The sequence below is a fragment of the Diadema antillarum genome, unplaced genomic scaffold (assembly GCF_040938485.1).
Source record: "Diadema antillarum isolate AM-2024a unplaced genomic scaffold, OU_Dant_1.0 scf00000131, whole genome shotgun sequence".
NCBI classification, from domain to species: Eukaryota; Metazoa; Echinodermata; class Echinoidea; order Diadematoida; family Diadematidae; genus Diadema; species Diadema antillarum.
The window spans coordinates 13,852-158,030 of NW_027271020.1; the positions used below are offsets into that span (position 1 = coordinate 13,852).

Consider the following 144,179-nt stretch of genomic DNA (forward strand, 5'->3'; position numbering starts at 1 on the left):
AAGGGTGGTGTTCCTATTAACGCGACGCGACCCAACGCTCCCAACGCACCCTTTCGGCAAAACCGGGGGGGGGGGGGGGGGGGGGGGGTGGGCTTTGGACGAAGGGTGGTGTTCCCATTAACGCGACGCGCCACCACCCAACCCACCCTTTCGGCACAAGCCGGATCCGCCACTGGTAGTCAAGGGTGTCGGTTTATGTTCATGACTGGGGAGGTATTGAACTGAATAGGTTTTATTAAAAATCATGTCTGGCAGCCAAAGGCTGAATTGCACATGTTTTACAATCATAGTTATAAAAACAGACAGATTATTTCGGTGCTCTGTACAAACAATGATATAACGACATGATAAAAAAGAACTAATATTACAGTGTAAATCACAAGAAGTGATCAATCTATGAGGGTACCAGCCCAATCAATTCTGAAATTGCTTTTACAAAAACGAAAAAAAAAAGGAGATAAAAATATCCTGTCAACATGGCAACACTGCTCAACACTGAATAAAAACATCATTAATATTACAACTGATAATGAGGGTACCAGCCCATCAATACTCAGATTACTTTTTCAACAAAAAAAAAAAAAAAATGACGAGCGAGGTGGCGTCGAAGTGACAAAGCGGGGAAGGATGTCAAAATCTGCACTTTAGAGCATCCCCTAATTGTGCGTGTTTGTTTGAGAGTGTATAAATGGAAAAGTTAGGAATTAGCCCAGGTCAAGTCTTTTTATTGGCCATGCAAGACATTTATATGTAAAGCAACACTGCAAAATGATCCGCTTTGATATTTAACGAAGTGTAAGGTACAAAGGTGTACATTCTACATCACATTGCGCAACATTGTAGCGACTCTTTTTGCCGTTTCGGATGTTCTGAGTACACTGCGCACATCCTGCTTATGCCAACCAGGAATCACGCTGAATCACAATATTTTGTCGGGTTCGGGCTTTTTGAACAATGTTTCACACTGTATAATATACCTATTTAATTATGGTTAAAAGAAGTCATAGAAAAATATCTTATTTCTTGATCACCCTTTCATTCAAAAGCAGTTTACTAACCCTTGAATTACTATTTTTGTAAGTCTTTTTTTAACCAGCGGATGGGGGGGGGGGGGTACATCCCCCCCCCCTCCGTAGTTACGCCACTGCTTTTGGGTGAAATAATTGGACAGATTTCTAACAAAAATGCAAGAAAATCTCTTCATCGCGGAAATTATGATTATGTGGGGTGGGGCAAATGGTGAGCTTGCCTTCTAATATTTTTATGGGGGCAACATTTTTGTTTTCTTTCAAAAGCAAGAAAATCTTCTCATTTCGGGAATCATTATTTAGGGGGAGGGGCAAATGCTTGCCCCTCCAATATTTTTATGGGGGTAACTTTTTGTTTCTCTGTCAAAAAAAAGGTAAAAAGATCTTCTCGTCTCTTGAATTATGGCGGGGGGGGGGGTGGGCAAAATAATATGCTTGCCCCTCCGTCTTTTTTTTTTTATTTTTTTAATGAGGCTAAGGCTCGCTCTTGGGCTGCCAATATGGATTGGTCAGAAGTAACGTACATAGACCCTGGGATACATACTTGTAAGTAGCACACGTACATGCAAACGTGTACGTGCTCCGTATCGTACGGATGTACAGTAGTACGGTCGATATATAGTAAACACTGTATAGAATACTAGTAGATATGTATAAAATCAGTGCTGCCAGAACCAGGGGTGCGAAGTGTTTTTAGGGGTGCGAAGTGTTTTTGCCCACGATTTTTTTTTTTTTTTTTTTTTTTTTTTTTTGTCCCTGGTGCAAAATATAAAAAAAAAAAAAAAATAGAAAAGAATAATCATTTGGCGTCCGGCGTTGAGGTCGCTCGCTGACTGAAGTTTTTTTTTTTTGTTTTGTTTTTTTTTTTTTTTTAAGGATCTGAAGGAGGGTGCGTTCGCACCCAACGCACCCCCCCCCCCCCCCCCCGGTGACGCCCATGACATATGAATATTACACTTATAGAGACACCTGTCCAGAATCCAGATCAGGTTAACATTTTGAAACTGCTGTAGTTGTATTTACGCTTCGACATTTTCAAAACATTTGGTCGAGCAGAGTAATAATCATGAACTGTAAAAGAAAATCTTCCGTTCCTGGTCAAAAGCCAGACAATTCGCATCATAAAAAGAGAAAAATAAAGTCACCTTATCATGGAATCGTATGTATTAGGCCTATAATATAATTAGGATAATTAATTTTATTACTAGTTTTCAGTGCGATGTGAGCAATTACAAAATCGATAAGTTTGCAAAAGGCCTAAGCATTTGAATTTCGGCCTTTTGGTTTATCGATGACTATACTACTTTTAGTATAATTTCCTTGCATGGACTAATGAATGTACACGTACAGTACATGTACTGTGGGATTTTCCAGTTCCGTTTAGGTCTTACTAGTACCCGACTGAAAACGCTGTACTGACGCTTTTTGCTTTTTACGTCTTTTTATCTGCACTCATTGCGCATTTCAAAGTGCAATGTACGTTTACACGGACAATTAGTTGGGCTACTTTTGAAGTCCTGCCCGCGGGTTGCGATGGCCTTGTGCCGCCCTAACGTGTTAGAAGCTTGGAAAAATACAGTCATAATCACGCACACAGCGCGGTGATCCGCAGTCGCATACGACGATAGCCAAGATGGCAAACGAATCAGGAAATGTGGACGCCATGTATCCATACATGCAGATGGTAAGTTCGATTCCAATTGTCGTTTTCTTAGTGGTATAAGAAAAATGCTTCCTGAACTAATGTGGTATCCCTTTCTTGTTCTTTCAGATGTATGAAAATGACGGCCAGCAAAGGACACTGTAAGTATGACTGTGCGTATGTGTAGTTTGAAATGACGAAATTGTTTACCAAACATGCCGAACTTCGGATTGATCAACCACCTCGATTATCAACTAAATATGAATAATGTCTGTGCAGTACAGTACTTTCCTGTACTACTGGTGTAGAGTGCACCAGCACCAGGCCAGCGGCTATTAGTTCATCATCATTACTGTAAAACTAACTTGATAAACGTTTTATGATTTATGTGACTTGGAAATGCTTCCTTAGATCTAAGAAGAGGTTCCACATTAGAATTCAGCTTTTGCCTTTGGTATCTAACTAGTTCAGTTCGGGAAACCCACTCACAAGGGGGGCCCCTCCTTATAAGTAACCCGTCCCCCTTATAAGTAACCCCGTCCCCCTTATAAGTAACCCCCGGGGCACCCCTTATAAGGAGTCTCCACGCTTTTTTGCAATGCAACGCGAAAATGAAAGGACTGCGGCAATTCGCTTGATTATGTCCATAAAGCTTCACAAGTTTCCTAGTTACTCACGAAATTTGAGCAAAATCGGTTTGAGGCATCATATCTAAAATCATGGATTTAAATGCGATGTCAAACGACCCATGCGAATGCTGAAATGCGAGCGATTACTGGCGCGAGTGTCGCCAGGAGCGGCGGCGCGGCAATGCTTGAGTGCAGACGTGGCGACTGAGCTCGTGAGTTGTTAGTGATACATTAGTGATTCATCGATCAGTATTTCGTAAGTATTACATGCGCTTATTTGCATGTTCTGTTAGAGATACATAGGCCTACGGCAATAATTTTTTTTCAGTGATTTTCAGTGATACGTAGGTGTTACAAGCGCGAAACATGCGTCATTTATGTCTGCTAATCGTCAGTGGAGAGTCGTTGGTGAACGCGATAGCGGCAACATTTTTACGAACAATCGCTGATATTCCACGCATATTTCGCGCATTGTTTGCGTAAGAACCACGCAAACTAGGCAAAAATTACGTGAAACAGCGCAGTACTGCGTAAACTTTTACGCAAAGCCGAGTTTTGAGCTCCTCAAAACCTGGAATTGCGTTAAGTGCCGATCCGGCGTACATCGGCTGACAACTACGAAGGTTCCACGTTCAGACAAACTCATGAAATGCGCAAATCGCGCATGTATCGCGTAAAATAAGGCTCGAATTTCTTCCGTGATTCATGCGTTTACGCAACTTTTGGGCAGTGTGACAGGTCCTCAAAGGCCAGGTTTTTGAGCAGCTCAAAACTCGGCTTCGCGTAAAAGTTTAGGCAGTATTGCGCTGTTTTACGTAATTTTTGCGTAGTTTGCGTTGTTCTTACGCGAAAAATGCGCGAAATATGCGTGGAATATCAGTGATTGTTTGCGAAAATGTTGGCGCTATCACGTTCATGTGCGATTCATACGCAATTCATTGTGATATATAAAGCGCAGATTATGCGTGATTTTCCGTGGACCTCTGTCGTCGCGCACAACCACGAATTCGCCCTATTTGGGGCCTTTGCGTGCCTATGCGCTGAAAGTGCGTGGTTTAGTGATTTTTGAGTGATATTTCCGTAGTTCTTGCGCAATTCATCGGTGATTTTCAGCGCGTAAATCAGAGAAAATTCTCAACGGACAAGCACGCAAAACCAAATTTCTTGCGTGATTCATGCAAACTTACGTGACTTGTGGGCAGTGTGACCGGGCCTTGAGGGTCGGGACTTGGCCGGGGCTTTCTATGCAAATATGCCCGACTTGTCGGGGACTTGGCCGGGGATTTCTGCACAAATATTGCCCAGACTGTCGGGGAATTGGCCGGGGATTTCAACTTCAATTTTGCCCGGCCTGCCGGGGACTTACCGGGGGATTTCCGTGAAAATTTTGCCCGACCTGTCGGAGACTTGGCCAGGACTTGGCCGGGTAGTGTAACATCCCAAAATTGCAAGTGGGATGCAAGTCCCGGCCATCCCCGGGTACCCAGGGGCCGGGACTACAATTGAAAAGTGCATAAGGATGGAAACACTTTTCCTTGAGCAAGCCGCCCATAATTTGACCGTAACGCTGTCCAAAATTTGACCTCCCGCTACATGTAAAACCTATGGCTATGCCTTTTGCGTGTAGTAGAATTTTGGCACGGGAGGTCGAACCTTGGACAATTTGCTTTAATGACAGATTGTGTTCCAGGAAAGAGTGTGTCGCATGCATGGCAGATTGTTGTTACAGCGCTTCCCTGCGCCTGGCAGATTGTAGTTAGGGCACTTCCCTGCGCATGGCAGAATGTTGTCAACCCTATGCGCACTCCCACACCACACAGTAGCACCCTAGTAACGACAATCTGCCATGCGTATGACAAGTTTTAACTTCTAGATATCAAATGTATCCCCCATCCACTAGCAGTAGCACCATTTATTACCTGACCTAGGATTCTAGGAATGACTCCAGGTTCCGTGTTACTCTAGTAGTAGGAGGAGGACACCGAGCATATTCACTTCTAGTTGTCAAAAAAACATTGTGCAAACCATTTGGCTTGGCCCATCTCACCCTGACTCTTAAAGGACAAGTTCACCTTCATAGACATGTGGGTTGAGTGAATGCAGCAATATCAGTAGAGCACATCAATGAGAGTTTGGGGAAAATCGGACAATCCGTTCAAAAGTTATGAATTTTTGAAGTTTCTGCTTAGTCACGGCTGGATGAGAAGACTACTATAGCTTGTGATGTCATATGAGTACAACTATATAAAGAAAGTATAAAGACAATTCAAGATATTCTCACTTTTCTCACATAATAAAAGGACACTCGACTTCTCTCTTTCAGAAAGCAGGGGAAATAATATTACCCCTAACATTAGTCAGTAACATGTCGAAGAAATGTGCACTTTATTCAAAAAGTTAAGTTTTGTGAAATTCTCTTTTTATTTTCCTTACATTGTTGTACGCATGTGACATCATACACTATAGTAGTCTTCTCCTCCAGCAGTGATTGCACAGATACTTTAAAAGTTCATAACTTTTGAACGGATTGTCGGATTTTCACCAAACTTTCACTGATGTGTTCTACTAATATTGTTGTTTTCACTCAAACCACATGAATATGAAGGTGAACTTGTCCTTTAAAGGTGCATAGTCCCGGTAGTGTAGAGGGCGCTGTTGATGATACTGCCGATCACCGTTAGCATTGATACAAAGATTACCAAAGTTGAGCTGTCATCAAGAGTAAAGTGCGTAGGTTTTGCTAAGTAACGTTGCTTTCATTGTCTTCTCTGCACATCGCGCAGTCTGTAGTAATGCCAGGGTGCGTGCATATGTGCTTGTTATTATGACATCACAAAAGAAGTTTGCTTAAGCTGTCATCCCCCTCAGCCGAATCATGAGCCGAACTGTGATCCGACCACTGACTACAGTGAATCGGACTTCTTCGGACTTGGGGAAGTGGGCCACAGCATAAGCGCTAAAGAGGAGTCGATAGCGTAGGTCTCTATAGGACACTTGCGCCGTGTGCCCGCGTACGCGTTTGACTAAAACACCGGGACCATGCACCTTCAAAATTGATAAATGATACAGACCCTGTATGTGATTTACCCAGTGTGAAAGTAGGCCCTAATCAGCAATGGGTCTGAACTGAATTACAATTGTAGATGACAAAACAAATTGATGCAGGTGTACATGTATAATTTATATCACACCCCCCCCCCCCCCCCCAAAAAAAAAAAGAACAAACAAACAAACAAACAAACAAAGCAAGAAACGAATCTAAAACACTGACAAATGTACATACACACACATGCATTCACAAAATTCAGCAAGGTAAGAATGGGATGTAATTCTTCCCCGACTGAATCAAGGATCAAGTTTGTTTGTTACAGGCCAGTACCCTTACATTTCACTTGTATTCTAGTTGCTGCAGGAAAGCTGACTCCTGCTGTTTGGCATTTAGCAGTTTGTAACTTATTCTAATCTACTAGGTCTATTTCATTAATAAGTGACTGTACTGTCAACTGTTCATAGTCTGACTCGTGCAAATATGCTGTCAAGTAGTCATTCATTCATCCATTCATTTGTTCATTTATTTGTCTAATCTAAAACAGTACAAATCAAGACAGAGGAGCATTAAACATTAAGGCCAGAAAGAAAGAAAAATGCATTTCAACAATGAAATATTTATATATTTACCAAAACACACACAAAGACAATCAATTACATATAAATGCAAAATACATTAGTTGGAAGAACCCCCTCCCCCCCCCCACACACAAACCCCTTGTACCGTAACCTATTTTCACACACACTCACTATATCCCCAAACCGCATTATCAAAAGAGAATATTTGAGAGAAAAAACTTGGCAAAAGAAGAAAGGGAGTCTAGTGATTGTTACAATGATACTTTTGTTAAGTGCACTGTGTATAGTAATGGCTTTTGTGTGTGAAGTAATACTGAGTAATAAGTACCTGGTATACAGTAAGAGTGTTTTACTGGAATTTGCTATGTTACTATTACCACGATTTGTGATTTCATGTTCTCTTTACTCTCCCTTCTTTTTATCAGCATGGGAACAGCGACCCATACTGCTTCGTTGAATTCTTCGATAACATCTCCGCCAATACAGCTCTAGGGGCCATGAACGGGAGACGGGTCTTTGACAAGGTGAGTGTCCATCATCGGGAGGAGGGTGGAACACAGATTGTGGGCAAGTGGTCAGTGTGGTTTGAGATACGGCATGTACATGTATTGTTGTGTAGTGTGTGTGTGTGTGTTTGTGTGTGTAGTGACAGAAATTATAAGCATCCATGTTCTTGAGAATGATAATGACATGGTGGATGAATTGAATTGATTTGTGTTGATATGATTGATTCAATAGTCCTCATAAAGCCTAGAAATTTAGCCTCCTCTGGCTACAAAATTGGCAACATTTACCATGACAAATATTTACAGAACATATGGAAGGACCTTTAGAAACAAAAACATGTGAGTAAATATGTTCGATCACTGTAAGCAACATACCCATAAACACCAAATCCAGCCAGAGGTTTCTATGATGAAGGAAAACATACACAGATCAGGATGGGAAACTTGGGAAGTGTTAACAGCAAGGAAGATGCAAGTTTAGAAAAAAATACAAAAAAATGAATGGTCGTCACGCCGCTGCATCCTCATTTATGTGTTATAGCAATGTCTGATGATAATATGAAGTAAAAATGAAATATCTATGATTACACTGGAAATTTTCATTTTGAGGTGGCATCCCACCTGTGTGATTGGATGAAACTGAAACTGTGTTCGCTTGAATGAGCATGCACCAAGAATGCTTCAGGGCCAATTAAAAGGACCTTGCCAGTACCCCCAAGCGGAAGTCATATCCTGGTGAGAACAATTTCCACTGGGAGCACAGGACAAGTCAACCCTCAGAGGACCAATATTTAGCCAGGGCTGCACACTAACCCCTTTCTCTGCTGGTCCAACCTGTTTGTCAGACCAGTAGCTAACCATTTTTTCCATTTTTCACTGATCCATTCCTGAAAAAGTTACTGATCCGACAGTAATTTTTCCTTGTCCTGGACCGTCAGACCAGTGCCAGTGTGCAGCCTTGATTTAGCATGCTGATAAGTTCATGTTCATACAGGTCACTGATCAATGGTCATGACGGGGTGGAAATGCTGTCATATTGATTGAGTGGTTGTCATAGAACAGGGAGTGAAAAGCTGTGTGTTAAATTTGTACTGCTGGCACACTCCCCCAAAGAGGACAACCACTGTAAACATGTTATCACACACTTGTAGAAAAGGTTCACACACTCAATAAGAGACGATTATTGTGGAGCAAACCATGCATCCAGTAATTACTAGATGCATGGTTTTCATCTATGGCAAACCAAAAGGAAATGCATTCAGTAAATTTTTCATCTGGTTACATTAAAAAAAAATGGATTTCTGGCAAGAGGATTGCACCCCCCCCCCCACCCTTCTATGAATAGTGTGCATGTGGTTACTATGGAATTTAGCCTAAACCCCCATCGGCTCTACCTCGTGGGTTAAGCATTCCATAGTAACCTTATGAACACAATTCCAACTGCAATGCACTCAGGCCTGTGCATCATTTGTATACTGCTAGGTAATTGGATAGTGTTGGGTAGAGCATTTCTTGCCTGATTAAGCTTAATACCCGATCAAATAGAGATCATGTTTCATTCACATCATAGATGCCACACTAAATGTGCACCTACAAGTATTTGTCTACAGCCTTTGCAGAAACCCAAAATTCCCTTGTGCAAGAGAACTTTACAAGTCTTAAAAAGTATGCCTAAGTGCTTTATCAGAGATTCTACAGAATTACATTTACAGAACTACACCCATTTTGAGCACTTTCTGCAGGAAAGTATAGAAGTTTATCAGGTTTGTCCCTTTATCTGGTTTATAATAACTGCACTTTGACACCTGACATAATATCATATTTAGAACATTACAGCAACACTTTTAATCCATGTATGAGAGTGACTGCAGAGTGATTGTAAGAATGTTCTCTGTTTTCTTTGAATGTAGCATGTAGTAAAAACCAGATCACCCTTGTGTGAATTATGTCTGATCGCAATGCTTGATATGAGAGCAAACAATCAACTTTCTCAGATATTTATTTGGAGAAAGTGAAGATTTGGATGATACATGTAGTTTCTAAATGATTGTTTACATTTACTTGAGATATATGTAATTTGAACTTATGAGCATGTATATTTTGCTGAGCATGGCGCTCTTCGTGTCTAATGTGAACACCACTGCTTTTTAATCTGGTAATGAATTGTTGTGCCAAGTCTTGGAACTTCTCTCTGTAGAAACTTTTTCATGACAGTGGGTTCGTCACTAATTCTCAAACTGGCTACGATGCCATGTTCTTCCAGTAGGTTGGGTATGGAGCATACTGTATATGAAGCCCTTGCTCATCCAGTGTTTTGAGCGTGGTTCTGTGGCCTGGAGCCCCTGTAGTGCTACAGTGTTGCAAGAACTGCTTCAGGGACTGCTTGTCATGTGCAGTAGGGCTACAGGTTGGGTTGGTCAGCTTTTGCACTTGTATCCAGACTGGGATGGGACACCCTTCACACATACACACTGACTCCTAGCACAGTCTACCTTGTTCAGCATGGTGGACACGGAGTAACCACTCTTCCAGGGTGTTCAGACGCAAAAAATTTATACTAGAATGGTATAGCTATACCAAAATGGTATAGCTATACGATGAACGCTGACTATCGAAACAACGTATAACGAAACGAGGTATAGCGAAACGACGGTCAGAGCATCGTTTCGAACTAGAACTTGATAACGAATCAGCATTTCATCATGTCCATTATGCGTCTGAACGTATGGCAACCATAGAACGGTAAAACTGGACAGGCTTAATGGGAGCGCGCACGGAAGGTGGTCCCATAGCTGTTACTCATTGACCACAACAGCATGTGCCATGGGAAACTGCACATCTATACAACATTTTCCAGAACGGTCGAGATTAGCGTCTGAATGATCTGTCGGCTATACCATGATTCTTTATACATTGTACATCATTTTTCTACATTTCTTTATGAAGTTTTGGTATAAACTGACTTGCATCTGAACAGGGGGTTCATCTCTCAAGCGCCATAAACATATAATTTAGTGAACAACAATTATTATCTTGACTATTTGCAGGACTTTCCTCAGGCTGCAAAGGACCCATGATAAATGATTAGGGTTTTCAGCTTTTCCATAAACCTTTAGGGTCTGGATACATTGACCCTCCACTGCTGTCCCTGCACTGGCTACCCACATGTTTCAGAGAGTTGCTCTACCAGCAATTGGGCGAAACAGCCCCAGTAGGGTCCATAATGCTGTCATTCTGGGGGCCCTATTTTACTTGCATGCTACAGGAATATCTCTGTCTTTGATATGAAAAAACAACAACAACAAAATCCTCTAGTACATGTACCTGCGATTCACTCAGTCCCATTCATTGTTGGACAGTGACTTCACTGAACCAACCTTCCCAGTCTAAAGTGTACAATCTGTGTTAAGGATCGCCTCATCGAGGTTCGAGATCTGAGGCACAGATGAAAATTGTAAATGCCTATTTTAATAGCAGAGAACCTACATAATTGTACAAATGAAAGACTTGTGTCAGATCTGTTAATCTCTGGTACACATAAAAACAAATGATCGTCAAGTATCTTATACTGTACGAGCTGAAATTTTTGCGTACAGATATTTTCGCGAATTGCTACTTGGAGGACATTTTCGTGTGTTGTTAATTTCGCGGTTGCGAGGGTCTAACTGAACTTAGTTATTCGCGCGTTGTTATTTTCGCGTGTTGTTATTTTCGCGGTTCAAAAGGCGAGTCGCGAAATTCGCGAAAATGAAACCACCGCGAAAATTTCAGCTCGTACAGTAGTCAGAGATGTAGTATACTCACTGATCTGAAGCATATTGCCAGACATTTAGACATAAAATCCAGTGCCTGAACAACTCCCTAGTTTTGTGATTTTACTCTTTTTGTGTGTGAAAAATGAGCTGCAAAATAGCTGCAGAATTTAAAAAAAAAAAGAGTTTGATGATGCTCATGGTGTGCTGTTAAAATTCCTTTCTACTAAACATTAATAGTGATAGATTAATACACTATTGTGAGCCTATTTTTCTCATAGTGTGGTCAATACACATGTCTGTGGCTAAGCTAAAGTTGATTCAGCAGTCTTTTTTACTTACATTAGTTACACTCAGGACTAAGTGACACAAGAGTCGCTACTGTAAATGGTAATATTTTAGTGCAATTAATTTTCGCACTGAGAAGCTCCAAGACATGTTCACAGATTCTTGAATTCACGATGGGCTATTGCTTTATATGGTATGTTTTCATCCATTCACAGAAATGTTGTGCTGCCCAGTCCGTTTGGATGTACAATTTACGGCCTGTACAGAAACTATGAGTACTGAGCTCACACACAAAATGATTTACATGAATACTACTAAACTTTTGAACAGATTGCCTGATTTTCCTCGGACTTTCACTGGTGCTGTTTTACACTGCTGCATTCTATCAATCCACATGAAAGGAGAATGTGTCCTTGCTGCTGCTTTGACAAGAGCTTTAAATGATGACATAGTTTTGCCATACAAGGAAGCCAAATTATTTGACTTCGAAACTTCAACTTTTATTTCACATGACAATGTGTGTGTGTATAAAAAACACAGGTTAAAGTGAAACTTGTAGGACTTTGATATTTAATCACATTACCAGGCATGGTCCTTGGGCAAAGTGAATGGAAATTTCCATGATAGTTAGAACATTGTGTCTTGTATATCCCCTATTAAAGAGTGGGCAAATTTACTGGTTTCATTTTCATATTTTCCAGGGATGGCTCTCTAGGTAGGAAACAGTCCTTGCCATTTCCTGGTTATTCCGGGAATAGAAGAACATACAATGCATGGTTAATGAGGAAGAAGCGGATATTGAGCCTTTTAGCGATTATATGTTCGTTTTATATTCTGGAAGCAGTGGAAGCATTTTATTATGTAGCTGTATTGCTATGGCAACCAATGAATAATAGTTTCGCCTTCCTTGCAAATGCCCGCGGACTATAGGTGACCAACCTCTAGATCTTTATAGAGTCTTACTGTTTTTACTGTTCTGGTGGTTTGGATGTATTGTATTGCTGTAAAGTATTGTATGCGGGGGAGGGGGGGGGGCAGTGTTTTTGCCATTCTTTGTGACTGCCCAGTGTAGCTAAACACAGTGACATTATTCTATAGCTCCTGTCAAGTAATAAAAATTTATGAATATAAACAATGATCATGATGATAATATACTATACTAACAAAAGTAATGATAATGATAAACTGTACCATGCAGTGAGTAGGAATGAGAACTTAAAGGACAAATTTTGATCCAATCAAATTGGTTTGCATCGGCCTGTACAGTTACGATGTTAAAGGTTCCGTTTACCTTTGGGAACAGTGATATAAAAGATTTTCAAGATATGACATTGAATGCATATGTGTACATGTAGATCTGTTGTATCACAAAACATCCTGTCATATAAAATTTTCGCAATAAAACCTAAAATATAAGGAGATATTTTTCTCAATAAACCGTAACTATAGACGGTTTAGTCTGTAAGCATTTTTATTATAACTATTGTTCACATTTTGTATATTTAACAATACTTATGCTAGATGACTCGAACCGGGTCGATACGGTTTTAATTCCTTGTGGACCCGGTACGAAATCTGGCCGTGTGTGACTGTAGCATAAATTACCCTCCATTCCGGGACTATTCCGGCTCATTTTCATCCGGATCAAATCCGTTTTGTGACCCGGCTGTGTGTGACTTGAGCATTAACATCAATTTTACTGTGGTTGTTTCTATCCCTAACTCACATTTAAGAACTATTTTAAAGCACTAATGCTGGGTTTTTGTTTCATCTGCAAATGGTAAATTATGCCTTTAAAGGCATTATTTGCTATTTTCAGGTGACACAGAAACCCAGCTTTAGTGCCTCCAAATAGTTCTAAAATGTGAGTTTGGGACAGAAACAACCAGTGTAAAAATGTTAATCAGTATAATAAATTTTAAGGATTGTTAAACATACAAAATGTAAACAATATTTATAATAAAATTGCTTCTAGAAAAAACTGTCTACAGTTATGGTTTATTGAGAAAAATAGTGATATCCCCTTATATTTTAGGCTTTATTGCAAAATTTTTATATGGTAGGATGTTTTGTGATACAACTGACCTACACATGCATCAAATGTGATACCTCAAACATTTTAAATCACTGCTCCCAGTGGTAGATAGTACCTTTAATTACTGACAGTAGTAAACAACTATTAGAAGAAAAATATTTTCAGACTTGTAGATTCTCTTTTTTTTTCACCATTTCGTGTGGGAGATATGTAAAATCACATCATTATGTAATGAGGGAAAAATTCCCTTTATGACTGCTCAAGTCAAAGATACTTTCTCTCTTGAAATCCACTAAGACAGAGTAAGACTTGTTCCTGCAAATAAGTAAAAAAAAAGAAAAAGAAGATGATTTCTTTTTCAATATTCAGAGAGCAGGTACAATGTTTATTTCACAAGTGACATGCAGGCACACAACTGATACTGCCACAGTAACTTGCCCATAGGAAATGCTATAGAACATTTATATTAGTTATTGAACCAATCACCAAATAGACTTGCATTTTTTTAAGGTCCAGATTGGGTTCTTCCTTTGCTCTTGCATAATTTTCCTTTTTCTGTTTTGTTGGCTTGGGTTCCCATATGGATTGAGTGCAGCAATGCCAGAAAAAGGCAGGGATATGTTTACCATGGTTTTTCCCCTTCTGTGCATTTGAGCACACAAAAAGAGTGGACGTGTTGGCATGTGTGAAAAGTGAAGTGGCACCCATGTGTTCAGTTGTGTACTGAGTGGTGGATGGTATTAGTACTGTACCATACTTGGCAGACCTACTGCTGTGCGAATAATACAAAGGACCAGGCTCATATGAGTAATACAATCGAGCAGCTGGCTCTATCAGGCCATCAGATGCTTTTTCCCAACTGTGGGGGATTTAGCCAAAAATATTTTTTAGCTGTTTACAACCTGTGTCTACTTGTGTTTGTGTACATGTGTGTGCGCAGGCACTTGCCTATTTGAGTGTGGTATGAAATTGTTTCATGTGCATTTGCATTGTGTGCAGGGCCCCATTGCATTAAGAATAAAGATTATGGTAACTTTAAATGGTACTCTTACTCTGCAGTCAATGGCATGCATGGTAACTTCCATACAACACTAATTCCGTAGCCAGTCAAAACCAAATCACTGATGGCTACCATTGATTGCAAAGTTACCAGTAATTATAGAGTTACCATAGTTTTATGCAACAGGGGCCAGGTCGTCACTAACAGTAACAAGGTAAACAGGCTTTTTAAAGCCTGTTGTGAGATGCAAACCACTCTCTTTGAACTTGAGGTCGAAACCTGCATACATGTATTTACTAGTAAACTATGCACAGTCTGAGCAAGAAATATCTTTGGAAACAGGTGACGCCAAGTTCACTGTACTACAGAGAGCCTTGTGCTACTAGGTTTCAAAATATGACATTCTATCCTTTGGCATTTTTGAGTTTGATTGTATCAGAGCTGGTGACTGTAACAGCACATTGTATGGTACAACAGTATTAATCCGTCTTAAATGGCGTCACAGCAGTGTAAAGCTTGGGCGTAAATGAAGTCAGGATCCCGATGAATACCTAGGCATACACTGACCTGAAGCCGTGGAGGTCGTGCACAGGTCAGCGTGCCAGCTGTGTGACACATCTCTGTAGGATTATGAAGGCTGCCACATCGGCAGGAGATAGAGTCATCACACTTCTATGATAGTCTCGATTTATGATACCCGCATATTGCTGGTTCTGTTGCAGGGCTCAAAAAACAACAAATATCAGTATTGAGCAACCACAAATATGCAGGCGTGATTTTTATGTTGACTGAGTGTAGAGAACCCAGATTTCTAGTTTGTGGCATGTTCAGTATTAATTATCACTAGTATGCTTTATGAGGTCCTCAAACAAATGAACGTTACCAAAAAAACATGCATGCCTTGAACACGCATAGCCATATCGTATGATTCTGGGCATTGTAGAATAAGTGATTCTCCACAAACCACAGCCAGACCCTCAGTAATTTGAGGGTGAAATCCCAGCCGAAGATCTCCAGACATCTGTGGTGCAAACTGCACAGGATGTTATTAATTGAGATTTTGTAGATCTATTATAGTTGATATGTCAGTCGGTAGGCGTGGTGAAACTGCCTACAGTCAAGATGGCTCGACCTCTCCTTTGCCTCTCGATTCCATGTCATGTGTCCCTTGTTGTGTCCAGCAAAGACTTGGGTGGGCCTGGGGCCCGATGTCGGAAAATGTCTTGTCTCTCTCTGGGGCGGAAGAGCTCCAATGGGGAAATAGCGGACTGCAACACAAAGAGGACTGCCAATTCTGCATACCAAGAACATGCCCATCTGGCCCAGGTCCAGAATTTTAGCTGGATGGGCCAGACACCGTACAAGCTTTTCAATTTACGTGCTAACATAGAGCAGCAAACATCTTTTGATTTCGTGCTTACATAGTTCCTAGTTCATAGTTTACGTGCTTACATAGAGCAGCAAACATCTTTTGATTTCGTGCGTCTGCATGTTTTGTTTTGTTTTTGTTTGTTATTAATGTGTTCAAGAACTTTTTTTAACTCCAGGGTAGCCTTAGTCAGCACTGCAGTCAAACTGTTTTTCTTGGAGGAACATAGAACAAGTGTGACATTGTAGAATAAACTGGGTAACCAATAATATGGGTATTGAGAAGGAACGGTAATTGTTGCTCTTCTAGGCAAACAGGAACATTGGTTACTGGTATAAAGTTACTTTGAGTACACATTTTAACTTGTTGGACAGGGTATTGGTTTAGATCTAAAGGAAGCCCTCCTCAGCGCATTATGTATTTTTATTGCAAGCGGTACTCTAAAAGGGCATCATAAATGGAAAATGGACTGCAATTATACATGTGAAGTCATGGTAACAGGCCAATTCAGTGCATTGTCAGTTGGTCACGTACCTGTTCACACAGAAGTGGGTTGCGTTTAACAAAAATACTGGATTTTGTCTGTTAGAGTATGTGCATGGCTCTGTCCCACAAAAAAACAAATTCCCCCAAACAAATCCCCGCTTGGTTGGATAGCAGGAAATTTTTTGTCTCTCCGGATCTGTCGTTGTACGGCGAGGACCCACTGTATTTTGTCCTTACTTTCTTTCATGCAGAGAGGAATGGCAGATGATCAGCAGGATTTGCTGCGCTGGTTTTGACCTTGACTAGCTGTGAACCATGCCAGAGTGATCATGATAATGTATTCACAGTGGGTTTTCGTAGCTCAGTATCAACAAAATCACCTATTTTTTTCCCCTACATGATTGGGTGGGGGGGGGGGGGGGAGGATGGAGAAGTACAAAGTTAATGATTATACCTTTAATTACATTGAGCTGCATAAAACTCGCGATGCACAAAGCCTAATGTATAATATTTGCTTGATAATATGGTATGAGTGCAAACTATCAATATTTTATGGCAGAGTGAGATTTTTTACCATTTTATTTCTTTACAGAAACGTTTGTAAATTTTTGTACATGTACATAAGAATGTCATATTTCAGACTGATTCAAGCTTCTGAGGATTTGTAGAAGTGCAATCTCATGCATATGACTTCACTGTCTCGTTGTGGCACTATACTGCACATTTATTTATATTATATCTATATCAGGGTTCATGTAGATGATGTGCACATTGTAGGTCACCTACTCAAACATGAACAGGTATTCAAACGGAGGGGGGGGGGGGGGTATTTTCCCTTCTCAAACATTCAAAGGCGTACCTTGCGAGTATAATGTTACATTGTATATGCTCATAGTTGCTCACGAGTTCATAAAAACTTACAAAGTCACATTTATCTATTTGTCATCCTTGATCTGATAATTATCATCATATAAGCTTTTAAAATTCAATTTTTACCAACTACTGCTACTACTGTACTACTGCTACTACTACTACTACTACTACTACTACAGTTACTGGTACACCTTGGTATTTTGCAGAGAAATCAGTATGTTGCATAACCTGTATAAATACTGTGTGCATAAGTATACAATGCCTGTTTGTTCTTTGCATACAAAAAACACATTGTGTACAGAAAGGTCCCTCTTGACATAATAGAGTGGGGTGAAACCCAAGTGAAGTAGATAATTTTGCATGCCTGCTTGAAAACCAATAAATTGCATCTAACCATTGTAGGGTTTTCCCCCAGGATGACTGAATAGAAATTATGTACTAGACATCAAGCAGTATCAATCATGTATGCTTGTTAACATCCTGTAATGATACAGATGGACAAGAATAATGAGGAAGAATCCTTGCTTTCAACTATTATGTGCAGCAAGTGTGAGTTTTTGAATGTTCTCAGTGAAGGCAGATGATTGTGAAAATCGTGTCCAGTACTGTATAGTGATTATGAGTGATTCATTTGACATGTTTCATTGCAGCAGTTTTGGAACAAATTAGGAGTGTCCCAAGTAATACCAAATGCTTCATTCTTACTCACTGGCTTGGTTTTCAAATTATGGAGAGACAGACCATGATCACATTGGACACAATCATGACAATAGTTACCCCGTCTGCCCCATCCATTGCTGGCGCCTAACCTGGCATGGCAGCTAGAAAGAAATGCGGTATGTGTTGAGGAAGATGAGGGTAGTGCAACTCAAGCAGCATTCAGCAGGTGAACAAATACTGCTTCATTAACTATTATCGGAACAAAATGTCAATACATGTATATCCAAAAGTGAAAGAGCATGGTTGTAATTGTTGCATACTCTTGCAGAGATCATATTACTCCTGTGAATTATATGTATGCATGGTGCATGCATGTTTGTAGAGGAATATTGATCGCTTATCAGAAGGTTCTTAAAAACTCACCCCCTAGATGAGAAAATATATGGTTACACATAGTTCTGGGTCCCGTTTTATCAAGAGATAAAATCGATGTTAAATTTCCTCATCACACAGGCTGCCATAGACTTACAGTTGAACCTCTCGTATCTGGACAAGTCGGGACCGGGGCTCATCCGGATAAGGGATTTGGCCGGATACGGGAGACTCAATGCTTTATACATGTGCATATACATACACATGTACTGATGTAGCCCATTGTAGTACCACATGTAGTAATGTGTATACTGCAACCTTTTCATTGTTACATTTGAGAGGACTCAAGCGCATAATCTGTCCATGTTCTTGCGATGATTTGGGGATGTTTGGGGATGTTAAAATGTCTGAAGGTAAGCAATTTGGAAGGAAATTTGATGTAATGTATGTTAATCATGTTGGAAGTAATATGTAATTCATGTGCGTTTGTGTAGGAGTTCTCAAGGAGTTGGGAATCCCCCTTTCCTCCCGTAATTCTAAAAATTTTTAAAAAAAAAATCACGGAGAGAATGCGTCCGTATAATAGAGAGATCCGGATAAAGGGAGGCCGGATAAGAGAGGTTCAACTGTATATAATCAATTTTAACTCTTCATAAAACAGGGCCCAGATAGATGGCTATCTTAATCAACATCAACTGTATATCGGTGATTTGCTTCCTTCGAAAAGCTAACACTGCATTTTTTTCTTTTTCAATGGCATACATGCAGTAACATCAAATATCAAAGACTTGGGTGCTATGACCATTTGACTCTGCTTATGATAGTGATCCGACGACATATGAAGTACTGTTTTAAAATCAGGACTATTTTTAAAATGAGAATTGGTGAGAAGGAATAGACTCCACATTACTGGTCTATGTGCTTCTGTATCATGTTTTCCCTGTTACCATGTTATTAACAGGTACCTTTATTCATCATAAATTAGTACTTTGCCAGTTTTACAATATTGAGGTTTGGAGTAGATTTCCCATTGATATTCCACTTTGCCAATATATTGATGGGAGTTTATCTTTTGGACAGTCTTTAGGACTTTATTATGAATGTGATTTATGATTTACCAGGCAAGTGCAGTTTCCTGAAATATACTGTATGTCTGTGTTGGCAGTCACCAGCACTCTTATGTTGAAAAGAAGGTAGATGTGAATAGCGCCATCTATTGTCATGATGGTGTAGCAGAAACTTTGACCCCCCTGCAGAAACAAATTTGCCATTAGCCTGGATGTCAGTAAGGACACGTGTACATAGCTGGTATGCTGGCTGGCTTGTGTACTGAAACTCTGTGAGATGGTGTTTGCTTTTGGAGACATATGTGTAAATGTTAATCTGGAAGCCTGCGTTTTGAGAGGAGGCCAACATGAAGAGTTCACTCTTAACCTTTCAGGGTGTGCATTGCCTAATGATTGCTCTCTGATATGTTTTTATTCTATTTTAGTAGTTTTTGAAGATAACCAACAAAATGACCTGCAAAACACTCACACACATACACAAACAGTACTCAGTTGCAGTCCTACTACCATGAGCAAGCATAGGTATTTTGACAACTGTTTAGTATTACTAGGTATGATCTCAGTTTAGGCTGGAGATTGCATTATTTGAAAATGAAGATTGCCAAATTGGCAAAATCAAGTGCATTGCATAAGTAAACGTAGTGTGACAGAACAGTAATCGCAAACATACTTCTGATGTTCTTAGCTGACACGTAGGCTATTTGCTCAGACATAGGAAATATATGGAAAAAATATGGTGCAAAGATATGGTGAAACTACACTGTGCAGGGCATTTCAAGAGATAATATCCACTTTGCCCCAGCTGTCATTTGGACGAGGGTCTCATGCTCGTAATAGTGGGCAAGGGCACATCCATTTTACTAGTCTAGCAGTGAGCGTATATTGCCCTGGGTTGGGCTAGGCAAATGGGCAAGTGGGACCGAAGCTCCGTGCTGTGTGTGTATGTTGCTGTAGGTTGGGCTACCATACCCTTTGAGTGCCGAGGCTTAACTTGCCACCTAAAGCTTTTTACATCTGCATTCAGTGGTAATTCACCCAAACTTGACATTGCTGTAAAGTTCAGCAGACCCACTCTGGTGAAACAATGTGCCTCAGTCCAACAGGAAGACCATGAAGACACATGAGGGATTAGGGGGGATTAGGTAATCTCTATTCATTGACAGCTGGTTTCCAGACATCTGAGCCAATCAATGAAGAAAGCACTCCAGCTTGGTACCAATTGGCAAATGAAGCACAGTAAAAGTTAACCCGTTGAGGACAAGTCCCAAGTACCCTTGGGCAAGTGTCTACGGGAAATGCATGTTGTAGCAAAATCAGTCCGTTCTCAGTGGGTTAGCCAGATTGTCCCCACTAACATACTGCTAGCCCCGGGCAACTAAAACTCAAGGATAAGCTAATGACATGCCATTTAAGCACTTACCAGTCGAATAGATAGTATCTTTGGAGAATTTGCTGGTCAGTATATTATAGCAATTTAGGAAGAACCATGTATTGCAGTACACTGGGCAAATAGACTTTCCATAATGCTGTCATGGTTCATGCAACTGTTCTCTTAATCTGAAGCTTGAGGTGTATTCTGTAATCAACCTGTGATTTGATTAATTGGATATATGCATCAGTGACTTTCATCCCACAATGCACTAGCATGATTCTGTTCAGTGTGGCTTCCTGCTGGCATTATTTTATAGAGTCATGAAAGCACCAGTTTCAGCACAAAGCCAAGTTTAATGCTGCCCCAAGGCATGTAAAGAAAACACTAAGCAAACTATGTTCAGCTGATGCTTAGGCCTTTGTACTATTATTACTGCAAGTGAAGGGAAATGATCCAGAAATAATTAACTTCATGCCCTATATGCAGTGAAGTTTTTGTATGAGTATTAATTGAGAGATTATTATCTCTTTTTTTTGGGGGGGGGGGGGGGTGGGAGGAGTAGTGAATATTGGAGAAGATAGATCCTGTACATGTATAGTTCACATGGAGAAATGGCACTGTGATTACCATCTGATGTGTGGATACTTATATTGATATGCTTAATAATTGATCATGTGTGTAAATGTAAAATGCCCAATATGGTATGTTCTTGTTCACTGGCAGTGGTAGCGCATGATGTTCAAGTTGGCATTTAAAGGGAACATAAACCCCAAGAGCAATGTAGACTGAGTGAAAGCAGCAACATTAGTAGAACACATCAGTGAAAGTTTGAAGAAAATCGGACAATCGATGCAAAAGTTATGAATTTTTAAAGTTTTGGTGTTGGAACCGCTGGATGAGGAGACTACTAGAGGTTATGACGTATGAGTGGACAACAATACCGAGAAAATATAAAGAAAATTCTACAAAAATCAATTTTTCATGAAAATTACAAATTCCATCAACTTGATATTGACATTATGTTAACAGGGGTCGCACTAAACTTTTTTTTTATAACTAGCCAGGCGGACTACTTAGAATCAATTTTGACACTGAAGCAATATTTTGGCTAGCCAGACGGACTAGTTACTTCAGAATTTTATGATTTTTAGCTAGTCCGACATGATTTTGGGTGGCCAATGGCCAGCGGACCATCGCCAATTTCGAACCCTGTGTTAAGGGTAGCAATTATTCCCCCTGCTTTCTGAAAGCGGTTGGTCCATTGCTCTTTCATAATTCTAGAAAAGTGATTTTTTTTTTAATTTCCTTTATATTTTCTTTGTACTGTTGTCCACTCATACGTCATATCCTCTAGTAGTCTCCTCATCCAGCGGTTCCAACACCAAAACTTTAAAAATTCATAACTTTTGCATCGATTGTCCGATTTTCCTCAAACTTTCACTGATGTGTTCTACTAATGTTGCTGGGCAATTCCGCAGTTAGGTGGACATGACATGGATAAAAGAAATGTGCCTTTTTATCTTACTCTTTAAAGTAGGCCCGCATAGAAATCTAAATTATGCATAAACCAGGGTCATATATACCTCATTATAACGAGGAAGTACCATAGATTCCACCTAACCATGTTTCGAATTCACCTAGAAACGCTTACCAATGATAGGCCCTTCTTAATAAAACGAATAACTAGTTTCAATAAAGCCAGAGAACAGCTCGTTTGTACTCTCAGCGGGGAGATGACGTCACCGTGATGAGGCCTCGATCTTATGCGAGAGAGCGAGCGCGAGCTAGCGCTAGCTAAGCGTATAGCTAGCTGTATACAAAGCCAAGCTAATACGTGTAGGATGCGAAGCCGACTAGACTTTCTTGTTGAAAATGGCAGAAGGTACCTCTGACTTGGATATCGAGGACCTCATTTTGGAATGTGATCCAGATTCGGAGGATTCGTTTGATGATTCGGACTCTTACGATAACGACCATGGGGAGATAGGCGAGTACGACGAAGATGAAAGTGACGTCGAAGGATCATCAGGCAGTGCAGGTGCAGTTGAACGCCAGCCTGTACCGTATCAAAACGAGCCTCTTCCTCGCAATCCCGCCGTGGCTGGCCGGGTAGTGGAGCGGGAGAGAGATGGCGACGAAGGCGCGGGTGAAATCGATCTCCGCAGTAGACTTGACCCAGCTAATGTTCAAAATTGGTAAGTTTTAGCACCATTTGTAGCAGATTTCATATCAAATTGAATAATGTGAAATGTGAGTATGTATTAGCCCAGCCACAGGCCATCAACATGAATTTGGGAAAGTATCAGAGTATAGAGACCTTTCGGTTTCAGTTCAATAGAACTAGAACAAGATTCAAGAAGTTCGATTGTGAGATTTTGAGTTTGGAATGAGAGCAAGGGCCTAACTGTTAGCAATTCAATTAGCATGACTTTGTCTGAGCTAGGGCCTAACTTTTTAGACTATGCCAAAATGGGGAAATTAGCAAAGGTAGTTTTGTTGTTGAATCAAGATATCTGGCCTCAAAATGCATTTTTGATTTGGACTTACCAATTAATACCCCTTGATTTAACGTACGCATAGAGGCCTTAATTGCATAGCCAAAAGAAATAGTACAGTATTGTAAGAAATTTAAACCCATAATACCCACCCCCCCAAAAAAAAAAAAATAATAATATAGTAAACAAAAGGTCAAAATGTACAAGGAAATATGTAAGAAATTCACACAAAAATGCATGAGACATATTATTAATGATACTGATTTTTTCCCTGTAACTTTTTGTTTGAATGTTAAAACGACCTTGGTGTTAATACGACCACCATGAGATTTATCTCGACCACAAAAACATTGAAAATCCATAAAGCAGATACCTTACCTGCAAAATTCAGCACAGAAACAACAGGGCCTGCAGCACAAGGGCCTCTAGCGGCAACGCTAGACCTTGGAGTCTGGATTTTCGTCTGGACTTTCTTCAAGTTCTGGCAGCAGGGCTAGGGCCATTCGGGGTATGTATTGCATACAAAACGTTTACGCTTTGCCTATTATTAGCGCTGTGCAAGTACAGCTGTCGACGGAGCGGCGAGTAGAATCTTCTCGGTCCTTGACTGCTCACTAGTCCTAGTCCTAGTTCTAGTCTAGAGTCTATATGTACTGAGTGCCGTTTTCTTCTAACTAGGCGTAAACCGTGATTGCCGTTGACTATTTTTTTGATTTAGATTTTAAGAATCTCTCAGTCCTCATCTTCGTTAGATAGTTTGAACTGTGATGTCGAACCATTAACTATCGCTCATCATCAATGCATAGTTACACTGTAGTGCAACGTTACTTTTTTTACACACAGTTTTCCATGGGCAGCACGTTCGGACAATGATGCCAATTTCATTTTGCATATCTGGAATATTCCCCACAAATTTGATCTGAATAAAAAGCTTTTGAAGAGATTCCTTTTAAAAATTAATAAATATTGTTTAACATGTTTATTTCAGCTCCATATTGCAATTTTACTAAATAACAGTTTTTGCAGTACTTCGTGTGAGATTTCATCAGTAAATTGACATGTATAGAACCTTTCTAGTTCGTTTTGCTAAAGTCAGTACATATTTTCTGTTGGCGCAAAAGGGCCGATAACAATATTTGAATAGCGGAATAGAGATGGCCGTGTAAGCAAAGGCTTACACAGAAATGAAATAAAATCACACAAAAGAAATATCAAAGATTCATTTTCTTGTGATCTTTATTGATTGCATTTCATACAAACAGAAAACATCATCCAGGTGAATAGGTACAATGTTCCCACAAACGAAATATCGCAGACGATTGTACACCGGTAAAATAATGACTTACTGATATCAAAAAGCTTGAATTTCCACGGAAATGTTATATTACTTTGATAATCCCGTAGTTTTAAATCAGAACTTTACAGTGACAGATTTGATTTTACTAAACTTCCGAGTTTCCTGACGATGAGGCGATCGCGAGCAGAAAAACATAGATCTACAGTCTAGCAATGCATATCACATGCATGCAGCTAGCTAGCTGCAGCGTGCGCGTGCAGGCTCGATACGGTGACGTCACATTCACAGCCTTTTCCAGATCGACTCGCTCCGTGTCTGGTGCCTGCCCCGAGTTGTCCGAGAGAGGGCGATTCTTTATGCGGGCCTACTTTAATCTAGGTATCAACTAATGCCATGGATGTTCACCAATCATTAAGGTCTTTCAAATTCAGTAGATGTTATCTTTCGTATTTATTGATTTCGCGAGATCTAAAACCATCATTTAAAATGTACATGTGGGACTGGGGATGCTGAAATTCACTTAAATGCAAATTACAGTGGGTTCCTTTGAAATATTTTCCTAAAAGTTTTGCTAAAGGGTAAAAGATAAATACATTTAAATACTCCAGAAGTCATGTGACATTTTGTCAATTACAAAAGGGTGAAATGACCTGCGAAATTACTCCGGACAAATGTAACGTTGCTAACCGTAACGTTACTAACCATGCTTTTGGGGGTCTAGCTAAGAAATTATTGGTCGAACTGCTAAAAAACATTGTGTGAACATTTGTCATGATGCAATAATTGAAATTAATACAACACTTCGTTTGAAGTAACTTGAATTTTTGCACACTTTTTGTTGCAAGACATTGATTTTTTTGTCATGTCCTTTTTTCGTAACGTTACTAACCAGCCCTTTAAGTTGCCATAGCAATGCTATTATTTGTTGGATTGTATTAATTCTTTTCTGTATCATAAACCTGGGAATGATGAACATGTTTTTGACATAATTTTGGCTTGAAATGAATAAATGGTAATTTAGGAGTAAAAACAAATATCTAAATTTGTTCAAATGTAACGTTACTAACCGCGGAATTGCCCTGCTGCTTTCACTCAATCCACATTGTTCTTTGGGTTTACCTTCCCTTTAAAGCCATGTGTATGGACCCCAGCACCTCTGTAATCATGATACAAAGGCTTGATAAATATGGCATAACAGCATAACTTGTGAAGGTCATGTGAGCCATGTATTTCTGTGGTTTGATGCTGGTTTCCTTATCGTGATTTTTCACTATTCATTGTTAGCATTCTATTGGTAGAATTACAATACAAATTTTATATTATTTGAGCCTTATTTTGGTCACATACTAGTACCACCTGTACATTTCTGTTCCAGGATTGTCATAACATGGAATCCCATTTTCTTTGCTCAATTTTCCACTAATAAATAATGTTCATTTCTGGTCAGTTTTCTGTTTGCGTTTGTTACATACTCAAAAAGCTGCATCACTTCGGTGATCCCTTGCATTTATCCCCAAGTTGAATTATCCTTCAGGTTTATGCCAGGTTCAAGTGTGTACGTGTGTGTCACACACAAACACACTGCTATAGCTTCTGACCATTCGAGCATTGAGAATTTAGGGTTTCTGGGACGAACACTGAACTAGGGCTATTAAAGTCGGTAGAGCACCGGGCTAGCATCCGGAGGTCTCGGTTTCCAATCCCTATGGAATCCCATTTTCTTTGCTCAATTTCCACTAATAAGTCTATGAATTGTTAGATTTATACCTGACCCTGAAATTGGCAACAAGTTATAGAAAATTAAAGGGTAACACTGGGCAAAGATGTTGTTTTTGCTATATGACAGATACACCACTCATAAACATAGGCTGCATTTAACAAAAAAAAAAATTCTGAGGCAGAATCACGATCCTAAACGCGTTTGAGGCATTTTCAGGGGACAGATAAACGCAACCGTGTTTTCAAACGCGTTTAGAAATGCCGTTTTGAAACGCCTTTCAAAGGGCATTTTGAAACACGTTTGAGACCATGATCGCCGTTCTGTGAGTAGATAAACGCAATGCTGTTTTGAAATGCATTTATATCTCAAGGTCAAATCCCAGCTGTTTCCAGTTGTGTTCTCTACCCATTATTTGTGTGTGACTGATGAGGCATGTTTGCTGGTGTGCAGTTGACCTTTATTTCCCGGGTCAAACAGCGCAAAGCAGCTGCGCAGTGACACCACTCAAATCGCGATTGTATGATGGTTAGATAAACGCGGCACCCCGAGAATCGCGTTTCAAACCACGTTTGCAAACACCGTTCTAAAAGCGTTTTGAAACGTGATTCTCACTCTCAAGTTAGATAAACGCAGCCATAATCACTTGAAAAGTTCACTTGTTTGCAGTGAATTTGATAAATGCTGTACCATGTTTTACAGAAAGCATAGCCATGCTATAGATATTTCAAAGAAAGACTTTTTAAAGCTGATTATTTCTTTCCTTCAGTCCACTGTGAGGTGAATGTTTCTGGCTCAGATTAATATTTATTTGTTGCTTGCAATAAAACTGGATTAGAACACTAGTGTAGCTGAGGTAACGTAACCTTACCTCTTCCTTCTGTACCCTTTGGTGTTTGTACTCCAATTGACTGATCTGAGATTTATACGTGATATGCAAATGTAAGCATATGGTGCTCCACAATGTGCTGGTAGTTTCAAGGGTCTGGACTAAGAGCGTGAGACACTGGTGATGGTGGGTGACGAGGTTTACTGGGAGCAGAACTTTGTGCATTAGACACGACTCCCAGATAGTATTGTGCGTAACACCAGCAGGGAAAGAGAGGAAGGAGTGCAGAGCGAGCAACAGAGAGTGGTGTGTGTATCAACTCACTTCTAACGTAGAATTAAGATTTCCAAACAACTTTCAGGAAGATTTGGGCACTTGATAAATGCAAAGCTGTCTTGGTTGTGGGGTTAAAAATGCAAAAAAAAGTGTGATCTCTAATGCGTTTGAGCCAGTCTCAACGCATTTCTGTGGAGATGATAAGCACAAAGATATTTTGAAATGCATTTATAGCTCAGACCTACCCACGGCAACCACTGCCAACTACAAATCTCCGCTCCTCAGGTCAAACTGCGGAATAGAGCTGTGCAGTGACAAGGCCTCCCACTCCCGATGGGGATGATAAACGCAACAGCGGGAGAAACACGATCCAAAAGGCCTTTGTAAACGCCTTTTGATAGGGTGTATTGAAACATATTTCAAACATATAAAAGATTATATAAGTGGTTTGAGAAAAAGTAATCTTGTGGGAGATGATTGAAAGAGAAGTTAATACCACACTGAGCAGATCTTTCTGACTGAATTTAGTTGAAACATATCAAAGGTGCGTTAATACTCAGTTTGCTGAGGCAGAATCAGCGTGATGAAATGCTGATCCAAAATGCTTTTCACAGCGGTACTGTTAACAGTATTTTGCTACTTAGAACAATGCGTACAAATTACTGTGGTTTTTAATACTATGGTGATTCCAATGTGAATATACCTTATGGGACACTCTTGATACAGAACCTGTTTCCTTCACACTGGTTGATTTTGCTCTGAAAACAAAGATTCTTCTTAGAGAAGAACTAGCAGGATTATTTAGTACTTGCTTTTTCTCATGTAACAGCTGTTGTGGCAGAAGCGTAAACAATATTCCTATCTACGCAAAGCTCGGCCACACTTCGACATTGGTCCGTACAAGGAAGATTTGTTTGGACAGAATGAAGAAGCAACTAGGCACAATCATCAGTTCCACCCTGGACTTACCGCCATTTGCATCTCAATCTAAAAAACAGCAAGCACTTTCTGTATTTATTTTTTGTCCATCAAGAAGACGTTGCAATTATTGTTTCAATTTCTGATGAGTAAATTTCACACACTCTATCAGATGACAATAGAGGAGCGAATGGAAATTTTTGGTTTTGAAATATGGAAAGGCCATACTATTCCAACTTTGTTTATTGAAATAGATACTGTAATAGATACGGCATATATTTCGCGAGTCGAAATTTTTGCGAATCGGGAATTCCCGACAATTTCGCGATTGTGGAGTCCTGTAATGAACGGAGAAGTGTACAAGCGTACGTCACATTCACATCGGGATCAGAGTCAATAGCTCCTGACTCGCGAAATTCGCGAAAATAAAAACCTCGCGAAATATTCAGCGTATACAGTGATCAGCAGGAATTGAATTTTAAAACTGTCATTTAAAAGTAACCAACTTTTATAAGTTATATGTTCGTCAAAATAGTGATGTGGCCCTAACCAGATGTACATATAGATTGCATTATTTTTTTGAAGGACATACTTCAAGGTGATTATAAGCATCTACCACCCCTTTAGCTGTAGGTCAACACTGCCTGGAATTTTTATAATGATGGTGATGAATATTGTGGAGGATGCAAGTTTTCTGTTAATGTAGATGAAAAAAGAATGGAAGTGTCTTGTAAATTTGTTGTATGCAGGTTAATGAGAAATTTTCAATATAATGGATATGACTGATCACAGTTTCATGAAAACCTGCAGAAGGTATGAAAGGCTGGATTTCATGTAATATCAGTTTAAACTTATACTGTTCTGTGTGTGTAATTTTACAAACATTTATGTATCCATGTCAACTTGAATATGGAAGGGTTATTGCATGAAAGAAAAGGTCACACCTTGGGCACTCAGAAGGTACTGTAAAACAAGATATTTTCGCGGCATGAAATTTTCGCAAATTGGAACTGAGGGCCTTTTCATGGCATGAAATTTTCACGAATTGCCTCTGGCATTCAATGCACATAGGGTAGACAAGAACTTCCCCATGTATGCTAATTTCGCAAATCTTGGCTCTCGCGAAATTCACAAAATTAGAATGCACGGGAACATTCCTCGATTTACAGCATGCATTGCTGTATGGTTTTACCAGTATTAGCTGGTGCTCTGGGAAAACATACAACCATGCTTCTAGCAGCCAAGACAGAAAACCTGGCAACATTTTGGTAATGTGTGGATAATTATGCACATTTCCCATTATCCCCATGTACATATCATCTTCTCTCTAATGCCTGTTAAACAATAGCAAAGTGTTGCTCTAGTTTTACTCCTAGCTTTCAGAAAGAGGTACTTGAGCTCTCAAATTTCAGTGTAGACGGGCGAAAACTTGAGGGCAACTGAGCCTTCGGCATTGAAACAAACAATCCAGGTTTGATTGGTAATCAGATTTTAATCAGATGGCTTTGTTGAGTGCATGTGAATCCAAACACATGGTGCAGTCCCAGTTAAATTTTGTGCACACAAGAGGTGCCCAGTCCATGGTAGCAGACCCTGCCGCATGCGCCATGAAATCTACAAAACCTGGCTGATAGTGGAGAAGAGCTTTTTGTCCATTGATAAATCTTTCCTGTTATCTATGGCAGTCATGATAGATCCAAGGAATTTTACTCATATGCTATTGCGTAGGGGATTTTACCATTTTTGCCTCTCTCTGCAGGGTTTATTGTCTCTGGCCCTCTTTGAGTGGACACAACCTTGTAAATTTGAATTCATTTTGGAAATTCAAGTGCATTTCTCAGGAGGTTGTTCTAGTATGGGGGACAAAAGTTGTTACATCTGCCACACGTCATCTTATGTGTGCATCAAGCCCATGACCCCATTCTTTCTCTGCAATGCATGCACGTGCCAGCACCCATTAAAAACCAATCACATACCTCCTGGAGTCATTTGCCCCGCCCTATAGTTGATTCTCTCCTCTCCCCCCTCCCTTCCGTGTCTCTCTCTCTCTTCCTTACTGTCTCTTTATCATACCTCTTTCACCGTAATACTTTGTTGAAAGGATAATATTTTCATTAATTCAACTTTAATGGCAGTGTTCAAATGTGATTTTGTTTGTTTTTGTTTAAAAGCTTAAAGCATATAGATCTTTAATTTTTTTTTTTTTTTTGTGTGTGTGTATACATGTACATGTTAATCTAGAAATCGGGACCATTTAGAAGTTTGCATCTGGAAAGAAAGAGCAAACTTTACAAACACAACCATGAAAATGTAATCAAGATGGGATGGATATTAGGGAAGTTAAGATATTGCAAAATTTTGCTAATTGTCACAATACAGTTCTTGAACAAAGGATATGAATATGCAAATGAGTTGAGTTGATGATATCATTGCCTCACAACTTGCCATGTAGTTTGGACACAAAATCTTATCATTATTATTATTTTGTTGATGTTTTTGTTCAGATGAAATTATACCCTAGTCTTAGATCCTAATATATCAGAGAGATCATTATATTAAAGTTATTCAGCCAGGAATAACATTATGTGTTACACTTTTGTTAGCAGGAGAATTGGATTTTCGTTAGTATTTTGATCATGATCAATGGTTAACTTTTCTGCAAAAATTAATGAAACTTCCAAATTATTGTAGAACTCCCTTGATTTTTATCTGATTTTGGTCAAGCTCTCAATATTTTCAACATTTTGCTTATGAAATAAAAATTGTACACTTTCTTTTCAGACTTAACTGTAAATGTAAATCATATTTTTATTATTATTATTATTATTATTATTATTATTATTATTATTATTATTATTATTATTATTATTATTATTATTATTATATTCAAGATTTGTCCTTTGAAGATAAGGTTTTCTTTTGATATGAAGAGCACAGTTTTAGAGAGGGACGAAATGAGAAATGAGATACCTTCACCTCTAATGCCAAGGTGGAAGTAAGGTTATGTTGTCATTTTGTCTGCTCATTGATATGTGTGACTTAAATTTACATGAATATATATGTATTTATATATATATATATATATATATATATTTTTTTTTTTTTTTTTTTTTTTTAAATAGTAACATCAATTTTAAGGGCTCATTAGTGGTTTTGGCTAGTTTTACTCTTTGTAAACTCTTTGTGAAAGCCGATGAAATTTCAAAATTCCACAACTTTCTATTTGATGTCAGGTTATAGCAAAGCCTTTTCTGATCTGTTTAATTTTTCTCCATGGAAGTCTATATGACGTAGAGGTGACATGATGTCTTCAAGAAGGTACTAATCCATTTAATACACAACATAGAGCTACTACTGCACTATAGCACGTGTATACAGAGTGTTGGCTTCCAACAACCACAAAAAATGCATATTGTGAGTTCAGTTGTAGAAGAATCACTGCTTTTAATGAAAGGAGAGTGCAGAGGTCATTCTAGTGTCATGAAGACTTTCAAGCTGCCTTGTCCTCTAAGTTTGGTATTATATGTGCTTTACACTATTAATACATACAGAGCTGATTGATGTTTGTTAGATTTTCTTTTGAAGGTAAACGCCAAAGTTGCAACTCATTCAGTGGCGCAATTTAGCTCAATTTTCACACAGAAGGCAATCGAATTAGAAATTGGGGTGAATATATTGTAGGGCCTAAGTCAAACTCAGTGCCAGCGGAGATTATGACTTGAAATCAATATAGTTGTTGCCGTGAATTGTTAAATGTCAGAGGTCAAATAGCAGGACAAATAAAAAGAATTGATTCAAATATCTGTGGTGTGAATGATTATACTTCATGCATGAATTCTGTCACAACACTGTATAAGAGCAGAACTTGGTTTGGAGTATCAAAAACAAGTAGCATAACATGTTAAAGAGCAGTGGTCAAAGGTCAAGTGGTCAAGGTCAAACTTATTGGCGCAAGACAACCAAAGCCTCAAGAGATTGTTGTGACAATTAAAAGTCATTATATAGAAGAGGTGCTCCGGGTTTTGGGAAGGTCATGAATATGGCAATTAATCTGTAATTTTCACCAATATCTCCACATCTGAAGAGTCATCTTGCATAATTCAATAATATTGAGTACAAGCTCTATTCTAATGACCAAATGGAACTCTAAAAAAGATTGATAAATCGTCCTTCGCTTGAAAAGATTTGGTACTTCAAAAATCATTCATTTTTAATAGAGCGAAAAGACTTTTTCATTTTTGCAGCATTGTCACAAAATAATAATAATAATAATAATATAATAAAGTACATTTATAATGCGCCGTATCTATCAGTAATGATACTCTCGGCGCATGAGAGCCTGCGTACTTCAACACATACTGTGTACAACCATCCAAACCAAGTCCACAAATAAGGTCCGTGTCAATGTCATAGATTCATTGTTGTGGATGACAATGATTGCAGTGTTTAAAAACTTGAATTGGTATTTCTGATATTCAAAATTGAGTTAGGAGGTTTTTGAATACTTTAAAGCCTTTTATTTTCATGTACAGATATTTTTGCAAATGAGGAGGTCACATATTTTCATGAGATGTTGTTTTTGTGATTTGACCCCGAGGCTATTGTAAGTGCACTAATGCCTGTCTGGTACTGATATTTTAATAGCGTGTTGTTGAATTTGCTACCAACACAGATTTGCAAAATTTGCACAAATTCAACCCTTGCGGAAATAGCATCTTTTACAGCATATATGCCAAGTAAGATATGAGTGCTTGTCAACTCAGGGATGATGTGGTTGTGGAGAAAGTTTGTGTTACACACTCGGAACTGGTAATTCCTATTTGAAAGAAGGTTACCTCAATGGAAAATTGTCATAAACATTTCTTGGTATGTTTGTGTGATATATTCAAGCGAGGTACTCTGTTGGCTCCATATTCTCCAGAACTAATTCTTTTTCTAACAAACTTCTTTACTTTTTATTCACTATGCCATGATGTTATTTGCATCAGAAAATGTGTGCATTCATTTTTTGCTTTTGTGTGTGTGTGTTTTTTTTTAAAGTTCACTGTATTTTGAGTCATGTGTTGGAAGCAAAATGGCATGAATATGATACATATTGTTCTTGGCAAACCTGAACCATATGGGTATATTCCCATGCTTGAGTTGGAGTTACCTTTGTGATACTATGGACCAGCGTGTAGTACAGTATACCTTATTTGACCACACACACACAATTAACACACACACACACACACTCATTGAGTTTCTATCAGCTTGACGCCAGTATGCACAGCAGATTTGTGATGGAACCATGTGGAGAATTGGCATGGATGTGAAACTGAAGAGGATGTTATTTGCCGACTTTGGTCCTTTGTTCCTGCACTCAGGTATTTATGCAGGCATAGAGTTTCTGTTATCAAATATTCATATAGTGGCAACAGATGCTCTGTGCCCCATGTGCTGATGGTAGACAGGGATTAGCAGACTCTCCCCCAGTGGGGCTAGAGGCTATTTGTTCTTTTTGGTTCCCCCCCCCCCCCCACTAAAGTTTTACTGCAACATATTAAAAGCCACAAAGTAGTTAGTAGATGCCTGTCTCAAAGCTCTCACTCATATTAGTATGTTGAGTAGTAGTAGCTAGGATGTCTCTCTCTTGTCATGATGAATGATTAATGCCCCTCCCTTACCTCGCACGAGGGTTTTCTACAACAGGATATGCCCCGCTGCTGTGTGCAGTGAAGTGGAGCCAGGCTACAGGTTGTGCTTGATTGGTATTCAGATGAGCTCTGATATGCAAATGAGTGTTAGAAAGGCCATGTGGATGGATGAGTGGCGAGGACCAATGAGGCGTAGAAGATTTGATTGGCCATGTGGATGAATGTGTGTGTGTGTGTGTGTGTGTGTGAGTGTGTGTGAGTCTGTCTTGTTTATCTGCATAGCCACATGAATATGTAGGCAAGGGGGGTTGGACACGACAGAAGCGGTGTACACACGTGTGTTGGATCCCCAGCACTCGCCAGCCAGCAGCAGTCGCATCGCCAGCGGTGCATCAACCAGCTCCTGCCTACAACTCCGCCTGTGCTGGACACCCCTCCCCCACGTAGCTTGCTTGCGCTCTCTCTCTGTCTTTTCCTGCTGCTCGTAGCCCGGCCATGTGGCAGTCTGCAGACCCTGCCTTCTACCACACAGATCTCATCCCCATCCACCCCATCCAGTCTGTGGGAAAGGACGGTGCGCTCCTTTCCCCCCTTACCACCACCGGTGTCCCCTCCCACCTGCCAGCGGGGACCCCTTCATCCTCCGTCCCTCGCATGCTTGGTATCCCACCGGGAAACATGGATGCTGGACTCTTCATGGTGCCTTACCCCCTCCACTCCTCCGTTCCCCTCATGGTTCAGCCCCCCTTGCCACAGACGGTAAGCGGCAGCAGTGTCGTAAGATTTCGCATTCCCAAATCATGTAGCCATCTCTCGTCGAGATGCGTCGAGAGTGTAATCAAGACGTTCACGTTTAAGAAATGCTCAAGGCATGGCATCTTTCATGCTTTAAAGATAATGGAAGGTAAAGGGTCTAAAGGTATATGTTCTGCTATCTGAATTGTAGATGTGTAAGAGATACATTGCGTATGTGATAATAACTAGAGAGAGCGAAAAAACAATCCTTCAGATGAAACTGAAGTTTTTAATTTTTGGATATATTTGTGGATACATGTATATGGAGTATATAATGTATACATCTACACATATGTATGCATATGTATGCATTTGCATGCACATATTTACTGATTTTATGATTAGAGTTATAACCCTTTCAGTACCTTTCTGATATATCTAGTGAAGATGTTTCCATTAGGAATATGACTGTCCAGTCCAAGGCTCTGAGAAGGAAGGCCAGTGTGAAAGACTTTTATCAGTGGGTGTTTTCGTGCTGCAAAACAGAATGGAAATGCTCACACAAGGCCCAGCAGTGTGTGCGTTCTCTTTTGCCCACAACAGTCTTGGTGTTGAGAGAGTACATTGTATCATAGAAAGAAGGGCCCTTGCCTGAAAAGTTGGGCAGTCACTTTCCTGAGTGCTGATTGATGTAAGTTGTGAAAAACAAAACAAAAGCAAAACAAAAACAAACAAGCAAGAGAAGTAGAGTCTGTGATGCTGTGTTGTTTCCAGTGTACCCCAAACTTCATATCTGAAGCCATTATAGAGGTATGAGCACCACCGTCCTATATTGAATGTGACAATCGCATGACCACAGCTGCTGTTCGAGCTCTCATTTGCCACCATGTTGGACAGAAGCGACACATTGATGGTCATCACTTCATCACAAGCATTTGTCGCTGTTGATGAGACAGTACATTCCATTACAGACAATGTCTGTGAACGTGCTGACACTGCATTGCATAGCCCCATTAGTTATGTTTTATGTTTGTGTAAATGGGTCAGTATTTGTGCTGAACGTGATGTGAAAAGACTTTATTTCCAGTTATGTCGTTTCAGTGTGCCTCTTTTCCATATGACAATATAATCAATAAGGACAAGTTCACATTCATATACATGTGGATTGAGAGAATGCAGCAATATTAGTAGAACACGTCAGTGAAAGTTTGGGGGAAATCAGACAATCCGTTCAAAGGTTATGAATTTTTAAAGTATCTGCACCGTCACTGCTGGATGAGAAGACTACTGCAGTGTATGATGTCACATGCGTACAACAATATAAGGAAAATATAAAGAGAATTTCACAACAGTTTACTTTTTGAAAAAAGTCCACATTTCCTCGACTCGACACTGACGTATGTTAAGGGTAATATTATTCCCCCTTGCCTTCTGAAAGAGGGAAGTCAAGTGTTCTTTTGTTATGCAAGAAAAATGAAAATATGTTGAATTTTCTTTATATTTTCTTTATATCGTTGTACACATGTGACATCACACGCTGTAGTAGTCTTTTCATCCAGCAGTGACTGAGCCGAAACTTTACAAATTCATAACTTTTAAACAGATTGTCCGATTTTTCTCAAACTTTTGCTGATGTGTTCTATTAATATTGTTGCATTCATTTAATCCACATGTCTATGAAGGTGAACTTGTCCTTTAATGATTGCTACATTATATGGGGAAGGAATTTATTGAGTCCTGTTCATCTTAGACATGTACATTTTTTTTTTTTGTATGTTTTAACTGATACAGATTTGTCCTATAATGCATTGCAATCTTTTGGTAAATCCTTTTTGCAACTGCACAGATGTTTTGTGTTGCAAATTGCTTTGATTGCTTTCAGAGTGGTGTTGGAGGTGAGTTTTCAACATGTGCTGGTATATCGAACATTCAAGCCGAGGTTTTTTTTTTTCTTTCTTCTTCTTCAAATTAGCACTGCTTGTTGACGTTCAAACCACAAAGGGTTTTTAACAGTAGATTGACAATGACAAAAGCTCAGGGGCAGTTCAGGATTAATTCCATTTGAATACTCAGGTTAATACTTGTTATGGCCATCATGTTGCCATCAGATGTTTCGAACCATGATCCTAAACTTTAGCAAAGCACCTTGAGGAAGATCAGGAGATATAATACTCTGCACAAAACATATTTTACAAGATAGTCCCCTTCTCCTATTGAAACAAACAAACAAACAAACAAACAAACAAACAGACAAACAGACTTGGAAATCTGAAAGCGTCAGTGTGGCCATTCATATAAAGACAATGAAAAATCCTGACATTGTGGTGAAAGTTGCTTGGCGACTCTGCCAGAAGCCTCCAGTTTAAAAACAAAAAAAACAAAACAAAACAAAAAAACCGACAATGCTGTGAAAACTTGTAAACTGGAATGCAAGTTTTCTAAATCTGATCAAAGTTTGCTCACTTTATATTGACTTGCAGTGAGGGTCCTCACTGTAGAGATATCATGATTTTTGTCATGCAATTTCACTCCATTATATGTTTAAAATATTCCCCAAGGCCACACAGGATATGTGCTGTGAGCCTGCCAGGTTTTTGTTTGCAAAATGTGAAAGCTGAAGGTGCATGCAGGAGATTGGTGAGCAAGTTGCTTGTGTGCATAACTGTGGCAGATTTGTTTGTTTACTTGGTTTTTTTTAAGCCTGAATGGGCCAGTCAGTATCACAGATTTTAATGTTGTGATACAAATTGTATTTCCCAGTATTAAAGGGAAAGCAAACCAAAAGAGCAATGTGGATTGAGTGAAAGCAGCAACATTAGTAGAACACATCAATGAAAGTTTGAGGAAAATCAGACAATCGATGCAAAAAGTTATGAATTTTTTAAATTTTGGTGTTGGAACCGCTGGATGAGGAGACTACTAGAGGTTATGACATATGAGTGGACAAGAATACAAAGAAAATATAAAGAAAATTCAACAAAAATTCACTTTTCTAGCATTATGAAAGAGCACTTGACTAACCGCTTTCAGAAAGCAGGGGGAATAATTGCTACCCTTAACATATGTCAGTATCAAGTTGGTGGAATTTTTAATTTTCATGAAAAATGAATTTTTGTGGATTTTTCTTCAAAAAATCCTTAACTGTTGCATCGATTGTCCGATTTTCCTCAAACTTTCACTGATATATTCTACTAATGTCGCTGCTTTCACTCAATCCACATTGCTCTTTGGGTTTGCGTTCCCTTTAAAGAATGAGACTAGAGCACTACTTCCCTCTACGAAGGGAGGGAGCTGCAATATCTCGGTGCAGAAGGGTAGTAGTTGGTGTAATGTATGAAAGAGCTTGTGGTTTCACATCCAGTGTACCCAAACGGGGAAGCGAAAAAATGCCCAACCTCACAGGAAGCGGACACTTGATGACATTCAAAAGTAATTTTACTACATGTATGAGTGTCTCGTATAATGAATGAACATTGGCAGCATGCAACATTACACCTATCAAATGCCATTAACCATACACACATTTTGCAGGATAGAACCTTGATATGGAGCTTTCCCCCATGTTTGTTTAGTAGAATTTGAACTTTTCGTGCAGTGTACAGAGAAGTGCTACAATGTGCAGGTCTACACACAACACACAATGGTCCATAATATGCATTCTTGTGTGCTGTCTTTGTTTGCGTCGGCCATTTGTTTTTATCGTACAGAGTCAATAGTGGACACATGGCCCTGTTCTCACCCATATCAGACGTGGATACTTCTGTATAGTTTTTGCCAGAAAATGGTAATGGGAGTGAAAGGGACAATGGGGTAATCTGTGTCGTAGTATGATGGATTCTTACTGGATTTCCCTCTTAAAAAAAGCTCCCCCCCAAAAAAAAAAAAAAAAAAAAAAATACAACAACAACATTCACCCAACAACTACATAAAAACAACAAGACATACAAAGATGTCAAAGGCATAATTTACCATTTGCAGATGAAACAAAAACCCAGTATTAGTGCTTTAAAATGATTCTAAAATGTGAGTTAGGGATAGAAACAACCACTGTAAAAATTTGAATCCGTATTATTGATGTTATTGTTAAGTATTGTTGAATGCACAAAATGTGAACAATGATTATAATAAAAATGTTTCCAGGCTAAACCGTCTACCGTCATGGTTTATTGAGAAAAATACTGATATCTCCTTATATTTTAGGCTTTATTGTGAAAATTTTATAAGGTAGGATGTTTTGTGACACAATAGACCTACACATGTGCCAGAGACGCCAACTCCCGTTTTCGACGGGAGATCTCCCGCCGAAAACCCATTTTTGCAAAATCTCCCGTTCTCCCGCTTGAGATTTAATTTCTCCCGCCCTTGCTCTTTGTCTCCCGTTGGAAAGGATTTCTTACTTATTTCTATCGTATGTTGAAAAAATAAGCCTTAGATAGCACCAGAGAGCATCTAGAACCCTAGGAACTTCGTGCTTCGCACACATCAACTTTGAGTCTCCCGTTTGCTAGGAGTTTCAGGCGGGAGAATCTCCAGATCAGATGGTGCTTTGGGTTGGAGTCTCTGCATGTGCATCAAATGTGATATCTTAAACATTTTTTAAAATCACTGCTCCCAAAGGTAAACAGGACCTTTAAAGGTATAGCCTTCCACTGTAGTAAATACACAGGTTGATGAGCTGTAGTCCAGTCCAGTGTGTTATTATCAGTGTTGGTGGATGCGAGTTATCCAGATAATGCACATGGGAGGTGAACATTCCTCTCTATGTCATCTGTTCCTAATACCATTGAGTGTATTGATGAGGAATTTTGTCTGGGTGGCAGGCCTTGATATGTCTTATTTCTCTATGTTTTTAATATTTCTTATTTCTTTATGTATTAAAGGACAAGTTCACCTTCATAAACAAGGATTGAGAGAATGTAGCAATATTAGTAGAACACATCACTGAAAGTTTGAGGAAAATCAGACAATCCGTTCAAAAGTTATGAATTTTTGAAGTTTTTGTGCAGTACCCGCTGGATGAGAAGACTACTGCAGTGTATGAATAACTTAGATGTCACATGCGTACAACAATATAAGGAAAATATAAAGAGAATTTCACAAAATTCCATCTTTTGAAAAAAGTACATATTCCCCTGACTCGTTACCGATAAATGTTATGGGTAATATTATTCCCCCTGCCTTTAGAAAGAGGCAAGTCAATTGCTCTTTTATTATGCGAAAAAAGTGAAAATATGTTGAATTATCTTTTATATTTTCTTTATACTGTTGTACGCATATGACTCACAAGCTGTAGTAGTCTCCTCATCCAGCGGTTCCAACACAAAAATTTAAAAAATTCATAACTTTTGCATCGATTGTCCAATTTTCCTCAAACTTTCACTGATGTGTTCTACTAATATTGTTGCATTTTCTCAATCCTTATGTTTATGAAGGTGAACTTGTCCTTTAAGGTAATAATCATATTTTCTTTTTTCTCTCTGAATCAGGCTTGCATTTTTTCATGATGACATTGATATTCTTTATTTCTCTGCTTTATTTATATTTCATGCATGAGTTTATATTTATGTACTCAGTCATTTGTCTATGTCATTTATTTCAGTTCAAACGCAGACCCAAACTTTGCATTTCACAGGCCAGATTTCAAATTTGGCATTAAGCTTTTGTTAAGATTGGAGTGAAAATACCCATGGTTCAGCTTTGCCTGCCAAAACAAGCAAATATATAAACAGATAAAAGCATCAATACTTGATAGGAAATTTCTCGTTATCGCTCTTCATGCCCATCAATATCTGTTTGCAAGGTAATGTCATGGCATCACAGGCACAATCACCTCATATTGCATCGAGTGGAGAAAGTCCTTGTCCACGTGTGACATCCTCATCAATTTGCAGCTCCAATTGTTCTTATGATAATTACCAAGTCCAGCACAATGTTAACAGCGGTAGATTATGTATCTGTCAGCACTCTCCCATACTTTTTCTCCCCCCCCCACCCCTCTTTGGCACAGTATTTACTTGCCTACAATCTTGTCAGATTTTCTTCCTTTGTTAGCTACATATAGACGCCAATGAGTAGCAAAGAGATCCCATGATGGTTTTTGTGTGTTTTTTTTTAACCCAAGTAAAATAAGAGGTATTGAATCAAGGCAAGTCGCTGTTGTAATGGAATGCAATTTCTTTGTTTGATTGCTTTTGAAATGTATGTAAACCGAATTGTAATAGAGCTTGCAGTGTTGGTAGAAATGAGGCGATAGCTTTTGGGAGTTTTGTCATCACCATCACTTAACTGAAGTACTGTATAGATTCTTCCATGGTATAAACATGGCGGTGGCCTGACTTTTTCATCATTTTAAGACACATGATACAAATTGTCTGTATGTCATTGTCACCATATGGATAAAGTCTGCATGGAATTAAACAGACTGTACCTGTATGTACTTGACTCCACTTCAAGTTTCCATTAGATGAGTTTTACTGAGAAAGGAGCTTTTGTTTGTTAAGATTTATGCTTAGATCAATCTCAGTCAGTGCATTTGTTCTTTAATAGAGGAGAGCATATCAAATATAACCATCGTGTGATGAGAATGAAGAACAAGATACATTTATTGTGATGAAGAACTTTTGGAAATTTTTGTGACCTAATGTGGCTGACATTCCTGAATAATGCTCTTTACATTCTATAGTCTATGATAATCATATTCTATAGATATCATTTTTATCAAATCAAAAAGGAAAAGTCAATATGTAAATAGGTCATTTTTACAGGAGATATTGCTTACAAACATGATTGCCCAGTTTTACAATATAATATGTTTTGAAAAGTTGACTGAAAGTTTAGAATATATTTTACAGAAGTATTATTAATAGCTGTGATGTACACGTAAATAACCACAAGTACTGGTAAATCATTGTACATTTGTACCTCATTCTGTAAATGTTTCAATTAGGCTTTCCACTTTTGACCTTGAGCTTTCTATGAAAAAGTGTTTGAAATCCATAGTAGTCCCGCATACCAGCATCTTTGTATTGACGTCAAGTTTATGGAAAATTTGACAGAACTTCACATTTGCCATTAAATTTATATTGCCACATCATGCTGTCACGTTTTACTAGTGTTGATAGTCAATTAATGTGTAGGCCTTTGTATTGGGGAAACTCGGATGTTGTGATGATTGGATAGTATGCCTTTCCACTCTAGCAAATAACTTTATTGTAAACATGTCTAGAAACATATTTCATGTAAATGCAGATATTTTCTAAGTTGAAAGCTAACGTTAACATATAAATTTATGTCAGCAAAACTGTTTATTTGTAGATATCTGTCATCTTTCTATCTCTCTATGCAATATAATATATTATATGCTTGGCCTTCAGTAGAGAGCAGCTCAAATTCGAAGGTCGATATTTCTACAACCATGAAAGTGTCATGGTTGTTGCATCCAGCTCCCGACCCATTTGTTTGATTTTTGTTTTTGTCTTTAGGTTTTAGTTTTTGAATGTAGGTGAGGTAGGATGGATGGCCCCCTCCATGGTGGTTTCCCCATGATATGAACAGAAAAAAAAAGGAGAAGAAATCAATGGAGAATTTATGGGTCGGGATGATCATTTTGCTTTGAGCTGTGTTTGCAAGCAATTCCAGTCATCTGGGGCTATTTGCCTCCATTACTCTGTGAATGATCAATATTTCAGTGATGCAAGTTTTTGTGTGCCTCTCCTGCTGCCTGAGCGAGAATCTGTCTAGTGAAGCGTGAAAAGGAATTGTCATTGTAAAAATCTTGATATCTGCACAATCAGTGGAACGGAGAAGAACAAAAAGCCATCAAATCCTTTTGAATGACAGAGGCAGAGACTACTGGAGAGTGCATACATGTATACCATTACCTATATTTTTGTATATGTATGGTGCATGCATGTATGCACACATGCACACAAGGATGTATTGTTTAGCTTTGCAGATTTATAGAAGTCTACGAATATAAAGATTCTGGACATTCAATTAGGCTTTATAGAACAGATAACGCACGCATGAATGTGTACATTTTATACATACATGCAAGTGTGTATCATTGTTCAAGTAGTTGACCAATTTATGACCATGGTGCTAGAAATGTGAGCAGTCTTGATATATATATAGTAGCATGGGATGTGGACGAATCATTAGCCAAGAATTAGAAAGACATCAGTACACCACCAATCTATTGATTCAGCTTGTGTCCCTGCAGTTTCTAAGCTGATAATGAATGCCCTTTTCGGTAAAGTGTATGGTGGTAGTCTTGTATAAAAAATCATGACAAGAAAAAGGAAATATGTTATATGAATGTCTGGGCTCTTTGTGTGTAAAGGGTATGTGTGTGATGTTAGATATGTTCATCACTTTTGTTGGTTCATTTTCTTGTGAGAATGCGCACCCAAGTTTATTCCCAGTGCGCCAGGAACGGCGGCGCTGGTGGAGGCGGCGCAAACTGCTGGTAGTCAAGTCAGAAAGCCGTGCACGGCGATGAGGCAGGAATAATGGATATCAGCACTTAGTCATTTTTAATAAATTACGTGCTTTGTCGGGGTTGGTGCTCTCCAGGAGAGGGAGATAATAGGACTCCAGTGGCTGTCACGTCATTGTTCTTTCCCATCAATAATTCAGAGCGTAATGAATTAAAGGAATTACTGCAATGGAATTGTCCATGGCGGTTGAAAACGTATCCGTGTGATTGCCCATCTCCTACCTCCTACAATATGCAACAGGATGCCCATTTGCACTGGCAAAAAAAAAAATATGCAAAAAATATGATCCCCCCCTCCAAAAAAAAAAAAAAAAAAAAAAAGATGACAAGTCGATCTTTGGATTTGCAGTTTACACTGGCAGAAAAACATAAACCTTTTGGCTTGTTTGCTGTCAATTTTTTGTTCTTTTTGCCTGGTACAATGTGAGTATGCTCTCCACCACTTGCTCATGTGGCAGGGTGCGTGGAACCCTCAATTCCACGTGTCGGTGCAGGATGTGAACCAAAGGAACCGTTCTTGTAACCTCCTTGCATGAACCGAAGTGGGTATTAGCACGTGACCCTTTTCATGTCATGAAGAATGGCAGAAGATTGGAGGATTTTCAGGTTTGGGCCAAATTTTCACATTATCAACTTCTTGAAAATGCATGGCCAGATTTTCAGCAAACTTGGAAAGTAGGGTCGTTAGAAGGATGAAATAAATATTTATATAAATGGACAGGATGCCCACTCTGGGGACTCCAAGATGAGGCCCAGAACATCTAAATTAGGGAATCTTAAAGGACAAGTCCACCTTCATATGCATAAGGATTGAGAGAATGCAGCAATATTGGTAGAACACATCAGTGAAAGTTTGAGCAAAATTGGACAATCCGTTCAAAAGTTACGAATATTTTAAGTATCTGCGCAGTCACTGCTGGATGAAGAGACTACTACAGTATATGATGTCACATGCGTACAACTATATACGGAAAATATAAAGAGAATTTCACAAAACTTTACTTTTTGAGTAAGGTACACATTTCTTCGACTTGCTACTGACGTATGTTAAGGGTAATATTATTCCCCCTGCCTTCTGAAAGAGAGAAGTCGAGTGTTCTTTTGTTATGCGAGAAAAATGGAAATATGTTGAATTTTCTTTATTCTTTCTTTATATTGTTGTACTCATGTGACATCACAAGCTTTAGTAGCCTTTTCATCCAGCCGTGACTGAGCAGAAACTTCAAAAATTCATAACTTTTTAAAGGATTGTCCGATTTTGTTCAAACTCTCACTGATGTGTTCTACTAATATTGCTGCATTCACTCAACCCACATGTCTATGAAGGTGAACTTGTCCTTTAAAAAAATGCTCTGAGTAAACACAGTGTACATATAATTTGTGAGTGTACTTTTGGCTTGCTCTCGACAGATCTTCCTTTTCTTAACCTTGTAGCCTAAAAGCGCCATGAGCATCTTTTTGATAGAAGGCCCTTGAAGCATCCTCCCAAGTTTGCTATGCTCTTCTTGGGTATTGATAGTCTGCAAAAAGTGTGGATGGTTAACTTGCAAGACTCAGGTGAACGAAAGACCCCTGGGTCTCTTGTTTAACATGGGTATTTTACCAAATGCAAGAGGAATTGCCTACCAACTTCCACTGAAGGACTGAGATGCAGGTAAAAAACTGGGTTTTCGGTTGCTTTGTATATGCTTTATTTACAAAAGGTATACCAGTTTATAACTGCACCAGAGTCCATGAAATAACACTATATCAGATGATACAATCAAACATATTTACTCCCATGACCATCTTTACTTCATGCCTGTCCGATTTTGCCTAAAATTTCTTCACTTTGTGGTATGGTCTTCGTCAATTTTTTGAAGAGATTTTTTGTCCCAGGGGTAATTTACGGTCAATGGACATTTGACATCTCAGAGAGCCATTTCGATTCAATTTCACAGGGCTGCATGTTGGCTTAGCCCCCTTCCGATTTATCATGGGAATTTGAGTCTTCTCTTTCTTTTTCGATGAAATAGAATGTTTCCGCAAACCATGCATCAACAGGCTCCTAGGAATGGAACCTACTTTTAAAAAAAAAAGATAAAAGTACAGGAATTGAAAATGTATATCAGGGAAGACAGGTTTACTCATTTTGCCTAGCAAGTGCATTGTTGTGGTTCAAGGTGCTTGGGTGATGAAACGGATGTTCTTTCCTTTCCTTTCATGGTTGGATGATCTCGATATATTCCAGGAGAGTGCATCGTGACCTGGGAAATGGGGGAAAAATGGCAAATAACAAGGTCGTCATCTTGTTAGCATGTTGCACATTGCACTTGCATGTTACTTGCCCAACAGCAAGTATTTGTGGCCTTGGACAAGTGAGCATGTATTGTTGTAACCATGGCGGGGCAGTGCAGTGATCATCCCTCTACTCTCACTGTGATAATTGAAGTCAAATTTCACTCTTCATTTGAGTATGCATTCAGTCACTCTTTCATTCGTTAATTCATTATTTCATTCATTCCTGTATTCACGAAGTCCTACTGGATAACATAACATGGAAATGAGAGACACTGAATTTAATAGCAGCTCGTAGTACCTTGCGCATTGTATGTGTTGCAAAAGAAAATGTAGTAGTCCTGCCACCATACCCAAGCCTACCAGCCTGGGCATTGTTTGGACTTGGTCCAGAAAGAGAGCGGGCAGAAAAGCATAAATTCACAAATATCATGGTCCTACAAGGTGGTCATGAATGTTTATCCCTCCTGCCCCCACCCCTACTCCCAAATAACTTGTTGACTAAAAAGAAATAGGATCACCTTGGCAGTTTATAGAATTTTGTTATCAGGAAATGTAACAAGAACTGCAAGCAAAGCTAAACTTGCATGGGATGAGTTGTTGCATGCCAACAACCAGAGACTAAGCAGTGATTTTATAAGCAATAGAATCATGGCTATAAACATCCATATTTGGTTTGGGGAGAAGGGGGGGGGGGGGTGGCTGCGGCTCATTGTATTAACTCTGTAAGTGAATCATGTGTGAAATCAAGCCAGGGAAGAGCACATGCACAACACACACAGCCAGCCGTGCAAGAAGCAACTAGTGCTAATTCATGTTCAAGCACCAGTGATTGTCTTGAATGGGGAGCCATGCTAGGCACACATGGGGGGGGGGGGGGGGGGGGGGAGCAGAAATAAGGTGTCTAGGGCTTGACCTTGGGAAGAGACAGCCCTTGTATAACAGGTTCTAAATAGTGCACTATAGTGTATATAGATACATGAATATACCTGGTATATGGAAGCCACCTGATGATTGGGGGGGGGGGGGGGGGTCAACTTTATGAAGTTCTACGGTCCAGCTAGTATGTTTTTTCTTACCAAAAAATGCAAAATATTTTTCTCATTTTGTTTGTTTTTTTCTAGCATATCTAATGAACACAAAGTTTTTATCTTGATGCAGAAATATTATGAGCTTTTCTTTCATATTTATTTATTTTTTCTTACTGTGCATAGTAAGTTTGTCGAGAACCTGAGGTAAGCAGCCCGGTAGCTGGACCCAAGTTAGGATGAATGTAGAATGGTTAGTGAAATATGGATAAATAGAAGATGATGTTGCAGGAATTTAAATTCCTCTGATGACCCAATAACCACTTTTCCACCCATTTGTTCATACACTGTGCTTTCAAAAATATTGGAATCCAGCTTGAATGCAGTAGTTGTTTCTTTGTCAGGCAATCCTCTAGCAGCCTGTCTGATTGACAGGAACAACATACATTATGAAGACATGCATAAAATTTACAATTGTTGAAGGGATCGTACAGTTTTAGTTTAAACCTAATTTCAGGTTTCTAACCTTTTTTTTGTGTGAAATAATGAGAAACCTCTTATGAAATATGGAAGAACATGTAATTCTATGAGGAATTCAACATTTATTTGATGAAAATTGGTTTCGAAATGGCTGAGATATCCAAAAAAGAGTGATTCTAATAAAGTGTGGGACCCACACTTTATTACGATCACTTTGTTTTACTTTGTTTTTGGATGTTTCAGTCATTCCAAACCCGATTTTCATCAAATAAACTTTGAATTCCTCTTAAAATGGTATGCTCTGTACTATATCATAAGTGTTTTCTTGGTATCTCGCAAAAAGTTAAAAGCCCAATTCTCATCTCCACCGATAGTGTACCATCCCTTTAAAGTGGTCTTGAACAGCCACATGGCAACATCACATTCAAACATTATTTTCAATTCAGTTCAATTCAATTTCAATTTCAATTTCAATTTATTTTTACATATCTCATGAAAATGGCACAGAAAAAATATTATTATATACTACCAAAATTACAAAACATAAATCAGGTGAAACTTAGAATAAATGTACAACAGTTTGTCTCAATATACAAAGATTTGTTTACAGTAGTGTTGGGCTCTGTTAAAAGAATGAGAAATATGATGGATCCTACGTAAAAGAAACTTGTTCAGTTGTAGGTCCCAGAATCAAATCAGATATGCGATATATCAGATATTATACGTGTTATGAAGTACATGTATACATGTATAAAACAAAACCAAAGCCTAAATATTAGCAATAACGTAGAACTCATCTGTGAAAATTTGAGAAAATCAGACGATCGTTTTAAGAGTTAGGAATTTGTAAAGTTCTTGCGCTGTCATTGCAGGATAATTAGTCTGCTGCACTTCATAACATTTTGGACCAAAATACTAACAAAATATAAAGAAAATTCAAAATAATTTCACTTCCTAGCATGATAAAAGAGCAATTGACTTACCTCTTTCAGAAAGCAGAGAAAATGCTATTACCCTTAACGTACACATGTCATTGACGAGTCTACAGAATGTGTATTTTTCATAGAAAATGAAATTTTGTGAAACTCCTCCTTATATTTTTTTTTTTTGTATTGTAGTCCCAAATGATGTCATATAGTGTCACCTTATTCAGCGATGATGGCACCAAAAGTTTTAAAATGTATAACTTTGAATCAATTGTGTGATTTTCCTCAAGCTTTCACTGATGTCTTTATACTAAATTGTTGCTTTTGACTCAATCCACATTTATGTTTGGGCTTTGGTTTCCTTTAAGCATACAATTATACAACTTTGTATCTGTATGTATCCGTGGTGTGTGGGAGTGTGCCGTCTGGAAATTTGGTGATGATGGGGAGGAGTCTAGTATGACTTTGTGAGCATGTGTTTTCATACAATCTGTGGTCATGAATGTGTGGCGTTTCCAAGTGAATGCATGAGTAAGTGTCATCCGTGCCATGCTATTGCGGGGCGATGAAGGATTCGCAAAGTGAGATCCTTGACAATAGAGCTGTTGTACAGTGTAAGTGATGTAGGCAAGTGGAATGAGATGCGCATCTCATTATGTGATGATGAGACCACTTGCCACAGCTGAATGGGCCCCATCGAGCCCAATGTCCACCCCCCCCCCCATGTGTTCAGTTTATTGTCTAGTCAAGAGAGTAGAGAGATTGTAGATGTGAAATGATCTGTTTATCTCAGTCTCTGTCTCTCTTCCTGTCATTCTTCCAGACATGTTTGTACCTTTCACTGCGTTCAGCTTTAATTCTTGATATTACGCTTTTCTTCTGCGTCATATTGCTGTGCAAGCACTCTAATTTATGTTGGTATTTTGCCAAGCCTGACTCTTCCGAGTTCAGTTTTGACAAGAATGCTATTAATCCTGCGGTGTTCCTCACAGAATTATCGTAATTGTTGTTAAAACATGTTATAGTCTCATTTCTCGTCATGAATCCTGTCACTAAACAATATTTCTTTATACCATTTGGAGTGCTGTAAGATATAAATTATACATAGATGAACAAGCTAATTTCTTTGTTTATTTCCAGTGAAAAGCATCGTGTAGAAACTAATCTCTCTCTTTTTTTTATTGACAAGAGTGCTTTTTGATGATTTTAGGATCTAGCTATCTAATTTTTCATATCATATTATGGGGCAGGGGGAAGTAAAGTATGGATACACCTTTGTGAATACTCCTTTTCCTGGTCGAACCCTGCGTTTTGTGTGAAGCTGACTCTCAATATTTCTCTTTCTGTTTCTTTCTATCATCTTCCAGCCAATCAAAGTAAACTGGGCTACGACACAAGGCTCAAGGAAAGACACAACACGTAAGTATACAATCTTTGCATGGATGCCTTCCATGTGAATCCACTGAGACGCTTTCATCTTCTTCAGCTACGACGATCCACAGAATGTAGATCTTGCAGATGTTATGATGAAATGTAAAGGACTTGAAGTGGGATGAAAATGAGATCATGAAGTTGAGTTAAAAGCAAGTGATTTTTTTTTTTTTAATGAAAACATAAACCTAGGTAGTAGAAGAAATTTGATATGGATGTGATTAATTTAGAATGCACTTGTAAATTAATGTTTTGAATGAATTCTGTTGATGTTGCTTTGATACATATATTTTCTTCAAGTGGTGTAAAAGAAAATTAATGAAAGGAAAGGTTTGTCAGTGAATGTTCAGACACCTCGAGATCGTCTTTTGAGTGTGTGACAATTTTGTCACTCGTGTTGCAATTTTCATCTAATTTTAACTGAGGAAGACAAAAACTTTTTTTCTTTTTTTAGTTTTTGTTTTGTTTTGTTTTTAAATCAGTACCCCAGCAGACGTTTGTAAAATCTAGCTGAGCAGTCTCAGTTTAGATAAATGACCATGGACTCCCAACTTGAGGTTCTTGGTTCAAGTCCCCAAGCTGCGACAGTTGTGCCCCGAGCCTAGGTACCTTATCCTTATTGACTGGTCCCTTGGACGGGACTCAACAACGATCAGTCCACTGGTAGAATGAGCAGTTGACCGATTCCTGAGTTGCCACATGAAATAAATCTAAACACATCACCCGATCAATCAGTGGGTGCTTTTATTTACTCACTTCTGGTTTAGAATTAAGGTTTCCAAACAACTTTCAGGGAGATTTGAGCAGTTGATATATGCAAAATTTTCATTTTAGGGTCAGAAAAATCCTTTCTGAAACGCCGAAAAAAGTGCAATCTCAAACGTGTTCTAGCCAGATACACATGTCTGTAGGGATGTAAAATGCAAAGTTGTTGTGAAACGAGTTTATATCTTGGACCTACCCGTGCAAACTACACAATTTCTGCTCCTTGGATCAAACAGCGCAGTGGAGCTGCGCAGTGACAAGGAGTTCCACTCAACTCACGGGAGAAATGATGAATGGCAACAACTCGAGAAATGCGATCTGAAATGCCTTTGGAAACATGTTTTGATAATGGGTATTGAAACGTGTTTCAAACATGGGAAAGATGAAAAAATGCAGCCTTTGAGAAAATGTTACCAAACTTGCAGTGGTGTTAAGTCCTACAAGAGAATGCAAAAAGCCTCTTTGATTCACAAAGTACTCATGCCTATAATTGAAATGGGTGCAACACATGGCCATCTCTGTGATTACTCTCTGGACCATCCCCATTTTGGATGTGACTGAAAGTTGGCAGGTCTGCCTTTACGGCTGAGTTTCATATCATGTCCCATAGATATGATGTCATGTGGGTTACCATGTTACTTGACATTCAAATGGTCTGAACATTTTGAATATTTGTTAGGAATTAATTAGTCTGTCACTGAGCCATTGATTTTTTATGTAGCTCGTGTTTAAATGAAATGCACAACATGTATGTCTTGGTCGGGTGCCAGTTGCCTTTGAATTAATGCATAAAGCAGCAGTCAATCTCTGCTATGCATTACTTTTGATGGTAGGCTGGGGAAGAGGGAGGGATGGGTGGTTATAGACTGAAGAGCAATCAATACCTGCACAGATTTATAGAGAACGAAACAAGATACTGAATTTCCTTCAATGTGGCCAACTTTGATATGGGTTGTACCAGCATTATTCATAGATCGCAAGGGGAAAAGAGAAGGGGAGGGTGGGTGGGAAGGGGGGGGGGGGGGGATTGAAGGGGAGAGACAAGGGGAATATACAAGAAACTAGAGGAAACAATTGTGGCTGCATGCAAATTTTCTATCAAGCCAATGTGGACACCATCCCCAGAGAAAGCGGCTTAGTGGGCAGAAAGCCTGGCTTAGCTGTTTTCTGTAGGACAGGAAGGACACCAGGAAAATCATGAATTAGGGATACAGTTAGTGTGTGCATGATTTTGTTTGATATCATTTTTTATCCACTTTGTTTTTTAATGTTTCGTAGAATCTCAGTTTTAGTTCTAGCATCAAGTTGATATGTATGAAACACAAAGGGCTATTAAATGTGAGGAGGATTTGGGCTCTTGGCTATGGATGGAAGTTTGGATCTGTGATGTATACAAATGTGTGTGTGTACCTGTATCTGTTTGTGCTTTTTCTCTCTTTCTGTGCTTTTTCTCTCTTTCTGTGCTGCCACAAAGCAGTGCAATACAGGTATGCTCAGATTCAAATCTCAGAGCAGGACATAGTAAAGGATAGTGAGAGGATAAGACCCAGAGTCTGTAAGGGCATTGTAATAAAAGGAAGCACTTTCCTGGTTGCCATAATGATGGCTTTTTGGGCAAGCACTGTCTAACAGAGAAATGCCATGTGAGTCATTCTGCTAGCCCTTCTGTTATAGCTAGATTTCTGTTGCCTTGGGCATGTGGGTTTGTAGTACCATGGTCCAATGGTCAGAAAATTCAATAGGTGATTGGTATAAACACAATACTGACTACAGCATACAGAATGATTGTAGCATCGGCAGAATGGAAAAGGTGACCATTTGTTGGCCAATTCATGCACACTCTGGAAATGACAAATAATTGATGCTTAAAACTTGGCACAAAAACCAGTCATTATTTGCATAAGGATACAAAATTCACTGATTAATGTGATCCATGTCCCCATAAAAAAGTTGGTTAATTTTGATTTTTTTTTTTAACCTTTTACAATAATATGCCTTATGTAGTGTGCATAGACAGCATATATTTGAAGAAAAAAAAAAGTGATGCCGTAAACCACAAAATGCCCACGAAGGCTGAGATAAGGGTGTCTTGGGTTCTATCAGCTCAGGTCATTTTTTTAGACATGCGCAGTTCAGATAATATAATTATGTACATATATGAAAATGCATCACTTGTTTTCCAGTGAGGCCCTCCCCCCCCCCCCCCCATGTGACTGGGGGTGAAGAAAAGGATAACAATCCTATGTATAGAGACGTAATGATCATAGTATAATGTTTTTGTAGGGAAAATTGTCAATTCATGCATTTATTCCTTATCCAAGATTAATCAAAATTCAGATCAACACTACAAGTTCAAAACCTTCAAGCCACACAAGTTATATGGCCCTTTCAGATGAGAAAATATTATGATTGTAAGGGAAGAGAAGAAATTCTGTAAGTTTGTGAGCTGACCTGGTCACTTTGAAACTACTAGGTACACAGTCCTACACATTTCTATTCCCTCCCCTGAAGGGTGCCGTAGTTATTATTTTAGTATTTCTCATGCCCCAGGCAACAGAGACATTGAAGCGGATATTTGGGAATCATCAGGATTATTATTTGGCCAAGAATTATTATTTTGCGTACACTTCATAAGGTTAGTGGCAGTGCATTCACACTGCCGAACAGAATGGACAAATACCCCCCCAAATCTGAAATGTTGTATGTCTTTATCAGGAAATCATGGGGCTCTAGACTGTTTCGTATGTGTGCTTTGTCTGTAGATATGGTGGCATTTTTGTCTTCCATTTTCGTATAAGCTCCTACACAAAGGGTGTAGCCCCCTTTCAATGACACTGGTGTGAAATAAAGATAATGATGTGGTTTTGTGAAATAGAGAGGACGGGGCATTGTCAGTGCAGTTTAGACCGAGTCATTTAGGGATAATTCCCTTTGGTGCAGTGGATTTTCAAGGCTCTTCAGGTCTGTGTGGTTGGTTGTATTTTAGTTTCGTTGTTAAAGTTATCCTCTACCATGTTACGCAGGATGTTTATTTCTGTCCTCCCTCTCTCTTTCTGTCTCTCTGCTCTCGGACAAACATTGTTACCACATCTGACTGGGGTCTGTACGACAGATTGCTTTTTGAATTATTTTTTAATTTTTTGCTGTGAAAAAGAATTACAGCCATGGTCTGAAAGAAAGGCTATCATATCGATGTATATATTTCTATATGCCGTCTGTGTGTGCTGAAGGTTGTATGCCACTCGCTGTACTCAGAGACACATGCTGTCCTTAATGGCACTTCTCTTGATGGGATGTAATTTACAAATTACATTTGAGTAATCAGGCCCCGATCTCGTTGTCGTCGCAGGCCGCGGCTGGCCATAACAAATCGTGTCGTCGGCATATCATTGACTCGTCTTTGTTGCAATATCTGTTTTCAGCCTGGCCACTGCCTCCCCAGCATCTGGGCCAGTTGTAGAACAAGGCTCGGACACGAAAGTGGAGAAGGGGTCTGTCACGCGTGATGCACAGCCCCAGTAGACTCTAGTAGTTTACTTTGCACATGTATGTTACCAGAGACTCCAACTCTCCCGCTTCCGACGGGAGATCTCCCGCCGAAAGCCCATTTTTGCAAAATCTCCTGTTGAAAAACAAGCCTTACGCCATGTTTATGCTTCCCCTTTTTGGGTCAGAATCAGCATTTTGATACATATTTAGTTCAAAACGCAGTTGCGTCCTTGCTCAATTTGATATAAATGCCATTTCAAAGGGTTTCAAAACGCACAAAAAAGTGCCTTTATGATCGGCGTTTCTGACTAATCACGTTTGAAGGGGAAGCATAAACGCAACTGACATCACATACGCGTTTAAATGACGTCACCTTCATCGCCTTTCCCGTTCACTTGAAATGCGCGCCATGCCAGCCGACCTTTCGATTATGTACAGTTGTATTGTGCTGCGAAACACAATTTGCAGGTGTTGCGATGATCCCTCGAGCTCCCTGTTGATACATTACTGTACATGGTGACAGCCATTATTATTAAATAATGCACGAAGAGCTCACAACATATCATACATTCCGATTTGTTAACAATTTGTTGATGAAATGCTTGTCTTTCCTATCATTGTCTGTTCATGTTCGTGGGTATTGGTAAAGCAGTCAAAATTATATAAGACATACTACCGAACATGAGCAATACACACTCAGGCCAGAACTTCCAAAAAAGCGCGCGCCCCAATTTGACCTGCCTCTGCTGAGGTCAGTGAAGTAATATTGCTCCCGTGAACGGCGTTTTGAATCAGCGTTTCAAAACGCTGATTCTGCCTTCGCAAATTGAGCATAAACACACCCTTAGATAGCACGAGATAACATCTAGAACCCTAGAGCTGGACCCCGGCCACAAGGAACTTTGCGCTTCGCGCACATCAAGTTGGAGTCTCCTGTTTGCTAGGGGTTTCAGGCGGGAAAATCTCCAGATCAGAAGGTGCTTGGGGTTGGAGTCTCTGTGTTACATGTTTTTCATTGTGAGCTTTGAAAGTCAAGTTGTTCCATGAGATAGAATGCTGTAAAAGTGGACATTTTCGCGCATTTCGTGCAGCCAAAGACAAGCTCAAAAAAAGCATGCAAATATTTTTGCTTACCACACATTCCAATGATTAATGTCTTGATTCTGCAAAATGAAAAAAACAAAACAAAACATGGGAAATTCATCTTACCCACCCGAGCGTGGAAAGTTGCTTGTGCTGAATTATCCACATTAAGAGGATATGCCGGAAATATGTGATTTACACCCTCAGTGGGCTACGATTAGTTTCTATGAGGTGAGAGTTAAGAATAACATGGACAGAGTGGTGATATTAATCATCATATTGTGAGAAACCATGCCCATGTTCATTGCAGAATGTGTGTTATTCCTAGAATGAAACATAGTGTACCACAAACTCAATGAATTAGAGAGGGATTTCATCGCTGAAAATGTAGTTAAGCTGAGGTACGTCTAACGAGAAGGAGTGTTATGTGCACAATATGAGCAACAACCTGTGTGTACTAATCTCACAGGAAGGTAAAACTGAAGTTTGAAAAAAAGGGGGAAAATTGTCTTTGTCTTTGTTTAGTAGAGAGGACTTACCCATCTTTTGAAGGCAATAACTTCTACTCATAAGGTATATTATGGCAGAGCATAGTGAATTATTCATGATCACTTTCAGCAGTTTCCATGACAACGTCAGGCTTCTGTAAGGTTACTGAAACACAGAGGCCACTTTACATAGCTTGATAACAAAGCTTTTGCTGTCTTTTTTTCCTACAGTATCTTGTTCACTTTGTGTACTACACAGAACTCTGAGAATCCGCAAGTGTATTTGTGTGTGTGTGTGTGTGTGTGTGTGTGTGTGTGTGTGTGTGTGTGTGTGTGTGTGTGTGTGTGCGTGTGTGTCTATGAGTGTGTCTTAGCATATTTGTTAAGACTTCTTTATTATAACTTTTTACTGGGGCAGTTTTCCTTCTTTTTCTTTTTTTTCCCCCCTGCTGAGTGATTTCTACCCTTGTTTTGTTTTGAGTGTGCTATATATGCCATATATTTTGTGGGGTTTTATTTTCATGAATTTCATGATTCAGGTGCTATTCCTGAATTTGATTAATAATAATTGATAATAACTCTGGTCTTGACATTGATGCGACATGCATGCAGACTTTTTTCCATTCATTGCTATACTCCATGATCGCAAATTCATGGACATACGTACTAGAGCAGGATTCCAACTTGCGACCTCCCGATTACTGGACAGACATCTTATCCACTGATCAGGAGGTGGTAGGTTTGAATCCTGCTCAAGTATGTAAACTCATGATTTTTCTTTTTTTTTTATTGTCATGACTACTACTAGAACACTGATCAATGCAGTGCTTATTTATAAATGTCAATGTAAAGCAATTTGTCAATCAGTTTCAGTAAAAACAACTCAAATTTTATCAATTCGAGTAAGATGGCAGGCTTTAGCCCACGTTAACCCGTTTTAGGATGAGTCGCGAGTATACTCGGGCGGCGTCTATGGGAAATGTGTGTTGTAGCAAAGTCAAACCGTCCTCAATGGGTTAAAAGTCAGTGCTCTCAGGGCAAAAAAAAAAAAGTTGCTTTTCCTTGTTTGGTTTTACTGCTTGCAAGAATTTCATGCATTTGAACTGTAAAATCAGTTGGGTACATGAATGTAACACCCCAGTGAAGTATAGCACTGGTCTTCACTCACTAGGTATAAATATATAATACATGTATATGTTTATCTCTCATTTAATAGGTCTTTTTAATTGATGCAACTGATAACATTTTATTTTCCCTCATTGCTCCATTGAAGACAGCCAGATTCAGTATTGGATGTACCATTGCCAGATTTTCAAACAGATTTGTCATCAAGGTTTGTTTCTGCTGGTATCTCACATTTACATGTAGTGATTCCAGTGATCAGCCGATCTCCACCAAAATAGTATGGTCATGTAGTTTAGTAATATAGTAGTAGTAGTATGTGGTTTATATCAGTTCTACAGCTTGCGACTGAATGTCACAATTTTGCAACCGATTTCTCTCCATTGTCCATCTTTTTTTTTCCAACTCACAGACCACCATCATGTATTTGTGGGAGACCTGGTGCCCGACATGAAGACGGCGGAACTGAAGGCCCTGTTTGACAAATACGGAAACGTCACGTAAGTCTCATTTTTGCGGCAATCTCTTGTGCGTAGAGTGCTTTATCCAAATCAGCTACACATATCATTGATTGGTCAATACTCGTATTTTGTCAGGGTGGACAATTATGCATAAATATAGGATGAAATCCCATTCACATAAATCTTTAATACCAGTTGCGCTTTCAAAGCATTTAATGATTTTTTTCCAGGTATACTCTTTTCCCCTGATTATACCAACCCCTCTAACTAATCTTGATTTTGCTGTCATGTATGTTTCATATACCAAATGTAATTAGAATTGATATATTTCAGTGCCAACTTGTTACCCATTTTTTGTTGTGGCATAAAGTAATGTTCCTAGTGGTGTCATGTCAGGCAAGCCATTGCTGTAGGCTTGATTTGCATGAATGAAACCAGATATTGGCTTTTGCAATACAGTGGAGCTACAATTGTATGGTCTTGCAGACTGCATTCAACTTTAGAACACTTTCCAGGTTTTGTCAAAGATGTAATTTGTTATTCAATCAGTGTGTGTCCAATTTCAGCTCAAACTACACATATCAGAAGTGGTGGGAAGTGAAAGTTATATGTATTTTTTCATTATTATTAATGGAATTTGCTTATTTTTCATCAAGTTGTGTGAGAAATTCTATTAAGTCAAACTGGTGTCATAGTTTTGCTATGTAGTTCAAATGTTATAGTGTAAATTACTAACAATTCAACCTTTTTTTTTTTCCCCAAATGCATATCATAAAAAAAAAAGAGAAAACAAATGCTGGGCAGATCTTGAAACCAGATTGCAAAACTATTTTCTGTTTTACTTTGAAAGTTTGTTGTATGACTACCATATTATTTTAAGATTGTTGAAATATGAGCATAAATGCTGCAAAAAAAAAATATATATATATATGTATGTATATATATATATATATATATATATATATATATATATATATATATATATATATATATATGAGCGGAGATGAACCTAAATTGGCCCAGTATGAAGTATCAAGTTTGCACAAACATTTCTGTTTTTACAGTAAAACTTAGTAGGCCAGTTGCAAACCTAGAACACTGCCACCATCTTACATGAAATTTTGTTTTTCTCATAGCAACTGAAGATGCCATAAGCCCCTTTAAAAGTCTCACAGAACTTAAAGAGATGGTATAATGTTGGTTGTGGTCCAAATAAAAATGGGTCCCACCTTTTATTTGGGCCACTTTGTGTCTGTATATCTCCACCATTTCAAAATGGAATTTCTCATATAAACTTTGAATTCCTCTTAGAGTTGTATGATCTTTCGTATTTCCTAAGTGGTTCGATGAATATCAGTTTTGAAATGGCTGAGATATCCTAAAACAAAGTGGTCCTAATAATAGGTGGGTCCCAACTTTTATTCAGACCACAACCAAGACTATACCATCCCTCTAACCCCAAATTTCGTATTGGTGTTGTTTTCACTGATCTATGAATATATGTAAGTAGCTTGAGCTGGAATTTGACACACGGTTACCCACTACCAGTCCATGAATGGAATGTATTTTATAGAGAGGGTGAGCTTTGTAGGCGAGGCCTTCTCCATTCAAAGCGATGTAATGTTGTAAGGAAAGTGGTCCACATAAAACCAGAATGTTGCATATAGACAGTCAGCCAGTCAGTCAGTCAGGGAGGACAAAGAATATTATATTGCAGTGACTCTATTCAAAGTGCAAACCATTCCAACTCTTCAGCTGACAATAGAAATTTTCTGCTGGGGGGAATGAAAAAAGGGAAGGGAAAATACCCTGGAAAACGACCCATCACCACCACCATCTCACAGCTGATTTGACAGTCTTTCATGCATTAAGGGCTGAGCCAGCTCAGTGGAATTTTCTCGGTACGCCAACACATCATGCTGGAATTGTAATAACGAGCAATATATGATGGCCGCATCCAATCAATATCTGCTTGATTTGGTTTGGGCATTATTTGATGTCAATTTGCTCTGCAAATCATCCTTTCATTGTGAGGTTGTGAGGAAAAAAAAATAATGGTCTCAACAATGCTCTTGTTTTTCTCCACAAGTGTGATTTCTGCTTTAGTTGAAAGAATTTTGTGCATGGAGTATAAGGATGGATTCCAAGTTTTGAGTTTAGCATTGGTTAAGACACAATGCTCGAATTAAAAAAAAAAAAGAGAAAATTTATGTAAACAAAATTCATTTTCATTTATCATCAGGATACTGTAATCATGTGGAAATCTGTTTGAGAAATTCCCACTATGCAATTAGTTGCAATTAGTTACTCTGGCCTTTTGTAACTTGTTAAAAAAAAATGCATACAAACTCCTTAAGTGCTCCCCTTCCCCAATGTATTTGATGGTGCACCAAAGACTTCAAGGAAATGACCTAGATGCTGATTTGATGTCACCTTCAAAACAAGCCTACAAAAAAATGACAACAAACAAACAAGCAGACATGATGAGCAATTGAGATGAAATAGATACAGTGGTAAAGGCTATGAAGTGACGGGCATCAAGTAGATGAACAATTTGCAAATGCTTCTGAAGTATTTTCTTTTAAAAATGTAATCAACACCTTGTCCATTTTTGTAAGCACATCAAACCTTTCCACCCATGATATGACAGCCCCCCCCCCCCCCATACCTCTCACCTGACTGTGACATGATAGTCTATGCTCATGAAATCAAACAGAAAGTCATTTTTTTTTTCTTGTTTTTGTCTACAAATGTGAACTTGGCTAGCAGTAGGCAAGCACTGGAAGATCTTTCCCTGCACAAATTGTCGAGTAGTGAGCACATATGCACCTCAACAACCTTGGCAAAAATGCAGCTGTCCCAAGCGCCAAAATTCCTTTTTTTTTTTTCAAGTGCAATTCTATACATGTTTAAATTGGCTGGGATGGAAAGATTATAGGAAAAACAAACAAATAATGGTCCAGGTTCTTCAGTATTGGGCTTAGAGTAAGAAAATTATGGTACATCAAAATTTCAGCGGTTTTTAGAAAATTAGTACACAAGGTGGGGATGACATGCAGATAGGCCTCACAAGTCTGCCATTCACCTGCATACACATTCAAATCTTTGCTGAATTCCCTTTCCTATACACAAAATCAATAGGAAGAACAAATACTTCACACTCAGTTATTGCTACGTTGCATTGTCCTAGCACTTTTGACTTTCAGGCGGAAAGGGTTGTAGTTCATCTATTATATGCTGAATAAACACGATTTTATATACATAAAACCAATGGGAAAGCTTTTCGTTGGTGACACAGCTTCAGCTAATTGGCATTATAATATGTGGTTGCTATAAATTACTGTTAGTTGAAAACATATGAAGTTAAATTCCTCAATGTTTTGTGTCCAATTATTATGAAACCTCTCTCTATATAAACATATCATCTGTTCATTCATTTATTTTGTTATAGTCTGAATGTATTAAACTCTTTCTCTAGATTACTAATATATATGCGTGCAGCATACGACACATACATGAAGTTGTAGGGCAGTGTTCGTTTAGTTGCAAAAATATGCAAATGAAGTTGAAATTATGATGTTAAGTGTTAATTGAATATGTTGTAAAGATAAAGGTTGATATTTTTGTGTTGCTGTTGGTCATTGGTTTATGGATTAGTGCTGCTTCTGTTTGTGGTAAGTTTGTATGGGGGGGGGGGAGGAGAGCAAATTTCCCTGTTTGTTGGGTGCATTTTTTTTTTTTTTTTGGTCATTTGTTGTGATTTTAAGATGCACTGTGCAGCTTTGTAATTTTGTTGTCTATGTAATGCCACGTGAGATCGGTAAACCAGAAATGACTGACAATACGAGAAAAAACAAACAAACAAACATGAGGTCTTTAAAACATATTTAGCAATTTCCCCCATATCTCTGCAATTACTGAAAGTATTTTCATAAAACTTTCATGTGCACATGTATTACTAGATAGAAATTCTCTAGGAAAAGTTTTGATCCATGGAGTCAAGAAGGTTACGTGAAAATACTAAAATATTTATATTTTTCCATGTCATGAATAAAGCTCAAAGTATTGTCATAGAAATTACTGTAGGCCCATACATTGTGTGACTACAAGATAGTGATTGTTATGCCAATCACATGAAACTGTTGTCTCACACAGGCAAGATGCACTTTACATAGACCCTTTGGGAGATAATACGTTACGGTTGCGATATTGTACCAGTCGCCATAGCGACATTTCTATGCTGTAATTTATTCTTCAGAGATGTCAAAGAACACATGTGGACTTATTGGTGATCTGCTATAGTGTACAAGAGAGGTTCATTATTATCATCATCATCATAATTCGATGAGAACTGTCTTAGAATGGGTGCTGTTGATGTTGGTGTATGATGGAGCATACATAGTTGTGCTCCTCCGATGGTGGTTCTGACGTCCAGCCGGAGCTTAGTTCTGAGAGCCCACATTGTCATTGCGAGGTATTCATTGTAGCTCTCCTATTTTAAATCTGAATGGGATCTGATAGACTGGTTACAAGCCATCAGTACTAAAGGATCCTTGCATAAAACTGACACAAATGCTGATGAACTGGAATGAAACTGTATATTTCGTTTAAAAGATCATACCTTGTCTTTAAATGAAGATAGAGTCCCTTAAGTGAGTACCACAATTTCGGTCTTGCACTGAGATGGAAAATATATTGAACTTTGTATTGGTATCATGTGATCTCTACTCCAAAATTTTTAAGTGATGACAAATCTTTGTTTGCAATAGTTTAAAGGTGATGTGCCATATTCATCTTTGCATGCAAGAGTTTTTGCCTCTCCATATTCTGAATTTGTAGAAGCATTTGCTAGAGACAAAAAACTTGCAGTAACACTTTTTCTTGGCAGGCGTGGTCTGATAACTGTTTTGAATTGAGAATCATTTCAGGGCTTACACCTAATATCTGTTAGGAATAAGCCTCAGAATTGTTAAGTAGGATGCTTTTAAAAATATTTGTCTATGCCCTTCCTCTACAAGCCATGTATGTGGCATGTATGAGAAGGATGAAAAATCATGTGATTTGTGTCGTATCTGTTCAGTTGGTATGAAAGTATGAATGTTGACCTGTCTTCTAATACCTTACCACTTGGATCTTGGGAGTTGAGATAAATTAGTGGGGATAGACGAACTTAAATATAAATGCAGCATCATTTTTGTATAATTCAATTTTGTTTTGTTTTTTTAATTTCACAGTAATTGTTTTAATCGATATCATTTCTTGAATCTACACATACATGGGAGACATAATGTCAGTGATTTAAGAGAGGGAAGATCAATTCTACCCATTCTGTTTGATGCATGGTAGTTTGGTACCTGACCAACAAAAAAATGGTAGTAGATGTGCCAGCTTCAATTTATGCAGATTCTTTCTGTTATTTTGGATTTCTTTATGTCATGGAGTAGTCCTTCTTTCACTCATATTTTTTATAATTTTTTTTTTTCAAATTTGTCGTTCTAGGACCTTGAATTGAAATCATTTGCAGTGACACCACAGTTGATAGAGTGCAGCAATAGAGATTGGCATTTTTACTTGTAGATGAGGCCTTAAAGGTAGGGGATACCTTTTACAGACCTCCCAAAATGCAGCAAAACATTAAATATGAACCTCAGGGGACTTGCTTAGGCCACTGCTTAGAAATTTGGAAGTCAACAGTTATCTAAAATTTGAATAATGCAGAAAACTCAACTACTCAGTAGTTCTGTGTGTCAGACACACTTAAGCCTTTTTGTTGCAGTCTTCTGTATTTGTTATCTATAAACACAAATCAAAAGGTACATGAGCTGATGTAATGACATATAGAGTGTGTGGCAAGAATGTATATTCAGAAATGAGGCTTGTGTTGATGAACTTTCTTCACAAAATATGATGATGAACACACATGCAGTGCATGGGTCTGCAAAGCTAGCCTAGTAATGTACTGGAATTTACGGTGAGCCCCGAAAAAAATTCAATTCAAAATCTAACGGTCAAAAAAATGTACTAAATGTTACCTTCCACTTTCAATACTTTATGGGAGTTTCTAAAATGATACTCTCTTCAACATACCACTGTATTTATACAACTCTTCATTTAAGGCATGCAAATGGGATTCCCTACCTTTAACCTTGGGTATATCATCATATAACACCAGACCCTGCCCAAACTCAGCATGTAGTAATTTGGCTGTTGGATGGTAGTACATGTATACCCACAACCAGTATGGAAAAATGGAGACAACATTTACTTCTTTGTCTGATGTAAGTAAATCTGTAAATTTTATGTAACAAACATAAAACAAAACAAAAAGTCCATAGATGTCTTACACTCAGATTTAAATCTAAATGGCTGATAGGTAAGTTTGTTTGAATGACTATCATATCAATGTATGACATAGAATATCCCAGCCCTGGGCAGGGGAAAACAGAGCGAAACAAAAAAAATATATTGTTTGTGTGTACAGACAGATTTGAGATACATGTGTAACATTCAGCAGTTTTCCTTGAAAAATGAAACACCCCCCCCCCCCCTTCCCCCGTAATCCCAAGAAAGTAGTGGCAACAATATCTTTTTGCATTTTGAGTTCGTGGAGGTCACTGGTTCAAGTTTAGCCGTTTTGTATAAGAAGTTCAACTTTTGCACATATGACCTCACCTCATGTGCGTTATGTTTTATTTGCTGAGAGGATAAGGTATGAGCCATTATACTATTATGGGCAATTATTGTCAAATTTTGATAGTAAGGACTCATCTTTGAAAGCGACAAGCACTAGCAATCAACTAATGATTATCTTGATCATGTCAATCATGTATTGGCCATTCTTCATCAATCACTGTTTATATAGATTGTAGTCTCTCTTCAGTCAATATCTCATCTAGTACTGCCTGCAATGTAGTTTGAAGAATGCAACATCCCTGAGAATAGGAATTCAGCATGAGAAATAAAAAACCATCAAAACAAACAAACGGAATGCCATGAATTGGGAATGGATGCATTTAACTTTTTTAGTACAAGATGTTTGCTGCTGACAATTTATATTGCATTGCTACAGTGAAGTGTCAGTGGGAAATCAAAGTAATCAGTTCTCTTCCCTGCTGGTTTTACATTTCATTATTTGATTTTCGTTGTAACATTATCATGATTTTTGAACCACCATTCAAATTATGAACACTGATACACACATAGAGATGGGAAATTACTGTTGCATTAAATATGGTGAACGACATACACAACAAGATGTTTGTTTAAACTTCACGTGAGTGGGTAGAGGTATTGGTTTTGTTTATTGCTTTCATGACCTCAGGGCTAAAAATGATAGTAATGCTTTGATCTTGCTAATGAGAATTTTCTCCTCTTTATTTTTTTTTTTTGCCATTTTTCCCATCCCCCACAAAGTTAGATTGTTATTTCAGTACTGCAGTTTGTTAGTTTCCTTGTGGAGCTCAGTGTCAACGAGGGAAAGCGCATGGAAATAGCGCTTGTATTTGTTGGTGTTTTTGGAAAGCACTAAATACACCAAACCTATGTTCTTGTCAATGAAATGTTTATGAAATAATATATTCATACTGTTAGTGGACAAATGTATTGTGGGAATATTTAAAATTATGAACTGCCTCCCAAAATGTACACACTTGGATGTGATAGCTCTCTGCAACTATATGATGTTGTCCGTAGTTTTTGGATACTTGTTGTAAATAACGTGCTTTGAAAGCTTCAATAGTAGTTATCCCCTACCTCCCTCTCCTCACCAACCCCCCCCCCCCCAAAAAAAAAAAAAAAAAGAAAGAAGAAGAAGAAGAGAGTAAATAGATCGATATATCTACATGCAACATGAGGGCTATGTTTGTGTGAAAGCAAGATGAGTGAAAAAAGTTGCCCAGTGTGATATTACACTGCACATGTCCTGCTTCTATGTGTCCGCTCTGTAGGCTAGCCATGTGTAGAGTTGAACATGAGTCAAAATGAGTTGTTACGTGTAGCATGTCGCATGATATACCTTCACAGCCCCCGGTTGTCCCTAGCAAAGTTCTTGTGTGCAGTGTTGTGTACATGTGTAACACACATACTGTAGTAGCTCACTGTTACCCTTTGGTGTTACCACTCCAGTGGTGAATATACGCCCGTAGCTGAAGATTTCTTCGTCACACATTATCATGATCAGCATAATATCAATATTCCGTGGTATATTAAGATAAGGTTATGGCATTCCGAACTTCAGTCGTCATGCAAGGTGTTCTCAGATGCATTCTTTCATCTGACCTTTATTAGTATTTATTTACTTCATTCTTTCTTTTTTTAATCAATCAGAAATGAATGACATATCATCTAATACATTTTTTCCTCTTTTTTTATTCACCTTCATCTGTGAAGTAGTTTAGTATCCATTTGCCAAAATTATCTGTAGCTTGTCCCTTTTCTTTATTTTATTTTAGTGTGATGTGTAAAAGTAGTAGTACTTTTTTATCTCCTCTGAGCAAAGTTTTCTGTCGGTTTCCGAATTTTCAGTGGTGCAGCCAGTCAGGCTTGGTGGAGACAGTGAAAGGCCCTTCCGAGAAAAATAAAGCGAGCCACGTATGATTCTCCATTATTGTTTCTATCTTATACACATATTATTTTCTTGTTTGTTTCCGTTTTGAATGCAACATCGTAAGTTCTCAGACTTTAGATGGTGTGTCTCTCTCTCTTGCAAAGGTCTTGATGACTAAGAGGACGTTGCGTTGAAAAGTTGCAGTCCAAAAGTTGCAGTCCAAAGCACATAGGGCTTGTATGTGACATGTTTGCAGTGATGAATATCTCGGGATATCCCAGTTGCGAGGATAGAAGCAAGCTATGCCCCCTCAAACTATCATGAGGCATTGTGACAGACTATTGCCTACACGTACCAAAAATAAAAAATAAAAGAAAAGAATCCAAACAAACCCCTAACCCAAAAAGAGATTGATGTGATATTAACAGAAAAAGAATTTATTGGCAACTGATCAAAAGGGAATGTTTTGAAGACAGCAAACAACTTTCGTGTTTACCAAAGTTATGGAATATTCCATGAAATCAGTGATATGCCAAAATATTTATCCCAAGTCTCAACGATAATATTCCAAGGACTGAGAAGGTAAGATGATTCCAGCATTTTCAGCAAGAAAAGCAACATAGGTGTCAGGAAATTGTCAATAATAAATCATACTGTGACTGCAACTTTGCTTTGGGAAGACACTGATAAGAAGCCAAGAAGATATCCTTCTGCCTCAAATTTTTTTTTTTTTTTTGTCAATGGAAATGGTTTGAAAAACTGTATTGCTCTGTATTTTTGAAAGAGAGAACACGAGAGATCCAGTTATGTAGCCACCGCAATAATTTCGTGTGCTGATATGTCGAATGCTCTGCCCTTTTCTTGCAGTGATGCTCGAGTCGTGCGGGATCCAGAGACGGGGAAGTCGCGATGCTACGGTTTCGTGTCGTTCGAGAGAGAAGAGGTGAGGATGAGACGTTGGCTGAGGCCGCGGCTGTGAGACCATGGGTGATGGGGTTGTGGTGTGCCGAGCCCTGGTGCAGAGCCCTGGTGCAGAGCCGCTGGGATAGTCACCATTGGTTAAACCACCCCATGTATACTGACACCCAGTACTCTTCCTCCACCCCCCCCCCCCCCCTTGCTGTAGAAAAATGGGAAGAGGAATGTCATTTTTAGCAAAAGAAAATACCAAAAGTTGAAAAAAATGAAAACTAATGATTTGCGAAGGTTTGCAGCACTGTAGCTGGGAAATCCAAGCTAGTCAGTTTTTTCATACTCACCCACATTAATCAAAGTGTAATGGTTGTAATCCTTCAGCATGTTTTTGATTGCAACAATAACAGCAGAGTTAACCCGTTCCATATGGGAACCTGGTGGCCTGCGTATGAAGTCTATGGGCATTTCAGAATTCACTATAGAATGGGTTAACCTTTTGAAAGTGGGATATTTTGTGCTGGTGAATGGTACGGTTGCTAGAAGATTACCCATTTTGGGTGCCTCAAATGCCAAAGAATTACAACGGGCAGCTTTTGGAAACCAGGATTTAGGGTTAATATGCTAGAGTAACCTGCACAGTGGGAAAAGGAAGGGGGAAGTTGTCTGTAGTAGTTGCTGACACAGATTTCAAGGAAAATGCTGTGGAAAAGTGACACGTAGAGTAAATATCGGTACCTCTTGTTATGGATTCCCGACAGATGATTTGATGAGTTATCATCCAATATCGCACCCATCTAACCTGCATTATTATGTGGTGTCGTGTCTAAACCATGTCAAGAAGACATCAGGTAATATTACTTAACTTATGATAATATTACATTTTACCAGTTGTGCTCCTGTTGCTGGTTTTCCCCCTTCTGCAATAGAATAATGTCGAAGGGGGACTTACTGAAAAAATAAGATTTTTTTTTTTCCCCAGCTACCCCCTATGAGTTATTTTCAAAGAGAGAGTTTGACCATGAAGCTACCTGTGTTCCATGGTTTGACCCTTTCATGCACAGTGCAGCTAGACAGAAGGTCAGCTGACCAGTGAATGCTCCATTAGCATCTTTTTTTGATTATTGGGCCATGCATGACCCACCCAACCCTTCTCCCAAAGAAAAATACAACAACCAACAAACAAACGCACAAAACAAAATAAAACTAGAAATAAAAGGGGGAAAATAGATACAGTGCACTCCTGTTATAACGAACATGGTCAAAACAAAATTCCGCTTTATATACATGGAAATAAAAATTCAGGTCACATCATTAACCACTCTATGTTTGTTATTGTTCATTTGTTCAGTTGTATTATTAACAAAATTTTGATATAAAGGAAAGAAAACTGCCTATCCCGAGGGCTTCGTTATAACGGGAGTCCACTGTATTCCAACATTTTTAACTTCCATGTTTTGACTCAGTGTTACCAGATCTGAGATGTGTCTTGAATATTGTTGCTGGGTAAAATCTGGGGAGGTCTCTCCGTACCTGCTGTATAGCAGGATCCTACAGTATTATGTGCAGTATGGGTCGACACTGGGCCATGGCATCCAATATATTTGTGGTGAGAAAATGCAATTAGGTCAGTCAGGAATGCCTGGTAGTATCAACAGCCATGGAAAGTGCTGTAAATGGTCTGTATGTGTGTGTGTGGGTTTCTCTGCCAGAATGTTTGCCAGTTTTAATGTTTAAAGGTACGCATCACAGCCTGCCTCAATCCTGTCCAAGAATCACACTGCGACATCGGAATGAAATTCGTGAAAACCAAATTCTGCCAAAGTATGGGTGGGTCCTGGTGAAAAGGCATAGGATGTTTGGCCAACAACAATTCAGAGCTGTATTAATATATCATGTTATTTTTCCTTCCTTTTTTTTTCGGACGGGGGGGGGGGGGGGGGGGGGGGGGGGGGGGGGGGGGTTGTACGTGTTTGATTTTTCTGTGTGATAAGGCCCTGATAGATTCTTAAGTCACATTTGGGATCAGATGTAGGCAGTTCACGTGCGCAATCCGTAGGATGATACATTTTGCCATATTGTAGAATATTTATGGAGATAATAAAACATACAGTAGATTCCAATAGAAAGCATGAAAATGTTATGTAAAAAAAGGTTTCACAGAAATATACAGTGTATCTCCACACCACTGTATTCATAATTGCCAGAGAACAAGGGAAGAAATTGCTATCATAAACACAACAAGGCAAAAGAACAAAAATAGATATTTACTTTATTGTGAAAAAGTATCACTAAGTGTCTATACCTGACGTGGTTGGAGTGCCAGAGATTGAAGGTAAAAAATAAAAAGTCCTGTTTCTGCATTGCAATACCTACTGTACATGTAAGATCTACACCCTGTGAAAACACTTTACACATGTACCAAGGCTCTTGGTAGGATCTATGACGTAAAATCCATACTTTTTAATGATATTTATTTAATGTAGCACATGTACTGTACCTTAGTCCTTGTAGATGATGTTGTAAAGAAATTGGACATTAGTAGTCATTTGAATGATTAGCAAATTCAGTTTTTATGCCTCCACTCTGGAAGGGTTCCAGACACATTATTGCATTTCACATTTCTCTGCCTTTTTTTCATTTTAAAGTTATGTATTTGACTTGCGAACAAACATCAGGCTTAGAGCTTTATAAAGAATATTATCAAATCATGATATGAGATTGACAATGTGATTGAAGACTTTCTCAGACAGTTTGATTGAAAAATTTTGTCATACAATATATCTACGATCAGCATTTTTTTTTTGCAACTGTAGGAAGTTAGATTGAAATGGGGTGTCAGCGAATGCAACAGGGCCCTTAGTATTTCATGGCAGTTGATAAAAAGCTTTTTTGAAACATCCATGATTTGTCTTTTGATGATATTTGAGTGGAAATATTATATAACATACCACCGTGCAAATCTCTGACCGTATACCGGTAGCGCTCCCATTCAGAACTGCAGAAAGCACACACAGCAAGCACTGGGAGAAAGCAGTTTTTAGTACCGCCTATTTGCAGAAATAAAGAGCACACATCGCCACATATCAATCATAATGTATGCAGTATAAATATGAATTAATGATGTGTCGATGGAGCAAACATTTGTTCTATTTTTTTCTGGTTTCTGTGAATTGCCCAAGTACTGTGGCCCAGTCTCAGAATGGGATATCACTGCTGTATACCACATGAAGTTGTACATGCTGAAAACACATAAAAGAACAACAGTGTAGCTCATTAGCTGAGAACTAGAATGATGCCATATTTCTAGATAAAGCAGGTGTGAATCTTTTGTACCTCTCTACATGAATTTGTTAGGAGTTTATGCCAATAGCTTTCTTAGTCACCACTATCTATGATTATTACTATTTCTGTTTTATCATATTTTCTTCTTCTTCTTCTTCTTCTTCTGTGTATTTGCCATTTCATTGAGCCAAAATTCCAAACTGAATTAATTGTACATGCAATCAAGTATAAAGAATCTATTTGTAGAGATATGAAAAGACTAAGAGTAACAACTACTTCAAGCTTCAGGAAGAGACATGAATAAACATACATATTGTATTGTAGTCAGGGCACGTGGGGATTGAATAGTAAGCAGCATAATATACAAGCAGTGGAAGGTCAGGCATTTGAAATGTGATTTGAGGGCTTATCTGTTTGATGAAAAAACACCCTGTGTTTTATTACATTTATACATAAACTTAGAGGCTGAATTCCAAGTAACATACATAGAGACCTCCACCTGCTAATCTTTGTGTTGGCCTATAAATTTCAAGCACATCATGACATTATTTACAATTTACACAACGTGGGGAAACATTGTCGTGTGAATTGGTCACCCTTATATAGATAGCTGCACACAGTACCTAGTGCCATTTTCTTTTGTTTTCACGGCTGTACGGGGGCACAACTGCTGGTAGAGAGCAGTAACACTAGTGAGTGGTCCACTTGAACTGGTGTCTCTTTGTGTTTTGCTTCTGTGAGAACCTTTTGATTATGCTTAGAAACTGAAAGTCTCCAATTTTGTTTGTTGTTGATGGATATCTTATTAAAAGCGGTACTATTATACGTGGCTCGTAAATTTACCGTGGCAACCATGAGAAATTTTCATTGGGGGTTGGCTCATTGGTAATGTGGTTTCATGTATATTTCAGTAGGTTTCAAAATATCTAGTGAGATCAGTTGATTTTTGTCATGTGAAGGTATTTCAATCAGCTATGGAAAGTTAAATAGGGAGCTATATCAAGTCTGTACAAATGAACTCAAAGTGGACCACAATTTCTATTTGCAGTGCTTGGTTGTGCAGAAAGATGGAATCAGTGCGGGCAACATACAGTAGACAAGACGTTTCAAAATTGCATGTGGACGCGACATTGTTCTCTATAAAAGACCCCATGTCAAATGCACTTTCCACTAGACATCTAAAGAGCCATTATTTCATTGCAAACAAGAGGGGCTACTATTTGTCAAACAACAAACAGTGGAAAGTAGCCAACTGCATATAGGCTTTCGATTATCAAATTGCATTAGATGACAGTTGGATGGGATACTAAAATGTTGGACAAATGAGGGCCAAATGCTGCTGTTGATGGGTGCAATGTTTGGTCGTAGTGAGGGCAATGTGTTGCAGTATCAATTTAAATACTGTAAAATGAGGAATGTTCACATGCATTGTAATTTTGTGAATTATCCAAGCGGCAACATAATATGCATTGGATGCCAGTGGCAAGTCGCGAAAATTTAATGCTGCGAGAAAGGCTGTCGGCTCTAATTCATGAAATTTTCATGCCGCGAATATATTGTGTTTTACAGTAAGAACGTCTCCCCCCCCAAAAAAAAAAACAAACAACAAAACAAAACAGAAAACTGCTTAACATTTACAGATTTGATATAACATCACCGTAAACTGGCAAAATGTAGTTCTTCTTTGTTCAGTGATATTGACCCCTGGCAAATAGTTTCAGAATGAAAGGGATCTTTTAGTTTTGATTAAGACCTAACTTCAGGTTTCTAACATTTTTGGGTGAGGTGATGAGAAACCCTCTTATGAAATATGAAAGAGCATGTAATTCCAAGAGGAATGCAACATTTATTTGATGAAAATTGGTTTTGAAATGGCTGACATGTACACCCAAAACAAAGCAATCCTAATAAAAGATGGGACCCACCTTTTATTACAGTCGCTTTGTTTTACCTTGTTTTCAAATGTTTCGGCCATTCCAAAACCGATTTTCATCAAATAAACTTGGAATTCCTCTTAGAATGGTATGCTATGTACAATTTCATAAGCTGTTTCTTTGTATCTTGCAAAAAGTTAAAAGCCCGATCCTCATCTCCACCAAGACAGTACCATCCCTTTAAGCACGCACAGTGAAACTTACAAATACAATGTAGTAGAGTGGCTGAGCTCCTGCAGAGGGTCTGCACATTCAAAATTGAAAATTAATTGTAACTTCCCACCTATGAGACTATACAGCACACTTTTCTTTATACGGGATACAGTGGGGGTTTTTTTTTGGGGGGGGGGAGGGAGGTGGAGGAGCAGGTTTTGAATTTTTTTTTAATATTGGTTAACGTGCCTACGTATTAAGCATATAAGTTTTTCAGACAGGCAGTTGGGAACATACAAATACATTGGTCCAAATTCACGGTACACATATTTTACATAAACTCCATGGTATACATTGAGTCCATTGACTAGAAAAAAGCACAAAAGAGGTATAGTTTGTATGAAATATAGAAGTGTACATGTATCAGAGTGCATTCAGTAGTGGATGTTTGTTGGTGTAGATGATGTGTGATATGTATTTACGCAGTTAAAATTTGCATAAACCGCGGCATAGATTTAAACTGCCTTTGTGAAATCCAGCCCTCGAGTTTACATCCATTGCCCAGCTTAGTGTGTATCTTCTGAGATGGAGAGAAGGAAGGGCATAAAAAGTTAAATTCACAGATATGAAGATGACATGTCATGCATGCAAAGAGGACACTGAAACTCTGTATGGGCAGAGTTCACAGTATTACAGATCAAACTGTCAGGTGATCACATCCTTGCCACAGACATCTGTCAGGTGATCATGTCACATGACACAAGCAATTGTCCAAATCCCCTTTCCTCCAGTCAAAGTCTTGTCTTCAGTATGCAGGGTTGCTCTTTGAGTACCTTTTTTTTTTCTAGGTATTTTTACTCAGCATTTACCAATTAAAAAATGAGTGATCAGTTTGAGATGTGTGAAGTACAATTCAACATTCAAAGAGAAAATATGTTTGCAAAACATTTCTAGTACATTGCAGTAGATGCTCCTAAGTTTTCCTATGAGTATTGCAAAGGAGACGCACAACCAGTGATCAATACAGCAGGAACGCTAACCTTGTACACAGCATTGCAGTATTGTGAGGGCCGAAAAGGCATATTTTGCGTAAAGCAGTATTATTACCTTTCCTGCTGTAGATGTGTGTGTAATACAATTTGAGGGAAAATAGTATTTGTCATGAAACAGGCAGTATTTCTTTTTTTTTTGGGGGGGGGATGGTGGGGGAGAGTACAAAATACTGCAAAAAAAAAAAGATATTTCAGTTGCCATCTCTGTATGTATATAGGGAGCTGCAAGGTCTTCCTGAAAATTGAAGTATTTTGTCTTGTCCTGACAGGAGAGTATAAAAGCCTGCCGGATTTCAGATTTGTTTTCACCAATTGAGAAGTACAGTGTATGTATCTCCCTGATTGCGCCATGGAGCCTCCCCAATTTTTATACTACAGTACATTTTGGCATCCCAGAATTGTGGAAAAAAACAACCACCAACTATCTAGATATGAATGTTGCTGTTAAAGTCACCACTGATCACTTTTATCCTGATTTTTTTTTTTTCCCCCACGTATCCAGGACGCTCAGTATGCCATCAAGGAGATGAACGGTGCCATCCTGCCGCAGTACCCAGGTATGAAAGCCATCCGCACCGGCTGGGCGACCCGCAAACCCACCTCTCAGAGGCAGCAGCAGATTGAAGGCAGTAAGTAGTAACCCCCTCTTACTTCACCCCATCCCCTCCAACCATCTTGAATACCTTTGGTATTGGAACCTGCCGTAGACGTGGTGCTTTGCTGGCCGTTGATTATGCTTACACACACGTGAAGGGAACACAAAGAAAAAAAAACATTTCAGTATGTTTGTAATCTTATGTCACAAGCAGCAACAAATCGTAAGTAAGAGTCTGACTTCTCCTTATTCTATGGTAAACAGACTGAGGGTCTGAGGAGTACATGTAAGTTGGTAAGAGCCCACACTCAATGAAGTATGTTACCTGGCACCTGACCAGTTTGATATGTAATCGGTCATGCTGACAATGGTGCCTTTTTTTAATCGGTACTTGAGACAGGGAAATGACAGTAGCTCAAGAGTGGTAACTAAATGTTGAAAAAGAACAAGTTCTACAGTTTGAAATCACAAATTGGGGATTTCTTGAAGTTAATGGAATGCCCTCATGGCTGTGTTAACATCAAGATCCGTCTAAAGTATTAGGACATAAGCGGCATTCATGTTACCTAGATTTTTCCTTCAACTTTTGGAGAACGAAGTACATGTAGTGTGAAGAGCAGTATCTTCGTTATCTGGCTCAGTCGGTAGCGCATCTCCCTCCAGATCCAAATAACCCGGGTTCGATTCCCAAGTCTAGCTGAGCAATGTTGTATGTAGTCATAACGTCGCCTGTAGTAAGAGGCAAAACACTCTCCCTCGGATAGGACATAAAATGGAGGTCCCTTATGTGAGAGAGTCAAAATTTGTGCAGGTAAAAGATCCTGCTTCATTCGTTCATCGCAAAGAGGAGAGTGCTTAACCCGGTAAAGTGGTCCCACCCCAAGTATATCCAACTGGACCCCAAAGAAGACCAGGTAGTACAGCGTAATATGGACTATCCAGCCATCTTCTCAGATGGAAAAATGAAACAAACAAAACTAGCAATCAGTAGCTATTGCTTTAGCATTTGCAGAGTTTCTGCATTAATATTATTCTCTTTTTTTGGGGGGGGGGGGAAATGCCCATTTCTGTTCCTAGCCGCATGATACAGTTATTACTTACTAATAATGAGCTTTCATGGATATTGATTTAGTAGAATTGATAGATTGGTAAATTAGTCAAATGGCCGCGAACAGAAATGGGTGAAAAACGTCTTGTCATTTTCACCAGACAGTGATGCATTTTATTATCGTCATTTTATTGACAGTGGGAATGAAAGCAAATCTATTTGTATACATTGTCCATTTCACAGTGTAATCTTCCTAATGCCTCTCTTATTCATTATTAATAATTGTAAACTTTTGACCTCTAGAGGCTGTATTGTAATTGTAAAGATTGTCGCCGCCTGTGAGTCAACAGCTAATTGTTGGAATAAAACTACAGTGAATTACAAGCAATAGGAATACAGAGCCAGGGTGTTCCACAAAGGGTTTGAGCATGTCGCTGTGACATGCTCAAATCCTTGCGCAACATCCTCAAAAGCCAGCAACATCCTTGAGAACCGGCGACATGCTCAAAATAAAATGTAATCCAACAGGTGAAAAAAAAACATGCAAAACTTGAGAAACATCAAACTACCATTGGTATTTAGAAAATTTGTGCACAAAACAGACAGAAAATCAAACGTAAGCAGCACAACAGGCAACAAGTCACGAAATATTGTGTGCTCCGGGCACATACAGTTTCAGCAATGTCTCACATTCAGAGCTTGCAACATGCTCCAACTTCAGTTGTGTACCACAGTGAGAGCTCAGATCAGTGCATGTGAGATGACATTACAGTTACAGGCTCTGACACAAAAAGGAGTTTGTCTGTAGTGTAAAGTGGCTCTTTCTCCCCCTCCCCACCCTGCCCTGCCCTCAAACAACTCATTGGTACTCTCAACTGATAGCCTTGCAGAGAGCTTTTAAGTCAAGCAGTTTAGCACCTGAACCCGCTGCGTAGTGACCGCTTGAAGGTAGCGAGTGCTGACATCTCACAATATGTGTATATGTGTGGGACAGGATAGCATTAAGAATTGACCAGTCTGTCACACTCCCCCCCCCCCCCCCCCCCTCCTCCAGTAGACAGGCTTTGGATGTTTGTCCCATTGCCTGTCATTACACTGTGTGGAGTTTAGCCTGCATTTATCTCCTACAAGGGGTCATTGATGAAGTCAGAATGCAAGGGATTTTCGGTTTGCCCTCTGAGAGGGAGGATCAAGAGAAAAGGAGGGTTCACAGATGCAGAAAACTTTCTTCAGTAGGGGAGATCATACAATAGGAGATTCAGGCTTCTCCCAACCTTTAGTGATTTGCTGGCTAGCTTTTGTCCACTCCTGTGGACGTCTTCAGGCCAAGTCATTGCACCATTTTCTCTAGCACTGCCTACTTTTTTCTTGACCAATCTTCGGTCCAGTGATCAAGAAACAAGCAGGCAGTGCTAGAGAAACGGTGAAATCACTTGGCCTGAAGAAGTCCACAGGAGTGAACGAAAGCTAGCCAGCAAATCACTAAAGGTTGGGAGAAGCCTGAATCTCCTATTGTAGTTCGCAGATGTTGTTTGTTTCATAATGGCCAATTAATAACTTCCTCTGTCACATGAGTCTCATATCAAGACATTATTGGACAATAGATAATGTATGACGGAAAATGTGACAATCTTTGTAATAAGACCTCTGACAAGTGCTGTCATGAAACCGAACTGCTGAGTTCAGCATTCACAAATTCGTCAAATACCCTCACTGAATCAAGAAATCAGAAACTTTTTACCAGCCCATATTAACTCTTAGGAGAAAATTCTGTGATGAGAGGTGTCTTCAACTAAATTTCTATGCGTGAACACTTTAGGAAAAATCCTTTGCTGTAAAGTGTAATAAAAGTGTAACCACTTCGACCTCTTCTCCCACCAGTTTGTTCTATCGTAGACTGACCATCAAATAGAGACCTGTGAACCAGCCCAGTGAGAACTCCCCCCCCCCCCCCCGAATTTTATTAGGGGAGAGGGACAAATATGAGCCCTCTGGTAGTAAAGATGTGAGACCATTCACTTGACTGTCTCTGGGAGTCGGAGACAAGTTTACATGCCCCAACTATTGTTGTGACTGACGTAATCAAATCTGTAAATGAAGGATAATGAGTAGTGCTGTGTCAGTAGTGCAGCTTTAATCTGTATCTTAATCTGTATATTAAGAACCTGTGTGATTCTAAATGGTGAGATGCATGTGGTGCCCTCTGCAGCACAGTTTTCATCTTGTCGTCATGACGAATTTCATCTTATTGTTTTTTTTTTCCCCATTTCTCTTCTCCATCCCGTCATCTCCAGCCAAGTCGTATGAGAAGGTTTTGAATGAGACCAGCCAAAACAACTGCACAGTGTACATCGGGGGTCTACAATTCAAATTCACAGGTGAGAAATCCCTTGAGAGTGTGTGGCCGGCCGGACTGAAGGGGCAAAATGGTGGAGGGGATACTCACTGTTTGAGGAATGTTGAGTGCCCAGACCCACGAGGAGTTACTGGGTGAACTATGCTACTATGACAACCATTTTGGGTATCAAGTGATTTGATTGACCTTAAGGGTCATCACAGTCTATTTCCAGCCTGCCGGATTCCAGGGGGTGCCGTGTAGGAAGTATGGACATTAGAAATGATTATGTATGTAAATAGCATGATGGTTGTAGCTGCCAGATTGTAAGCTTCTGGATTATGTCCATATGTCTTCGGCTGGTGCATGTATTCTCTATGAGATGTTCCGTAGATTTCCTTTGCATAAGCTGAGTTACTCCTGCAAAGGTCATACAGTGATTGCATGTTGGGAGTCATGCTAAAAACAACAACTCCAATTTTAGACAGAAAGTGTGTGCATTTCAGTAATTCATCAGTAAGCCCTGCACAAGGTTGGTTCCCATGTAATAGAGAGTTGCTTCCCCCCCCCCCCCCCCCCCCCCCCCATGGAAAGCACTTAATGGAGAATTACAATTGAAACATATGTCTCGGAGCAATTTTTACCTATAAATGAATTTACATTGTGTGTCACATGATATGGCATCAGTCATATCTGGAGGAGGTAATACATCTGCCAGATGTTGCAAACTCCAGAGAATGGCTTGTTTGATGAACGCTTATTGATTGCTTGACTGTATTGTGTTTGCTTTCTCTCTCTCCCTCTCACCTCCTCCCCTCCCTTCCCCTCCCCTCCCCTCTTCCCCTCCCTCTCCCCTTCCCTCTCCCCTTCCCTCCTGGGTGCTACAGAGGACTTACTTCGAAATGTCTTCAAAGTATTCGGTGCCATCCAGGAGGTCCGCACATTTCCCGAGAAGGCATACGCATTTGTTAGGTGAGTGATCTAGTGGCTGTAATAATATGGAAAATGATGATGGAGTCTAGTCTGTCCTTTGACATTGCTTCAGTTGAAAAGAGCCACAACTTCCATAAAAGCAGGAGAGTTACTGAAACAAATAGGCTTTAAAGGGATGGCACAGTTTCAGTTGAGACGGAGCTACAGGTTTCCAACGTTTTTTGATGATAATTTTTTGTAGATAATGAGAAACCTCTTATGAAATATGAAAGAGCATATAATTGTAAGAGGAATTCAAAGTTTATTTGATGAAAATTGGCTGAGATAGCTCGGATATCTCAGATATGAAGGTATGATATTTCTATTTTCTCAACGATGTACAGGTTCTCAAATCACGAAAGTGCCACCAATGCAATAGTATCGGTCCACGGGTCCCAGATCGAGGGTCACACGGTCAAGTGTTCGTGGGGGAAGGAGAGCAACGAATCCTCATCTTCATCCTCAGCAGGACTCCACCAGCCCCATGTCCAGGTGAGGGAGGGTAGTAGCAGTTGGTTGCTAGGCAACAAGGGATGCTGTCCCATTTCCGGAATTACACCTGAGTCATGACATAGCTAAGATGAAGCTTCTGACAGTATCCTGCTAATGATAGATTTGGATTTGGCAATTAAACTTCAGTTACGTGTAAATTAAGCAGACATCCAGGGGCCTGTTGCATTAAACTATTTGTCTGAGAACAACTCTGTTAAGCACCCAAAACTCAGGTTAGCCTTACTTTGCCATTGACTTTAAAGGTCCTGTTTACCTTTGGGAGCAGTGATTTTAAAAATGTTCCAAGATATCACTTTTGATGCATATGTGTAGGTCAGTTGTATCACAAAACATCCAACCGTATAACATTTTTGCAATAAAGCTTAGAATATAAGGAGCTATTACTATTTTTATACCCCCGCCAAACGAAGTTTGAAGGGGGTATATAGGAATCAGCGGACGGTCGGGCGGTCGGGCGGTCGGGCGGTCGGTCGGGCGGTCGGGCGGTCGGGCGGTCGGTCCGTTGCAAATCTTGCGTCGCGAACTACTTCCTCAGTTTTCAACCGATTCCCATAAAACTTGGCACAGATGTGTGCCTTGGGTTGTAGATGTGCAAGACGTATTTTTTGACAGTACCCAAAAGTACGTTGCCATGGTAACGGCATATGGGCAAAAATGGGTACAAATCTTGCGTCGCGAACTCCTCCCACAGTTTTTGATCAATTTTTATGAAATTAGGTACAGATGTTCATCTGAATATGTTAATGTGCAAGACACATATTTCCGCAGTGGCAAAAAGTGCGTTGCCATGGTAACGGCATGTTATTGGTAAAATATAGGGCAAAATGCTTCATGGCAAAACTGCTTCATCAGTGTTCTTCCAATTCTCATGGAATTCATATTGAATGTTTGTCTTAGGATATAGGTCAGCATGACACATTTCTTGACAGTGACAAAAAGTATGTTGCCGTGGTAACAGCTCACATATTATGAGCCAAAATGATGGAAAATTTTGTGTTGCAAACTACTTCCTCAGTTTTCGCCCAATTTCCATGAAACTTGGTACAGATGTGTGCCTTTGGTTGTAGATGTGCAAGACGCATTTTTTGACAGTACCCGAAAGTACGTTGCCATGGTAACGGCATATTAATGGCAGAAGATCAAGGAAAGATCTTGCGGATTTAACTACTTCCTCAGTTTTTTGACCAAAGCTTATGAAATGTGGCACACACCTTGATCTTGGTGGGAAGATGTGGAAGACATATTTTTCGGATGTGTCGGAAGCTGCGTTGCCATGGTAATGGCATATAAATGGCAGAAGATCAAGGAAAGATCTTGCGGATTGAACTACTTCCTCTGTATTCGACTGAAGCTCATGAAATGTGGCACACACATTGGTCTTGGTGGGAAGATGTGCAAGACATATTTTTTGGACATGTCGAAAGCTGCGTTGCCATGGTAACGGCATATTAATGGTGGAAGATCAAGGAAAGATCTTGTGGATTGAACTACTTCCTCAGTTTTTGACAAAAGCTTGTGAAATGTGGCACACACAATAGTCTTGGTGGGAAGATGTGCAAGACATATTTTTCGGACGTGTCGGAAGCTGCGTTGCCATGGTAACGGCATTTAAATGGCAGAAGATCAAGGAAAGATCATTCCTTGGGTAAGACTGTCGTCACGGGGCGGGGGTATTAATCACCTTAAGTGATATTTCTAGTTGTCATTATACCGTAACTGTAGACAATTTAGTCTGGAAACATTTTCATTATAACTATTGTTCACATTTTGTATATTTAAAGATACTTAACATCGATTATACTGGTTCAAATTTTTACATTGGTTGTTTCTATCCGTAACTCACATTTTAGAACTATTTTGAAGCTCTGATGCTGGGTTTTTGTTTCATCTACAAATGGTAAATAATACCTTTAACACAGCAAAAAGCTCTGTTAAAGATAACCTGAGTTTTGTTAGTTTAAAAAAAAAAAAATATGCAACAGGCCTCAGGTGTGCATTCATAACACACACGCACACACACAACTGCACACAAATTCATGGTTACAATTGGCATGTGCAGTAATTATTGGTTGCTTTTTGGCAGTTTCAAAGAAACAACTTGTAATTATTGAACTGGCTGTCATAAAGTGTCGGAATGATAATTCAGCTTGAGCTCATAAGAGGTCAATGAGATTCCATGGATGTAATCAAGCAGGAAAGGATTATGTATACATGCTCTATTGTGCAAAGTTCATCTGTTCAGTTTTTAAAAAATGTATCACTATCACATCTGATGAGAGTATTATTGACAATCAAAATTGCAAACATTATGTAATTTGGATCTGATAATATGTGATAGGGGCAGAGCTTGCTGCAAAATTGTCTGTTTTGAGATTTTGATAAGCTGGAGTCCTCCTTGCTGCAGGTTTCCTGTGATGTTTTAGGCATCTCGATTAGTATATACTAGTGGAGATTAGAATATTCAAGCAATTTGTGAGCTTTGCAGTGACCGGCCAGCAGCTGCTGGTGTTAATTCAAGGATATATCTTTGTGCTCGTGAGAAATTCGCTATAGTCTCTTCATTTGTTTGTGGCTTGATCCCCCGGTAGGCGCAGCACCTGCAGTTGCAGCAGAGCATGGGCCAGTTCTACCAGCCACCCCAGCAACAGCAGCAGCAACAGACCTTCAACCAGTACAACCAGTACCCCTACCAATACCAGGTGGGACCCACCCAGCCCTACATGATGAGCAATGTACCCCAGCAATTCGGCTACTTCCAGTGAGTGTGCTTTCCGCATACCTTCTCCTTCTCCTCCTCCTTCACAATTGAAAATATGCCCTGTGTTCATGTTGACCTTTAAACCGTTGAAGACTAGTCGCAAGTATACCTGGGCAGGTGTCAATGGGAAATATGTGTTATAGCAAAAATCAGCTCATCCTCAACGGGTTAAAAGGAAACTTACCTCAAATATGCACATGGATTCAGTAAAATGCAGAAATATTAGTAGTATACATTAGTGAAGCTTGGTGAAAATGTGACAATCCACTCAAAACTTTCAGATTTGTGAAGTTCTGGGCCCCTTACGTAATTAGAGATGGTCATTAGACCAGTTGTGTGTGTGTTATGCTTCATTTTATAATGCCCCGTTACAGAAATCCTGTTTAGTGATTAATCTACTTAGTGCCATGTTACCAAACAGAACATTGCTATAATGTTGGTGATATTTAAAACGATGTGTCAGTGGAGAAGAATGTACTAAACCTTAACAACATTTATGATAATAGTGCACTGTAATACGAATGTCGTCATACATATGCGATCGATCAATGTTTGTTTCACCGATGGCATGTCTAAAGTTCTACCAATATCAGCCTCTTAGACCACTGTGCAAATCCTCTCCACCGTGGTACACATTTCGTCTGCTAGATGTAAAAATTGTCATTTTAACAATTTACTAATTATTTTCATAAGATTCATTGGGGTGGTAGAAAACACAAATGTTGTCGTGCACTAGTGAATAATGGATTCCTCATGACAGAAATTGCACTGGTTTTCTTGCCACCTCAGAATCCGTATGATTTGAACTAGAGCCTCTCAGCGTATGATATCTTTGTTCATTATTGCGAGATCACTGACATGACAAACCTTTTTTTGGCTACATCTCCCATGGCAGAAATCCCAGCATGGTGATGCAGCAGAGCTATGTGGGAGGCTACAACGGGGCTGGCCAGATGGGGGCACAGACCGGCTACGTCATGCAGCAGGGTGCGGCGGCGGGCGCCATCTACCCCAACTCGACGCAGGGAGGTGGCAGCTACATACAGTCCGGCTACCAGTGACGCCGCCCAGGGTCGAGACTGGCCGCGGCGGCACCGGCATCAGCGAGAGATGGCAGCGACAGTACCTAGATACAAATCAGATATTCTATGAGAAAATGTAATATATCGGGAGAAAATGAAATAAACGTCTCGCAGAGTAGAAGGGAATTTGATATTTTCCGATGGAAGAGAGGAGGATGAGATGTAGTCAAAATTGGCATGTTGCCATGGCAGAGCAGGAAGAGACGGCTTGTTGAAGTTGACGTGTTGAGCGATTGATGTACAGAGCAGGGTTGTGTTTTCCAGGTTTATAGTGTGGCATGTACTGTGTACAAATGTTTTGAGATGTTGGTTGGATCAGAGTGTGACAATTTTTTTTTTTTTTTTAAATGATGATAATAATAAAAGACAACAAATAATGAAGAGGAAGTAGCATTTTCTTGTGGGGTGGGGTTCAGATAAGAGTGACTTCATTTGTAAGGAAGAAATTACATTGCATTTGGGGTGACTTGTTTTATCAGTGGATCAATATTGAGGCCACAGCTTGATGCAATGTTTGTAGTGTAAAAAATAAGAGAAAAATAGAGAGAGAGACATTCTACATAAAGATCTGACTTGTGCACTGAATAATAGTACAAATACAAAGTATTTTAGACAAGCAAATATACCTCAGGATGTATAAACCTCTCAGAGAGAAAGCAGATATTAATCTCCAGTTTTCATTTGAAATACAGTGTACATTATGTACGATATTGAGTTCTTGAAAGCGTTACTTCAGCTGCTTGTGATGGCAATATTATTTCACCTTTGGGGTTTTAAACTTGATCCCACATTGTATTCAGAGATTTAAACTGTGCATCCTGATGTACTTCATTAATGATTAAGTTTTATGGCTTTATTAGATTAGAACAAACCAAGAATATATCATGCAATGCCAATACATTCAACATTCAATATTCTTACATTTCAAAATGTGTTGTTACCTTTTAAAACCACGTGTTAGTTGCTTGTGTGTGTTATTGTCAAAACATGTTAGGCGTTTCCCCCGGCCCCCATATCTCTTTACACTGGAAGTGATAGTTTCTTTTGTGTGTGTGGGTGTGTCTGTGTGTGTGTGTGTGTGTGCATGCATATGTATGTATGTCACTCAAAAGAAATGAGATGAGGCAAGGAATATTATGTGTTATCAAGCAGAGCAAAATTGTGTACGTGTACATCATACATACAATGTATATGCATTTTGTGTGCATGCGTGTGTGTGTGTGTTGTCCACTGTGGAACTTTGTTTCATAAAACGCATTGATAAATTTTCTCAATATACTTGCTCTGTGGTATATTTGATTTTTTTTTTTCATTTTTTTTTCATAATTTACTTTTGTAGCGGTAATCGTGCAGCAGAGTCTGAACATTTTAATATAGTGATATTTTCTCATGAGATGCTATGTGCAGTAAAGACTGCATTTACCCTCCATGGCCTGTGAAACATTAAAGAGTAATTATGTGAGTGGTGATTAATTTTCATTTGTCCCTTTCTGGTTTTTGTTTGTTTGTTTTGTTTGTTTGTCTGTCTGTTTGTCTCACAGATTTGCCATGAGTCTCATGGTGAGACCACACATACACACAAGAAAAAGGGAGATATACAGGATATTGAATGCAATGCATAGTTGATTGTGCTATGTCTTGAAGGAGCTTAGGTACCTACTGCTGCATCAAAAATAGTTCTGAATCAGAAGGGGGTAGGAGACCCTGAGAAATAATATGTTTGTCAGTAGATTGCCTATGCTTTACTAAGAAAATTCAGAATTTGTACACTTTTGCATGTCATGAATACAGACCAACCCAAACCTATCCCTTTCCCCCTACCCTTTTACTCGAGTGTATAAATTTTTGGGGGACATTTTAATATGCATATCTTTTTTTGTTTTGTTTTTTGTTTTTTGTTTTTTTTTTGCTGCATTTTTTTTTTTTCAATTTGTAAGAGCTGGATCTTAGTGAGTATGGGCATGGGAGTGGCGCAATACTGCTTGCAACAGCTTGTAACAGCTTCAAGAGTGTTGCTGCCTCTTGATGTTTTATTGTAAAATTTGCCATTTATGGTCCATGTGTAAGATGTAGATAGCGTGAACTGTTTGTTGTCACCTCACAATTGTCCGGCTCATGTTCGCGATACCACTCAAGAAAAAAAAAAAAGAAGAAAACAAAACAAAAACTTCTCAGGACTCCTCAACTTTTGTGCCTTGTTCTAGTTTTCACTTCAAGTTTTTTTCTCTTTTTTTTTTTTCTTTTATGTTTTAGGCAGAACAACACCCATCTGATGATGAACTTTTTTTTTCACTTTCACAAAACACTCAGAATCTGCGGATAATAATAGTTGATGTGTTTCTGCATAGTCACTTTTGCAGTAGAATCTGTGCTGTGTGTTTTTTGTTTTGTTTTGTTTTGTTCTGTTTTGGTTGTGTACAAAGGAAGTAACACTCTAATTGTGAATGACATGTAGATTGTGATGTGGAACTTTTTAACTCATGGCACACAAACCGAACAAAGAGTGACTGGAAGAGTTGTGTAATGTTATATTTTTGTGACGGAAGCAAGCGTCGGCGTGACAAACTGCTTCAGAGGTGACGTGTGGACTGAAATGCAAAGATATATGGATCAACCAGACTTTGGAACATTTGTTTTAAAAGTTAGCAGTACTGTAAGGGATGAGTTTCAAATACGGCTCAGCCCCATGAATGTGCTGATGTTATAAATAATTTATTCTGATCAGTTACGGAGAGAGAAGCAGTCGGCAAATTTTAGCTTCATAGTTGAAAATTTATGTACAGCATAGAGTGTGTAGTATCTGTGGAGTACGATGCAGCACGCAGAAGTGTAATCTCTGATGACATTTTTTCCAGTGATATTGGATGTATCAAAACTATGACACAGTCAGTGCAGGCGAAGCCCCTCATATCAGGAAGTGACGATGTTTTCTTACGGAATTGTGTAATAGCGATGACACAAATACTGCTTTTAGTGTGTACATTGTGGCTTTTTTCAAAGTGTTCTTAAAGTAGTGGTATGTAATGATACATCATGGATTGGCTCTGTGGCCCAAGTTATGAATGTTTTATACAGCTGTCATCAGAACTAGTGTGTGAAACACAGACTCAATACAAAATGTCCGTGGCTACATCCTGTGCGATTCAAAATCAACCATTTAACGTTTGTGCTTTGTATCCTAGAGCGATTGATGCTTACTGCTAGCCTATTTATGAATTGTGTTGCCAAAATGAAGAATTGAAAAGGGTACGGTAGAAAAGTGAATTGCTTCGTGATATGAGGGTCCGTTGTACTGCTGATGCCTTTTGTACAAATTTGTTTGTAAATATGGCGCTTGGATCCAGTAATTTGTAGCATAGTAGTTTGAAATATGTAGTGTAGAATTGCGCAATAAGTATCAACAGCTTTGTAGAAAATGTAGAATAAAAAAAATAGTGTGAATGGGAAGTGTGAGGAGCGCAAGAGATTTATGGAAACCTGTAGTTCATAATCAGTGTAAAGCACATAGTTAAGATATTAAACTGGATGCTATTGTTGCAAATTATTCTGTTCATATCAAGTCACTAAAGTGAAAAAATATGTAAAGTATTTCACATGGTGGGTAGCACAGCACTGTAGACACCAATGATGTTATGATATTTGTTTTAGTGCCATGTGATTAGGTGTAACGAAGAAGAAAAAAAAATTGCCATGTTTAAATGGAATGTGCTGTTATAGACATATGGGGATTTTGTAGAGAATCAAAAACAAAAAAAGATCTAATAATAAAATCAATTTGTAAAAATGTAACCATGGGTCATTGTAATTTGTTTATTGCTGTACATTTATGTTTTGCACACATTTCCAAAGCCCCTGTCACATGAAAACATGTAGAGCTCAATTACAGTGCTCTCCCGTTATAATGAACATGGTTATAACGAAATTCTGGTTACAATGAAATAAAAATTCAGGCCGCAGCATTATCCGCTCTATTTTTTTTTTTTATTGTTTATAATATGTTCTGTTATAACGAAATTTCGATACAAACGAAAGAAAACTGCCAGTCCCGAGGACTTCGTTTTAACGGGAGTCAACTGTGGTTACCTCAATTAATTACTGTCCCATTTGCCACATCTTCCTTAAGGTGTGGCAAGATCCAGATGTGCTGAATACTCCCAAATTGTTGGCCAAATCTGTTTTGGTTTTATGGGCCTCTGAGCATTTTAGACAAAGTGTACCTGATGTACGAGTGGGGGAGGGCAGAAGAAAGGAAAGATATAGCAGCCAGGATGCACTGCAGACCTATACTTCAGTGGGATGCAACCAGTCAAACCCACCATGAATGCCAGCCCCCCACCCCCCCCCCCCCCCCCCCCCACCTCCACCCCCATGGATCACCCCATCAAAGCACACTGTGAAGGGCCAGGCTGGAGTGTGCCACTCCGGATTCACCCAGCCCTGCACCCCATCCACTATCTAATGGACCTCCTCATGACCAGTCGGGGAGAACTTGAACTCTAATTTTATAACTTTGTTGAAGTTTGCATTAATGAGTAAGGTAAGATTATGCAAAAAGAATGATAGTGTTTTCTATAGAATCAGACATTGAATGCAACAGGCATAGAATTTTTATATAAGAAATTAAACAGATTTTCTGGGTTAATTTGGGGTTTGAAAACAATCTGCTCTAGCCCATTTACACATGTATTTGTGTTCACTCATGCATTCAGCTACTGTTTGAGAAATGGATTTTTGGTGTGCTGCTGCCTGACAATACACACAGATTTTCCATCCATCCATCCGTTCGTTCGTTCGTTCGTTCGTTCGTTCGTTCGTTTGTTCGTTTGTTCGTTTGTTCGTTCGTTCGTTCGTTCGTTCGTTCGTTCATTCATTCATTCAAGTTGGGAGTGAATGACACCCTCACCTTGGCTAACATGCAAGCAGCTGCAAGCAATATCCTTTGACACAAACGTAGTGTTGTGTTTCTGTAGAGGGATCTCTCTCGACAATCTCATTACACATCTGATCAAGTGTGTTAAAGGGATGATTTAGTTCTGGTTGAGATGGGGCGTCAGGTTCCCAACCTTTTTTCTTTTTTGTGAGATGATGAGAAACCTCTTACAAAATATGAAAGAGCATACCATTCTAAGAGGGATTCAAAGCTTATTTGATGAAAATTGGTTTTGAAATGGCTGAGATATTCCAAAACAAAGGAATCATAATAGAAAGGTGGGACCCACCTTTTATAAGGATTTTTTTGTTTTACTTTGTGGATATCTCACCCATTTCAAAACCAATTTTCATCAGGTAAACTTTAAATTCCTCCTATGGAATTGTGTGATCTTTCATATTTTATAAGTGGTTTCTCATCATCTAACAAAAAAGTCAAAAGCGGAATCCCCATCTCAACCAAAACTATACCATCCCTTTAACCCTAACTAGGCCGGGCTATTTAGGTAGATCATAGAGCTGGGGGGGGGGGGGGGGGGGGGGGGGGGGTGGGGGGGCTCCCAGGCCTCCCAGGCCCTCACCCCCCCCCCCCCCCCCCTCCAGATCTCGGCCATCGACTGCACAATCGCGACGAAAATTTGCACGATCGCGACGAAAATTTGCACACACGTTGCCTATGATGTAATCTAAAGTACCATGAGTTTAAATTTTTTTTAAAGTATCATTTATGCTTAATTATGCTAATTTATGCATAATGATGCATGAAATCAGACAATTTGGTATAAATCACTAAATAAAGCTCAAAATGGGCACATTTTTTGTGTAAATATTCTTTTTAGTGTCCTGAGCAAATATAAGAGAAAAACATTGTGCCATCTGAAAAATTTCTTAAGTATTTTATTGTTTTTTGAATTTCTTATGTATTTCGTTGTTTTTTCGACTTTATGTTTTCCATTGTTTTTTCGATGAAACTTGTTCGCGACATTATTCTGAACAAGAAAATATGTTATTAACTGATTTTAATCAGTAAAACCCCAAAATAATCATGCTTTTATGAAATTTGCCTTTAAGCACAGTTTGCATTGAAATTGTACACGAATTCACGTTTTTGAGCAATTTTTGGTCTGACATGCACATACATATTTATGCGCAACTTTGGAACCGTGCGCCCGGGCATCGCAAATTTGGTTTCAAAAGATGCGGGAGACACGAAAGAAAAAAGTCATGAAACGTCGCGGCGTTAGCTTTTCGCGTTAGCGATACATCACGCGAAACGTCGAGGGGGGGGGGCCTCGGAGGCCCCCCCCCCTTCCGGCCTAGTTAGGGTTAACATTTGCGAAAAGTTCTCACAGAATCTTGGTTCCTCCTAGCTAGAGCTCCAAGGGGCTCTAACAACTAGGGACTTCATACATGCAATTTGAAGTTGGTCATACAAGTTAAACTGTTGTTGCCTCTGGCTCCAAACTCTGGCCCACACATATCTGCTCTGCTGCCCTCTACAGTCTCTCTGTTCTTCTGTAGATTTATAGGGCTCACTCCCGTAAATACAATGGAATGTCCCAGACCCCTTCACAAATTCGTACCAAAGATACCAAAATAAATGAAGAAAAAAAAATGATAAAAAATCAATGATGTAGTTTAGCAAAAAACTGAATAGCTGTAGATATTGAGTAGTAATTCCTCTACAAACTGCATTTTGGTTGGAAGATGAAAGCTTTTGTGATGGAATTTGAGGGGACTATATTTCATTGGGTACGTGTACGGAAAATAGGTGATTTTTTGAGTGACAAGAACTCGTAGTCTGGCTTTGCGGACCCCTGGACAGAATTTGGACTGAAGAATCCACCCTGAAAATTTGATGGATGAAAGGGTATATCTCACTTATCCAGGTTAGTGAAGCTGAAACACCTCATTTCTCCCAGCTATTTTACAGAATTTTTTGAAATTTGATTTTCAACACACATCTCTATGGGGAAATATTTATGGGTGTGAGCCCTATACACACTGGGAGATGACCAGCTAGTTCCAGTCATGTTCATGATCACAATTTGTTCAAATGGGTCTTATGCTCGACCCCTATTTTTTTTTTTTTTTTTGGAGGCGGGGGGATGGGGGCACAAGCTCCCAAGTTAAGGAATCTTTAAAAATATTATAACTTAAAGCCAAATATGTCTTTTTATCCATAAAAATTCCACTGCATGTTCATTAATCTCTCTGCATTTGCTCAGTCTTGATATGATAATTATATTTGAGGAAATTTAAAGTCACAGCTTCGTGGCATCGTTAATATATTGCAATCATTTCATTGATCTTTAGAAAGTTGGTGCATAAAAATGATTGTAATAAAATTAAGTCATTTACCCCCTTTCTTCTCTCCCCTCCCCTCCCTCTTTTGCATATGTATATATATATATATATATATATATATATATATATACATCATATATATCATATATATATATCATATATATATATATATATATATATGTATATAACATAATTTTTTTTCTCCACTGGGATATTTATTATTCTACATCAAACATATATTCATCTTAACACATAATACATCATAATATTTCAAATAAAATACTTTGAAAAACATCCAATAAAATGTCGTAACTCAGACCATCACATAATACATATCAAGAAAACAGGTGTCTAAACAGCCACCATTTTTTCTGAAACACAACTTACGATTATTTCTTGCAATAAATTTTTCTTTATCATAATATTCCCTTATACTATCTTAACATAAATGAAAATGAGGTATTATTCTTTTCACTTTACAAACATAAATTTCATATCTCACAAGAATAGTGATACGATTCAATGTCGAATTGTTAATTCCCCCAAACCCAAATGATTTATTTTCCGTCGTAAATGTTATATATTATATACTATATACTTGTATTAGAATAGTGGTATAATGCTGATATTTTTACTAAACACTTGTCAATTTGGGAAGGATGATATAACTGTGACAATCAACACGATAGATGGTCCACGATGCCAGCTGGATGTACATATTTATTATCATATATACACATAAACATTATCTTGGGACTATTATGTATATATTATGTATACATATGTAATATATACATTGTATATTAAAATGATATATCACATTTTCTATGCTGCAAGTCACCACATCATGTTGTCCATATGTGCTCTATTTGCGAATAAAGAAAACAGAGTGGAAGATAAGTAGAAGAAAATCTGGAGAAAACTTGGAAATCAATTCTATTTTAGGAAAAAAATGTTACACTCGTATTCAAATATCGACATCAATAACCACTGTCAATATATAATATATATATATATATATATATGCATGTGGAGAAATAGTGTGTGTGTGTGTGTGTGTGTGTGTGTGTTTGCACTTATGTACATGTGTACATGTGCTGTGCAAAAATGCTGTAAAACTTTTCTTAACTGCTTCTTTTTCTTAAGCCCACCTAAATGGAGAATTACAAGATCAACTAAACTAACACCGGTTTTAATCAAAATCAGAACACTAATCAAATTGCATTGTCGGATGAAAAGGTGTTGTGTGTGTGCAAAAATAATTTCACATGAATTCTGACTCAAAGAATGGAAGCAAACCGATTGGAGAAATAGTAATGCGCATCTTCACGCGTTGTACGTTTTGGTGTATTCTTCGTTCCTCGCCAAAACATCATCGATCTTAAAAACTCGTCTACTTTAGATGAAGACTGCTGAAGCTTTCTGTAAATGGTTTTAATGTGGAGGTAAAAAGCGCGCCAGATGTTGATTTACTTGAGTGCGCGCAGGGAGACGTATTATGTCAACTTCGGAAGCTCCATTTTAAGTGCACCGTTATCCACTTCGTTTAGATTGCTCATATTAATAAATGCGAAATGCATATAAACTCATCTCCGCGAAGGTAATGAAATATGTTTGTCGTCGCTTGGGTAACGGCGAACTGCGAACGTACCCAGGTAATCAATACGTGTACCATTGTCCGCGTGTTACTCTAGAATGCGAGAGGAAGGGGGGAGTGTATTGTACGTCGTCTGGCATTGTGATGTATAAATTGGGACCAATATTGATTGCTCGACGGAATGGTACTCTGGATGCAGAACATTCGGAGGTACGTCTTTCGCAACATCTAAGCGCGGCGGTAAAGGGAAAGTGGTTGCTATATTTCTTACATTGCGTATCTGTGGATTTATGACTGCGTTTTCCATCCCCGGCGATTAATACATAATTCAACACACTCTTCGATGCTTCGATATGGAAATGGCTGTGTGAATGTGGCGGGGGATGCGGTGACGGAGCGATGGTGGATGAGTGAGCCTTTCCCGAGGCTGATATGGCCGTGTCTATGGCCGGACAGATATGCGCTTCGTGTCAGACGACTTTCTCTCAAGGACTACAAAGCCAGCGGGCCGCGTGTCCTACCTGCGGAAGAAAACTAATCGGAAGGGTAGCCGGGCCCAAGAGCGGGGGCTCGTCCTCATCCTCCCACATGAATGCGGGGTCCAGCAGGGGGAGCAGTGGTAGCAGTCTGCCGCCCCTTAGCAACCCTTCCTCTCCGAATGAGGTAAATTACTCTCCCATGGCATGGCTGCAACATTATATAATTGATCAGTCTGTCTGTAGGTGATTACTTGGACTTTTCCCAGACATTTTTTTTTTTTCTGTTTGGCAGACAGGCTAATGCGTCTAGGGTCTAGAGATTCTGCTTGTGAAATGTGATTTTTTTCCCCTCATCTGTTGATGAAGCTATATTTAGATGTCTCTTATTCTTGAGGTGACATGTAAGTTATTGAAATTGTAGCAATAGCGAGAGTTTGTGTATGATAGATTCATTCTTGTCTGCTAGGAACCTCTTATCCATCCATTTTAATATAATCGGTATGATTCCTGAGGGTATGAATGACTTTAATTCTCAGTCATCAGTGCTTTTCATATCTCTCAGGACAGTAGGCATGAAATATTTTAATGTTCACAAACCAAATATTTGTCAGCAATATTGATTTCAACAAAAGATTAATTGCAGCTTTGATGGATTTTACAATTAGACATGCCTCATATTTGTTTGTTCACCGGAGCCAATATTGAATGAATAGGATATTACAGTGGGGAATCCAAACTGCATGTTTTTACAGTTAATTTGTTTTTATGGGCAGGGGCAAAATAATTACAATACACACACACACACACACACACACACACACTGTCTATAAAGGTGAGGGAGATGGAAAAAGTGGCCATTAAAGATAGGTGGCTGCTGTATAGACAGGGTTCTTAACATGGCTTTTCTCTTGGGGAAATTGTTTCTATTGGCAATATATATGGCCACTATAGACAGGTGGCCTCTAAGGCAGATTTAACTCACAGATATATTATGTAGATTAATAGATATATATCACATATACATACATACAACAAGGCTTGACGATGAAACTTTTTGGGGGTGGAGGGGGCATTCAGGCCAAAAAAAAAAAAATCATCAAATTTCTTCTTTCTTTTTGGATGAAATTTGGTGGCTTGAATAGATGAAGAAAAAAAAAATAAAGTCATTTGAAAAAACATTAAAATGATGTGACTATACCATGATAATCATGTGAAAAACATGTGGCAGGTATGATAAAGGGCTTCAATAGACCACTGTGACTGAATTCACTATTAAATCTAACACGTTCAGTTTTGAATAGAGGTATACCTGTAAACATGACTTTCCATGACACCACATAGGCCTATTCATGAAGTGATTCACAACAAAGGGGTATCACATAACTATGGATCTAATCATTGGACTGGTGAAATTTGGTCATGAGAACAAAGATTTTGGCTGGATTTGGCTTTGAAATAGACTGAGTTAGGCCATAAAGTAGTGTATTGATATTGCCACTCTCATATATATGGGCATCTAGTCGAAATGAGCGACAAGTTATTCTCCCATAGGCTATTGTGGATGAGAGCGAAAAAGGCTATGTGAAACTATGTACACTTTCACAACTTTTTGATGGTCCCATTGGACTGGTACCAAAATATATCTTAGAAAGTGGTAGCATAATGTCCATTTTTTGTGTCTCTGAGCCACTGCTGATGTCATTCTGTGCATACATATATAAATTATACATATACAGACAGACACATACACCCACCAGCCCCATCCCCCTCACATCCAGTACACAGATAGTTCCTTACAGTTTCAAGGAAGAATACAGAGCTTCCACGCCATTGGACAAACAAAATGTATTATTCAGAATTATAATCATTGTTTAGTAGTCTTTTTTGGAACTTCTATGCCAATGTACAAACAAAATGTATTGAGAATTATATTGTTCAGTAGTCTTTTTTGGCATTTTGAACGGAATACAGGTAATGATAAGCATCATGATCATACCATATGTTTTGTATTGACCAAAGATATGAGATTAGACATTTCCAGCAATTATGTGAGCATTATAGTTCTGAGAGAGTGGGCATAAACATAATTTGTTGAAATTTATTACTATTGATATCGTCAGTAGTATATCTTAAAATAATCTCATATATGATTCTATACAGTATATAAAATGTATAATACACATAAACATGTGCATGTGAAATATGTGTATATGTTTGTGTGTGTACGTTTGTGTGTGTGTGTGTGTGTGTGTATGCACCTCGACTCTGGTATGAAAATCCAAGGATATCTTATTGATGAATAAAATGTTTTGTGGGTTTTTTTTTTCTGTGTGACAGATTGACCTGACCACATTGCATTAAGACATGTATAATGCAAACCTCTGAACACACGTGCACAGAACATCACATGTTACAGTGCACCACGAGTTTCCTTCTGAAGTTAAATAATTTAGTAACATATGCATTTTACAACAATCACCAAAGCTAATAGTCAAGTCACATAGATTGGCAGTTTTATGACTGATTAATTGCATTTTATATTCAACTTCCACATTTTATCTCCCCAGCCATTTCAGTTGATATTTGTCAGACTGCAAGAGTTGGGAACTCCCATAGACTTAGCAGAAAATAGGTTCCTTGCTGAGGCTGTTTTTTGCTGTAAGAAGAACACACGTTAGTGTCAAGAAACATTGAAATGCTTGCTTCTAGAGTCTAGTGTTTCTGTTTGAAGCATGTAATCACCACTGTTTTTGCTGTAAGAAGAACACACGTTAGTGTAAAGAAACATTGAAATGCTTGCTTCTAGAATCTAGTCTTTCTATTTGAAGCATTTAATCACCACTGGAAAAGAACTGTAACCAGATCTAATAAGTAAGTAGAAATACTGGACTTCATGACTGCTGGAACTTACACTAATGGGGGAAAAAAGCTTTCCAAAACTCTATGAGTAATTATGGTTCACTTAATCTGAGGTTGTTGGAATACTGCTGTCCATGTTTATCACAAGATTCAGTTTTGCTGGAAAGTTCTCTTTGTACTTATCATAAAATCATATCGTGTTATGCATGATCTTCTTTAGATATGTACCACTAAATACAATGCAATGCAATACAATACATGACAATAAAATACAGTGAATGTTTGACACGCATGAGGCTCAGGATGCATACAAAATTACAGACATGAAAAAATATATATTTAATAGAAATACAGAAAAGTGAAAAAACGTTTTGATCAAGGTTAGATCCATCATTTGAACATCACACAGGTAAACACAGGCATATGTAAATATGTACAGATACACATACACGTATATACATACACATACACATACACTTGTAGGAATACATTCACATGTACCAGTGCAGAGCTGAACATTGGATTTATAATTTAAGATATGTTTTCAGAGCTTAAGGAATTTGTGGATACAGACTGCCTAATGATCAAAGGGAGATTATTCCACAGCTTTGATGCAGTAACCGTGAAGGTCCTGTCAGCAGCTAGATTTTGGGTTATTAGGCAGCTGAGTTGAAGATTGTAATTTGAGGATCAGTCTGCAAGAATCTTCAGCTTATTGAAGGAGGCAGATTTAACCAGAAGAAGAAGGAAGATTTCTGCCAGAGTGTATACAGTTAAGCACTTGGTTACGTATCAAGTGACCTGCTTGTTTAAACATTTATATACATATAGTAGTTTGGAAATAAAATAAAGATAATGTTACGATGAACTATGCAAGGTGAACAAGGAGAAAGACTCATATGAATTGTAGAACAGTCAAAAATTGTTTTCATTTTTCCACACACTCTTGATTCTGCTTTTGTCTGTAGTGTTTTTGTTTCCAAGACTTGTACATTGCAAACTTTCCTGCTTGGCTAATTGTCTGTTAAGAGACAAGTGAAATGTAGTTTTAAGAGTTTCTTTTTAAAGGGGATATTGGTCTAGAATCAAGTCAAATGGCCATTAAATGCATGATGAAATCCTTCTGCTTGCAGTTTACAGCAAAAATGTTTACAACAACTTGCTTTATCATACATCTTATGTAACTCCTTCTATGCAGATGTGTGGGCATTATTTCAGAACATTTCAAGCTGGCCCAACCAAGCTGCATGATATATCTCTTCACATTTGCACTTTATAAGGTATTGATAGTAGATCCCAGCATAAGTAGATTGAGATGCACTATGCCAACTGTGAAAGGATGTATTGAGATATTCATGTTTTGCACAGCAAGCCCTGAAGTCATTGGTTTAGGTTTTCTATTCGCCCACACATAACTTTATGTTTAAATATATGTTAAAATATGGAACACCCTGAGAGTGCATTAAGGAATAGTGTTTTGGCAAAAAAAAAAAAAAAATCAAGATTTTTCATCAAGCTTTCACAGTGAATGCAATATATACATATAAATTTATATGAATATGTGTTTCTTTACCCATTCGTGATACAGATTATTGACAAAGGTCACATTTTTGGCAAAATCTTGTTATATAAGGGAAAGCTCAAAGGCAATATTACACTTTTTTTCTTCATACGACTGAATGAGGCACATAGCTTATTTTGATGGGTAGACATCTAGGTTCACATTTAGTCAAAAATATTACCTTTTTCAGACACCTACCTTTGAATTTCGTGGTTTGATCTATATCTATTCTTTCTTGCAAGACTCAGTATATTCATAGCATGATTCTCCTCTTTCTTTCAACGTAATAATGCCAACCAAAAATATGTTACACTAAACAAGAGGACCATATTCAACCACAATTTTTGACTCTGTCTACAGGAAGGTATCATATTGGTATATCTTTTAAAAGTTGTCAAATTGGTGATGCTCCCTGTTTTTAATTCATATGGTTGACTTTGTAATCATCATATTCAATCCAAAAACAAAGTCATAGTAATTACAAGCTATTATTTTACTTGATGTGTTAAAGTGAATACATAATGATTATGTACATACTATGTATGCTTTTACAGTACAGGTGAATGGAAGTGTAACATATTTCTGATATTTGAATTTCCTATGAAAACTAACAAAATGCACTGCAAACATTTCCTAGGTTTTTCTGGGAGCTGTGTGTGACAGGGAGAGATAATGAATGAAATTTTACACAATTCCTCATATTAACCTAAATTTTCATGTAGCATGCAATGGTAGTTTATGTCAGTTGTGCTTGGTGTCCACAATAATTAACAACCATTAACATGGTTCAGAAATCTCCTTAGAAGTTTCTGAAGCCAAAAGGTTTGTCAAGTTTCACCACCACAAAGTGGCACAGGAGGCATTATGCTTTTGGTTTGTCCATCCATCCATCTGTAATCAATTTGTGGGCAACATGAAGTACAAGCATTGTTTGAGGTATCCAAACAAAACTTGATGTATATGTCCTTATGAGTAGACAAATTTGTGCCTCTATCAACTTCTGGGGTGCACCTGATAAATGTAAAATGCTAAATTTCCACTCTTTCCTCAATCTCTGCAATGCCAGAATGTATTTCCATAAAGCTTAGTGTATTACCAGATTAAGGTTCTGTAATGAAAGTTTTAGGTCATAAGGTCAAAGGTCAAATATCAAATGCTGACATTTACTCTTTTTTTTTTAAATGGCTCGAGGTATCTTCATAAAACTTAGTACCTATACATGTATTGCCTGACATTGATTTTCTTTGGAAGTTTTGGGTTAGAGATCAAGGGTTAAAGGTCAGGTTAAAGGGTGAAATTATACTATTTGATGCTGAGATTAAAATTTTTCTCTATAGATACCCTGGAAATGATTGAGTGCATACACTTAACAGTGTAATTAAACTTGGTTTGTAAATACAATTATGTAATGCATTACCACACAGTGGCTATGTAGGGAAAGTTTTAGGCCATGGGCTCAAAGGCCAGATGAAAATGCTAAAATTTCACCTGATTTCCATCTGTTGAAAGTGGCTCAAAGCATTGTCATGAAAATTGATGTATAATTGTAAACAAAGTGATAATCATTTGCCAGTCATGTGAAATTGCTGACTCACATGGCAGTAGTGCTCCAAACCAAGGGGAAGAATAATGCGATACGATGGAGGCATGTATAGCAGTTGCCATGGCCACATTTCTAATTTGATGTTAGATTTGGTCATATGTATTCATTTCTCTTTTGGAAATATTGCTTTTGTTTGATTTTGAGGGTAATTTCAGATGTCTCTAATATCCAACATTATTACTGGTTAATGCTTGGTACATACAGCCTGATGTACTATATGCGCCAAATATTTCGGGATATTTTTATTTTCGGGAATTTCGTGAATCAGGTGCTATTTGTGAATTTAAAAACACATGAAAATATTAACCCTGATTCTGACATGAATGTGATGTGCACGCAAGTATTTTTCTGTTCAGTACTGTACTCCACAATCACAAATTTTTCCACAATTTGTGAAATTGTCGGGAAGTCCCGATTCTCAAAAATTTAGACTCGCTATTATATGGCATACAGTACTCACGTCATGGTATGCAGTATTTTCAGGGCATGTACTTCAGGTATGTTTTACAGTATCAATGACTAATGCCTATCATTGTTACCATTTTAGTTTTCCACCATAGAACATGCTATTATCCAGACATGCAGAGGAGGGTAGATTGATGCATGAGATGTCATCAAAATGTTGATTTGCTCACGGATGTTAATTTATTCAAACATGTCAAGCTCCAGACAAACATCCATAGTCAGTGAACTGAGTATGCAGTTTATAAACCTATGAAGTTTATAAACCTATGAAGGTTATTCATTTTGAATAACCTATGAAGGTTATTCATTTTTATGCAGTTTATAAACCTATGAAGTGCTTCAGTTGTCATGTTTTTGACATATTGCCTGTGAAACAAGATAATACCCAATAGATTAAATACACGCTAGACCCAGTTCCCATAATCATTGTGTTCAATGAGAATTGATCATGAGAAATGTTTCATCTGTGTACTGGTTTGTCACGATGTGACTGAGAGTGCGAGTGTGGAATGTGTGAGATTCCTTTGTTCAGGCAAGCCATCAGGTGGGAAATGGGGACAGCAGGCGTAAACAGCATAGAAAGTTAGAAGGTGGAGTGGAGAGAAGTGGTTAGGGAGAAAGGACAGTGTGGAAGAAAGAGGGAGGCTCAGTGGAGTCAGGGTAGAATGGCTAATGTAGAAAGGGAGAGTTGGTAGGAAAGTCTTGTTGGAAAAATAAATAGCATAAGAGCTGCATTTTTTGTTCAGTAAACTCACGAAGTGTTGAAGTGTATTAATCACAGTGTTTTTTATCGTCAGTCGTAGATAAATACAGATCTTAGATGACATGGTTGACTAATAAACCAAGTGCTTCAATTACTACGTTAGGTCAGATATTGCTGCGTTCATGGTCTTTCAATTACAGTCTGATTTCTGTACTTATGACAATAATTGGAAGATAATATGGGCAATATCCATTACAGCAAGTGAGAAAACAGTTGCATTTATATTCATCATCATGTGATAATAACAATTGAATTACCAAAGTTGTATGCTGTCCTTGCCAAGTCTGCGGCTCTGGATTAAAATCGTTTGTTGTGGGCATTTCCTATGTTCTGGCCACATCATCAAGTAATGAACATTCCAAGGTGACATATGATATTTGCAGCTCTTTAACAAAGCTCAGGGAGTTTTGCACTGCCAACATTGCATCAAAGGTTATCCCTTCCATGTGTGGGCAAAGTATTATTGGAAGGTGTTGAATTAAGAGGCAATTTCACTCCACCTTCCTGTTTACTTTATTTTCTATATGTCCATCTCAATATGGAACAACATATTTAAAAGACTTACACATACTTGCAGGGATATCTATGTAAAATTTTACATTTGTTAGGAAAAAAGTATTTACATTTTCCTATCTTCTAAGGAAATGTGCATGCAAAAAAGACTTATAAATACTTGCAGGGACACCAAATGTAAAAATTCTACATTTGTTAGGAAAAAAGTATTTAACATTTTCCTATCTTCTAAAGACATGTGCATGCGACATGAAACATTTATTCTAATTTCGTCACAGTGAAAAATAGTTTTATTGGCAGGGAAAGAAAATACCATCTACCCTTTGCATCTCAGATATCTGATTTTGACATCTATTACAAATATTTCTTTTTGTGTGTGTGTGTGCAGAGAATGAAAAAATGCCATCAACCTGGTATCTGGTTTGTCAGCTTATCTTCATAAATGATATTTTCTAACCTGTATTTGCTTATCAAGTATACCCCTTTCTATGCTGCTACCTAACTTTACAGTCCCTGGAAAGGTAGCTTACCATATTTTTGTTGCGCCCAGAACTTAAATGCGTGTTTCTCGATCTATTCCTTAATAATACCTTGAGAACAAAGGGGTCAATTGATTTTTTGTTGGCCTGCATCTGCCCAGTAAGGGGGTGCACGGACCAATACAGCGAAGGCACTTTCGATCAATACCTTTTGTCTTCTGGTCTTTCCGTGCCCGAACCTTCATGCCCCTCTGCCATTCAGCCTTCCAAAGATGCAAATGAATACCAAAATATCACCACTTATGGGTCGCAGAGAGAAGCCAGGAGCTGCATGGTGCCCTTCTCTTCCCATTACCTCCCCCCTTGGTGGCTCAGCCCCCTTGGTGGCTAAGCCCCACATCAGTTTTTGCCTTCTTGAGGTTTTTCTAGAGATTTATGCAATGTCGTCTGTCGACAAGAAGCAATAATTGAAGAGTTTTATCACAAAATGAGCTAACTCCAGTCTTGTTAAGTTGAAATATTTTTTAAAAAACAAAGAAAATGATATGAAAATGTGGAAATATCTTTAATCATAACTTCTGGAATATTCCTTGTTATGTTACAAGTGAGGTATTACTGGAAAGGTTTAATTTTGTTCTATCTGATGATGGACATGTTTGAAATGCTTTAAAAATGGCATTGAGCTCATTTTGCAATAACACTCTTCAATTGAAGACATCCATTAAGTGCTTCATTTCTTATTGATAAAGTCATCACTACATGATGACGTGATGGGAGTGAAATGGATGCATGATACTTAATGAAGGAGAGAAAGTAGAGAGCACACATGCATGCGTATGTCTGTGTGGTAAATCGTTCATGAGAGAAGTATGCTCTCTGTGTTAGAAAGCTCACTTCAGTTTGGGAAATGATTGTCATCAGGGCATTTTGCTTGAAGGGACATTGCAATGCAAATGCATGTTGACATGTATTGATTCAAAATACCCCAATCATCACTTATATATGTATATGACCAAAAATATATATATATATATCTTGCTGTTTGCCATATTTTGTGATAACTTTTTTCTCATATAATCTTCAGATTAATTTGATATGCCCAGTAAAAACCCCTATTTAAACCAAGATTCTGCCAGCAAAATCATCTGTCAATCATTGCCAAAGTACTCATATGATTAACAAAAGATATTGGTGTGAACCTTCCCCTGGACTGTGCGTAACTTTCACTTTTCCCTGCATGTCTTTTTTTTTTTTTTTTATTAGCAACATGGAAAAATGCAAGTAATGTTTAGATTGAGGGAGGGTGCATTCTAATCTCTGTTTTTAATTATATGATTGCACTTAAAGGTCCTGTTTACCTTTGGGAACAGTGATTTAAAAAATTTTCAAGATATGACATTTAATGCATACAGTATTTGTAGGTCTGTTTTACCACAAAACATCCTGTCATATAAGATATTCGTGATAAAGCCTAAAATATAAGGAGATATCTCTATTTTTCTCAGTAAACCGTTACTGTAGACGGTTTAGTCTGGAAACATTTTTATTACAACTATTGTTCACATTTTGTATAATTAACAATACATAAGATCAATTTTACTGATTCAAATTTTTACAGTGATTGTTTCTATCCCTAGCTCATATTTCAGAACTATTTTAAAGTGCTAATGCTGGGTTTTTGTTCCACCTGCAAATGGTCAATTATGCCTTTAAGCAATGATTGACTGATGATGTCACTTTGCAGAATCATGGTTTAGAAGGTATTTTGTGGCCATATCCAAGGAATCTGAAGAAAAATTATTATAGAATATATAGCCATCATTTCAGAAATATGTGGTGTCATGGAGAATCATGTTCATGCTTCAATTTCATATTGCATACAGAAGTGTATGTTAGAATTATTGAACTTAATTACAGCATGTGATATTTGTATCATTTTAATGTACCTGCTCATTTTTACATTGGTTTTCTATTCTATTATTCAATTTATCAAACATATTGTTTTGTCTTACTCCCCAGTTATGATATGTGGTATTTGACCCACTTAGTCATGCCTGCCAATTTCACACAATTATCATGAATTCTTTCAATGATTTATGAGATTATTTCATATTTTGTTTTTCTTTATCAATTTAGGCCATAAAAATGCAATTTTATTATTTTGATGACTGACAGAAAAAGTTAGTGTTGAACCTTGATATATATGTATATATATATATATATATATATATATATATATATATATCGAGGAATGTTCTCATGCATTTTAATTTCGCAAATTTCACGAGAGCCAAGATTCGCAAAATTGAAATGCACATGAAAGTTCTTACCTACACTATATGCATTGAATGCCAGAGGCAATTCGCGAAAATTTCATGCTGCAAAAAAGGCCGTCGGCTCCAATTAGCGAAAATTTTATGCCGCAAATATATTGTGTTTTACAGTATATATATATATATAGATGATTTTGATCTCAATTTTCATTGAAGAAGCGCCCAATTTCAGGCTTTCATCGAGGGAAATTGAAGCTGTTAGGTTCTGGTACATCCTGCAATATCTAGACAAATTTAAACTCTTCTAGGAAAGGTTATTTTCCTTTTATTTGAGAAAATAGAAATCAAAACTACAGGTGATTTCTGTACACATGACCACATCCCTTACATCAATGGAATTTGATAGTTCCTTCATACTCAACTACTAATTATATTAAAGACAATTCACAAGCATTCACCTAATATAATTGGCATATAGCACTATTTTTGTTTTCAAAATTGAACTTACTGAAATGGCATTTTTTGTGATGTATTATCATTTAATGTCATGTCTGTCATTCTCTTTTGCTGCATCTCATTGCTTTGTAACAGGATAAGTCACGATCCAAGTTTTCGGGCATCTCAAGTTTCTTCAGTAACTTTGGCAGTAAAAGCAAGAACAGCGATAGCAGGAAAAATGACAGTGGTCCCGAACTCCCCCCAATCAACCCTGGCCAGGCCATGGTTACACAAAATGGTCATCGGAAGGTCAGAACACCAGATGCTCAAGGCACTCCTGGTTTCAAACCAAAGACGTTGAAAGAATTCCAGTAAGTTCTACTCTTCTTTTGTTTCTTTATTGACCTTCTGTTAATTGCTCATCAAACATTATTTTGTTATATTTATATTTTTGCATCCTTTTTATCTGATCAATATCAATCTGGAACAGTGCATTTTACTGCGGTCTCATATATGACAGAGTTTATGAAAGCATATCACAGCAGCTTTCGATGGGCTGTCCTGACCCTTCAATAAATTCCCCCTGGGACAATGCTTGTCACCATCTAAAACTTACCAGCTTTCAGAGAATTAGCAAGATTGATGAGTTTATACTGTTTCTTAACTGTGATTAAGTCAAACTGTTCTAGCTGATTTCAAATATCTCAATTTTTATTGTAGATGCTGCGAATGAAATATTATCATGTTGATTTCTAATTGATTCTGTGAATTAGTGTAGATTCTTGCATATTTTTTCTCTCTCGCATATATCAAAGGATCAGTTTGTCACAAATTCCCAACTCATCCAATTGCATCTATTGTTCATCCCCAGCATTATAGTCAATGTTGTTTGTTTGGATGGAAGTGTAAGTTTAATGACTAGTATACAGAATCTAAATCAACAACCAAGTTGTGATTTAACAACCAGGTCTAGTCAAACTTGTATTGATGATGTATGATACTAATTTGCAGGAATTGAAGCTGTGGATTTAGTATCCTTGTTGTGGAAAGATGATTGAAATATGCAAATTAGTTTTATTCAGGTGCTCATGCAACAAGACTCAATTTCTTTTCTGGGCAAGTAAATGTAGAACTGAAAAAAGTCAAACTGCAGAACCAGTAGCACTTGCCAGTTAATGAGTTGCATCTGGGCACATATAAAGATTCTGAAGTTACTTTTTTGTTTTTATTTATTTTATCTTTTGAATAGGTACTAGAAATTCATTGTCAGTAACTTGCATACTTATTCATTAATGACTCAGAACTGGATTTTTTAAACTTTCACATTGTCTGGAGATGAAGGCATTTGACAAAAAAAAAAATCATTAGTCTGAGAGTTGGCTCATTTCAGTGTCCATGGCATATTCATCATGTCAAGTTCTACCATAGTTAATAATTAAGTGGCAATAGCTACATGTATGTGCTCAGTAGTCATAAAAGCTAATGATTGAGCCCTTGATGTGCATCATGCATCAAGCATGAACTTGTTCATGTTTCGATGTTCTTTGTGAAAGTGTAATTTAGATGGATTTTAATGGAACTAGATGAGAATCATCCCTAGAGCAATGAAATCTGTAGTTGAGCAAATGATGAATTAGAAAAAAATGCTAATTTTTATTCTTTTTATCTCAATGCAAAAATGCCTGGAGCACAATACGTACATGTATACCAACAGTATGTGTTGTATTTATCATGATAAATTTGAAAAGCATGGTGGGTTTTTCCTTTGCAACTCGTTCATCTACAAATATGTACATTGATTTCATTTGTTTATGATATGGGTGTGATCCAGAATCAGAAACATCTTGTAATGTCATTTTCTGTTTATTTTAGAATATCTTTTTCCTTAAAAATATGTATTCTTCATATGATAATTGTACATGGCATTTTTAGTCATATATGTGTTTCTTTAAGTATAATATACTGAGTATGTAGCATTTGTCCCATCAAAGGGATGGTACAGTTTCTGTTGATATGGAGCTTCAGGTTTCCAATGTTTTGTGATGATGATCTTTTGAGATAATGAGAGACCTCTTATGAAATATGAAAGAGCATGTAACCCTATAAAGAATTCAAAGTTCATTTGATGAAAATTGGGTTACGAAATGGCAGAGATATCCCAAACGATGTGATGAGGATCGCTTTGTTTTACTTTGTTTTTGGATATCTCAGCCATTTCAAAACTGATTTTCATCAAATGAAGTTTGAATTCCTCTCAGAAGTGTATGCTCTTCAACATTTCATAAAGTGGTTTCCAAGTATCTTGTAAAAAGATACTATACCATCCCTTTAAATAGTATAACCTGAAAATGTCTTAGAGACTGCTCATGAAACCCCACCCACCCCCCACACACACACTTGTGGCCCTGATTCTTTATGATGCTATGTGTGTTTCACTTTGTTCATCCTCAAACTTGTTGCAGGTCTGAGGTAGAAGAAGCAGCGACAACTAAGGATAGCAAGATATTACTCAAATACTTTGAATCAACTTTCCTCTCCTTTGCTCACATCAGTCTGACATTCAAGGTAAGCAGAGCCCATCCTCAGTAACTCTTCTCAGGGGGGGGGGGGGGATGCAGGATTTTGATATAAGGTTGGAGAGGGAGGGGGGGGGGCACAAGTAGCAAGGGAGGGAAGGAAATATTTACATATTGCAATATGACAGAGGTGAACACAAAGGCCATGACAGTTGCAATATGCTTTTAACTAGCCCTTCGTGAAATTGACTACATTGTACCAATCCACTGAAAATATCCATTAAAAAAAAAAACATAGAAGAAGTCCGGCAAAAATAGGAGGCACGTGCCCAGGGCGCTCCCCTCTGGATCCGCCACTGCTTCTCCAGAATGATAAATGAGTGATGACATGTCGCAGGGTGGCAGATGATCTGGTATGAAAGAATCTGCCTCTCCCCCCCCCCCCCCCAAAAAAAAAAAAAGAAAGAAGAAAGAAGTGAATATCTTTCAGTATATTGTTTTGAAACCCCAATATGCTCAGATATGTAGTATTTGCAGACTGGATTGGATGGCGCATTCACTAAATTAGTGATGATTTATTGCCGCGTAGCAGATAATCTGGTATGAAAGAATCTGTCCCCCCCCCCCAAAAAAAAAAAAAAATGGAATTTTCATCTGTCAGTATATTGTATATTCTAGTTGATTGAAACACCAATCTGCTCAGATATTGAGTTATCTGTAGATTGGATTGCATGATCTTCACCAAACTATCATATGTAACAGGAAAAAAAAAATTCCATTCTTCTTGTGATTATGGAGGAATAGTAGTTACTGCAGGCAGCAAAGTTGTCTGCAACTATTCAACCAAAAGGTTGGAAGTCTACCACTCTGTGCAAATAGAGCTAACTCTAGAGTCTGTAGCTTGTATAATAAACTGACTTCTTAACCACTGTAGACATATTTTAAAGAGGATGCTGGTACCATGAGAGAGAGTGATGCTGTATTCAAGGTCTTTAGCACATTATTGTGTCCAGAGAGGGGGGTTTGTCATAGCCGCCCTTAGCAGATGGCTGATTCAGACACAGGTTTCCGCCAAGACAGGTTCAGTTGTACTTTCATTTGTGTAGAAGTGATGGTGTATTGTATTTTGGAAGAAAGCTTGTGGATCACCATTGTCAAGACTGCTTAGTGCTTAAAAAAACTTGTTGAGTTATGTTGCAAACAGACAAACAAACAAACCAACACGAACAGAAACATAATTTCCATGGTGGAGATGATAAAATCGCAGCAAAAGATGCAGTAGGCTTAGCCATTAAAATCATTTGCCTGTCAACCTCTCATGAATTTATGCATTTGACAGACCACAATAAAGTATCGTAATCAAAGGTATCTTTTGATGAAGACAACTGCAACTAGAAAAGCACTTGCCCTTATCTCCCAGGGATAAAGAAACCGTTCTTCTGTGTCTCATAGTCTACTTCATAAGCAGCTAACTGCACACAGCACCGCGAGCATACGCTCAGTAAACATATGCACACCTCAAATATGGGCAGCCGAACTCCCTTGTTTCCTCCATGGCCCTATTTGCCAATCATAATCCTTCAAAATATCCTATAAAGTACCCTGGATCCAGACAATTATACGGGTCACTACCAAAATTTAATCATCAGTTCCTTGTGTCATGATCAACCTTTCTTGTAGGTTTCGTCCATATCCATTTACAACTTGTTGAGTTATGTTGCAAACAGACAAACAAACAAACCAACACGAACAGAAACATAATTTCCATGGTGGAGATGATAAAATCGCAGCAAAAGATGCAGTAGGCTTAGCCATTAAAATCATTTGCCTGTCAACCTCTCATGAATTTATGCATTTAACAGACCACAATAAAGTATCGTAATCAAAGGTATCTTTTGATGAAGATACCGAAGGTTGATGTGACTGATATAGTCCCTAGAAACTGCACACAAGTCACTCAAATAAATTGACATTTGGTCTTTTAGCTCTGAATCTCTGTGTATCTAGCTTGCCGGACTGCATTCTTTGAGTGACAGTACGGATTGGACTGGGTAAACATTCCCCCAAGGTTCTGTTTCAGCTTCCTACTGGAGGAGACTGCACATGCTCAGAAATCTCCCCTATAAAAATCGACATGAGACGCCATATAAGAGCCTCCCCTAAATTGCTTTTAATTTAAATCCCGTGCATCAGAGAATCTACATTGATGTTTGTTCAGCATTCATGGATGGTTACACTGCGGCCAAACATGTGAACAGGCAATTTTTCTCCTGTGAGGCATCACTGTGCATTGATTTTCTCCACGCCATAGATTTGAGATAGAAGTGTGTAAGAGTGTGGAGGCTGTTTTAATGTCACTTACATCACATCATCTTGAAAAAGTCACATAATAGGTACATTTGAGCAGAGAAATTTAAGCTGTATCATGTATTTTGTATAAAGAATCAAGACACTCAATATTTGTCATTGAAGGTCAAAATTTTTGAAGTTATGTAAACACTTGTTGAATACATTTCAAACTTTAAATATTTGTCAATTGTTCCTGCCAGGCCACGTGAGTGTTTCGTATGACACTTCAGTGCCTATCCAAATTACTATCAATTTTCTGGCATGCTCATCTGCATTAAAACTTCAAAGCTGATTTTCTTGAAAATGTGCATATGTAGAGTAGCCAACTTTCATGGTTTTTTTTCTTTTATAAAAAAAATACCTTTGTATTTTGTGGTAGTTAATAGGAATGAAGTGTGCGACATATTGTATTCGAAAAAAAAAATGGGAAGGCTTAGAGTTTGCAGAAAGAAGGGGAATCAAACAACCCAATATCATGGAATCATCGTTTGACCTTGCCAGCCTTTCATGGTGATGGATAACATAATATCAAGGAATGATCTTGAAACATAAAGTCGTCGTCGTCATCATCATCATCATATTTGTACATTATTAGTCGTGGTCGAAGGTATCTCTCCATGCCATGGCAACGAACCAAGCATGGCGATCTAATAACATGTTTTCTGTGGGGCCACTGCAATTGATACTCAAGTGACAGGGGCTTGTGTGTGTTCTAATTGGGAAACTTTCAGCTTAATTCATCTGCCGTGCGGTGGCGACACGGATGGACTGGCCACAGACATGTGCACAGAAACGTGCATCATGCATTTGTTACGGTGACTGTTTCAATATATTAGAATGTTTGTACTCCAGAGTTGTTCTTCAAACTACTTAGTAATGCAGCATGTGACCTTCATAAAATGGTGTAGGGTCCATCAGTGTTGACATGTATCTCAATTTATTTTGATTGATATTGGGGCTGCTAAATGAACTATTAATGAGAGATAAAAGCTCTAATAGCTTTATGACTGATTTAAGTGTAGTCTTATTCGCTATGCCACAATACCCCCTGGTACTGGACAATATCCACATTCACACTAACAAAGTAGTGGGACATAAATTGCAATCCATATCTTGAGATTTTTGCAAGTGTTCACAAGGAGAGAAAAAGCGGGATCGCCATGGCGATCCGAATTTCGAGATTATTTGCAAGTGTTCACATAACAAAATATCATGCCAATTGGTACACACAAGTGCACTTTACTGCATGTGATTTTCTTTGCTATTTGTTCTTGTGCGTCACAGTGTTATGGTGCATGCGCTGTTGTTGTGGTTCATATGCTGTTGTGATGTGTGCTTTGAATTATGGGATATAAAGGCTTGAGATCATTTTGGTCCAGCGTTCACATGGTCACCACATGGCAAATTATTGGGATAATTAAGAAATAAGCGCGAGATTTCTTGAGATTTTCATCGCTGTGCTGATCGCGATAATCGGTGGGATTTTTGTATCCAGATATTCAAACATCTTGACATTTCTATCGCCATGTAAATCCTGAGATTTGTGTCCCACTTATTTATGTACGTGTGAATCCCAGTAATATGCCCCCACTTAACATTATGTTAATTGTATAAGCACAGTATGTCTGCACATACACCTTTAGTTATGCACATATTCCAAACAGGAAAGAATTGGAAAATTCCAGCCATTATTCAGGGTCTTTGACCAAAAAAAAAACATGAATTGTATAAAAGCTGAATGAGTCAAAAGCTGATGGATAAAAATTGTGGGCACTTTACATTTATTGTCATTCTAGAATATTCATGTGATAGAATTGGATTTTCTAATTCCCCCACCCAGCCAAAAAGGAATATGTGGGACCTTGATATCCTCATTCTGAATAGGAAGAGACTTGGGCTGGCTTTTCACACAAGCTGTCCCTAAACCTTTTCCTACTAGAGTATCTGCAGGTGAAATTTATTGGGATGTGTAAGGCCATTTCAAAAAGGGCATTTCAAAAAGGGCATTAACACTCTGTGTATATTGTTGGCTTTCTGTCTGATTGTTTCTCAGTCAACATGCCTACTTAAGTGCTTTCACCTTCTTGGTGTGATCAGCTCAGCTGTCCTTTTAATTAACTGGACAGGGGATCACATAGTCCTTTCAATCTTGTTTGCTTGTCAGTGGCTTTTATGTGGACTGTTGCATTATGCAGTTAACCTAGGATGATATGTAACATTTAACATACTTTTATTATTAAATTTTGGGAGGATTTTGTTTGTAAATGTAGCGAAGGGGGATTAATTCCGATGCCATTAAGATAGCATGGTTTGTGAAAGTGGAGAGCATGACGTATGAAAACTTTGTGCATGAAGGATTCAATACCAGCTTGGCCAATGATATTCATTTTAATCTAGGATGTGCATTTAAAAGCATTTAATGTTCTCAATTTTCCTGTGTCCTTGGATGTGCTATGATGAATGCTCTGTTTCCATGCTTCCCAGCCAATGCTTGCTGGTCTGGTCTATCCCTTTAAAACCAATGTCTTATGATTGGCAGCATTATTCTGTTATTTTCTGTGTGTCCCAGTTATGTTGACATCTACTTGAGATAACAGAGCCTCAGTCTCCAAAGTGATGAAGAAAACATTTAGCTGCTTAAACCTTGTTATTCAGATGATGCTTTATTGAAAGCAACTATGTACACTGTACGTAAACAAAGTAAGCTTGCACATTGGACACACATTTTTGACAATCTAATATCGAGATATGAATATCAAAATCTCAGATATTACTGGAATCATTTCATGAAAATGCATGGACTTTTTGAAGTGCATATCATCATGATAACATAGCTTCTTCTTTTTTTCTTTTTTTTTTTCTTTTTTTTTTGGGGGGGGGGGGCAGTGTTTGAGCACCAGTAATTAATTATTTGATAGGGATATGGCAGTTCAACTGGGACTTACTTCAACTTGAAAGGGGTTCTGTTTCACATTTATCTTGCATTTCAAACCAAACATATTCAGCGTATCTGAATATATATTTCTTACATCTTTTCATGTGTGTCATTTTTTTTTCACATAGCAGTAATAGTTCACAATTTCTCACATCCAATGAACTCTCATTAAAGTGATAATCATATCCGACATAAATAAAAAAAAAAAAATGACTTGATATTTTCGGTATCAAAGTGAGACAGCATGTAAAATACACCATTTGTTTTCATCAGTTTCAGGTCCTCCCAAGCTGAAACCTAAAAGTATACATACTCCTTAACCCGTTGAGGACAAGTCCCAAGTATACTCGGGCAAGTGTCTATGGGAAGTGCGTGTTGTAGCAAAATCAGTCCATCGTCAATGGGTTAAAAGAATTCCTGGACACAAACACCCGACACAGCATTATTCCGCACTGTGGTCCTTGATCCTTCTCACAGAGTGTGTGGTGAATTTTTAGGTCATGCTGACATAAACGATAATCTAGGGTATACAACAATCATTGTCGCTGGGATACACAAATTTCTAATCAGACAGAGTGCCGAGTCCCAATTATAAATGAGTGTAACTATCATTAACTTTGTCCTTCGGAATACAAAGATACAATATTTGATCATATTGATGATCTTTTGAGTTTCCTGCACAAGTCTTTTTCCTTCTGGTTTATTCTTTGTGATACGATAATTATTTATCTTTGTGATATGATAATTATCTATAATGGTGGGAATTTTTTGATGAATATAGTTGTGGTATTATGTCTATAAGTGGTGTATCTGTCATATTGTCAAATTGTCAAAAACAAAGTCCTTGTCTTGTAGTACTCTATGTCCCTCACTCTCCTTTTTTTTTCTTTGCTAATTAGTACAGATGCATGGAAACTAATTGAAGACCTAAATATAAGAACGACCCAAGTCCAATTTTTTTTTTTGCCAAATTCAGTTTGACATGGGAAATTGTAGTTTATGCATGGACTCATGTTGTGTATAAATGATAAATCCTAATTATCCCCTGAAGTGCCTGAAATGAATGAGTTAAATCTTATATGAATGTAGAAATGAAGGACTTAGGTCATTCTTACATTCATATTATAGCGCCCTCTCTCATCCTTCTCTCATCTGTATAGCAGAATATCATGTATATGAATCAAAGAACAACCCAAGTCCATATGATTCAAAGAACGACCCAAGTCCATCACACAAAATGGCCTCTCCACAATTAATGTAAATGTTAATTGTCATGATCATATATATTCTAATTTGTTTAATGTTGCCTTCCCATCACAGTTAAATAGAATATTATTGGACAAATAAAAAAGATATGAAGTTTTTTAAAGTTTACTCGAAATGGTGTTCCATGGACTTGGGTCGTTCTTATATTCAGATACTCAATTGTCAATGATAAGAGATTACCTATTCCACCTAATCCCTATTGTGTCACCTTGGCCTTCCTGTTGGATTAATCCGTTGAGGACGAGTCCCAAGTATACTCGGGCAAGCCTCTTATGGGAATGCGTGTTGTAGCAAAATCAAACCATCCTCAACGAGTTAAGGCACATTACTACACCCAAGTAAGGTTGCTAATCTACAACCAAGGTCAAGTTTGAATGGATTCCTAAATGCTAATGAAAGAGCTTGGAGAGTTAAGCTAATTTCTGGGTCATATTAAAGGGTTAAGCAATAATTTTCCACAAAGTCTTAATTTGAATGTAAATGACACACATACACTGTGGCATCAGTTCATTCCAGTTTATTATACACTGTATATTAACCCATAAGCCACTAAAACGCCTGAAACTGCCCGTCTTATTACTCCCTAAAATGCCAGAAACTGCTTGTCCATTGTCTTTTTATAGTTCTATGCTTTTCCATTGTTTTTGTTTTCATATAGAATACATGATTTTGTAATTTGAAGGAGGTCAAAAAGTCAACAAAAGTATGTCAGAATTACTTCATTAAATCACCGTTCTCTTGGTAAAGTCTTGATAGGCTTTCAAATGAACATAACTTATAATAGGCAAAAATAAACATGCAGTGAGCTATTTTACATCACTAAGATAGTTGTCAAATTGAGAATGATATTGCTGTACCTTCCAGGGAATAATAGGCTATTATGTACAGAATCTTCAGTTGCTAAAGGTTTAACAGATTGTGATGCAGTTCTCACCTGGATCTTTTTGTAAGGTTTCAGGGGTGCCACACTCTGATTTTTTTTTTTTTTTGAATTGCCCATGACAGGATCCATCAAAACCTTCGAAGAGCTTGGAAGACAGCGGTCTGCTCCAGAGCTACATCGATGAGGTGTACAAGTGTCTCCTAGAGACGACCGTGGAGATACAGAAGATAACCCTCAAAGGCATCATCAATAGTCTCCTCAAGGACCTTAAGAAGTAAGAAATCAAACTTTAACCCTCTGTGTGTTGTGAGTGTCAATTGGTACAGAAGAATCCATAGCATCGTACCTTATGTCCCCCCCCCCCCCGAAAAAAAAAAAAACAGAAGAATACCATGGGACCCTCTGCAGTAATAACTTTAAGAATTGTGAATCAGTCCAAATACAATTTCAGGGTGTGAAACCATAACATATTACCCGCATCTCAGAGAAAACCTGGTCCGATTTGCTTCAGTGGTCAGAGAGAAATGAGGATCTTTGTAGAGCATGTCAGGAATCCCATCCCTCCAAGTTCTGTCTATTGAGTTCTCATGCTGTTCCAAGAGCATCCAAGTGCTAAACTTGGAAGCAACAGACCCATGACATGCTTTACTATGATCCACATTTCTCTGTGACCACTTAACCAATTGAATGGGATTTTCTGCAAAATCTAGACAAGATGGTACATTTTTAGACCCTGAAATAGTATTCATACAGTTTAATTACGTTGAAAGGTGTCAGTGTGGAAGTCTGAGGGTAATTTCTTTGGTGGACATACGTACTGTACATTATTTTGTCGAAAGTCCCTGGCATCAACAGGGTTGATCCTCTGAACCATTTATAGCCACTCCTCTTAGAAATGATTTCATCCATTTGCATGTATGTGTGTGGCCGGATGTGGGTGTGTGTTTTCTTTGCCGTGGTCCATATCATTCTTGCATAGAATATTAAATAATTCTCTCAAAATCCAGGAGCCCTCTGCCTAAATTGTCAAGTGAATCATCTGCAACTACCAATGACAGGATTATCACGAGCATTTGCCAATCTCCCTCTCTCTATCTATCTTTCTCCGTCTATACTGCTGTCATGGTTATGGATTGCTTTTTTAGTACATTGTGGTTGCTGAATCCGTGGACAAAAGCAATGCCAAGCCAAGCCAAGCCTATGCTTTTAGGATTCATTGAACTGTACTGGAGAGGAGGGAGAAATGTTGCATCAATTAAAAAGGAAATTTTGCTGAAAGCAAATAGTGAGGTCACTCTTTCCTGGTATTTGGTATTAAATGCATCAGAGAGAGCGAGAAAAGAGATGGGGGGGGGGGGGGAGACCAAGACAACAACAAAATGGTCATCAAATGTAGCGTCTAATGAGATGAAGTGGAATGGATGGAGTGTTGTGTCCTTGTGCACAGTGTTTTTGTTTGTATACAAACTGTGTGTGTGTGGGTGCATGTGGGTTTTGATGTTATTTGTATGAGTGTTTTCATTGTAATTGTTTGTTGGTTGTTTGGGTTATGTGTGTGTGTGTGTGTTTGTGTTTGTGTGTTGGTGTTTTTATGTGTATGTGTTGGTGTTTTACTTCTTTTTTTTTGTTTGGTGTATAATGTATGTTGAGATTTGTGTATGCATTTTAGAGAGAGAAAGCAAGAGATTGTTTTAACAAAAAAATCAGTGCTGGAGAACATTTTGTATCTGCTCCCTTGTTTTTATGAATTATTTATATCATATGCAGAGAATATCAATAATATCTTATCATAACACTGTGATTGCAGTAGTCATCATTGTTCCCGTATCCATATTATGTGATTGCGATCAATAAAATGCGATTTTCCTTTGTTTCCTTCCTGTGTGCTGAACATAAGAGCACAGAGACTAAAATTGGATTATGACTCAATAATTGCATGTCTATTTAATCGGCCTTCTACATCAAATATTCAACAGTAGGCAAAATATAGACAATGTTATTGTGAAAGTGATGTTATTGCTGCAAGTATTGATTACTCTGTGGCCTACCCCATACAGTAAATATATCAAAGGGATGGTATAGTTTTGGTTGAGGTGGAGATGTCAGATTTTAACTTTTTGTGAGATGATTAGAAACCATTTATCAAATGTTAAAGAGCATACAATTCAAAGAGAAATTCAAAGTTTATTTGTTGAAAATTGGTTTTGAAAAGGCTGAGTGATCAAAAAAAGTAAATCAAAGCAGTCCTAATAAAAGGTAGGACCCACCTACCATTAGGAACTCTTTGTTTTTAGATATCTCAGCCATTTCAAAACCAATTTTTATCAGATAAACTTTTAATTCCTCATAGAATTATATGCTCTTTAATGTATCATTGTTATAAGTGGTTTCTAATTATCTCACAAAAAGTTAAGACCTGATTCCCCATCTCAACCAGAACTATCCCATCCCTTTAAGCAATGCAATTATGTCAGTGGATATCGATGCATTTTATCATTCAAGTTTATGAGATTTTCTCCTAATTTTCATCTTTTGCAGGGCAAGAGACAAAAATGATTTAAGGGCGTATCTTGTTTTGATACAGGTGAGACAATCATAATTTATTGCAACATCATGAAGATTTGATTTTCATGTTGGTTTTTGTCTCATGAAAATGATTTCAGCTGGCTTTATTACAGTGCTTTTAATAGTTTAACTCTAACTGTGCTTTATTCACTAAGATGTTTGGAAACTAACTGTTAATGAAAAGTAATTACTTTTTCATAAAAAAAAAATAGATCATGTCTCTGATTGATTTGGGAAAAAATATTTTGTGGCAGAGATAGTTGATGTAGATTATTCAACATAATACTAGACCAATAACTCTGCATCTTTTCTTTTTTATTTCATTTTATTTTATTAATGTGTTTGTGTATGTGTGTGTGTGTATTTAAATTATGTTGATATTGTACTCATAATCATATGTCAAATTGTTACCTGCACGATGGATTTTCACTTGAGAATCAAAGTAGGGATAAAGTTTTAGCCCTTCTCTTGTCATTCAAGTAGTCATAACCTAGCAAACCATGTTAATTTACACTCCGTCAGTCGGTCCTATTTTTAACCTTAAAGCAAAGTTGACTGTGCCACAGTCTCTAACGAAGGCTTAAGTGATACCATAGGGATTAGGTAGATTATACAACCCTGTTAATCCACAATTCATTTCATGACATCTACTCCGCTTAGCTTAGAGAGCAAGCCAGTGGATGTGCCAATTTAGGAATTAGAGTTTAAAGGGAATTCCAGACCCGTTAAAGGTTCATCTGAAAAGAAGGAGTAAAATCTTGCAAGTGCAACAATGAAAACTTGATTAAAGTTCCATGAAAATTAGAGAAGTTATAAAATTGTGAAATTTTGCAAAGATTCACTAATCAGATTTTGAACAGTCAATAAGAGTGTGCAAATAGTGAGTTGATGATGTCATATCTCACAACTTGCCCTATAGTTAGTACACTAAATCTTGAAATTTCCGGGTTTTTTTTTTTTTTGTTCTACCACAATTATGCCCTTGATAGTCTCAAATCCTAACATATCTAACTGTATGATCATTGTTTCAAAATCATTCAGCCTTGAATAACATTAAGTATATGCTTACTTAGCAGAAAAATTGAATTTTTCTCATTTTATTTCTACACTATCATTGGAAAATTTTGAGGTAATATCATCAGCTCAATCATTTGTATATTCTTATCAATTGTTCAAGAACTGTTTTGCAAAAATTAGTACATCTTTTAAATCTTAAAACTTCCTTACTTTTAATCTGATTTTGCTTAGATTCTAACTGTCGTGCTCGTAAAATGTTACTCTTTTCTATACAGATTAAAGTTAAACTGATCCAGAGGTCCCCTTTGATAATTTTTTTTTCTCAAAATGGGAGATGCAGTGAGTCTAATTCATTTAGAACAAGATAGTAATGATTAGCATCTCAACTGAACTCAATTCTTCCCTCTTGGTATTCCATGATGATGTTGCATGTCCGCATACTCTGGTGTATATTAATATACCCTCAGAAGCTGTGTGTGCAAAGAATAATTAGTGACTTATCAGTGCACTGGCAAACCTGTCACGGAGCTCTTATGAGGCGAAACGAAATGCAAACAAACTGATATCCCTTTCAACCATCTCGTTATTGACCTTCGTCGGTAATCTTTCGTGGAAAAAAAAATAAAATCCCAATGTATTTTTGCCTGTGATATCATGCTGACGCCAGCAGTAGGCTCCTCTTTATCCAGACAGTCAATATCAGTTGAATTAGTGATTTTAAAGTTGTCGAGTGTTGCCAGTTTGTGGAACCAAATCTCTCACATAATATCTTACAGCAAGATCTTTTAGAAGAAGTAACAAACAACTTTTTGCAGTTTACATACAAAAACGTGAGCACATATTGTACATGCTTACACTGTCCAGTGTGATGTCTGATTTTTAAACTCCTTTTTTTAATTACAACTGATAGTGACCGACCTTTCTGATGAAAGTGCAAACTTTAACACATGGAGTACAGTTTTCAAACATCTAGCACTCCACACACACAGAAATTAGAGCCTACAACCTTCCACGGGCCATCTAGTTTGACTTTAAAACATCGCTTTTAAAGGGATTGCATAGTATTGGTTGAGGTAAGAATTCGCTTTTAACGTTTTGCAAAATATTTAGAAACCAGTCTATGAAAGTTTATTTGATGAAAATCGGTTTTGAAATGACTGAGATATCCAAAAACAAGTTTTAAAAAAAGAGATCCTAATAGAAGTGGTGGCCTGTTGTATTTTCTTAGGATAGCTTTTTTTTTTTATAAATCAGTCATTGCAAGACCAATTTTCATCAAACAAAGAGGTTTCTCATTATTTCACAAACACAAACACACACACACACACACACACACACACACACACACACCAAAAAAACAATGTTGGAAAACTGCAGCCCCATCTCATCCAAAAATGTATCATCCCTTTAATAGTGAACAGGAAAAGAGGCATATCAGGTAATGGATTCTCATTAAACTTCAATTAATTGCCACAGCATAATGAAGCAGAGCACACTAATCTGTGAGATGTTCAGTAAATGTGGCAAAAATGGCTCGTTGGGATCGCAAAAATGTATTTGCAGTGAAAACGATCTGTAAAGTAATTGCACTCAGTATAGAGACATGTCAGTGGTTGGCACTCCATTTAATTGAATACAGATTAACAACTTGATTTTCCAAAACATGATGTTCATGGCACATAATCCCACTGCAAAATTCAGAAACTTGCAAGTACAATTCCAACTGTTTTTGATTCCTGCAGGTACAATTTATTTGCATAAGTATACACAACATGCTGTGCATTTAATCTTTGTAAGGTCATAAAATTCTTTTATAATTTTTTGTAGCTCTCAAGTGTCCTTTTGCACTTGACATGTCCATTTCTCTCATGATAGTGTGTAAATGGACTGGAAAGTATGTAGCCCTATAGATATGTCATTGTTTTTGTCTTTTATACAAACAAGTTTTGTCATACAAATGACGCACTACTAATCCCAGTATCTGAATACATGTTACAATCCTTTTTATGCCAAGAATAGTCAGTAGAAAAATCTAATGGCCCTAACAAAGGACATTATCATTCTTGATCCATCAGTGAAAAAAAATTGCAACAATAGACAGCTACTCCTACCATGTCCTTTTATAATAATTATGTATAGGCATCTGCATGACCACTTATGAAGAAAAATTCGGTATCACTTTCAATTTGTCAGCACTCATTCTCTTTGACCTTGGATGTCTCAGCCTTCATAAATGGGTTGATGATGAAAGAAAAAGCATATTCACAACTTAGATATCGGAACCTAGCCAGACACCAATAGAAATTCATGCCTGTTTGTCACAAAATTAGATCAAATATCGATGGTTGTACGCAAACAGGTAGATACAGCATTTCTGGTTCTGTGGTGATCGACTCGGTGATGCCGAGAAAGATACACTTAATTACATACTAGCTGTCTTCTCCAGGTCTACAGTGTGCATGTTCATCTTAGCTGTGATGTTTCGTTCTTCTGCAAATTCCAATTGACATCGATGCAATTGAGGTCGTTGATAATTAGATTGATGCAATGCAGTCATGTATTCCTGGTGAGATGTTTTATCTCAGTCAGGGACATGGACAAATTGAGTGAAAACAAAATGATCTTGGCAACCTGCGTTTTACATAGATATATGGCCGAGTCTCGACATGTCTGATGAATTTTTAGATAATTCATCAGTGAGGGTATCCTTTTGTGATGATCTGGCTAGTTATTGCCCGAATTCACTCCTATCAAGCACGGAGTACATCATATGCTCTGTCAGCTAGAAATAGCTCACAGGAAGATCGAGACACACCGATGGCGTAGGTTGGATACCAGAAATCCTGTGACAGAGATTAAGTGAGGCCGTTGCTATGCGATGCACACACAGATTCCTGTTTGTTTGGGCATTTTATATGCAGCATCTCAATCCAGTGTCTGCGGCCTGCAGAGTGCATTATTCACGGTCTCAATTAAAGGCATTGCAAGGCTAGCTCATTTGCTAAAAGAAAAAAAAAACTGAAAAATATCTTGAAGATGTACTCATAGGGGGACTCAAACAAAAATTGTGTCACCGTAGCAGAACTGGCTGCTGCTCAGGCGTGACAAACCTTTTTTTTTTTTTTAAGGATAGGACAGTGCTATGCAATTTACGTCAATTATTCAATTGAATTCACATCACTTCAATTCTCAGGAGATCAGTTCAGTTCAATTTAGATCAATTTATTAGCAAGGCATGAGACTGACCCGTAAATAAAGAAAATACTAGAACAATGTGCATCTGTTACTCTTGAAGATGTACTCATAGAATAGTTCCGGTCACTTAAGTCATTTCTTACTGCTGCCCATGCAGCATTGATTGATTAGGCCAGGGTCAGCATATGAAAGTCTTGAATCATGCTACGTCATGTTCTTCTGTGACAAAAAACAACAAGTGCTGAAAGTTGTTTTTCCAATTAGAATTGTATGTCGAAACATGCTTTGTTTGCTTTCAAAACTAAAGCAGACATTTCTATCTTTCTTTCCCTCTTCATTTTTTCCCCCAATATGTATAGTTTGTCTTGAACATCAGTTTAGTGTGTGACCAATGTGATTTTTCTCTCTCTGACAGAACCCTCAGTTCAACAAGACGTCGACTTACGTCATTTTTGCTCACCTCCTGAGACAGCTCTCGACGCTGGCAGACAATGATCACCATTACATGGTCCACTGGTTTAAAGGGTAACAGTCTCATTCCATATGCCATCCTAAAGGTCTAAACCCCCTCCCCTCCCCCCCCCCCCCCCCACATACTTATTTAGAGTCTTTATACCTGCCCTGTTCAAAGGTTAAAAAAATACTCACTTTAAGTTTTGACAAGTTCTAAACGGAAAAAAAGTTGATAAAGGCTGCATATATTGGAGAAACAAGTACAACAATATAAATCGCCATGTACATGCAATTATTATTATTATTATTATTATCATTATATCATCATTATTATTGTTGTTATTATTATTATTATTATCATTATATCATCATTATTATTGTTGTTGTTATTTTGTTGGTATTATTCATTAACAGAAGTATGTCATAATTATTGTGCAAAAAAAAAATCACATCACATTAATGTTAGGTAATGATTTTAATAACAAATGAAGGGGAATTTCTGTAATAGTCCTTCATTTCTTAAAAGGAATTAGGTATTATAGTGGAAGAAATATTACTATTGCTGTGATGAAGGCACCAACTAGCTCTTGAGTCTGTGAGGACTTACAGAAGCCATTATATTTGTTACTATATTCTTTCAGGTTGCCTGCAGCAAACTTCAAGGCTATAGTGGACCGTCTGCAGCAGTTTACGTCTGTCCGCCTCTTCCCGCCCTCGAACAATGACTTGCCCCCCATTGGCAAGTGCTCCTGGTGGATCCCAAGTGCGACCAAGGTTCTGGCACTTCTCAGTGAGTGTTGCCAATTACTGTTATATGGTTACTCTCTGGTTTACATATATGCTTACACCAACACAAAAATGTCTGAGGGTGTCAAGATTTCTAGTATTGCTCTAGCTGCAAGAGATGAAACAAAGGGGCCCTCAGATGAACTGGCAAACTAGGCTTTGTTTTAAATAACTTGTTTTTTTTTTTTGCAATTATCTCCAGTGTTGTCTTTGCTAAAGAAGTTTCTTTCTGTGGAACTTCAGTTCTTCTTTTTTTTTAATCAGAGAATACATTGATAATGAACAAAGAATATTGCAAAGATGCAACTCATGCTTGTGCAATATTCCAGTTACGTGTCATTGTGCTTCAGCATGTTACTGTAGCAATTAATCTTTACATATTTGTTAGGGTACATATGCAGAGATGCCAAAGTGTTACTGTTGTGCAGTATTTTGTACTTCATTTTCCTAAAACAACTGCAGTTTCTTTAATGATACTGCTTTTACTAATTGAATAACATACATATCTATTGCAGGAAAGGTAAAAATACTGTTTTTCACAAAAATATGCCTTTTCATCCATCGGAAAAAATGCAATGGTGTTCACAAAGATGGCATTCCTTAATATGTAGCTTATTTCCTGAGAATAAACCATATGTTAACCATATATAAACTATACATACCATATGTCTGTCTCTTTCCACTAGATGCCTCCAATTCAATGTGCAAGCCCTTGAAGATTCCATACACATGTTTCTATAACAACACCCTGGATAACATTGACTTGATGAAGGAGTACTATGCTTGGCAGAACCCTGTTGGCAATCAGCTAACGTGAGTCTGATGTTTAATACTGGTTGAGTCTGAAGCATACAGTGTGAATATATGAAGAGTTTCATTGCAAAACGGGTTAGGTACGATATTGAAACATTCCAAATTAAGTACATCAGATAGAACAAAATTTGAATTTGAATTTGAATTAATTCATTTCATTTCCATTTCCATTGCATTGCATTTACATTGCATTGCATTGATGATTACATATTGACACATAATATTACAGTAATATATCAAATGAATTAACAGAATATAGAGTTACTATACAAAATGGAAATGGGGTGACCCAACTAAAAGCATAGCTTGTAAAATTTGTTGGTCACCATGACGAATAATATTCATAATTATGTACAGAGTGATTGAGAATATAACATATATACAGACTCCTGAAACATATTTACATAACTTATACATATTTACATCTTAAAGATAGTAAAAATGAAAGAGAAAGAGAGGGAGAGAATAAGAGAAATAGAGGAAATAAAGTGAGAACCAAAGGGGGAGAGAGGAGGAAGAAAGAGTAAAAAAAGAAAGAGAAAAATAAACAATTGAATTAAAATGAATAGGAATTCCACATGAATGATATACCATGTAAAAAATGATATAAGATTACCTTATAGGGTAAAAGTGTCCAGATATTTGGTATAGGATTAAATAAGACCTTTTCAGTAATATCTCACTTGTTGCTTAACGAGGAGTATTTTGGTAAGTTGTGATTAAAATTATCTCATACTTTATCATTTTTAAAGCAGGTTTAATCACAAGTATCTCAAATTGACAAGAATGAAGTTAGCTCATTTTGTGAGCAAAGCCTTCATATGAATGTATGAATATGAATGTAAAGACGTGTGTGATGTACTTACACGAATGTGTGTAAATGAAAGCAGAGGTTGAAGGCTTTATATCAAATTTTATCTCCTGTGGTCATCAACTAAATATGCAAATGTTTTGAATATGAGGTTTGGAGAAAAACTTCTATACATTAAGCCCCTTGTAGTTCTAAATCAATAATTTTCCAAGAGATTTCTTTATGTGAAAAATAGTAATCTCAGTTATATATCATGGAACCCTTTTCTGTATGAGGAATGATTGTAATGATTATGTGAGTGCACAGGGGCAAATATCCAATTTGGTGTATGCATAATAAGTCTTCAGTCATTTGTCCCAATGATGACAAAAGTTGTAGTTGCTGAGATATCGCTTCTTTGAGATCGCTGTGGAGATATCAAAATGAATAAGTACTAAATATATAACCATGAATATGTGAAAGTAAGATCTCTGACCAGGAGTGTGGTGACTGCTGATATTCTGTTCTATAGGTTCACGTTTTGCCAGTACCCATTTGTGCTGAGCCTTCAGGCGAAGAGAATCATCATGCAGAAGGACTCAGAACAACAGATGATCATGACAGCCAGGGTCAGCTGAGTCTTGTATTACTCTATCTAATATAAAAGTGTTGATATGGTATGATAATGGTAAAAAGATGTTTGCACCATGATTATTTCAGATGAGTATTTTTTTTTCAACTCTAGGCCATGTCCAATGGTGACAAACTGTAATCTTTAGATCTTTTCTATGTGCACTTCTTTTGAAGAATCTTGCTGATAACTCAAAAATTAGACATGGCACATACATTCCATTTTGAACATTGTAAAGGTCAACAACATATGACTACATTACTGTATAATTAGGTTCTGCTGATAAATTGTAGATGTTTTTATACTCACAGTGATTTTAAACATTAGATTATAAACTTATATTTAGTGTTTCCCTTTTTTTTCAAGTCACCATAAAGAAATGTTAACAGTGATCGGAAACTCTAAGCTATAGGAATTTGATAAAATCAAAGGCACTATGGAAACTAACACAAAACCAAAGGCTGTTTTCATCCTCTTATTTTCTATTGCTGTACCAAGAACATTGTTTCCCGTTTAAGCCACCCCATATATTACTCAATGCTTTCAAAGTAGCCACTAGAAAAAGAAAGGAAAGCAAAATCAGAGGCTGATTTCATCATCTTATTTTTCTGTTGTGCTACAGAGAACACTGGTTGCCAAAGTCCAGCAGCGTGAAATGCCAAACATGAACATGCTCTTCCTCAACCTCAAAGTCCGCCGGTCTCACTTGGTGTCGGACTCACTGCATGAGGTAAGACTCCTAGGTGTAGTCAAGACCCTCTCCTGCTTTCGGAGGGAGATTTTCTCAATATCTTTCACTCTCAAGTTAGAGTTAAAATTTCCTCCGTCTAGCCATGTGCTTCGCACTACTGATGTATTTTCTCCTGTTTGAAATTCACCTTTCTCTTGCCAAATTGCAGTTCTGTCACAATCTCCAAAATTTAGGCTGAGATAGTATGAGAGATCATCGATAACCCAAGATCTTTCTGGTATTGTTATCTAATCATTACTTTTCTTGTGTTTAACCCAAAGAAATGTATATATATACTGATACAGCATTAATTGTGCACCAATTAAACATGAGACATTTCTGTGCTTCCGTAGCCATTCAGCGATTCAAGAACTTAATTACGAATTCACACCTTTAAAGTACATCTCACCACATACCAAAGTGGAGAAAATTCACAGGATAATGCTTGGAAGCTTAACCCATTGAGGATGGTTTGAATTCAATTGCTACAACACTCATTTCCCAAAGACGCTTGCACGAGTATACTTGGGACTCGTCCTCAACGGGCTAAAGAATGTCCCAATTTTTCATATGTGCTGTTCTAGGTTGCAACCAAGAAACATGACTTGAAGAAGAAGCTGCGAGTGGCGTTCGCAGGGGAGCCTGGTCTGGATATGGGGGGCCTCACCAAGGAATGGTTCCTCCTTCTACTCAGAAAGATCTTCCGGGAAGAATATGGTAACTGACAAGATGGATGCTATATATTCACCTCATGAGTAGTTGAATTATATAAATCTTATACAGTCTGTACAGTTTTATTGTCATTCTTTTTCTCAACTAATGGTACATTGCACTCAGCATTTTGGGTGTGTGTGTGTGTGTGTGTTAACACTTATTTTTTATATTTGGTTTTGTTTTTTAAACGAATACCATATTCCTAAATCCATATTCCTATCAATTATCAGGTGTAAAAGAAAAAAAAATGTTTGCCATTACCCTTGGTTAATTTATTTTTCTTGACTTTTTAAAACATAGTGTTGCACAGCCTGTCCAATCCAGCTGCATTACTTACTATTCAACCTCCTTTTTCGAACAGTTTCTTAAATTGTGTTTTCACTGCAAAATCACATTCTGAGGATCAGCGCAGTCACCTTTGAGTTTCCAAATCCATTTGATTTTGGCTGCAGGGATGTTCACATACTTCAAGAAGTCACACTGCTTCTGGTTTAACCCAGCCTGCACGGACTGCAACCAGGAGTTCAACCTTGTTGGAGTTGTATCCTTTTTCATGTGTGACAACTGTGCTTTTCACAGGCTTGAATGTATAGAAAAGTAGGCATAATGCATAATCTTTGCCTGTCAGAAGATATTTTAGCATCGTTGTTATTAAAGTCTTTGATGTGCAAGTAAAATGGATAAAGTTCAAGATTTTGATTTGAAGCCAGCAGAAAATATGTCTCATCAGAAATATATCAATCGCATCTGCAACAATTACATCTCTCTCTCTCTCTCTATCTATCTATCTCTTTCTCTGTGATGTTTGATATGTTTTTGTTCTTTTTTAACCTTAAATATGGCTTTGTTCAAGGATTAAATCTGTGAATTTTAGCAATTCGCTTGTGCTACCCAGAGTGATTTCATATCACTGCTCCTTAATTTTAGGTAAAATGTTTGAAGAACGTAACAGGCTCAACAATGGAAATGGAAATTCCATGTGAGAAAGTTTAGGACAGAGGATAAACATGTTTTGAAGTGGATAGAGATGCATGGTGTATGGACAGATTGGTATATTCCATTGGAGAAGCCAGAAGCACTGATTTTAGAAACTTTGACATTTCCACTCCATAGCTCATGCTGGAAACAATTATTTAAAAAAAGAATCATTTTGCATATCTTGTTTGTGAATTGTTTGCCCAGTCTTTGGCTCATGCATTTTATTTACATGATGCACCATTCCGGGAGAAAAATGTAATGAAAAGATTACTCTTAGTAATCCTACATGATGCCAACAAAACTTATGTCTCAGAGTTCATTTCAAGAGATAGTGTGTTGCAGGGGCAAATGATATTTATATAACAATGCTATTTGTAAATTGAAAATAAATTATTTTAGCAGGTACTGTATATCATTGTCAAGGATACCAATGCCAAGGAAAGTGCTCATTATTAGATGGGAGCATGGTATGACCATGATGTGCTGAATTTTTTAGAGGGTATGATGAAGCAACGTACGGCAATAATGTCATTCTTTTTTATCGTGAAAGTACTCAGTATTCAGTAGCATCTTTCTTTTTTTAGAATATACTGCAGCCATGGCCTTCGCACAAATTTTTAATGACAATCATTAGTTTGATATGGCATCATGGTATATAGCATTGATATTTTCTGGAGTATGGTCTATCCAATCTGAAACTATCAATGTTTAAAATGTTAAGTGCTGGGCATCACCCGTGACAAGATATGAAGGGAAATGATACATGCATGAGTGATTGATGCTTTCCTTAGCGCGTGGTTGCTATGCAGCTGATGGGACTGGCCGTCTACAACAGCACCATCCTGGACATCCGGTTTCCCGCCATCACCTACAAGAAGCTGCTGAGCCCAGCGGTGGTGCCCTACAACAACCCCCAAGCCCCGGTGGGCAGGTGCACCGTCAGACTGGATGACCTAGAGCAAATTAATCCTGTAAGGAATCACCTCCACTCGACATCTCCTCAATTTACATGAAGGACATTCTATAAAAAAAAAGAAAGAAAGAAAAATACTCTTGTGAAAAACTAAGTACCTTAAAAGAGGATTTTTTTGGTGTGTGTGAGTAATCTATACTCTCATTTGCATAACATGAATTTGGCTTGTTTTTGATTTCACACAAGTCAGGGTTCAAAATGCCTGAACACATACCTCCATCGTAGCACAAAGTCTGAGAATTCAAACCCTGTTTACACTTCTCCCTCTTTTCAGGATCTTGCCCATGGACTGAAGGAGCTCCTGGAATATGACGGTGATGTAGAGGATGATCTCTGCTCCACATTTCAGGTGAGGAAAAGGAGGATAGGCTCCAGGTCTGGGTAATCTAGGGATTAAAATTCTCCTCCCTTTGTAATGTTAGGGTGCAAACTCAACTCTGTTCCAGAGGGGTCATGGTTTCAAAGTGATATTTGCTGTACTGTATCAAGAGTTCATATCGAAGTTAAACAATTTTTGTCATTGTTATGTTAGCTTTAAAACTTGCAAACATCAAGCGAATTTTTGAAATTTTAGTCACTTTGTTTATGTCTTGTTAGAAGATGGTGTGTGAAATGATGCTGTTTTTATCCCAAATTAACACAAAATTCATTATGTAGATGGATAAATGTCTTTGTAATATATGTTTGTGATTTAGCTGAGAGATCAAACATACCTGTTTATTTCAACCAGACAGATGCCAGCTTTTTGAAACTTGGGCAAAAACTTGCCAAATAATTGTCCATGTTATCTGTCTTTCAAACATGTAAGAAGTATGTGTTGATCTTATATATACTGTTATTTGTAACTGAATGGTGCATCTATACCTTGTGTAACACTTTTCCGATACTTTGTTGCCATTTTTTTACAGTGTTCACTACCTGTTTATGGCACAGTGATGACATACGACCTGAAGCCAAATGGGGCAAACATTCCTGTTACCAATGAAAACAGAAGAGGTAGATTATAACGCTCAACTTGGTATTATCAGCATGCACTATAAGTCCAACATCTTTTCACAGACTTCACAAAAATTCCTGTTATCAATGAAAACAGAAGAGGTAGATTACAATGATGACTTGGTATTTTCAGCATGCACTATAAGTCCAACATCTTTTCACGGGTTTCACAAATATTCGTGTTACCAATGAAAACAGATGAGGTAGATTATAATGCTCAACTTGTATTTTCAGCATAGACTACAAGTCTAACATCTTTTCACAGATTTCACAAATATTCCTGTCACCAATGAAAACAGATGAGGTAGATTATAATGCTCAACTTGTATTTTCAGCATAGACTACAAGTCTAACATCTTTTCACAGATTTCACAAATATTCCTGTCACCAATGAAAACAGAAGAGATAGCTTATAATGCACGACGTGGTGTTTTCAGCATGCACTATAAGTCGAACAACTTTTTACAAATACCACAAATATTCCTGTTACCAATTAAAGCAAAGGAGTTAGATTATAATGCTTGACTTGGTATTTTCGGCATGGACTATAAGTCCAACATCTTTTCACAGGTTAAACGAATATTCCTGTTATCAACTGCTTCCTTGGCAGCCATGTTAAACAAATCATGAAAAAAATGCCATTCAAGTTCAGTGCACTTTCAATGCACTGTTGATGTGATAAGCTTGATTGATGTATCTTAAGTTCTAAAACTCGCAGTTGTATTCTATGGTCAAGTTCAGCGAAAATGATCTTATGAAAATATTTCAACAATAGTCTATGGACATGAAATGTAAGCTTGACTTGGCATCAGTGCTCATGATGTAAATTTGTGCTCATTGCTGTATGGCATGTAAGTACATTATAGCATGTGCAAAACTCCACACATTTTCCTCATTAGCTAAAAAGTATACTCAGAAGAAGTATTGGTAGCTGTGGTTATAGTATTGCTGATAGTACTTGTGCGGAATGGAGAAATGATCATGGTGATGTTAACAGCGATGACTATGATAATGATAAGAATATAAATTCATGATAAAAATGGCGTTAACAATTGTGTGGTTGAAATGATATGTACTTCATATTATTTTTCCATCATGCAAAATTGCATGCCCAGGTAACTAGCAATAGTTTGCTGAGTCTGTGCTCTAGCATTCACTCCATCCACCCAAACTTGAATGTTTGTGATATAGTAAGTTAGACCACTCACTCAGACATGACAATGCCTAGAACAGCAGGGCCTTGTAAACGTGCATGCTAGGGATTAAGGAGATTAGATCATCTCTATCTATATTTTTGACAGTCAGTATATCCAGACATATGTGCTATCTGTGCTTATTGAGAGCTCTCCATTGGATGTACCAATCCACATAGAGCACCATTAGGGATTATTAGAAAGTATACTAACAATGACTGCCAATGTGGATGATGCATATTGCATATCATCAGAGCAATCTTATTATAGTTCACAGAATACTTTGTAAAATTCATTATTCCAACATTCAATATACCCTATTGCCTCCCCCTCACTAGCAAAAAGAGGATATATTGTCCAAATTTTGTATTTCTCTGACATTTGCGTTCCAGAATATGTGGATCTGTACGTCAACTTCCTCCTGAACAAGTCCATCTATGAGCAGTTTGCCGCCTTCTACCACGGCTTTCACAGCGTGTGTGCTTCCAATGCCCTCATCATGTTGCGGCCAGAAGAAGTCGAGATGCTTGTGTGCGGGTCGCCGACCATCGACTACGAGGAGCTGGAGAAGGTCACGACCTACGACGGATTCGACAAGGAGGACGTGACGGTGAAGTGAGTATATATCTCTGTCGAGACTGCCGAGTTTGGATGAGGGGGAAATGTTTTTTTTTTAATCTTCTGGCTGCAGTGATGAGAATTGTGGCTCAGTGGTTGAAGTCAGGGACTATCAACGTTTAGGTCCCTGGTTCAAGTCCCCTTTGCTGCAACAGATGTGTCCTCTCAAGGGGAGGCACCTTGTCCTCATTGCCTAGTCATTTGATGATGACTTTAACTTCAGTCCAGTAACTAAACAGCATTCGTTGCCTCCTCTGTGGTTATGTAAGCACAAATCAATATAAAGATTCTACTTGGTTTTCTCTTTCCTGCTAAATAGGCTTTTTTTTCTTTTTAGTTAAATATACATCGTAATGCAGTGGCGAACTTGCCATTGCATCACCAACTGGAATAAAAATGTGACTTACACTTTTTATTATAAATAAACTTTTTCTTGGGACATAATTTTATTGGAATGACGGATGAATCATAGAAGAGATTCTTGTAATCACTAACTCCCTCTTTGCTTTGTTGGGCAAGATAATGAGGTGAATAGGAGACTTTTTTCCTACCAAATTCAGAGAATACATCTCTGAAACCTTGGAGGTAAGTTGGACAGAAGAGAGTTGCTTGGTAAGAAGTTGGTGAGATAAAAAGCCAGTAGTATGGTGGATGATGAACTTTCTGCAACTTACCTGTTCAAATTATGATCTTACAGTTGTGATTTGAATCCCCTATGACTGTGACCAAAATAGGTAAGCAGACATCTCTGTCTACATTTGCATTTGACCTTTAACCCCTCTTCTCCTCCTCCATGCAGATACTTCTGGGAGGTTGCCAAGGGTTACCCCGTTCCCCTTCAGAAGAAGCTGCTGCTGTTTGCTACCGGTAGCGACCGCATCCCCATTGGAGGGATGGGTGAGATGAGCTTCAAGATCATTCGGGTGGACACCTCCTCCAACATGTGAGTCAGGGCATTTTACATTGTTAGCATAATTTGAATTGCTGAAACAGGCATATGTGTACTCTACAGAGGAACCAGAATTTTGTGAATGATGGAGTGTACATTTACTACCATCAACTTTAGCAGAATGCATAAAAATCACTTTTTGAATTGAACAGCAGTAAATTGATTGATAGCAGTTCTTCTGCTGTAAACTCCTTGTGTATAAGCATTTTTTTTTTGGTCTGAATATATATTCTCTAAAGTAATATTTGAATCAGATCTACAGTAGGAAAACACACACACACACACACACACACACAAGCAAACACCTATATGCTTTTGATGTTTCCACACATTGAAAATCCTGATTTTTCTCCTTCTTCCACATCAAACCTTTTTACCAGGCTTCCCATGTCACACACCTGCTTCAACCAGCTCATCCTACCACCGTACAAGAGCAAACGGCAGCTGAAGCAGAAACTCACCATCGCCATCTCCAACGCAGAGGGCTTTGGCTTGGAGTGAGAGAGCTGGCCCTCGTCTGGTCGAGATTGACAGTTATCGCCCCCTCAAGCTTATGACTAGAGACTCCATGCACAAATTTGTAGCCTGAGCCAAGAAGAGAGGACATATTCCTTAAGAAGAGAGGATCCTTTTCTTGGAACTGAGATTACTAGTGCAGCCAATCCTCTTTGCTGATGCTTAATGAATAGCCAGTCACATAAAAGAAGATAGGAGAATGGAGACCATTATCAATGTGAAGTGTCTAGAAACTTCAGAACAATACTGTATATGCAGTATATTATACAGTGCTTTTTTCGCAAATTTTGCAAGTCAACGGACATTTGTGAAATGAACAATTTTGCAAAATGTTGCCTCGGATGATACGAGTGCATTGTACATCACCTTCAAGGAGGGGCCGGAATCACAGACTTTTCTCCAGAAGAAGGAGTAGTATGATGTACCACTTACTGCTTTCCCATTCAACCAATGCGGTTCGTGATCACAAATTAAGCCTCTCGCAATATTATCTTGGAAACTGCAATTTGTGAGCTGTCATACATAATAGATGGCATATAAAGTACTATGGAAGGTTCTAGCTGTGGAACAAATTCTAAACAAGATTGAGGTTAAACTGATCTGTGCGGCCTTCTGAACTTGGCAATGATGCAGCTCTATAAGTGGAATATCCTTCATGGACAAGTACCAGCGATCCCTTACTTGCAAAGTCCTGTTGAGTAACGCTCAAATGACTGTTGTTCTCAAATTGTATCCAGGCATTTTGTAGGAGAGTGGGAGGTGATGATGCAACTTATTCACTATATGCTTTTCGAGAGGACACTCTGAATAATTCTAGGTCACCAGCTCTTCTGATGACAGTATGATTAGAGGTCATCAGTCCTTGTGTTCATTTCTGCTGCCCTTCCCACCTGTGCTTAGCAAGAAGCCAGAATGACATCATAATTATGTGTCTCCTCAGACTGGATAATGCAGCCTCCTCACCCTGCCATATTGAAAGCAGTCAAAAGTATGTTACATCTTGACTGCACTGTGGAAGCGATGTTTAGTCTGATGTATTTGTATCAGTTGTCTGTGGAATATGACTGGAACAAAACATGGACACCCAATGCCACCAAGTCTGCACTGTTATAGGATTACTGAAGAGTTCAGGAATCCATACGTGGAATATCACATCACAATAGACCCCCCATTGCTGAGAGGCACTACCACAAATGCTTGTCTGATCACGTTGTTGCATGATCAGGTACCAGAACAAATGAGCTCTATAAACTACCTATATACAGAAGCATGACTCTTATATTAGCATTGTTCCAGCTCATTGCATCTTGTTCTTATGTTTGTTTGTGCATTTGGATATGCACACCTACATAGAACCTAACTGTGCTGTATGTACTGCTGCATTCTCTTTTACTGATGCTCTGAATGATTCCAATGGCAATGAATAAGCCAGTTCAGCTTGTAGCAGAATTATAAAAGATACCAACAGCTTCTAAATCACTAAATATATTAGACTACTTCGTGCCAAAACTCACATTTGACATATTGTCTCTATGTAGTTAAGCCAAGTGGTTTAAAGAGATGCTTATAATGTTGTTGAAAATAGTGAACTGCTCAACGGCACAGTTATCGTTAAAATAAACCAGAGCCTGTCACATTTGTAATGTCCATTGAATACCAGTTAAACTTCTTGTTAACCATTTTTACCATTCCATTGCTTGATTGATGATTGTCAAGTATATAGAAACTACACCTTGATAAATCAGACACATTCCAAAGCAATCTTTAACTGTTCTGAGAAAACACAAATGTGATTTTGAAAATATATTTATGGCCATATTTACCATACCAGTGTATACCACAGTGCAGGGGCGGATCCAGAAATTCCATAAAGAGGAGGCGCCTTTGCAAAATCAAAGGGGGGCGCATGCACACACCCCCCCCCCCCCCCGCTTTTTTTCTTATTATTTCTTTTGTTTTAACCAAACATAAAGAGGGGGCATGCGCCCGGTGTGCCCCCCTCTGGCTCGCCACTGACAGTGTCAGGCTGCAGAGACAATATTAAGTTATAACTACGTTAACCAAAAACATGGTGACTTTGCCTGTCATATGCTAATTGTGATTATTTTTGGAAGGATAGACAATGTGGTGATGATATTTGTGAGATATAGAGCCGTGTAGACAGAACAATCACCATACAATGGTATATGAGCATGGCTGAAGATGTATTTGATCAATGTATGCAGTCAATACTATGGTGAAATAGTTATCTTTAGAAGATATGAAAGAAGTTTTTTTTTTCATATTTCAATGTTGCCAGATATCCCAGCATTAGAGTAGGCTGGTATGCAAGACTACTGGCTTATGGATCTATTCCTTTGCATTGAAGTACTATGATCATCACATGGATTTCTCTTGTCTTGCATTGATCTTTGCTATTTCCAGTCATTTTTTTGTTTAAGTCTACATTCATTTTAAACACAGATATGGCATATTCTATGAAACCTGCATTAAGTGATCACCTGTCCACAAAAACCTCCTGCCAATAAAGACCATTACAAAGGGGAGTTGTATTAGTGTACATAGGGAGCTCATTGGGAGCTAATTATATTTGTTTGGACATCAGCAAAAATTGCTTTAGAATTTGAAGTGAAGTGTTAATTTGCTGGTTGCAATTAGATAAGATATACACTGAATTAGGTACTAGGTGTTTTGACTAAAAAATAAATGTGCAATATATAGCATTTGTAATGACCTTTGTTACAATGCAAGCCAAATTATTTAACATAGTGTCATGCATGATTTTGTAATACTCCAGTCATACTGAGACATGATATATTTGGGACAGACTTAAATTCATTGACAGTAGTACTAAAAGTATTCATTTTATACTAAATGTAGACAATATGTAGACAATCTACTGGAGTGACAATTTGACATGGTTTTCTCATCGTACTTATACACTATATACAGTGTAATTTGCTCTGATGCAGTGTAGAAACTTACAGGTTTTGCATGATGTATAAAATAAACATTGAGAGACTTTTGATAGAAACCAGTTAGTCAAGAAACATTAAAGGTGTAATAATGCTGTGGGGGTCATAAGCATATTTTTATAACAACGTTTTGGGCTGTCTACACACATGAATGGACTATTTGATGAAGATTTAATTCTGAGAGTGTAAAAAACACATGCAATGGTAAAAGATTTTTTTTTTTTGTGCTCATGAATGGCTGAAACACATACAGGGGTTACACTTTGGGTAAGACAAGTGCCTTTGAGATAAATGAGAGATATATTCATATGTAGGCATATATTTAAATATATACATGTAAGAGGGCTTGACACTAAAATTTTTTTCTGGTAGCCTATTCAGGCCATTGTAATCTATGAATATGACATTTTGGTGCCAACCCCCCCCCCCCAAAAAAAAAAAAAAAAAAAGAAAAGAAAAGAAAAGAAAATTATCATTTTGAATTTTAGCTGCCCGATCAGGCCACCGAAAGATAACCTTTATGGAAATTTGGTGGCCCAACATCAATTTTCAGTGGCTGTGCCACTGTGCCACTGCTCACACTGAGCCCTGCGTATAGCCTTATAATTAATGCATATGGTACACAGTGGAAGTAGTCGTTTGTGCCAAGTATTGTCCTTAGAAATCACAAGCCCATTGAAATTGATAGGCATATCACTGTCTGAAAACTGTGACTATGAATGTTCAGATTTAATTGATTTTTTTAATATATTAATAGTGTCTTTAAAAGAAATGGCATTGCTAACTCATGCTGGAATATTCTTGTTAGCTAGTGTGCCTTCATTATAGATACAAGTATAAGAATGCTTCAACTATAAAGGTCTTTCACTACTCTTTTATGCATGCCAATGTCTTTCGTGCTCACTTTTTAAAATGTCATTTTTTTTTCAGAATAATTTGTATCAAAGAGTATGAAGCAGTATATTATGTTGAGAATGTTCATTACCCATGATGGTTGTAAGTATCACTCTGCACATGGTTTGAATATGTGCTGTATTGAAATGTAATGCTTATTGCTGGCATGATTTTGCAACATCATATTTGATTCAGAGAAAACTATGTGAAGATTATGGCAATACATATCATTATTTTCTAATTTCACACAATTCTAATGCTTCATTTACTTTTTAGAGTGAAATTTAAGTTTTAAGAATTTATTCCATTTTCTGTCTTTCAGGTAAGATTGCCAAAATAGAACATTCCCATATTCCTGTCCTTGAAATGTGAAATTGTTGCAAGCATGTAGAAATCACAGTGAAATTAGCATTTGCAATATTGTGCAAGTCTTGAACTTTTGCTACATAGCAGGTGATGTTGAGAAGACCAACAAAATAGTCTTGAGTGCAATTTCTGCCTGATGTGCAAAAATTCTAGGATAAGAATAGCTTGCAAAGATAGTCCTCTTTCACTTACATCTGCACAAGGATTCTAATTGGTACTGCAGCTGGTGTAATAATTATGACAGAGCTCTCAGAAAGAGCTGTTCAAATATTTACGCTGCTGCTATTGCTTCATTATACATGTTAGCATTGCATCCTCTGATTTGCGTGTTTTCATAAGAACATTATTATGGCGTAAAGGACTTTTAGCTGATATCATGTAATGCAAGTCCATGTACGTGAAGTGTGTTCTCTCCTCTAGATGGCTGATATCAGAAGTATTAGGGGTGCTTTGAGGGTTAGAAGGAGTTTGAAGACAAGATCTCAGTGGATCTTTATGACTTTTCTCAGTGTCTGCTTTTCCGTTTATCACAAAATCGCAATAAAAATGTTGACATGCATGCTTGAATAACCATCGTAAATAGACAGGCTAATTCAAAGACCTATTAATATCGTCTGTTGAGAATGAGAAGGGCGTTAAGTTGTCTTGGACACTGTGGGTTTAGTGACAACTTAACGCCCTTATCATTCTCAACCAACGTTATGTAATCATCATTCTATGCACTATGAAAATTATGATTTTTTATGCTGATGCTGAGATCATTAGAAACAATGTGTACATGAAACATGTAGATGTTAACACCTTGCAAAATTGCCTTGTATGCTAACAGATGATGTAATAGATTGTGTGTATGTAAATAATATACAGAGTATTTTAAACGAAAACTTGACAGAGATTGGCAAATGACTTTGTGCCTGTATACTAGTAGGTTGTTTATATATGCATGTTGTGTTTGTTTGTGTTTTTGTGACATATGTGTTGGCTCTGGTGTGTGGTTGTTACACCTGCGGATGTTGCACCTGTGGATCGATTTACTGTAAGCATTAATCCTAATGTGTATATACCACTCCATTCCAGGGGGGCATTTCACAAAGCATTTTGTCTGACAAAGTTGTTAGGACAAATTTGCTCTCAGCCAATCATGTGCAAGGATTTCAGTAGCTTGTAACAGTTTGTCAGAAAAATGTCCGACCAAAATGCTTCATGAAATGCCCCTCTGGTCCTGCTCATCTAATGCCCTGTGTGTGTGGTGTGTGGTGTTTGTGTGTGTGTGTGTGTGTGTGTAGGGGGGGGGGTGCATGTGTACATGTGTATGTGCGTGTGCGGTGAGCTTAAATGATTGTGAGCGGTCCGTGTGTTTATTTGTTCCTTTGGTCTGTCGTCTTATGACTTTCTTCATACATGTACAGTTACCAGTGTGAACACCGGAATCTTGGGTAGTAAGTTTACAGTGGTTTAACACAAAGGCCCAAAGTGTTGCCCTTTAAAAATTAACAAACATGCACTTTGGCTAATTATGCATCAGTCATGATTTAGTATTGGTGGGTGCATTACACACTATTTATGTATCATATAGTTAAATATGTATATAATTTAGTAATGGTGGGTGCATTACACACTATTTATGTATCATATAGTTAAATATGTATATAATTTAGTAATGGTGGGTGCATTACACACTATTTATGTATCATATATTTAGATATGTACATAATTTAGTATTGGTGGGTGCATTACACACTATTTATGTATCATATATCTAAATATATGAAGAGTTTGTTTGCAAAAACCGATAAGTCCATATTTGCCAAATGGAGATATTTGCGATGAAAGGTCAAGAAAAATAACAAGAATAATAAGAAAATTTTTGCTTCTTTTGACCATAACTTCAAAAATCTACCTTTATATGTAATGACCAATATATCATTTAAAAGGTATTATTTTGTACTCTATGACAGAGACCGTACTTCAAAATCTTCAAAAATGGACTTATCGGTTTTTGCGAACAAACTCTTCATTTATATATATATATATATATATATATGACCTATAAACATTGCATGATCTCGAATGCACCAGTAAGCCGACCTGTACTAAATTATGACTGATGCGTAATTAGCCAAAGTGCATGTCCATTAATATTAAAGGATGACAAATTGGTGTTCTGCATCATATGTGTATATCAGTATATTACAGTGTATATTTATTCACATATATTATGCATAGGTGTGGGTGTGTGTGTGTGTACATAAACAAATACATGCACCCACACTTCTAAAAGGTGTGACAGAAGGACGATATATTTATAATCCTTTGAGTTTCGCACGTATAGGCACAAATGTAAGCCTATCATAGTACATGATTTTCATTCATGACCATTTTTGTAATCATGCATTCATGGTGAAAGAAAAGTACAAAAACATTGCATTTATAAAATGCAAAAAGCAAGCAATCAATTATACTGCACACATATCTTCTTCTTATTCTACACAGTGACTTTTAGTGCCGCATAAGAAAGCATAGGAAAAAAAAAGAACCGCTCAAGGGTATATCAATCATACTCAATTATGTAAGGCAACATGTAGGCATAGAATGAAAGTTCAAAGCTATACATTTCAAGTAATGGATTGGCAATACTTTTAAGAAGAATTTATTGTGTGTGTGTGTGTGTGTGTGTGTGTGTGTGTGTGTGCATGCGCGCGTGCACACAGTGTGTGTGTGTGTGCATGCGTGCATGCGTGAATGTGTGTGTGTGTGTGTGTGTGTGTGTTGTTTTCTCCCTTTCTTTTCAATGTTTAAATATTAAGTTAATTTCATTTTTGTCGAGCCCACCGGAGGTGCGGGGAGACTAAGGGATCGCCTGCGGCGTCTGTCCGTCCGTCGTCCGTCCGTCGTCCGTCCTCTCTACTGAGGACTTCAATTTCAATCAAACTTGGATGGAAGAGTGGCTATGCAAAGTTACACATTTTACCTAACATGAAGGTCACCTCAAGGTCAAAGGTCACAGTCAGGGGTCAACGAACTTTTAGTGCCCAATGTTAATTTTACGGCACGTTTTGATTATGGCTCAAAACTTTTGATCCATAAGTCTGTTTGTGACCAAACTTGGATGGTAGATGTCCCTTGGGAGTTGAAGGTCACCACAAGGTCAAAGGTCACAGACAGAGGTCAACGAACTTTTAGGGCCCAATGTTAAGTTTTTACGGTGCGTTTTGATTATGGCTCATAACTTTTGATCCCTATGTCCGTTTTATGACCAAACTTGGTAGCTGTCCAATGGGGAGTTGAAAGTCATCGCAAGGCCAAAGGTCAGACAGGGGTCAACGAACTTTTAGGGCCCAATGTCAAGTTTTTACGACGTGTTTCGATCATGGCTCATAACTTTTGATCCCTTTGTCCGTTTGTGACCAAACTTGGATGGTAGATGTCCCTTGGGAAGTAAAAGTTCATCACAAGGTCAAAGGTCACAGACAGGGGTCAACGAACTTTTAGGACCCAATGTTAAGTTTTTGTGGCGCGCATTTCGATTATGGTTCATAACTTTTGATCCATATGTCCGTTTGTAACAAAACTTGGCTGGTAAATGTCCCTTGGGGAGTTAAAGGTCACCACAAAGTCAAAGCTCAGAGGCGGGGTCAATGAACTTCTGGGAGCTAGAAAAACATTAATTTCTTCTACGCGAATGGGCGAGACACATTTTGGCACTTGCCTTGTTTAAGAAGGTACTATTTATGCCAGAAAGGTATTACCTCCTGGGTAGAACACTCTTGTTATTTTGCGTCAAAAAAAAAAGGTGTGATTTTTGTGTTTGTAAAGCGACATCAGCTGATGATATTATAGTTGCATTAATTTGAATGTCAATGTGCTAATAAAGATTATTGAAAAAAAAGTGTGTGTGTGTGTGTGCGTATGTGTGTGTGTGTGTGTGTGTGTGTGAGTGTGTAAGTGGGTTATCGAGAGCCACACAAGATTGATTCTTTTTTCTGCCGAGTATATCAAACTCATAGTCTTAAAACTGCAGTGTCGCGACCACAATTATTACTCTAGAATTCTGCATCTGTCCTTTTTTTTTGGGTGCAAAACTTGCCATCACATATCTACTGTGCTACTATCATCTGACTTGGTATAGACCTAATCTAATCACATATCTATAGATACCATAACAAGATCCTCACAAAATGGCATTGGATAATCATGGTCTCTTAGAGTGTTAGCTCTCCCGCCTTCACTGCAGCGAGCACATTGTCCGTTAGCGGCTTGAATGTCTTGTTCTTGGCATCGACCACAAATATCGGGTCCTTGATGACTTCGATGTCGATTCCCTGCTCGACCAGGGCTGTCTTCTTGTGCTTGAAAGTGCCGGTGATGTCCATCTGCTCCACGACCCGGAGGAACTTCGGACAGGCGTAGGAAGGTAGGAAAGAGGTGAGGTGTGTGTAGAAATCAGGCCAGGAGAACTGGTTGGCGTTCTTCAGCACAACGGCGGCCATGCCCGCTCGCCCGTCTTCGTTCCCTTTGAAAAGGATGTAAACGATTTAAGGAAGCATTAACATTTACTCGTAAAAAATAAAGTAATCTTTGTTATTCAAGAGTTTTGACTTTGATTTGTTGGCGTTGTTGTTGTTCAAGTGCAGTATGTTTAATTTCGTGTATTCTCAGTCATGGTAGTTTTCTCTCTCTCTCCTCTCTCTCTCTCTCTCTCCCTCTGTTTATATGTCTATCTGTTTGTTTGTCCTTTCCTTTCTCTGTGACTCTCGTGTGTTATGTCAGTTCCTAAAGCTGCAATTCTGGTTCCTTAACCCATCGAATATGATTATAACTGAGTATTTAATTCGTCAGACAGGGCTCTTGATGTTACAGCACGCTGCTCAGAAACTGCAGTGTGATGAAATAACACTTTGTCATTACTGGTGTTATTTCCATCATCTTAAGTCATGTCTATCAAGTTTATAATGCTCCCAAGATTCTGATTCTGCGAATGGAGAAAGCTTATCGATTTCACACTCACCTAAAACTGGAAGGAAATCGGAAAGCCTTTGCAAAGTAGTCAGAAGTAACGATCAAATCGCATATTCGGTGTATGTTCAATAGTAGATTTCACCGGTTCCATGACATTATTTTGTTCCTGCGATAATTGCTCCCATGAAATATCCGCACGCTACGCCGAACATAATTTTCACCCACAAACATAATCCAACCCTTATTCTGATCCTCGCATCAAACTAAACCTAAAACCCTAAGTCCAGTTTCACCTTCCGCCCTCTCTCGGCAACAACAATTCATAAAAGTGTTACAACAGTTTCACGCTTCGAAAGAGCACTTGACCTGATAGCTACTTTACAAGTCATGGCGATTGATATTTGCCTACCTTGTATACCTCTGCAATAGGTCAAAGAATTTGTACTTTTCATACAGAATATGACAATTCCTTTTCTTTTTTTTTTACAGAGACTTTCCTTTATATCAGTCTGCTACTGTGAATACGAGGAAATCCACCTCGACTGGCCTCATCATAATCTATGTCAATGATTATTACTGTCCTCTTCTAACAAAATTCCTCACTCGGTTTTTAATCTTAAATTTCCAAAGGTGAGGGTTTATGAGGAGGAAAATATCTTGAAGACGGCGATCGTACCAGGAATCTTGACACCGTACACGTTTGCCTCCGCGATATCTTCAAAGCTGTTGACGACCTGCGAAACTTCCGTCGTGGATACATTTTCTCCTTTCCACCTTCGCGGTATAGAGAGACGCAATATTACTTTGGAGTCAAACGTCGTTTGTTATTGATGGATGGGCATGCTAAAAGCATTCAAAAACATTATTGTATCGCACTGGTTCTTGTGTTTTCATATGCACTTATACAATTATCATTATTAATTTTGTATTAAAAATGACGGGGGTAAATACATCTGTAACTAATCTTTAACGGGTTGCCAAGAATTATGAATTTAATCAAGTTCTGATTAACACGAGACTTTGTCGTCGAACCAAAGAAAGTTCAAATACCTTAGAGACGATAAGTTGGGTTATGCATCAACGTGCAATGAATTATTTCCACATACATTCCTCCTAAAAGGATTACTTACTTACAGTCAAACCTCCCTTAGCGGCAATCTGCGGCCAGAAAAGGCCATACTTCATCCATTACTTGGACCATCAAAATGTAATAGCTGTAGAAGCTTCGATCGTCATTTTGCTCATGATGTTCGTCAAACGCTTAGTAGGGCCTATAATTTACTTGAGCAAAGTAACTATAACCGGTAGGATATCCAGTATATCTTTTCATTTACCAGTCAATGAATTTCTTTATATCTATGTATTTGTTGGTATAGCGACGTATGCTCAGTCGTAGGTTGCCCTATATACCTGAATGTATCCCCAAGGCGATCTTTGAAGTACACGTAGCTATCGGTGTCTATGAGAAGGAGGTCTCCCGTGTTGAAGTAAAGGTCACCGTCCTTCTTCACGTTGGCAATTGTCTTCTTCTTGGTGACATCTCGGGATCCCTTGTAGCCTGCAAAGGGGCTCTCCGACGTGATCCTGTTCACTGCCAAGCCGACCTTGCCTGTGCGTACAGTGAGTGGTGTACATAATAACAACGGTGTTAAAGGCTCGTCAACGCACACATTACTCTCAAAGTATATAATAAAAGGAGTTAAAGACAAATATGCACACACCAAAACATGCAAGCAAACGCATTTGAAGATGCCAACATGATGATTAAACACGTATACGTATTATTTCTTGTGATTCTCTGACATTACTGGATAGAGGTTGAGGTACAAGCTACGCAGTACTCTTTCCAAAGGGATCCATGTGTTTTTTATTCGATGTTTTCCATTCCTCATGAACTCATCAAACACTTCATATCAGGGGATATGGTGGGGGAGGGGGGTGTGATCGTGAAGGGATCAACCAACACTAACTTCCTACTTTTTGTGTAGGCTACATCTCGGTGTTGTAAATACAAGCATGTCCCATTATACGGAAACAAAGTGAACCCCATCTCCACGATCTACTAAAGAGTGGAGTAAAAGTCCTCTGGATCTCACTACGGAACCCACTAAATATCTTCGTATAAGATTACCTATCCTTAAATACATTGATTCTATGTAAGTATACAAATATGAATTTCAATGAAATATGTCTACAGCAAATTAATTCATTTGAAAAGGAGCGAGACCTTTCACAATAACGCTGGGAGCCGACCAGGACTGACATACGGGTATGATACAAGCTCACCTCTTGGGAGTCGTTTACACAGGCCATCTCCGTCTCTCTTGGGCTCTCCACTGGCGTAGTCATAATCCACAATTTCTACTGGGTTCATAGCTACCTGTTAACAAAATGTTTGTTTAATGCTATTTTTATCATTGTTGCATTGGTGTGATACGCATGCAATGGCGTATATCAAAAGCATTATTTTGTCACTTCGATAAGTAGAGGAATTTGTGAGATGACAATTGCAGCTGCATTGTTCGTACCTTCGACAAAGACCGGAAAGACTTCCGTACATTGTGTTCGTGTATATCGATTGTCAGGATTTGCTTAACACACTATTTATTCAATAACTCCTGATGTCACCGTAAGTGCCCTCGGTAGATTATAACTACAAGGCAGTCAAGTTAAAATTTCCTGCAGTGAAAAAAAAAAAAAAGAAATCAGTCATTCATTTGAAATGCACGGTTAATGTGAAAAAAAGGCTGTTCAACATCCCGGGACACTATTCACTGACTAAAGTGTCATATTTTGGTGAACAGAATCTCAGAAATCATGAGGGAATCGTCCAATTTGTTCTTACATAATAAGAATGAGAATTAGAATGAATTACGCCTCAGAGCTTAGACAATAGGGCGTTCATTACTTTGACGTACCTGTAGAAGCCAGGGTAATCGCCCTACGCTCCCGACTTTACCGTCGGTGTTGATGAAAGCGAAGTTGCCCTCGGTAGCTCCATACATTTCGTTGATGATGCCGACCTTGAATCTCGTCTGGAACTCGCGCCAAATCTCCGGGCGGAGGCCGTTGCCCTGAGCGAACTTGACCACATGACCGTACACTCCGTCGTTGTCTCTCTGCGAAGGGAGCAACAATATACGATCATATTATTATGTAATGTAATAGCATGTATGCATCGCTTGCTTCTGAGAGATAAATGTTGACAGGGGGTGTAACAACACATCGCTTTATCATATTCTGCTAATTACCAGTCATATAGACACCTATGACATACTCGACAAATTTGACAGCGAGAATGAAAAGCTGGAGCAAAGGTGTAGGATCACTGGTGGTTCCCATTGGTTTTAATTTAATTAGTCAAGATAAGTTGTGAATAACCGTTAAAATATCACAAACGATAACTGCTAAAAAGAGTGATAAACTTTAAAATTACACTACATGTCACGAACAATAACGATTTCCGTCCTCGTAACACTTACAAAATATGCATTAGATTCATAAGATATCATATTGTTTTAGTTTATTTACTTTTCAATTATATACAAATATCAATTTACCGATTGGTATAAGGTCTTTGGTTGATTCTAGAAACCACTGATTTTCAAAGAGAGAATCGCATGTTCTTGCGAAGAGTATCTATTAAGTCCTCGAGGTTAAATCACGTCTCAATCAGTATAGAGCAAATACTACTCGGCCTATAAATAAACTCAAAATCAAAGTGAAACATATATTTGGGGAATGGATCAGGATGTCATTGTTACGTAACACACAGATTGCTCTGCATGCGTTTCAAGAACAGACATCGTATGATATCCATGTATATAACTGACAAACGCGTTGACTGAAATTTTGTCAAATCGTTTGAACCAGATTTTAAAGTGAGGCAAGGAAGCTTATAGAGTACTATCTTCATTCAGTGTAAGTGAAGTAATCGATTGAAGCTGAAATATGATGTTAATGTTATTTCACATCAGTAAAATAGTGTTGTTTAAAACTCAAACCTATGTAAAATCTGGAGTTAGGTGTAATGTCAATGAGTACACTAGACGTTTCATAATTATGAGAGGGTTATCGTTTTGTTTTGTTTTGTCCTTTCCCTTTTTCTTTGTTACCGCAAATGTTTTGTATGTCCGTACGTACATTATGAATCTGGCTTTGATTATCATCACTATATTCGTAAAGGCTCGGTCACAAATACCATCAAGACCTGCTACGAACGCCGTACGAACGATTTGTAGACAATTTCGTAAGATCGTCTTAAGAAGGCCGTATACGAAACCAGCGTTCATAGACCGTTCGTAGACCGTTCGTAAGTTCGTAGCCTGGTCGATGGTCTTGTCCAAGATTTTTTAAACTTCTTTCGAAACCCTCTCCTCGTAAGGCGTCGTACAAACATTGTAACAACTACGCAAGATTTTGCAGGGTCGAGAGACAATTCTTGAAGCCTTAAATTCTTACGATGATTGTAAGAACGCCTTAAGTTGTTCATAGAGGACTCTTACGTCTTTCGTAAGAATGCCTTACGAACAGAGATTTGTACGGCGTTCTTACGAACAACTCTTCGAGTTTGTAAGGCGTTCGTAAGGGACTCGTAGGGCGTAGGTACACAATTTGTTCTTGCGAATTTAACAGCGTTCGTACGAAATTCGTAAGAAGGCCGTAAGAATCTGTGCCCCCGATCTACGAATCTCTACGAACTCCAGAATTCGTACGAACAGTGACATTCGTACGAAGGCATCGTTCGTACGAACCTTTGTGACCGTATAGCTTTACTTAAAATTTGAATTTTCAAAGTCTATTGAAAATGAAATAGTAAATTTCTCATAAGTTGTATAAAGATATCAGCTGATCTCAAGATCTTTTTTCATCTAAGAATTTCCCGTTTATGAGAGTTTAATCACGCAGGAATTGCTGACCTCAATCCTATGTAGTCCTTGCCCTTTGGAATCATTGTAACCATCGCACTGTATTTGGAGTTATCAATACGCTTAGCCCCCATTCAGGTGATAT

At 38.1% G+C, this 144,179-nt stretch overlaps 3 protein-coding genes across 4 annotated transcripts in view; 2 read left to right on the forward strand and 1 right to left on the reverse strand.

Annotated features, from left to right (window-relative positions):
• The first annotated feature begins 7,333 nt into the window (after positions 1–7,333).
• On the forward strand, positions 7,334–83,709 carry LOC139720676 (nucleolysin TIAR-like). 2 transcript variants are annotated; one of them, XM_071632033.1, is made up of 10 exons: positions 7,334–7,450; positions 49,185–49,236; positions 56,608–56,695; positions 66,069–66,144; positions 73,040–73,166; positions 76,475–76,558; positions 77,403–77,487; positions 77,832–77,979; positions 80,589–80,758; positions 81,654–83,709. In XM_071632033.1, the coding sequence occupies exons 1-10, from the start codon at positions 7,424–7,426 to the stop codon at positions 81,817–81,819; spliced, it is 1,023 nt and encodes a 340-aa protein (XP_071488134.1). In that variant the 5' UTR covers positions 7,334–7,423; the 3' UTR covers positions 81,820–83,709. The 2 variants fall into 2 exon arrangements, with proteins under 2 accessions (XP_071488134.1, XP_071488132.1); XM_071632031.1 differs by lacking the exon at positions 7,334–7,450 and adding an exon at positions 34,245–34,633.
• Positions 83,710–90,820: 7,111 nt separating this feature from the next.
• LOC139720609 (probable E3 ubiquitin-protein ligase HECTD2) lies at positions 90,821–130,139 on the forward strand. Its single transcript, XM_071631965.1, has 18 exons — positions 90,821–91,336; positions 102,260–102,477; positions 104,569–104,671; positions 112,178–112,329; positions 114,594–114,639; positions 119,248–119,357; positions 119,927–120,075; positions 120,758–120,884; positions 122,207–122,303; positions 122,928–123,035; positions 123,620–123,752; positions 124,202–124,290; positions 125,537–125,698; positions 125,975–126,049; positions 126,609–126,696; positions 128,282–128,504; positions 129,307–129,450; positions 129,837–130,139. The coding sequence occupies exons 1-18, from the start codon at positions 91,106–91,108 to the stop codon at positions 129,955–129,957; spliced, it is 2,376 nt and encodes a 791-aa protein (XP_071488066.1). The 5' UTR covers positions 90,821–91,105; the 3' UTR covers positions 129,958–130,139.
• Positions 130,140–138,409: 8,270 nt separating this feature from the next.
• Positions 138,410–144,179, reverse strand: part of LOC139720608 (long-chain fatty acid transport protein 2-like) — an 8,618-nt gene continuing 2,848 nt past the window's right edge. Inside the window, exons 5-9 of the mRNA XM_071631963.1 lie at positions 142,085–142,285; positions 141,453–141,546; positions 140,577–140,775; positions 139,843–139,940; positions 138,410–138,720 (exon numbers count right to left, since the gene is read on the reverse strand). Of these exons, the coding sequence (XP_071488064.1) occupies positions 138,410–138,720; positions 139,843–139,940; positions 140,577–140,775; positions 141,453–141,546; positions 142,085–142,285 (903 nt within the window). The remainder of the gene's footprint in view (positions 138,721–139,842; positions 139,941–140,576; positions 140,776–141,452; positions 141,547–142,084; positions 142,286–144,179) is intronic.

Bases quoted from the DNA above. Each gene is read 5' to 3' on its own strand.
- LOC139720609 (XM_071631965.1), top strand. From the start codon at position 91,106: ATGGCCGTGTCTATGGCCGGACAGATATGCGCTTCGTGTCAGACGACT. The intron at 124,291-125,536 runs GTATCCTTTTTC...GTTGCTATGCAG, and splicing joins AGTTCAACCTTGTTGGAGTT to CTGATGGGACTGGCCGTCTA. The intron at 128,505-129,306 runs GTGAGTATATAT...TCCTCCATGCAG, and splicing joins AAGGAGGACGTGACGGTGAA to ATACTTCTGGGAGGTTGCCA.
- LOC139720676 (XM_071632031.1), top strand. From the start codon at position 34,370: ATGTGGCAGTCTGCAGACCCTGCCTTCTACCACACAGATCTCATCCCC. The intron at 56,696-66,068 runs GTAAGTCTCATT...CTTTTCTTGCAG, and splicing joins GACAAATACGGAAACGTCAC to TGATGCTCGAGTCGTGCGGG. The intron at 76,559-77,402 runs GTGAGAAATCCC...TGGGTGCTACAG, and splicing joins TCTACAATTCAAATTCACAG to AGGACTTACTTCGAAATGTC.